Consider the following 144179-nt stretch of genomic DNA (forward strand, 5'->3'; position numbering starts at 1 on the left):
GCCAAGAACCAAAGAGACGGGTGCCGGCAAAGGGGAGACCAACTAAGGAACGCTTGGAAGTCGCGTCCGCTGCCCACACCCTCAGCCAAAATTCGCGGCATAAGGTGCCCGCAAGCGCTGAAGAGTGCACAATGAGGGCGCCAGCGTCTAATGACACCTCGCAGAGGAACTTCCCTGCCTGGATGAGCAACTGCGCTAAGGGGTGGAGATCTTGAGCAGGGAACTCGGAAACCAAGTCCTGGTGTAGCTGGCTGCCCCACTCAGAGATTGCCTTTGCGACCCATGCGGCAGTGAATACAGGCCTAAGTGCTGAACCCATAGCTGCGAAAAGGGACTTTGTCAGGGATTCCATCCGACTATCTTCAGCGGACTGAAGGGAGGATCTATTTGCTATAGGAATAGCCGTATTTTTGATTAACCGTGCCACTGGTGGGTCCACTTTAGGAGGGGAAGTCCACATGGAAACGCAGTCCGCTGGGAAGGGATATAGGATGTCCAGCTTTTTTTTGGGTGGGGGGGGGACGGACGGATGGACGGACGGACCACACATGTCTGGATGATCCCAAGCCTTAGAAACCACCGCCGAAAAATCATTTTGGCGAAGAAACACTCAAGGCCTGTGTGACTGTACACAGGGCGGAGAGGGAGACTCGTCAGAGGAAGAAACATGGTCCATTCTGGAGCGTTTGTGTGAAGGCCGTGCACCGACAATCACCGGAGGGCAGTGACCTGGGGGGGTTGCCCGAGCAAAAGGCTCTGGAGGGTGCATCCGAGGGAGGTGCAGCCTGCGTAGGTGGCAGGTTCTCAACCAAGCGACCCACTATAAGTCAGTCACACTATAAGTCACCCAGGGTGACTTTAGCGAGGTTTTCCACCACCTGAGAGAGAGTTCTTGCCCACAGGGAAATTTTGTCGGACATATAGAGCAGGCATAGTGAACAGTGATTGGCAGCCGAGGCAAAGCCCCAGAGGGATCGGACATAATGTCAGTGACCTAGGGGGGTTGGGGTTGGTCATGTGGGCTGGAGAGAGTACAGCGACCTGAAGAGAGGAGCACAAGTGCCTACTGGAGCCAGGAGCAGACGCCAAAGAGAGAAGGATGTCCCACAGTGAATACTTCCTGAGGTTGTGGCGGGAAGAGTAAGCCCCGCCCCATCAGGTCCTGTATCTCCCGCTCATCTATGCGCCGGTGCTAATTAACCCCCACAGTGCCATGGCTGCATGACAGGTGCCCTGATATATTGGCCTTTTTAGGAGGGAGAGAGTCGCTGCTGATTAAAGAAGCGCTGGCGATATCATTCCATTCATGGCGAACTGTCTCCCCTGGAAGATTTCCTCAGCAGCGCTGAGTAATAGTAAAAATAACCCCTCCGGTCGGTAATGTCAGGACCGCAGGGTGACTCCTTCACTCCCGTCTGAGAGGGGGGAGGAGAGGGGAAAGGGCTTGTAGCCACTATCTTCAGCCGGAATAATCCAATATCTGCCCCCTTGCTGTGTCCCTGAAAGGAACCATCTGCAGAGCTCTGTACTGAGCCCTCCTGCTGGTGGTCAAGCGGGAGGGGGGTATGACGGCCTGAAGCAGGCATCTACTTATCTGTCCAGCCGTCTTCACCCTTCCTCTGGTCCAGCAGGGTCACCCCTTCAGCTAGTAGTGGCAGGAAGCTGGAAGAGGGACTTGAACGGGTGACCCTTCAGCTGGCAGGATGCAGGGGTGCAAGGCTGCCCTGGTCCCCTTGTGGGGAGGAGGCAGCGTGGAGAACCAACGCTGGCGTGCTCCCCCGGGAGAACAGGGAGGAGAGGCGTCCACTGTTTCCCACCTGTAAAAGAAAAAAAATTGTAAAAAAATAAAATAAATAAAAATCTTCAGGAGCTCTCTATCTCCAGGCTGGAGGGGGTATAGCTGCCAGGGGAGGAGCAGCTTTTACTAGTGTCAATGCCTCCTAGAGAACATAGCTATACCCACTGTTCCTGTGTCTCCCAATGAATATGGGCGAGAAAACAGTCCAACAAATAATGTTTGGTGACCTGGGCCATATAAAAAAAATCAAGGGTCTTTCCGGTGAATAAAAATATTAATATACCTGATACAAAAAGAATGGAAAAAGCCTGATAAATTCTTTATACCAAAAAATGTTAAAATAAAGTACCCCTTTGATGAAAGTGAATCCTCTTGTTGGGACAGACTTCCTAAACTGGACGCCCCAATTGCCAAAATGTCTAAAAGAGCTGCTCTGCCTTTTGAAGATCTAGGTTCCCTAAAGGATCCCATGGACAGGAGTGCAGAGGTATATCTTAAAAATGCCTGGGAAGCGTCGACTCAGGCATTTACACCTAATATCGCTGCTACAACTACGGCAAGATCCTTAAAATTGTGGTTACAAGATCTAGAATCCCACATTGGGAATAAAACTCCCAGGGAACAATTACTAGAGGGTTTCCCTACGATATCGAAAGCAGTGGATTTCATATCTGATGCGTCTGCAGATGCCTTGAAGTTGAATGCTAGATTCGCCGCCTTAGCCAATTCCGCTAGAAGGGTGATTTTGCTTAAAAGCTGGCTGCGGAATACTGGTTAAAAAAATAAATTATGCACAATTCTACGTCGAGGTGATTTTTCTTTTTGGGCCAGTTCTGGACGAACTCTTTTGGAAAAGGCCTCTGATAACAAAAAAGGTTTCCCTATCCCCAAGCCTAATAAAAAAACGACATTTTTTTCGTAAAAACAGGAGAGATTTTATCAGACACAATAGAAATTCTGGAAAGACAATAGGGGTAGGAAGGAGAAGGGTTTCCTGCTCAACTCCCAGCCCGGTAATCGGTCCAAATCTAGTCAGCAATGACGGTGTTGCCCGGTGGGTAAGGGAAGACTCTCCTCTTTTGTTCACGCTTGGGAAAAGATCTTCTCAAGTCCGTGGTGTTGTAAAAGACTGTTTTCGTCTGGAGTTTGTATCTCCCTCACCCAGAAGAAAAAAAATTACATCTCTAGACCAGGACTCAGTAAGAAGCTTGGCACTTAAAACAAGAAATCCTCTCTTTGTTTAAAAAATAAATAAATAAGAGGTTTTGGTTCATGTACCAGACGCAGAAACAGAAGGGTTTTATTTGTCCCTTTTCCTGGTTCCCAAACCAGGCGGATCATTCAGGATGATCATAAATCTAAAACATTTAAACCAGTTTCTGAAGTACAAAAAATTCTGAATGGAAACATCTCTTAAAAAATTGTGTCATGGCAACTTTAGACATAAAGGATGCCTATTACCATATTCAATTCATACAGATCCACAAAAATACCTAAGAGTGGTGATATCCATGGATGGGCAGATACATAATTTTCAGTAGGAGCACTCCCATTTGGAATTTCACAAGCCCCCAGGTTTTTACCAAGTTAATGGCTCATGTAAGAGAAAAATACATTTTAGCTATACCGTACCTGGACGATATTCTTTTTGTAGCAGAGTCAGAAGCAATTTTGTCCCCCAACCTTCTAGAAATAATAAGCATCTTGGAAGGATTAGGGTGCCAGATAAGCTGCGAAAAATCTAATTTGACTTCTAGATTCTGTTTTTCAAGGCTGTTTTCTTCCTCAGCACAAAATTACCAGATAAAAGGAGACGTGAAATCTCTACTAACACTAAAGAACCGAAACATCAGGCAAGGAATGGCGGCGTTGGGCAGGATGACCTCCATGATCCCTGCGGTCAATTTGGCCTTGTTTCGCTCCAGGAAACTTCAGTGGCAGATCTTAAAAGGAATGGCAGGGGTCGCGGTTTCCTTTGGATGCCCCGCTTCCCTGACTCCTCAGGTCAAATATCCATTACCACGGATGCAAGTCAAACGGGATGGGGGGCATACTGCTAGTCGGATGTTCGGCAGGGAGAGTGGAGTCCCTTAGAAAGTCTTGATTCTCAGAATATGAGGGAACTAAGAGCGTTTTTTCTTGTTCTAGATGCTTTTCTCCCCAAAATAAAAGGAAAAGGAGTGAAGTTTATTTTTTCAGACAACACTATAGTAGTATCTTAGTGGAACAGGCAAGGAGGTACAAGATCAGAAGATCTTAGGTCACTAACCAAATAGATTTTCTCTCTAATTATTCCCTGCGTACAATTTATCAAAGCAGTTCACTTAAAAGGTACAGAAAACAAAAAAGCGGATTTCCTGAGCAGAAACCGGTTAGACCAAGGCAAATGGACTCTAAACCAGGAAGTATTCAACCAGATAATCCAACAAGATCTTTTTGCTACCAGACAGAACAGGAAGTGCCATCTGTTTTTTTTTCCTCTAAATCCAGAAGATCTACCTACAGGAATAGATGCCTTCGCCTGACCATCTGCTTTATGCCTTTCCACCACTAAGGTTAATACCAAGAGTACTACAAAAATTGAGACCGCACAAGACAACACTTATTCTGGTCACCCCCTTTAGGCCAAGAAGAGCTTGGTTCACTTGGCTCAGGAAATTGTCTCTCACGGACCCATGGATTCTTCCAGACAGACTGGATCTGTTGTTTCAAGGTCCGATCCTGCATCTAGAAGTAGTAAATTTTCATCTAGCAGCCTGGTATCTGAGGGGAAGATCTTAAAACAAAGCAGCTCATCCAAAGAAGCGATTTCTACCCTTCTGTCTTGTAGGAAGGAAATTACCTCCACAATCTATCTTAGAACATGGAAGACGTTTTTGAGCTTCTCTAAGATCCCAATAGATCCCTTGGAACGAGCTCTAGAAAGAGCAGACGCATCCCTAGAGCAGATTTGTAGGGCCGCTACCTGGAAGTCTCCTTGTACCTTCTTCCGCCACTACAAGTTAGAACTAGACTTTAGAGAGCAGTTATCATTTGGTAGGAAAGTCCTACAGGCAGTTGCGCCCCCCCCCCCCCCCCGGTCTATTTTTTCTATTCTAGTCTTCTCTCAAGGGTGCTGTCATGGGCCCATGACAGCACGCGGCATTAATTTCCTCCCCAAAAAAATAAAAAGTATATATAATAAATATGTTTAGTAGGTTGTTAGATGTATTTTAGGACATGTTCTTGCAAATAACTAGTGGTATGGGGGCTGAGTACCTCCTTAAAGGGGTTATCCCACTTTGCATTTTCATACTTACCTGCTGCCTGCACGCCGTTTACTTCCTGGATTCTGGCTGGGGGCGGGCTTCATCTTGATTGAAGTCTTCCAGATTCCGGAGAAGAGCGGTGGCCGTAACCAGGGAAGACCGAATGACAACAATGAGGTAAGTGGGGATGAATTTTCTCGTAAACAGTGGGAATGGGTTAATCAAATATATTTACAAAAATGATCACTGTCAAATCATTAACAGATTTAACAGTGATCATTATGATGGGATAACCCCTTTAAGAGCTCTCGACGAAAGTTTCTGTTTGCTGTCCAGGATGGAGGCGGTCTCTCAAGGGTGCTGTCATGGGCTCATGTTAAAGTGATTACCGGTGAGTGTAATCTTAAATTTCCCGATTATATCTGGTGGATTTGCCCTGCCTACAGTTGAAAAATATGTTGACTAAAACTTGCATGTGATTCCCTCCATTTACACAGATCAGCTAACAGCACTGCTTGTACTTTTTTTTTATGTGCTTTTCACATCTGTTCCTTGTATGTCAAGCATTATAAAGATAAACGTTTCAACCAGGGAAAAAACAAGATGGCTACATCCAACACAAGCACACCTAAACCTCTGATAGATCAGTAACCCCTCCTCCCCCAGTAGTGGATAGAACTAGCAATATGCTTCATAATATTGCCCCCCTCCTTTAGACAAGAATATAAAGAGTGGTTTGACACTATGGGTGAATTAATCACACCTTGACTCCAGTATTCTATCTTTTTTGGAGTTTCACTCTGGCTTCAAATATTACCCTCATGATGAATTCCCCCCATTTTTGCTAAAAAACTAACAAACCAAAAACACCATGTTCAGATATAACATGACCATTTAAAAAAAAAAAAAGATGCAATTTTTTTCTGTTGCTTTTTTTTACCCAAATTTCAACAGAAAAAAACTGTCTGAGAAAAAAAAGACGGTAAAAAGGTACTGTGTAACTAAAACTGCCACCCCAAAAAATGACCTTAAAAAGTGATAGCACCCCAAGGCCCCCTGCCTTTTCAGTTTACGTAACCTTCATTTAAAAAAATGGAAGGTACTCTATTTGCCTTCCGTTTAAAGATAGAACATGTCCTATTATTGTCCGCATAACGGACAAGGATAGTACTGTTCTATCAGGGGCCAGCTGTTCAGTTCCACAAAAAACGGAATGCACATGGACGTCATCTGTATTTTTTGCTGACCGCAAAATACTGAAAAAGCCATACGGTCATGTGCATGAGGCCTAATACTACCACCCTATGGATGGGAATCCATAATATTTCCCTCTACAGACAAAAATGCAGTCTGGAATGGGTAAGAGATGGGAACTAAACACTACCACTTCACTGTGACTGAATAAACCTACATAATAAAACATCAGCTACTGTGAGCGAGAACAAAAATGAGCGGCAGAATTTAGAACCAGAAATTTATTGTAGCTTATAGACTGTTCAAACTGACCTATCACCAATATACAAATCTGAAAAGTTATATTCATTGCACCTACATACAGCATCAGAAAGTTTAGGACGCTTTAGCGGTTGCATTACATTTCGCAATAGTTTTTTTTTTTTTTTTAAGTAAGTACAGCAGCTACGGTGATATTAAAATGGATGGACAGAGCTACACAACATAAACACAAGACGAGGGGGAGAGGGGTCCCCAGGTTACTCAAGAGCTTGCAGTTATGTTTATCACGTTATCACAGAAGAAGTCATTAAACAATCCCCCATATTTTACGTAAAAATCTAAGAATTTACATTTATGGTAAACAATAAAATAAACCTACCAAGCCTGCTCGCTGGTCTGCAGCTCCCTGTACTGCAGGACGAGACCCGGGATCTGCTGACCACCTGTAGTGGACATCTCACCTGTCCTTCATGCCCCACTGCCTGGATACAGCCAATTTAGGGTGCCCTCACACAGTGCATAGTTTTCTGCAATATAAGGACATCCCCTATGTTACCCTATGGCGATGAAGAGTGTCAATACTTGTGTTTTATTTTGCTGTGGAACAGAACGCAAATACATTTTAGTTGTGGATTTCCTATAGCTGAATGTCTACATTTATTTCAATGGAGATTTAATCCGCACAGAAATCCAGAAATAAAATAACCATCCTGTTCCATTGTGGGAAAATCTGCAACTTTGTAAAATCCAGACCTGCGGAATTTGTTACAGAAAACTCTGCAATGTGTGAGGGCACCCTAAGGAGGATTTACTCTGTACTGCTGCTTTACCACAGTTGACTTGGCTGCATGTAGTCAGTGGGGATGCCGTATCTTACCACAATCTCCCGCTTCATTCTCAATTCATGTAACGTCCTCTAAATCTCTAAATGTATCTCGGACCTAAAGACAGCCTACACATAACACCAATCCAATAAGAGACTTTTTCCACTTACCTGGCACAAAGACACCTTACCGAATCCAATCATAGGGAGCACAACAAGCTGCTCCTGTCCCTGCCATAAACCCTCCATTTGCACTTTTTCCATTGATAAGGGGCACAACCAAAAAATATAAGCGACTGTAACAAAGAGGCAGCCAATAGCGTCCTCAGACTGTGGGCATAATGGAGCTGGACGTTCTTACCTTTAACCTTGCTACAAGGCATTTTAGGTTCCAGCGCCACCACCTGAACGTTAAATAGTTTCCTCAAAAAGAAAAAACAAAAAACTAGGCACATTCACTGCCTATGTGAATGTTACCAGGTGCCCCTTTTATACATCAATATTTTAAGTGTAGTGTCCCTTTAAGTATACCTTTCTTGAACCAGCGATAATCTAAATAATATGTATAATACATAATTATACTTTGCCGTTGCTTGCAAAGCCCTGCTAGGTGGAGAACTACAACTCCCAAGATTTGAGCTCAAAGACGAGAGAGGAACAGGTCATCCGATCACATCGTTGCCTGGCTGCATTTGACCTTCCTTGCCTCTGGTCACATCAGAGCCACAAACAGCTCATACACAATAGTAACTCCTTCCAAACCATCTCACTCATTTTTTTTTCCTCGTCTTACACAAAAATGTACAGATTTTTTTTCTCAAGCTAAGTGAGGAAAATAGTAATAAAGGTCGCACGTAAACAATATTTTTTCTGCCCAGCTAAAAGCTGCTGGCCAGGTGAGAACATCCCAGAGTGTCTCACTAATGACAGAAGATTCCCCCGTTGGAGAGGACTGGAAGTTACAATGATCCACATATGTATAATCTTGTCCTGCAGAAAACTGAACCCGGCATTTAAAGCAAGGGGGTGGACCCGCTGAGGTCTGGTGTGTGCTACACGCAGCTGCTGACATGTCCCCAAGAGCAGGCAGACTGGCACCTTGTTATTCCTATGACTGGTTACAGCCCTGTGCTTCTATTGTGGAAGGTTATAGATATGGAGCCAGAAAGACAGTACTCGGGCGTGAGCATCATTAAAGCTGACACCACTGTGTCTCCTTGTCTATGTCAGGCTGCAGACCCCCGTCAGCCAAAGAAAAAAATCACCTCACTGAGGTTGCGCAAGACTGGCACAGGTGCCACCCTGCATTCAAGAATTCCAAACCCCTTTACACTAGCAACATGGACATAATTACATAGATTCCAACATATTTACAAAGAAAATATTAAAAAGTTAGTCTTGGTTTCAACCCTTTTACTGTCTGCTGGAGCCATTTGCAAAACCACCCAGATGCAAAAAGATGCCAGCACCTCAGACAGAAAAAGGGTTCTTTCAGTGGAGTGTTGCCAATAACTGACATGCTGTCATTTGGGATGGAGAAAGAAAGAAAAAAAAAGTTAAAATCAATCAGTCTACATGGAGTCCCTGTGCCCCGTTTCTCAACCGGAAGTTTTGCATCTTTCAGAACACAAATCAGGAATGAAGGATGAAGTCCAGTAACGCCTGTGTCCCTCCTATCATTGTATGACAAAGAGAGCATGGAAGGAAAGTGCAGGGTGGACTGAAACACGGATGACCCCAGTCACTGGGATGGCAGGAGTGGGGCACCGTCTATCCACATTTTGGATGGGGATGTGCTGGTTGGTTTCAGCATCTGGAATGACATTTTACACCGTGTGCCTGCAGGAGCGATGAGTGTGAGCTGTAGTGACTGGGTGGTAATGGCGACTGAGATCAATAGGTCAGAGTGGAGTCGTCCCACTCCAGCTGCTGCTGTCGGTTGACATTCTGCTGGTCCTCCTCCTGCTCGCCCTCCTCTTCCTCACTGCTCTCAGATTCAGCACTGGTTATGTCATCATCTTCTCCATCTTCACTGTCCTCATCCTCATCATCCTCCTCTTCCTCCTCACTGCTGTGCTGGTCTTCATAGGTCTGGATCAGGAAAAATAAAATACAACATTTTGTACAGCCTGATTGAGGTAGGTACAGGGAGGAGTACACCCCACATGTAGCATCACTAAAGCACCAAGGACTTACCTCCATTGGGTTCACAGTGATAGTAAGAGCAGAGTCATCCCAGTCCATTTCATTCTCTTTGCCACTCTCCTGGTCACGCATGGTACGCTGATGGGCTGCACGAATGCGAAACACTCCCAGAATAATCATGAAGACCAGGAAACTGACACAGACAACTATAACGATGGTCGCAGCACTGGGAACGACTGTGAAAGAGTGAACACATCATACTTTGTTTAGATTGTAAGCCTCAGTGGGGACAATAAGTGATGACAATCTTTGTACATTGCTTTGGTATATGACGGCACTATGTGAATGCGTAAAATAAATATAAATAATAGGAAAAGTTCCCATGAACAACTGAGCAGTAGAGGGCGCTATCATTACATCACTATGCACAATGCATGAATGAGAAAATTAATTAAATACCATGAATAGGGGTGCCGTCATTACATCACTGTGCACAATACACAAATGAGCAGTATAAGGTGCCATCATTATATCACTATGTGCAATCCATGAATAAGAAGTAAAGGGCACCATCATTACATCACTATACAAAATGATCAGTATAGGGCACTATCATTAAACACTAAATGCAATATGCAACTGAGCAACATTGGGTTATATTGTTTCAACAGTATGCACAATGCATGAATGATCTGTAGATGGCGCCCTAAGTACACCATATATGCATACCAAAGCATGACCGAGTACCAGAGGGTGCTATAAGACTGTGATGCTGCTGATTTTTAGAATAGAGAAGACGTGGCATGCATCTGACTGTCATCAGATGTTAGGTCCTCTTTAACCATGTCACCACTCCTGACATGCCTTATATTAGCTGCATGCATTCAGGAGCGGTGACAGGTCCTCTTTAAATCCAAACTAAGTAGGATGCTCTACAGTTTTCTTGTGGAAAATATAGAGACGTACCTGATGCAGAGTGTGTGCTGGCAGGGTTGTGTCCCAAAAGATCAGGAGATTGATGACGGGACGGGACAAACAAAGCCTCAGATATAATGTGATTTGGAGCCTCTGGGGGGCTGGCAGTGTGGATCACATTCACCTGCAACAGGAAAATAATTAGGCCTCATGCACATGACAGTAATTTCTATCTACATCCAATCAGCATTTTTTGAGGATCGGATGCGGACTAATTCATCTCAGTGAGGCTGCAACACATGCAGACAGGAAACCTGGGGTGGGAAGAAGAATATGGCGTGCTCACAGCTGGGATCTTACAGCTGCGTGCATAAGGCCTTACACTGAGGGCGCTGCCACATATTCAGTTTTAATGCCAAACCCAGGAGTGGATTGAAAAAAGTTGAGAAGTTGTATCTGCCCTTAATACAGTCTCTCCTTTTATGATCCACTCCTGATTTTATCAAAAAAGCCTGGAGGTGTTGCAGCAGCCTTAGAGTGCCTTCACACGTTGCAGATTGGCTTGCCGCCCCATTCAAATGAATGAAACTGATTTTCAGTTACGAAAAATTCTGCAATAGAAATTGCAGTATGTGGAGGCACCCATGGGCCAGTTTCACATATTGCAGCCCATTAAAAGTGTTTTTACCTTGATTGCTGTGTTTTTTTTAAGGCCTAATGCACAAGACCGTTGTTTTTGTGCTGATCGGATGTGGGACCGCAAAAGATGCGGACAGCAAACCGTATGCTGTCTGCATCCATATGTCTGTTCCGCAGCCCCACAAAAAAAAAAAAAAAAAATATTTCAAAATAGAGAACATGTCCTATTCTTGTCGGTTTTGCAGACAAAAAATAGGCATTTTTAATAGTGGGCAGGACATACCAATCAGCAAAATAAGGAAAGCATATGGTTGGTATCCTTGACTTATGGAGCACAAAAACGGATAGGGCCGTGTACATGAGGTCTAACAATATTTTAATTTGTAAAAACCACGTGAACAATTATCACATCACCAAACTGCAGCAATCGCAATAAAATACACTTGTCCGCAACAAGTAAACCTAGCCACGTGATACGTTTGCATCATCATCATAAGCAGAGACCGACTGGGTCATTCATTTTTTTTCTCACCTCCACTTGAAATTCGTTGCTGTTGTAGCGCCCATTGAGCTCAGAACAGACCACTTTAAATTTCCTGTCAAATAAGGAGACTGTATTCCAGTTCCTGTAACGGATCAGATGCAGTACTTCCTCATAATTCGCCATGGTATCGACACCTGCAATACATGAGATTTATTTTCTTCCTGTGCTCGGCAGTACATGTATTTCCTATGAGACTTCAGTCTTTAAGTATTTTTGCTCACTGGCAGGGATCCGTGGAACACGTATTGACATTATTACATAACATGGCAGATTTCCCAGACATGACTAACCCTCGGGAACACAGCTGAAGAACTTTCTTCCTGCATCTTCTTGAGATAAAGTTACAAGACAAGCACTGATTTTCTGCTGGAAACTACAAAATGAATTCACAAGCCCTTATATAAAGTCTTTTTTTTTTTTTCACACTTGCTTTTTTAAGCCTTGGATATCTGCAGCAGGTTCCACGGCAAATACACGTCCGACATATATTTAAAATTGTGTGAACATGCTGAATTAACATCCCAAATAATGAGTAACTGGACATAGAGACTAACCACACTAAATGGGCTGTCCAGGCTTTTGATATTAATAGCCTAGTCTCAGGATAGAGCTTGAATATCAGTTTGACAGAGCTCCGAAACCCTGCTTATCACCTTGTTTAGATGTAGAAGTCCGTCCGACTACCCTGCTCCGTCCACTCTGTAGTGGATGGAGCTAGCAACTACTGCACTGCTATTCACTTCAATGGGACCAGTGCTGCAGTTACCAGTGCTGTCTACCTACAATGGACATACAGTGTGGTTCAAGAGCCGACTTCCACAGCTGATCGGTGGTGGTGCAGGGTGTTGGAGCCTGCCAATATGATATCGCTGGCCTATCATGAGGAAAGGCCATCGATATCTAAATCCTGCACAATACCTTTAAAGGGGTTGTGCCATCTAGGCCAGGGTGGATGACTTTAAACATTCAAGCAGCTTTGCTGTTTCCGTAACTACTATAGCAGGGAATGGGAGCTAGGCAAACAGCACAGCACAGTTTCCATAACTCCCAGTCTATGGACACAGCGTAGCTTGCTGTGCTACACTGTTTGCGTAGCTCCCCCTCACTGCTATGGGAGTTATGGAAACAGCAGAGAGCCAGACATTCAGCCACTTCTGCAAATCTGCTTCTCCTAGCTGGCGCTTATTGCCATCTCCACCATGAAAAGCCCCTTCAAGGCTAAGGCACAAATGATTTTCCCGTCTGGGTGCTGTCGGACTTTAGAACAGACAGCACCCAAGCTGAAAACTGACAGGTTAAAGTTAACTTGTCAGTTTTTTTTATACTGGCCATCTGTCCGTTAAGAAAAAATTGCGGCATGTTCCATCAGTTTTTCACACATGACTTGCCCCATTCAAGTCAATGGGTCAGTGAAAAAAAAAAAACCTGAAGAACTAAAGATCTTTCTTCAATTTTTTCACTGATGTAAAAAACGATGACATCGGCACAGAATGCAACTGCAGAAAAATCTGAAGCAAAAAGTAAAAGAAAACTGTATTTCACAGAATTCGGACAAGTTCCATATTGCTCGTCTGAAAGAGGCCTTACTGACCTGTGATAACAATGCCTTGACTGGAAGAGCTCATCTCCATCCCTTTCTGCTGGAGGTGTGTCAGGTCCAGATGAAGGCTCTCTTGGTCGGGATTCAAGGCCTCGCCCACCACAGTGATCTCACATGCGTCCAAGTTGTGCATGATTTCCTCCGACACCAGAGATTCTTGCACTAGAGAGAAGAAATAGCCGTTCACAAGTCACAAAATGCAATGCTGAAATAAAACTTTAACTGCCTCAGGACTTATTCATGCTTTTGGGACAGCATCCACGTATCATTTTGTACAGTATATGCAATGGATCATTGAAAAACAGACCATACATGGATGGCATCTGTGTGCTCTCTGGTTTTCACAGACCAACTGAATAAAATGAGCACATTCTGTCCGCAAAAGGGAGCAAAATAGTTTTTCTCCCAGTGTTTTTCCTGTCGATCAACGGTATGTGAAGAAATGCGGACAACAGATTACAGATACAGAATCAAATGGATCTGTGTGCTGTCCACGGAGAGCTCAGAAAGCACGCAGATGCGACTCATTGACATGTGAATAAGGCATTTTCGGGGTTCCTCAGCTTTGAAGGGCTACAGATAACCAGATATCGGCCTGTGTGTATTGCCGGTTTTAGATTTCGCAACACAGCATGACATACTGTATTAGCTGCCATACATTTAATCTGTATGTAGTAGTAATGGACTCCGGGACCTTCAGTCACAAACCTGTAGGGTCCTCATCTCCTTCCCCCTCTGCCTCCACTTCGCGTGTGATAGTGCTGATAATACGCAGCTCAGGGAACAGCGTTACTCCTTCTGTGCTCTCAAACTCAGATGCAGAGCGGGCAAAATGGTCAATGCCGCTGACACTGATTTTGGGCTCCTCTGGCTGTAGCACCATGACGTAGCCATCGACATCTGGGACACTGATACAGGTCTCCTCGTTAAAGCATCTGTAGCAACAGAGCAAAACAATGGTGAGAATAAGTGACTATTAATCTACACATCTATGTACTACTGTCTAAAACCGTGATTTGTGATAAAACTATTGCAGCAACGTTACAGCCACCCCATAAATACTATAAAAGATTATAGTATCCATCCTCCTGGGTCATTTCATTTCCAGGATCTTATATTCTTATAAAGAACTGTAACAAAATCACAATAACTCTTTAAAGGGGTTGTGTCACAAAACATAGTCTACATTTTTCAAACCAGCACCTGAATCTTAAAACTTCTGTAACTGCATGTAATAAAAAATGTAATATAGTCAGTGAGCTATTTAATAAAATGTATCTGTTTAGCGCTGTTTGTTCTTTTTCTTATTTCTTGTCCACAGGTGCTCAGTTTAAATCTTCAACTGCCACCAGCCATATGTTCTGTTAGAAGCTGTGGCAGTTAGGCTCCATTCACATGTCCGTAGCGTGTTTTGCGGATCCACAAAACACGGACACCGCAATGTGCGTTCCGCACATCGCCGGCACTAATAGAAAATGCCTATTCTTTTCCGCAATTGCGGACAAGAATAGGACATGTTCTATTTTTTTCGGGAATGGAAATGCAGACCCGGAAGTGCGGGTCCGCATTTCTGGAGCATTGTGCTGCCCCATAGAAATTAATGGGTCCGCAATTCCGTTGTGCAAAATGCGGAACGAAATTGCGGACGTGTGAATAGTGCCTTACAAGGAGAGAGCTGCAGCAGAAAGGACAAAATAACCCCCTCTGCAATTGGAGCAGTCAAGGTAGAGATCTCTGGAGCCATGTGCAGAACATGGCTGGTTCTAGTTTTGTTAAGACTTTGTTCACATCTAGTAAGTTCCGGCACAGAGCAGCCTGCTGTATCTCAAAGGATCTGGTGTTGCCGGATACTCTACTCCACCGCTGGATCCCCATTGACTGCAGTGTGATCCAGCTGACTTCCAGCATAAATGCTGGGTTTCAACAGTTGCCTGCATTGTCCGTCAGTCAGCATATGCACCGGATCGCCAAAACAGAGATGTCAACACAGCCTTAGAAAGGTATTGTCATGTACTATATGATGTCTGATTTTTATATCAATCATGGCATAACTCCTTTAATGATCACCCATTGTCTTTTAATGGTGGGTGGTGCAGATTGGTAGTCTGGTGCCATGTCTTTTGGTGTTACTGCTTTAGAGCTCTTCAATCCAGCAGGTTGTGTGCTCGCCAGAGTTAATACAAGTAGTTTGTACCCGTTTGTTTCTTTACTTTTTCTATCTAAGTAGTGCTCAAGGAGTGCTATGTAGTGAACAGAGGCAGCAGCAATGCCGGGACCTCTGTTGAACCCAGTGATCACCAGACAGCCCTCGGCATGGCATAGCTGCTGGGTCTTTGCAGACCCAGATTAGCTCGGTCACAGGCTAATGTCACTACAGGGGGCCGTTTTCTCCTGTAACTTTGGCTCCTATGTATATCCTAGTTACAGTGAAAAAATGCAAAAATAAAACGATAAAATGTAACTGTTCCCAGAGGGTTTTTGTGACCCTTTTGGGGCACATATCCTGTAATAAACTATAAACGAATATGCCAGTGTACTTCAAGATGTGCTAATGTATCACTTACTTCACCGTAGTTGTGATCTTAAGACGTCTGATACCAGGGGTGGGGAACTGGCGAGAATTCAGGTAGGAAATATGCTGCATTGCCTGGTCAAAGCGGTCAATGTCATCTCCTTCCAGTGTCAAAGTGGACTGGCTGGGACTTAGGTCAATCTGCAAAAGTATATTCAGAAGATTATGATGTGGAGAGGTCATCCTTATATCTGTAAAGTTCTGGACTGAAGGAGCAGGAATACATCAATGAATGTACAGTTACTGAGGTGTCTAACAACTGGTTGAGAATGAAGGATGGTCCTGACCCAATCAAGACCATTATTTAATACATGCTACAGCTGTACAAAATAAGTAATGTATGGACACAATGACTGCACCAGCAGAATAGAGAGTGCAGCTCTGGAGTATAATACAGGATATAACTAAGGATCAGTACAAGATAAGTAATGTAATGTATGTACACAGTGACTCCACCAGCAGAATAGCGAGTGCCGATCTGAAGTATAACATAGGATGTAACTCAGGATCACTACAGGATAAGTAATGTATGTACACGGTGATTCCACCAGCAGAATAGTGAGTACAGCTGTGGAGTGTGATTTAGGCAGTAACTCAGGATCAGTGCAAGAGATGTAATATATTTATACAGTTGTTCAATTTTTATGTGAAGTAAAGTTATGTATAGACTATCAAATAGAATTCAAAGGTAGACATACCCTTTAAATATGGTGTATTAACTACACTGTAAAGCATATCTATGAATTAGAAAGGACGCTTAACACCGTTTTATATAACAGAGATCATTATGTGTGTATCTTATATTCTTGTATTATTAGCATGAAGTGAGGACAATTTCTAAAAACTAGTGAAGATCATGACAGTTGCTGCTTTTATTCTCTAACTAATCAGGGTTCTTTCATCATTACTGTTATTGTTTGGCCTCTTTTTTTTTTTTTCCTTTTTAGAGGTCTCCCTCACGTGGACTTACCTTCATGCCTTTACCAACCCCTTCAGCAGGTGAAAATTCCAGGCCCTCTTTGCAGGTATACAGGCAATCAATCACCTTCTTGCTTTCTAACTTTCCAGAACGAATCATCAACCCAGCAAGGTTTCCACGGAAGAACTGGGTCATGTGCTGCTCCCCACCTTGACATAAAAAAGCAGAAAGCGGTCAGAAACTCCACTATGCTCACACATGGGTTTATAGTTCTCCTTCAAAGGTGTTACAGCGTTGCATGCAGGTTAGTAATATCCAGTCGTGGTGAAAACCTGGCTTCATCCAGGAACCATGACGGGGGAGGACATGCAGATGAGCTCTGGAGGTGGCGGGTGGAAGTGGAGATAGAAAAAGCATGGAACATGAAAAAGCTATGGTGCCTAAACTCTGGGGGGTTAAGGACTCTCCAGTCTATCTCCATATGATGGTAAGACTGGCGTCAGGAGGGCAAAATAGCCTGTTATTTGGCCACATTCTGCAGAGGTAAAGCCTAGGAAAGTGCAAGCTGAATCTACTATAGAAAAAGACAAGGCCACAGCTTCAGAAATGCTTGTGGCATTTATAAGACCTGTAGATGGTCGGCCAGATCATCACATGATCTGCCTGTATAAAAGTGCAGCAGATTACCCGATGAACGAGGAAATACTCATTCATCGGGCAATCGCAATTTTTAAGCAGGCTAAAAAATTGTTTGTCGGCGGTAGATCATGCTGTCTAATCCCCCTATGCTGCCAGAAAATAATGATTTGGTATGGGGACGAGCAATGGTGTTAGTGATTGCTCCTCTCCATCCTGTGGAGGAGATTACTGTATGTAATAGCAGTGGTCTCCTCCACTGACGAGCCGGGGATTGCTGACAAGGAACGCTTCCTTCCCGACAATCGTCAGCCCCATCTTCTGATCCAATACAGGCCTGAGTCAGAACAGGCTCAGTACTTGCTGCACAGTGCTACATTGTTGCATTTGTGCCATAAATTTATATTGTAGCTAAAATTACATCACAGTTACAGGCTGCTGGGTACGTCTTAGGCCTCATGCACACGGACGTTTTTTTTCACGGTCCGCAAAACGGGGTTCCGTTGGTCCGTGATCCGTGACCGTTTTTCCGTCCGTGGGTCTTCCTTGATTTTTGGAGGATCCACGGACATGAAAAAAAAGTCATTTTGGTGTCCGCCTGGCCGTGCGGAGCCAAACGGATCCGTCCTGAATTACAATGCAAGTCAATGGGGACGGATCCGTTTGATGTTGACACAATATGGTGCCATTTCAAACGGATCCGTCCCCATTGACTTTCAATGTAAAGTCTGGAGTTCTGTTATACCATCGGATTGGAGTTTTCTCCAATCCGATGGTATATTTTAACTTGTAGCGTCCCCATCACCATGGGAACGCTTCTATGTTAGAATATACTGTCGGATATGAGCTACATCGTGAAACTCATTTCCGACAGTATATTCTAACACAGAGGCGTTCCCATGGTGATGGAGACGCTTCAGGTTAGAATATACAAAAAAACTGTGTACATGACTGTCCCCTGCTGCCTGGCAGGTGCTGCCAGGCAGCAGGGGGCAGACCCCCCCCCCCCCTGTTTTTAACTCATTGGTGGCCAGTGGGCCCCCCCTCCCCTGTTGTTAACTCTTTGGTGGCCAGTGTGCGCACCCCCCTCCCTCTATTGTTTTAATACATTGGGGCCAGTGTGCGGCGCGCCCCCCCAACCCCCCCTCCCTCCCTCTATTGTTTTAATACATTGGGGCCAGTGTGCGCGCGCCCCCCCAACCCCTCCTCCCTCCCTCTATTGTTTTAATACATTGGGGCCAGTGTGCGCACCCCCCCAACCCCCCCCCCCCCCTCCCTCCCTCTATTGTAATCATCATCGGTGGCAGCGGAGTAGAAGATTTTCATACTTACCTGGCTGCTGGCTGCTGCGATCTCTGCGTCCGGCCGGGAGCTCCTCCTACTGGTAAGTGACAGGTCTGTGCGGCGCATTGCTGTCACTTACCAGTAGGAGGAGCTCCCGGCCGGACGCAGACATCGCAGCAGCCAGCAGCCAGGTAAGTATGAAAATCTTCCACTCCGCTGCCACCGATGATGATTACAATAGAGGGAGGGAGGGGGGGGGGGGGGGGGGGGGGGTTGGGGGGGCGCGCGCACACTGGCCCCAATGTATTAAAACAATAGAGGGAGGGAGGGAGGGGGGTGGGGGCGCGCGCACACTGGCCCCAATGTATTAAAACAATAGAGGGAGGGAGGGAGGGGGGGTTGGGGGGGCGCGCGCACACTGGCCCCAATGTATTAAAACAATAGAGGGAGGGAGGGGGGGTTGGGGGGGCGCGCGCACACTGGCCCCAATGTATTAAAACAATAGAGGGAGGGAGGGGGGGTTGGGGGGGCGCGCGCACACTGGCCCCAATGTATTAAAACAATAGAGGGAGGGAGGGAGGGGGGTGCGCACACTGGCCACCAACGAGTTAACAACGGGGGGGGGGGGGCGCACAATGATATTCAAACTGGGGAGGGGGGGGGGGGTCTGCCCCCTGCTGCCTGGCAGCCCTGATCTCTTACAGGGGGATATGATGGGGTTAATTGTACTATCATATCCCCCTGTAAGAGATCGGGTGCTGCCAGGCAGCAGGGGGCAGTCTTGTACAAAGTTTGCAGTGTATTCTAACTAGAAGCGTCCCCATCACCATGGGAACGCTTCTGTGTTAGAATATACTGTCGGAAATGAGTTTTCACGAAGTGAAAACTTAGATCAGAAAAAGCTTTTATGCAGACGGATCTTCGGATCCGTCTGTATGAAAGCAACCTACGGCCACGGATCACGGACACGGATGCCAATCTTGTGTGCATCCGTGTTCTTTCACGGACCCATTGACTTGAATGGGCCCGTGAACCGTTGGCCGTGAAAAAAATAGGACAGGTCCTATTTTTTTCACGGCCAGGAAACACGGCTCACGGATGCGGCTGCCAAACGGTGCATTTTCCGATTTTTCCACGGACCCATTGAAAGTCAATGGGTCCGTGAAAAAAAACGGAAAACGGCACAACGGCCACGGATGCACACAACGGTCGTGTGCATGAGGCCTTAGGCTACTTTCATACTAGTGTTTTTGCTGGATACGGCAAGGTCCAGCAAAAACACTTCAGTTACTGATAATACAACCGTCTGCATCTATTATGAACGGATCCGGTTGTATTACCTTTAACATTTCTTTAACATTGCCAAAATGGATCAATTTTGAACTCTATTGAAAGTCAATGGATGATGGATCTGTTTTCTATTCTGGCAGAGAAAACAGATCCGTCCCCATTTTTCAGTTTTTTCCCAGGACGGAAAGCAAAATACAACATGTTGCGGTTTGCTCTCCGGTCTGGGAACGAAACTAAACGGATCGGAATGCATTTTAGAGCATTCCATTCTATTCAGTTCAGTTTTGTCCCCATTGACAATAAATGGGGACAAAACTGAAGCGTTTTTTTTTTCCGGTATTGAGCCCCTATGACGGAACTCAATACCTGAAAATTTTAACACTAGTGTGAAAGTACCCTTACATACCAGGTAATGTTGGCCAATAAAGACCTAGGCAGACTTATGGTGACCAGGCAAATTCAATAGCGGTCGGCTGAACCATTGGTCTGCAGACAGCTATCTCTCCTGATTACCCCATATATATTCGTTAAGGCAGAACATATATGTGTACTGAATAGGAAAAAAGCCTCTGCAGATACTTCTGGCGGCAGCTTATCTCCTGGGAAAAGGATTGGGTGCAAATACTCATTTTGTCCATCTCTCTGCCCCAACATCATGTATTGGGACAGAGTTAAGAGGCTTCATACACATTAGACTGTCGTCCGAACCCACCAATACACTAATGTTAATGTGGGTATTTAGAGCTGGGGTGGCTGTTGGTTGCCTTGGCTTTGTACTACGATCATCCTCATTGTTCCACTGCATTAACAGCATAGGTATAATTGACTAAAGGCCCATATACATTGGTATATTGTCAGCTGACCCCACCGAGAATGGCAAGTTTAATGCGCATGGGGAGCTCCCAACCCTCCACCGACAGATAAGGCTACTTTCACACTAGCGTTCGGGTGTCCGCTTGTGAGCTCCGTTTGAAGGGGCTCACAAGCGGCCCCAAACGCTTCCGTCCAGCCCTAATGCATTCTGAGTGGATGCGGATCCGCTCAGAATGCATCAGTCTGGCAGCGTTCAGCCTCCGCTCCGCTCAGCAGGCGGACACCTAAACGCTGCTTGCAGCGTTCGGGTGTCCGCCTGGCCGTGCGGAGGCAAGCGGATCAGTCCAGACTTACAATGTAAGTCAATGGGGACGGATCCGTTTGAATATGACACACTATGGCTCAATTTTCAAACGGATCCGTCCCCCATTGACTTTCAATGTAAAGTCTGGACGGATCCGTCTGAGGCTACTTTCACACTTAGAAATTTTTTAACAATATAATGCAGACGGATCCGTTCTGAACGGAGCCACCTTCTGCATTATATGAGCGGATCCGTCTCAGACGGATCCGCTCTAAACGCAAGTGTGAAAGTAGCCTAAAGAGAGAAGGGTTGGGTGCGATTAATATTTTTGCCCAATCCTTTTGGTTCTCCAGGGATATAAGCTACAGTCAGAAGTGTTTGGCAGCCAAACGTGTGAGGGGTTTGTGAGCGAGCAGGGAGACATAGCTGTCGGGACAGCTAATAAATGTGTATCACCACCTTCACACTCTGAAATAATAGAGAGGAGTATGATCCATGTCTCTATACATCCTGCTGCAATACAGTGAGCACCTACAGTGTTACATAGTGGTGTTTTTGAGTTATAGAATTATCTATGTTAGCGTTGCTCCTGAGTTTTGTGAAAGAGACTATCTGAAAACAGAAGAGGGACAGAAGCAAGCCCCGAGCGAAAAATAGGGTAACTGAGAAATGAGTTTTGCTTTTCATGCGAGGGGTGAACGACATGAAATGTCTTTGGTGGAGGAGGGCGGGGATGAACTGCAGCCACCTGCATCACTCTCTGTCATGGGCTCAGTGTTATTTCCACTTCCTGAATACTCTGCAGAAAAGTAAGAAGGGACAAACAGGGGAAGTGACCACAGGGTTAGGGACATTTGTAACATTGACAAAACAAGTCATGACAACATATGCACTGCTATAAGAGAGGACGTCAATCTGAGGAAGCGCTGGCTGATGCCCGAGTCTCGTCCAGGTCTATACAGGAAGCTGCGCCAGGTGTCCTCTGTGTCCAGCTTCAACCCAGTCCGGTGAAATACACACACACAGAAGCCTTAGCAGACACAACATGGCCTAATGTGCATGTTCATGGTAATGGCGCCATGGATAACTCCTATTATTCTCATCTACATATCCTCAATAAAAGTGGGAATTATTTTTAATATTAAAGAGGTTTCCCAAGACTAGAAAATTGATGGTCTAACTTGACGGCAATCAATATCAGATCTTTGTGCATCCGACTCTTGGCACCCTGCCTATCAGCTGAATGAAGGTGTCACAAGACGTGTGCTGGGCCCAGTCATTGTTTACCCGGCACAACGTACTTTTAGTACTGGCTGTGAAAAGTAGTACAACTTCGTTCCACCTAAGTGAATGGGAAATGAGCTGCAATGCCTGGTAAATGAGCTGCTATGCCTGGTAAATAACGAAGGGGACTTAGTGCTCAGTAGAGCACCGCAGGCCCTTCAATCAGCTTAAAGGGGTTGTGCAGAGATTTATATTGATGACCTATCCTCAGGATAGGTCATCAATATCTGATTGGCGGCGGTCCGACACCTGGCACCCCTGCAGATCAGTTGTTTGAAGAGAAGACGTGCGCCATGCAAGACCCACTTTCAGTTCATTACACTGCACTTTGGCTCGGAAGTGCAGTGTAATGATAGAAACTTTTAAATACATAAAGGGAATCAACTCGGTAAAGGAGGAGAGCATATTTAAAAGAAGAAAAACTACCACAAGAGGACACAGTTTTAAATTAGAGGGGCAAAGGTTTAAAAGTAATATAAGGAAGTATTACTTTACTGAGAGGGTAGTGGATGCATGGAATAGCCTTCCTGCAGAAGTGGTAGCTGCAAATACAGTGAAGGAGTTTAAGCATGCATGGGATAGGCATAAGGCCATCCTTCATATAAGATAGGGCCGGGGCTATTCATAGGATTCAGATATATTGGGCAGACTAGATGGGCCAAATGGTTCTTATCTGCCGACACATTCTATGTTTCTATGTTTCTATGTAATGACGAGTACTCGTTTCATTCACTTGGATGGAGAAAATACTTGCAATTACACTACGCCGCTACTCCACAGGAGACAACGCTTAGTTAAATGACCAGAAATGAAACAGCCGATTGGTGGGGATGCCTGGTGTTGACCCCATCAGATATTGATGACCTAACCTGAGGATAGGTCATCAATATAAATTGCTGCACAACCGCCTCCAGAATAAACAGGAATTTTAAGGAATAAAATACAAGTTTTACTGGATCTTTTACCACAAAGCTATATATCAATCTGCTCAGCTGCTCCTGCCCTATAACCTGCTGCCTGTAGATTACATTGTATTTTCATGGTGACAGGTTCCCTTTAAAATATCAAAAGCATCTATACCATACCTGTACTATATCTGTTCAATCCCCATCTCTCCAGTGCCACCACTCTGGTCCTCACCACTTAGCTTTATTTTTTCCTTTACATGGCTGCAGAGATGAATGCCGATATATCCCACATGACTCATGCAGCCAATCACGGGCCTCAGCGTTCCCCTGCCTTATACAGCTGAGGTCAATGATTGGCTGCAGCGATCAACTGGTTTATATGAGCATGTCACCTCTGCAGGCATGCAATTAAAGCCCGGCAGGGAAGACAAGGACAGCATCGCTGTAGTGGAGGGGGTTAGAAACTGTGAGTATACGATGTTTCGTTGGCCCATTTTTTTAAGAACTTGTTTGAACACCCTACTTCAATAGTGTTAGAAATCTCATGTAACTATGGCTAGATGATGATTTTTGAAGGTTCAAGCGTATCACAATTTGACACAAATATTTTACAGATAAATCTGTAATACTATATTCTTCAAGCAGAATCATGCTGCCTCAATTAATAGTAATCTGAGGCCGATGAAGGGAGGCAATTGAGAACTTCAATTCTTCATGACTGTCCCTTGAGTCCTAAAGGCTTCTATTGGCATAGGTCTACAGCAGTAGTTTCACAGTTGGAGAGCCAGAGGTTGAAGAACACTGGCCTAAAGTTTGCTCTGTAAGGCCTCTTTCACACGGGCAAGTTTTCCACGCAGGTGCAATGCGTGAAGTGAACGCATTGCACCCGCACTGAATCCGGACCCATTTATTTCTATGGGGCTGTGCACATGAGCGGTGATTTTCACGCATCACTTGTGCGTTGCGTGAAAATCGCAGCAAGCTCTATATTGTGCGTTTTTCATGCAACACAGGCTCCATAGAAGTGAATGGGGCTGCGTGAAAATCGCAAGCATCCGCAAGCAAGTGCGGATGCGGTGCGATTTTCACGCATGGTTGCTAGGATGAAAGTCTATTCACTGTATTATTTTCCCTTATAACATGGTTATATGGGAAAATAGCATTCATTAATACAGAATGCTTAGTAGAAGGTCAATTGAGGGTTAAAAAAATAAAAATAAAATTAACTCAACTCCTCCAATTGATCGCGTAGCTGCCGGTTCTTTCTTGAGGACCTGTCAAAGGACCTGTGGTGACATCACTGTGCTCATCACATGATACATCACATGATCCATCACCATAGTGATGGACCATGTGATGAGCTCAGTGACGTCACGACAGGTCCTTTTTACAGGTCCTGAAGAAAGAACAGGTGTCACGGCCATGGCTATGACCGTGACTCCAGAACCGCATGCGGTTGTCAGCGGTTTTGTTTGGTTGTCAATCACAGGTGAGGGCTTTGGCTTTTGCCTCACCTGTGGTTGCCGCTGGCAACAGTTTTTATGTGGCAGCATTGCAGTCTGAGTTGTGTCGTGGCTGCTTGCTGTGTTATGCGTGCGGTTCCACTTGGCAACTTGTGTGTTTGCTGTGCACTTCCCATGTTTGGTGTGCACGGGGTTGTTTGTCTGTTCACTTCCCCTTTGAGTTGCTGTTTTCCCTTCCCTGGTGGTGGAAGGGTTAACTCCCTTTCTGTGTGTGTGAGACACTGGGTGTGTCTGTGTGGGTGTGGCCACTTAGGCCTATAAAGCCTCTGTCTTTGGCATGTCTCAGTGGGTTGCTTCAGCCATGCTTAGCTGGAGCAACCTCCTGTGCATTCCATCTGCCAGTGGGGGCCACCCTTGTGGTCAAAAACAAACAAATTGTGATTCTTAAGTTTATGTGATGTCCACTTGATGTTTTCCTTTTTATGTTATGCACCTATGGATCTGGGTTCCTGTGTGTTTGTGTGTGTGTGCTGTGTCCATTGGTGTTTGGGTGTGGACACTAGCTTGTATTGCACTGGATCCAGTCTGTGTGTCTGTGGCAGGTAGGTGTGGAAGTGCTTTTCATCCTCCTGCCATATCCATAGGCTGTTTATGTTCCTTTCCCTGCAGCTTGGCCAGTGAGACTCCTGTTCATTCGTGTCCAGAAAGAACAGGTCGTCTTACCCTGCTCCTTGTTCAAGGGCAATCCTGAGGGCTAGTAGGGACCCCTAGGCATCCGGTTTATGAGTCCTCCCACCTTCAGGGTTGACTCGTATGGATAGGAGTCAGGGTCAGTTTAGGGACGCGTTAGGAGGTGACCTGCTCCCTAATACTGTCGTCCTGGTCAAGCAGCGCGTAACATTTTCTGGCATTGCACGGCTGAGGGTTTTCCCCATCCTCAGCCGTGATAACAGGAGACCGGCAGCTATGCGATCAATTGCAGGAGGTGAGTAAATTATGTATTTTTTTTTTTACCCTCAAGTGACCTTCTACTAAGCATGCTGTATCAAAGAATGCTATTATTTTCCCTTATAACCATGTTATAAGGGAAAATAATAAAATTTACAGAATACTGAACCCGAACTTCTGTGAAGAAGTCCGGGTTCGGGTACCAAACATGCCAATTTTTCTTAATGCCGATTAAAACGCTTTGCACTTGCGGGGAAAAATCGTGCATGTTCCCGCAACGCCCGTGTGAAACCAGCCTAACAGTCCCATAGCTTCATTGTAACCTATCAACTATTTTTAAGGGCATCTGTGCTCTAGCTGCAGATAATTCCTTGATCATATTGCTGTCCCCACACATTGCGTGATATAATATGCCTAAATTACACAAAACACTGAGCACTACTAATATGTAGATAGTAGTAACAGTGCACTGTGCCAATGATGACACTATGTAGTAGGAATGCAAAAATGTCTGGATGAGAGTGAAAGTCAATCCTCCTAAAGGATCCTGTAAGACTCCAGAAACCTCAACACTGTTACCAATTCATGAAATGTATGTAGTAATAGGACGCATCATCAGGAAATCGACATTCATTGCACGGAACACTAAATGTAAAAAAAACCAAAAAAACTTTGCAGCAAGATCGGTGACTTAGATCCTAATCTGATATTCTATACTAATCCGTGAGTCGTCGGTAGATTTACAGATTAGGATATAAGGCAGAAGCAGACATATGACGGGATGATTACCTTGCCAGCAAGCGCCAACCACTAGCTGCGTGTCCAGCTTTGTGGGATGTAGTGGGTAATCCTCAGTCACGGTGATGGGGTCATATGAAACGCCATCAACATACAGAGTGAAGCTGGGGAAGTCAGCAGTCAGGACATAGTGATGCCATTCCTTGTCACAGGCCTGCAGATACAAAAATATGTGATGTTCATTCACTTTCGAAGCACTCTCCAGGCACAAAATATAAGAGGGACATGACAGACCGTGCCACACAAATTAGTGAAAAAACATATGACTGCATGAAGAATGGAAATGTCAGCATTTCTTTATATAACGTATTGCTGACGTTCACCATTGTTCACACACGTCCTCCAGAACATAAAGCATGTTGTAGGATTATGCTCGTGCTGAATAGGATCCAGACATAAAAAAATAAAAAAATAAAAATGCTAAATGCCAATCTTCAAAGCAGAGAAAAATAGACAGGTTTTAAAATGTCCTTCAGTGTAGAGTAAGTCAAAGTGACTTTCAGACCCGGTGCTGGCATACGTTCTACAAGGATGGGTACTGCAGGCATCAGAAGGGCAGAAAGGCCAGTTATTTGGTTACACTGTAGACATGAAGTCTAGAACAGTACAAGCTGATCCTACTACATGGTCACACTGGCTTCTGGCTGCAGTTCCCCAAGGGCGATAGTGTAACCACGAGCATCTAGAGCTTCAGTAAAGCTAATGAGACCAGAAGATTAGATTCAACTTACTGCCATTTTATTTACCTCAGAGCCTAAGGCTTAGACTCTGAGGTAAATAAAATGGCAGTAAGTTGAATCTAATCTTCTGGTCTCATTAGCTTTACTGAAGCTCTAGATGCTCGTGGTTACACTATCGCCCTTGGGGAACTGCAGCCAGAAGCCTTAGAGGAAACTGGGGACAGGAAAGTCTTAGAAATGAAGAACTATACAGAACACGAGACAGCAAACTAGTAGGGCAATTAAAGAAAGTCTGACATGTCAAAGATACATTTCTCAAGATCTCTTTGGACCACCATGGGTTTCCAGTGCATAGTCTGCAGCATGGCACTGCACACTAGCTTGATCTCCAGCTGTTGTGAGACTACAACAGCATGCCCTCCAGAATGCCCTGTCTTGATAGCAGGTTGGAATAGATTTGTCTACTGGTGGATCTTTCTTGCTAGCTAATACAAGAACCATGTTCTAAAGCTGGCCATACACCATAGACAGCTGTCCGCTCAGCCAGCATGCCCCTGCCAGACGGCTGCAGCTTATCGCCCAGTAGAGCAGATTGGGAATGTTGAACTCCACCCTGCCCACGTCTCATTTATTTATTTTATTCACTTATATAGCACTGACATATTCCATAGTGCTTTACAGACATTATCATTTCCCCCATATCTGCTGTCAGGGGACAGTTAGGAGGTCCCCCATACAAGATAGACTGACAATATGACACGTAGGGTCAGTCTTTGACTTCTCAACTGAGAAATTGACAGGCTTCCCTTTAAATGGCACATTCAAAATCAGTTTAAAGATAAAGCAAAATATAACTGGAAGCTCTTGGGCTCCAATGAAAAATATGTAAAAGACCCCATTTTCTAGGTCCCATTTATGACACTTTTGTGCCAAATATTATTCTTATGTTACAGAGGGGTCTTCGAGTCTGGGTTTGTTTGCTACGTAGGCAACATTAAACTTAATTTCTCAGGCAATACATTGTAAATGAGAATTAGCTCTTTTGAATCAGATCTTTTTTTGTTTAGAAAAAATACTCGACATACAGTATCAGACAATGCCTATTATTGTACATTAGAAATGATAAGTACAGAAACTTCCATATCACATCATATGATACCATCAGGAATCACAAATAAATGATAATACAACTAATATAAACCCAACCCCCCCCCCCCCCCCCATTCCAGTGTCGGTTAAAGGGGTTGTCCAGGTTCAGAGCTGAACCCGGACATCCCTCCATTTTCACCCAGGCAGCCCCCCTGACAGGAGCATAGGAGCAGTTCATGCAAAGGCATTTTTAGGAGTTCCGGTGACGTACCGGGGCTCTCCATGGGGCTGACAGGAACCCCGGTGACGTCACCGGCACTGATGGGCGGGATTTAGCTCTGCCCTAGCCAGTAAAACGGCTAGGGCAGAGCTAAAGCCCGCCCCTCAGAGGCGGTGACGTCACCGAACACACTGCCGGGCGGAAGTTACCGCCCGGCAGTGTGTTATTGAAAACACAAGAGCCCGTGCCCTGCGCGGTTTAGCGCAGGGCACGGGAGCGCATCGGAGCATGAGATGCTCCAATGCTAGGCTCAGGGGGGCTGCTCTGAACCCGGACAACCCCTTTAACTAGTAATTGCTACCAATAGAGGACACATGTTCCCTCCAGGAATCCCATAATTTTTCATATTTGGCAGGGCAGCCTCTTTTCTGAAATATAATTCTACCAGACGAAAGCATGGTATTGACCTTGGAAAAATATTCTTGAAACCCTGGCGGTTCAGCTTGGATCCAGTGTTGTGCCACTAATTTCCTTGCCACATATAACAGTCACCCAATTGCCACTTTGCTAACATCATCTGTACTCAGTTCTGCGGTGTACCCCAATATACAAACTTTAGGGTCTTTTGATATATGCACCCGGTACGCTTTCCTAACATTCTTCAGTACTGCGTCCCAGAACTGTTGTAACCTGCCGCAATTCCACAACATATGTATTAGATCAGCAGAGCCCACAAAACACCTGGGGCATCTGTCATCCGACCTATACCCTATACGGTGTAAAAAAAAAAATTGGTGTCTTGTACACTCTGTGAACAATAAATAGCTGTGACAGCTTACCCCCCTCGCTCAAGGAGGTTAACGGGATTGCCTCTAAAATATCAGCCCATTGATCCATAGAGATCTCCCCCACATCCTGTTCCCATTTATGCATTCTGTTTAAGGAATAGAGTTCAAGCTGTTTATCTAACAGCAGTTTATATAACATGGATATTAACCCTTTCTTTTCACCTCCAACCAGGGCGATCTGAAGCGCTGTATCTCGTTGAGAGACCTGTAAGCCATTTTTAAATGTGGTATCATACGCATGCCGTATTTGCAAGTAATTAAAGAAGTGTATCTTAGGAATACCAAAAAGATCTTGAATAGATTTGAAAGTCCTAAAAACTCCCCCTCCATTAAATGCTCTAGTCGTAGCACTCCCTTCTTCCTCCACTCCTCAAATACCTGCAATGAGCTGAATTCCGCCAGCGCTAAATTCCCCCATAGTGGAGTATATGATGTAAAGCCGCTAATCCCCCTAAGTTTTTTCACTCTATTCCAGGCAGCGTACATTGTACGATATAATGAGACAGTCAGCCTTGCAGCCTTTGGTTCCACGCCTTCCAACAAAATCATGACATCTTTCCCCGAAATCTGCGACCCCAATATCTGCCTGGTCAAGTCTTTTGTCTCAGGTTCAAGCCACCCCTTTAAATGCTGGCATTGGGCAGCTAAGTAATATATCCAAGGGTTTGGTAGCACCAGGCCACCTTCCGTTTTGGCATATTGTAAAGTTTCCAATTTTATTCTGGGCTGGCCTTTGCGCCACACTAATTCCCTAAAGATGGTATTCATTTGATCAAATTTATCCCTAGATAGCCACACCAGCGAATTATGTAAAACATATAGCAGCTGCGGCATCATGATCATTTTGATCAAATTCACTCTACCCACTAGAGACAGATACAATTTGCACCAGGCCTTAGATTTGTCCCTAAATTGCCGGAGCAGAGGCGTAAGATTCGTTTCAATAAAATTCCCAGCATTGGGCGAAATATGGATACCTAGATACTTGATCTTAGTTTCACAGGGAATCCTGCTGTCAACTACCACCCGCGATGTAGGTTGATTATCTATGGGCATCAACATTGACTTATGCCAGTTAATTGTTAAACCCGATAATTGGCCAAATTTATCTATTACCGACATTGCCGCAGCTAATGACTTTGCCGTATCACCCAAAAACAATAGTGTGTCATCGGCATATAAGGCCACTTTATTTTGTAGATCACCATATCTAAAACCCTGAATATCTTGAGCGCCCCGTATCGTAGCAGCTAGTGGTTCTATGACCAATGCAAATATTAGCGGAGACAGGGGGCATTCCCTGCTGAGTGCCTCTCTGAAGTTGAAATTTCGCGGGCTCGAATACAAGACCTTCACCCAGGCTATAAACTTTTGCCCAAATCCCATATGTTCCAGCGTACTCCATAAAAATTTCCACTCTATGCTATCAAAGGCCTTGGCCGCGTCCAAAGAAAATATTGCTCTGTCACCCATATTATCCGCTGGCACCTGCAAGCTAGCAAACACCCTTCGTATATTTATTGCTGTCGACTTTTGGGGCATAAAACCCGTCTGATCTGGGTGTATGACACTTAATATTACCTTAGATAAACGCCGGGCCAAAACCTTTGCAAGTATTTTAACATCTACTGATAACAATGATATAGGCCTATAAGAATCTGGCAATTTCGGGTCTTTGCCCGGTTTGGGCAGCACAACAATTAAAGCTTCTTGCATAGAAGCAGGTAATAAACCCGTCTCTAGGGAATAGTTAAACACTTTAAGCAGTTCCGGCAGTAGAGTGTCCACGAAATTCTTATATATCTCCACAGGGAAACCATCTAATCCCGGCGCCTTATCGTTAGCCATAGAACTCACTGCCTCCTGTAATTCCTCAAGCTCTATGAGGGCCTCCAGAGACTCGCAGTCTTCTCTCGACAATTTAGGCAGAGCAGCTTGTGTTAAAAAGCCCTCTATATCTGAATCTGAACATGCCAGTTTAGACTTATACAATGAAGTGTAAAATCGCTCCAGAATCTGGAGGATTAAGCTAGTATCCTGCCTCAAAATACCCTCCTCACCCAGCAGCCCAACGATACAGGAGGAGCCCCTTTGCGCCTTTGATATCATAGACAACATGTGACCTGAGCTTTCCCCTCCAGCAAAAAACTGCTGTCTGTAAAACATCCTTTTTCTCTCTGACAGCTGGAGCATATAACATCTAAATTCTTCTTGAGTATCTTTCAATTTAGTACTATTTTCTACTGATGGGTTAGACGCAAAGGTTTCCTCCACCTTCTCATATTATTATGCATTCGCTTATTCTGTTCCTGAGACTTGGATTTGATCTTACTAATCGACTTTATCAATACTCCCCTAAGGTATGCTTTCATGGCCTCCCACACTATATGTACAGATGCCGTTCCAGCATTATATTTAAAGTATTCCTGCAACTGGACCGTCATTTCCAAGTTATCTCCTATTAATGTGAGCCAAAAAGGATTAAACCTCCAGCAGTTTATCTGTGATCTGACCCCTCCATCCTCCACCAACGTCATCTGCAGTATGAAATGATCAGAAATCGACCGGGGAAAATAATCCGCAGTACTTATATAAGGAAGCATCTTGGCATTCACTATTCCCATATCTATCCTAGACAGAGACATATATGTGGAGGAGCAGCAAGAATAACTCCTAGCTTCGGGATGTTTCACCCTCCACACGTCATACAAGCCCACCTCTCCCAATAGCCTACCGAATGAGGTTATAGCGCCGTCTCCCACCCCCGTCACCATTCTGCACCTGTCAAGTGCTTCATTTATCACCGTATTAAAATCATCCATAATGAGCACCGGTAACTCCGGAAACGACGCTACAAACTCCAGAACAGACCTCAGGGGAACCACCAAATAGGGCGGTGGGATATAAATAGTCGCCAACACCATTTGAACACCATTTAAAGTACAATGTAGACATATAAATCTACCTTCCCCATCAATATATTTTCTGAAGCATTCAAATCTTATATTTTTGTGAATTAATATACTAACTCCCCTAGAATAAGCGGAGAAGGCCGAATGCACCGAGTATCCTACCCATGATTTCTGCATCATGTGCAATTTCTGTTTAGTCATATGTGTCTCCTGGAGACAACAGACTGCTGGATGAAACCTGGATATATATTGAAAGATACTATGCCTCTTAGTCGCCTCTGACATTTCCTGCACATTCCAGCTGAGTACACTAATCGGTGACATCAGCTATATCAATTAGATCACAGAAAGGATCGCTGAGTACATATAGTCTCCCCAACTCATGGTACCTGTAAAGCAGAAAAATTATACCGACACTGGATAATAACCCCCCCTCCCCGTCCCCCTGAAAACTGAAAACCAACATTTAGAGCAATTTTCATATAGGACATTTAACCCTTTGAGGGCCATAAAAACAAACAGCCCAACCGTGCCTGCATATAGCGAGGAGAGGCCTTTATTTTAAAATTTTCCGCCAGCCACTTTTCAATGAATTCGGTGGGATTCGCCCCTTCCGTTTTTTCTGGCATGCCCACCAAACGTCTGTTTTAGCAAAAAGCGCATCAATATTTTTAGCAGCATTCTTAGCAGCTTTCTGTAAGGGTCTCGCCCCATCTTCCAGATCCGACACTCTGCGTTCAACTTCTGTAGTGCGTTCCGCAACTTTACGCAGGTCATGCCGAATGACGGATAAATCTTCTTTTAGGCTGCCAAATTGCAAATTTAAACTTTTCAGTGTGGCAATACAACCTGCAATCGCTGCCATGACATCTTTCAGTGTGGGCTCAGATTTTTCTGCCCCTATTGCAGCACATTCATTGCCACCATGCTTATACTGTCCCACATCAACTTGCCCCTCCTCCTCTTGCATGTCCTCTTCAGAGGACTGTTCAGATTTATCAGTCTCTGAGTCTTCTGCCCCCTTGTCTCCCCACCTCTCTCGTGAGCCTGAGTGCTCCTTTCTAGCAAACTTCTGAAGCTTCTCCACTGCGCTGAGACACGCTGCTGCCAGCCGACTTCCGCCTTCTTCTTCCCTGGCGCCATGCTGCTCCCGCACCTCCCGGCCCGATTTCAACGGAGTTTTCCTCCTTTTCGGCATGGATGTCCGATTCGTTACGTACAGCTGTTATGGTTGATGGCACACCCGTCGGTGACTGAAAATTAGTGTTCTGGACAGCCCGGCAGGATAAAATACAGGAGTTTGGCAGGAGCTATGGAGGCGCGCGTCTCACACCATCTCCGGCCAGGCTTCGCCCCCCGAGAATTAGCGACATTTGTGAATGTCTCACTGCATTTTTCAGTTATGAATTTAACAGGCTTTTTGATTACTTAAAGGGGTTTTCCGGCTGTTTTTAACCGATGACCTATTCTCAGACTAGGTCGGTCATCAGTATCTGATCAGTGGGGGTCCGACACCCGTGACCCCTGCCGACCAGCTCTTCTTGCAGCTTACTAAGCACAGCACCGTACATTGTATAGCAGTTGTGCTTGGTACTGCAGCTTGAATGAGACTAGGCTGCGCCTAGGACATGTGACTAATGAATGTGACGTCATTGGCCAATGTAAGCTGCGAGTAGCCTGCTGCGCTCAACAGAGCGACACATGCCTATTTAAACAGCTGATCAGAATAGGTCCCAAGAGTGGAACCCCCACCGATCAGATACCGATTACCTATCCTGAGGATAGGTCATCAGTTAAAAACAGTTGATAAACCCCTTTTAAATCCTATTTATGGAAAGTTTACATGGCTCATGTGTGACAATCAGGGATGAACATTTGTACAAACGCTGGTTCCTGATAATCAGCCCACTTAACCCTAAGTTCACACTTGAGCGTTTTACAGCGCGTTTTACAGCGCGTTCAAACGCGCTGTAAAACGCTCAACACATGAATACCAATGCTTCCCTATGGCCCTGGTTCACACTTGAGCGTTTTACAGCGCGTTTGAACGCGCTGTAAAACGCTCGACGCATAAACAAGTTCAGGAGCTTTTTTGGGGGCGTTTGACGCGCGTTTGGGCCATAGACTCTTTGGACAACACTGCTGTCAATCACCCAAACGCGCGTCAAACGCGCGTTTACTATTACAATAAACGCGCATAAAAACGCGCGACAAAAACGCGCATAAAAACGCACGTTTGAGAAACGCTTAGGTGTGAAACCAGGGTAAAGGTTCTGCAGATGATCTTTACTGCGGACACCCTGGGCAGCAAATTGTGCTGTGTAAAAAGCAATCTTCTGCCCACAAACATTAATTTGTATGAGGATGAGTGATGGCAGTAGCCACTCGTCCCCATGCAGTGGGGTTGATCGCAGCATGTAAATTCAGCTCTTCATCTCCACTGACGAGCAGGCAGTTACGGGGAAGGAACACTTCTTTCCCGATAATTGCTTGTCAGCGCAGTGTAAATGCACCTTTACCCTAACTGGTTAACAAGTGAATGCAATGACCTAGAAATAGGTTGTTATCTACCCAAGTTTTAAAAGATGAAACGACAAAGAGGGTTATTTTCCTTTGCACATACAGGTCATACTGTGATTGAGCAGCTCTGCAGGGGCCGCTGCCTCTCCAAATATTGACAAAGAGCCTATTGAACGGACACAAAATCCCTGGTAGTTCCACACGGAGCTGTGCTCTGCAATATGACATGAAGACTTGTCTAGAAGTGTTTACTTCAAATCATGCCTGCTGCACGGTAACAAGCATCCCACACCACCCACCGCAATATGTTCCAGAAGCAGCTACTACTGAGCAGAAGATTCAAGACGATAACACCAAAAACACTTTCTCTAATGAGACAGGTCCTGGGGGATTTTCTTCCTCCTTCTTATCTTTGATTTCAGATAATAACAAATGTATAGCACAAAACTTCTCTTTACAGAATATATTTGGAACTGCTTATATAGAAATCCCTCAAAAAAAAATGTTAGAGCTGTGGGAGTGATCTGATGGGTGGGTGGGCACCAAGAATTCATGTTACTATGAACTAATATATTCTATACTGTCTTTTTATTGGCCTCATCTTAGGCCAGTTTCACCCTGGCTTTAAGCTTTTCCGCCAGGCTGTTCCAGCAGGAGAACAGCCTGCCGGATCCATACTACCGTTTGCACACGTGTGCTACCAGAAGACCATCCGGCCCCATTCACTATAATGGGGAGCGGAGGAGATCTGGCTGCAGCATGGCAAATATGCCAAGAGGCAGCCGGACAAGTACCGCTGCATGCAGCGGTTTTTGTCCGGCCACCTCTCGACATATTTGCCATGCTGCGGCCGGATCTCCATTATAGCAAATGGGCCTGGCCGGACTTCCGGCAGGCTGTTCCCCTGCCGGAATAGCGTGCTGAAAAAGCTTAACGCCAGTGTGAAATTGGCCTTACAATGATAGGTGTCTTTGAGCAGCACACTGTCACCTTACACATGTACACGTGGAGGCATCCACATAACTGCCATCTTAAGGATATGCATTGTGAAGCAGAAGACATAACAAAAGCCTCTTACCTGATTCAACTTCCAGTGGAACTCTGCGGGTTTATACGATTTGTCTTCTGTGGGTTCTTGTCGGAACAGGAATCCCAGCTTGCAGTTGTGTATGTAGAGAGAGTAATGGTGTCGGTTCATATCTGAGAGGACACAAATGGCAAAGGGTCTTTCATTGAACTAACTCTTTATCACAATGGACACGTATATACTAAAATGAGCAGACCATGAACACTGCAGGTTTCTCCTGGAGAAATAATCTGTTGTATATTTACTAATATCATTTTTACATTATGAATTTCTTTATGAGAGAGAGATTTATTCTGTAAAATAAAAAGGATTTTCCAGAAAGAATTTGGTCATTTTTATTTATTTTTTAACAGGCCAGAACATGTTAAAAATAACAAAGCCGCTTTCTCACTTCCATCGAATCCCCACTACTGCTGTTCTGACGCTGCTCCGGGCCTGACTTGACATGCCAGAAACATTAGGAAAGGCCTGCTCATCCAATCACTGGCTGGGACAGGTCACCACTGAGGCCAGTGATTGGCTGAGCAGACCTCCCCTTGCATTTCAGCATCAGGGGATCAGTGTAGATGAGTAAAGCGACTTTGATATATTTTTTTTTTTTTATCATTTTCTTTCAAAATTTTAGTTTGTTAAAAATATCAAAGAAGCTTCAAAAACTAAACTTAAAAACCAAATCTCCCTGGAAAACCCCTTTAATGTCTGTACCTATTTGCTGCATTCCCATTGTATAATGTCATGCATGTACACTCTGTACAAAACATATCAGTGTGTATAATCTGGGACCTCAGTATAGCCGCATGTTTTAACAATGTAATAATAAAAGGGATAGTTTTATTTTAAGGGAAGTGCCAGGCTGACCTCGATCAACCTGTGTATTGTAGGTTTTCTACAGTGGGTCATGAAATCCAAGAACGAACACTATGCATTCAATATAAATCAATGAACTCAGTTCAAACTCCCTGTGCTCCAGAGCTGCTGCTCGGATTCTCCCCGCCGGGCTTTGTTATGACCGCTGCAGCCAATCAACTGACTTAGTGGTCTCGTTCCATCTACTGCTGAGGCTTGTGAGTGGTGGGGAGAATTAGAAAAGCAGTGCTGTGGCGGGGGGTTTGGAATAGTGAGTGACTTTTTTTTTTTTTTTTTTTATGCTCATCCACATCTGTTATATATTTTTTTTGTTCAGGCAACCCCTTTAAGCATCTGTAAGCTTGTTGACCAATAACAACCAGCAACATTATGAATGCAGCCCTGGAGTATAATGCAGGCTATGAGGAATGTAATGTATTAACAAAGTAAAATAATACACTTTTGGAAATTAACATTTCATTGGTTGCTTCTCAATGTAAATGATTTGCGCCATTACCTGTATGGCCAGAAATTCAATTTTCAGGAGTGGGTGGACAAAATTTAAACGTATGGCAAAAGGAAAACTACCTTCCCCAACTACCTTGGTCTCAATCATCCGATATCCCACAGAGACACAAACATAGCTTGGTTTCTTTATTTAAACTGTATTAATGGAGGGCAGTGATACCATAGGGTTACATTTCACATCCCACAGACAACAGGTCTCTGTGCTCCTCCATTTATGTGCCAGCTGATCAATGCCCCCTCTGTGCACTGCGTCAGCTCAGGTGGAAACAAGAGTGAAGAAATATACACTATTCGGCCTTACGCCCTAGATAAATACATACCTAGCACTGCAGAGAATAATCACAAGCAGCTTTGTATCTGTCAACAGTATAAGGCTTGTGGCGAAACCAACCTCGCCACTGGGTTTTGGAGGGGCCTGGCTACCAGCCTCTTGCCTCAGGATTATGGCCCATACTAACTTTAAAGGAGAAGACAGACTGGCCGCACAGCTTAAATCTGTCTTTGGAATTGTATTTTATGTTATGTGAGGGTACCCAGATAGCTAATTTTATTGTATTTGTGTAGTCTGAGTGCCATTCACCTAATATGCACTCAGACTTGAGCTATCTGGGGATATGTTAAATGTCTGTGTTTACTGTAAGGGTTGTGACATTGTATGTTTAAATGGTGATTTCTGTCCTGTTGTCCCCACATGTGTATTGGCGATTTCCCTTTGTCCTAAGAGATAATCGAATTGCTCCTCGGGTGTCTCCAGGGCAGAGAGGAGGAAACCATGATGCATTGTGGGGATGTATTGTGTCTGTGTATCCTGAATTGCTGCATATCTGTCCTGTGTCACAGTCTTCCATCTGGTCCCCTAGGGGCGTGTCCACCAGATGGGGACCTGCATAAATACGGACGGGTAGCCCTCAATAAAGTGTGCCTGTTTTATCCTTCATCATGTTGAGGCTGGTGTTTGGGTAACTGATCTACACTGGGGGATTGCTATACGCTGAAGATTTGCTATACTCCCCTGGCTTTACTACTAGCTCTTGTAAGAGCTGTTCCTGCTCTCTGGTTTTAGGAGAGATTCACCCACTGGAGCCTGGAGCCTTGTCGTAGGTCCAGGGTGGGTAGGAGACCATGAGACCTCAACCAAGCTTCGGCGGTTCGTGGGGTCTGCAGTGCGTACGGCGTCAAGTGGAGTGCTTGGAGTCCTCGGAAAGCACTAGGAGCATCTATCAACGGAGGTACCCGGTCGGGGTGCCAGGAGATCCGTTACAAGGCTTGTCCCCATGTATGCTATATAGAGCACGTGGTCGAACCAATAATAGGACAACCCGTATGAAGGATCAGATGGATCCAGACACAAAGATCACAGTATCTAACAGAGAGAGCAGCACAGTCCAAAGTGCATTCCATAGATAAATACACTTTCTACATGAGTCAATAATAGCTGCTGGCCGATATAAAGTCACCCAGACAGTAACTGCATTGCAGTATCCGGGCCTCTGATGCAGAAAACTAGTCATGGAAAACAGAAATCAATCCATGCTATAGAACACACATCAATGAAGCCAAAATGCACTGCTACATTATGAGGTTATAAGTAAGCGGAGATGCTAAAACAATACACCACCTCCTCTCAGAAGCATCCTATCTGATAGGATCTAAGGAACTACAAGTTCCAGATACTCACAGCAGGCATAGGCTGTCCGAATAATGAAATATTTTAAGTTTCCACATGAAAGTCATATACAAAGAGGTATCTCCTAAGAAAGAGAACCATCTCACCAGCACCACGTATTGGAAGTGGCTTCCTGTGAGTCCTGGCTATATTCCCTCGTCAAATCCCAAGACTTGTTGGAAAGTTGGATCTTGACTCATAGGGAGACACTTCCAAGAGGTGGCGCTGGTGAGATGGTTCTCTTCCTTGGGGGATATCTCTTTGCATATTCATTGCCCATGAAGCATTGCCAATAAGTCTCCATATAGGACTGGTCGCTTTAAAGTGATTCAGCACCCTGCCTAAGCAACAAAAGTCATATTCTTGTGCTCGGAAACCAGTGCAGAATGACATTCTTGATTTCATGTATTGAAAAAAATCATATAATGGAGGGGATCCAGTACCTGTCTTGTCGGAATTACACAGGATAGTCTCCTTGTCACGTCCTCCGGGTCCATGCCTCATCCAAACAGATATGACAAATGGCTCTTTCAGGTCAGCAGTTACAATCCCATCTGGAACCTTGACAGCTTGTGTACCATTAAACTCAAACACCTGGTCACTGTCATGGCCGTTATCTGTGGACAGCCCCAAGGTCCAGTTGGTAGCAGTACTGGGAGGAGGCAGCAGCTCGGCTGTACTGGATGAGGCACCTGCAAAAGAAAAAAAAAACAATAAAAAAAAAAACACAAACTGTGTAAGGCCGAGTTCACACGAACATGTGTGACCCGTGGCCGTATTGCGGCCCACAAAATACACGGCCACAGTTCTGTGTGCATTCTGCATCACGGATGCGGACCCATTCACTTCAATGGGTCCGCAAAACTGGAATTGCGGAACGGCCTCAAAGAACGGGACCCCTCGGACTTCCGTGGGGTTGCGTCCCGTACTTCCGTTCCGCAAAAAGATAGAACATGCATGTCCTATCTTTTTGCGGAACGGGCGGATCGCATTAAAGTGAATGGGTCTGCGATCCGATGCGGCTGACCTACGGCCGGCGATCGTTCATTGCGGCCCGCAGTACGGTCATGAGTCACACACGTTCGTGTGAACTAGGCCTAAATGGCAGGTTACCACTTAATGCAATTTGGTAACATCTTCACATCTCAATCATATAGCATGACACAGTAATAGAAAAGGGGATCTAAACCTAACCACTTCCTGACATACCCCATACATGTACGCCACATGTTGGGTTTTTAAAGATGGCATCTGCTCCAGAGTGGAGGGAGCACCATACTCGATGGCTGCCTGCTGATTTACACAGAAGACACCCAGAGCCAATGTCTGTGATCAGCCATAATGGTGATCGCAAACATTTAATCCCCTCAGATGCCATGGCTAATTGTGACCAAGGCATCCGAGAGGCTTTTCGGCAGCAGCGCTGCGCTCCCGAGACCCGTATAGCTTCCTCATTTGCTTTGGCAGCCGCAGGCCCTCTGAAGGATCCGAGGTCTGCCTCAGTTATGTTCTTATGGAGTTCCTATGGCAAGACTCCATAGGAACATAGCAATTCTCCCACAGGCTGCAGTTAAATCATTGCAGTCTATGGAAGAAGACATCTGATGATGGCATGCTCAAGTCTACAAGGGGTACTTAAAGTGTCAAAAAAAAAAAAAAAAAAAAGTAGTAAAAAAATATATAAAAATGAATTTCACTACCTTTCCCCCATATAAAAAAATAAAAATTTCCAATCCACAGTTTTTGTTGCTTCTGCCCCCTTCCTAAAAAAAAACCCAAAACAAATAAAATGTGATAAAAAAGTAGTCATACACCCAAAATGGTATCAATAAATAACTACAGATCACCCTACAAAAAATGAGCCCTCACACATCACGTAGACCTAAATATAAAAAAAGTTATGGGGATCAGAATATGACGATGCACAAAAAATGTGTTCAAAAGTTTTTATTTATTTATTTTAAACAAGAAAAACTATAAAAATGTGATATCGCTGTAATCATACTGAGAATAAGGCTCCATTCACACATCCGTATAATGGGTCTGCATCCGTTCCGGAATTGCGGAACGGGTGCGGACCCATTCATTCTCTATGGGGACGGAATGGATGCGGAGAGCACACTATTTGCTCTCCACATTATCAGAGTGCACCCCTGATCTTCCGGTCCGCAGCAACGGAAAAAAGTAGAACATGTCCTATTATTGTCCGCGGACAAGAATAGGCAGTTCTATGGGGTTGCCGGCCGGGTGTATTGCGGATCCTCAATGCACTACGGACATCTGAATGGACTTTAAGGTAACAAGTCCATTTTACTGCGTATGGAACAACGTAAAAATGAAAACTGTGGAGAAATTGCTTTTTTCCCCCCAATTCCACGCCATTTGGAATTTTCTTTCAGCTTCCCATTAGATCATATGCAATATTACATGGTGCTATTATAAAGTACGACTTGTTCTGCAAAAAACAAGCCCTCATATGTCTATGTGAACGTTAAAATGAAAATGTTATGGCTCTGGGAAGGCAGGGAGTGAAAACGTAAATGCGAAAACTGAAAAATCGCTGCGTCAGGAATAGGTTAAATTGGCCATAACATCCTAAAACATAGGAGCTTCTGACTCTTACCGCATAGCCGGTGAATTGACTTCTCAGAATAGGTATCTCGGTCGCACCCTTTACCGATGTGACTGGTTTCCAGTTGTACTGTAGCTTGAATGGAAGTGATGGGCTCATCGCAGGTCTCCAGGTGCATTCCAGGGAACAGTGCCAGGGATCCAGTGCCAGGCTCATACTCTATCCTCTTACTCCAGCCTGTAGAAAATGCACAGAATACTGAGCATCATGTTCTCCCTTTTGTAATATGTCCAGTTACAGCAATGTCCTGGTCTGTTCTTTTCCACATTTTGGGATCATACTTACATAACTAAAAAGAAACAAAGATGCAAACCATGGCATGCAGGAAATGACCTACCTTGCCAACTTGCTTTACATGTAGGTTTAATGTTAATCTTGACCAGTATGTCCTCAGTGGCCCTCTTCTTCCCGCAGTCATATGCAGTGACTGTGAGCTTATACTGACGGTCTTTGCCATAATTCAGCTTTTCTGTGTTCTTGATGTACCCTGAAGCAGTTACAGAAGATGACATATTAATCTTTTATCTGCTTTCTGTGTATATGTTTATATTCTTTTTAGGGTACTTTCACACTTGCATTTTTCTTTTCCGGCGATGAGTTCCGTCCTAGGGACTCTATACCGGAAAAGAACTGATCAGTTTTATCTCCATGCATTCTGAATGGAAAGCATGTCTTCAGCTCAGTCTTTTTGACTGATCAGGAAGGAGATAATACCGCAGCATACTACGGTTTTATCTCCGGCCCAAAAAACTGAACACTTGTCAGAATGCCAGATCCGTCATTTTTTTTTTTACATAGGAATGTATTAGTGCTGGATCCGGCATTCAAAATACCGGAAAAATAAATAAATGCCGGATCCGTTTTTCCAGATGACGGCATTTCAATGCATTTGTAAGATGGATCAGGATGCCATCAGTTGGCATACTGTTTGATGGATCCGGCAGCCAGTTCCGGCAACGGAACTGCCTGCTGGATTCCTCTGCCGCAAGTGTGAAAGTACCCTTAGAAGATTTTATTTAGAAAATGATGCTTTTGGAAATAGATTTTATACCAGTAACTGGATATATATTAAATCTACCAACATAATAAATTGTATTACTGTGTATACATTTCAGGGTAGCACCGGACCTACACAGCGCCATCTATGGTGCAGTGGACGGAGCTGGTTACTGCAGCTCTGCTTGTGTGCACTTCAATGAGAGCAGCACTGCAGTAACCAGGAGCCAGCTACTGCAGAACAGATGATCAGCAGGGGTACAGACCCCCGCTGAGCTGATCAAATATTGATAGCCTATCCACAGGCACCGGCCGTGTCAACTTCGCATTGCGCACCCACTGGCTTCAACGGGACAGCGATCCGCAAGACATGTTCCATCTTTTGTGGTGTGTAGGCATGGTTCCGGAAGCCCTTCCATGTGCTTCTGGGTCTGTGCCTCACCCTGCAGCACCCAGACAAGATAAATAAATGATTGGCTGCAGCGGTCACATGGCCGTGTCGAGACAGAGCAGGAAATAGTGAGTATGACTTCTTGTAATATTTTAGAACATTATAAGCTGTATTATCCCATATGAATAGTGTAGAATTTTAAGCTGCATCCGAACTGAAGACAGAGAAGGGGCTTTGGAAGGACTGAAGAGCGGAATATTTTAAAACACAGCGGGGGATTGGGAGCTTACCGTCTTTGTCTATAGAGAAGGGAACATCAGGGGTTACAATCTCATAGCTGCAGATCTGGCTGAACTGGGGGGAGCAGTCAGCATCCACAGCTTCCACCTTCAGAATATTATCGTATTTCTTTCCCTCGATGACTGTTGCTTTGTAAGACTTTTCCTTAAACACGGGAGCGTACTCGTTCACGTCATTCACTTGGATGTGCACGGTTGCCCTGCAGCGAGTTAATAACATAATTGAGATGAGATCAGCTGCACTGGAACTTAATGCAGGATGCCTAATAACTGGAAAAGTGCCTCGAGGGAAGGGCCCCACACTGGGAATGGCCCACTTTATCACGAAATCTTTCTGCTGTGATCCTACAACTCTGCTCTAAAAGTGTATTAACACCAACACACAGGATTAGATTAGATGTATGCAGAATATTGCTGTAGAGCAAGGAAATATGATGGAGCACAGGGATTTTTAAAGAGAGGTCACATCCGAGTAATGATGCCTGAAGGACCCAACATAAGAGGACACCAGTACTAGGGATATTATAAGTTGGGGGCTCCATTACAGGTTTGTATGTAATATGATATATCTACCTGTCCTTGGACACCCCAAGCACTCAAGACACTTAAGACATTTCAACACAATGGGGGAAGTTATCAATGCTGTACACCAGTTTTCTGCCATACAAAACTCGCACATTTTTGCACAAGCCACATATTCTGCAAAAACGTGCGACTTTGGGTGATTTTCCACTGCTCACAGCACTTTCCAAAAAGTGGATGGGGCTTAACCATAGGACTGGGGGGCTTTTTTGGTCCAAAGTTGTTATAATATACACCACAAAATTTGCATTAACTATAGCTGAATCCTACACCCTCCCATAGCTAGTGGATTTCCGTTTGGGTGCACGCTCCTCTTAGTACATGCAGCTCATCTTAATCCAATGGACTTTTGCCTGACACTGGAGTATGAAACCCAGGTCTCAGTAAATCTGCCTTAGGCATCTTGCACACGGCCGTAGCAGTTCCATTCCGTGCATTGGGGACCGCAATTTGCAGTTCCCAATGCAGGGGCAACGTAAGTGCGGCGGCCGCAACGGATCCAGACCCATTCAACTTGAATGAGTCCGTGATCCGTCCGTTCCACAAAAAGATAGAACAAGTTCTGTTTTTTGCAGAACGAAAGCTCGGATTGGAACCCCACGGAAGCACTCCGTAGTGCTCCGTTCCGTGCTTCCGTTTCGCACCGCCGGATTTGCAGACCCATTTAAGTTAACGGCTTTGCATCCGTGATGTGGAATGGACACGGCTGTTGCCTCGTGTATTGTGAAACCGCCGTATGCGGCCCGCAATACGACCACGGGAGCACAACGGCCATGTGCAAGAGGCCTAAATGTGTTCAGAGTGCTCTGTTGGCACCTTCAGATCCCCTTAATCAATGAGCGGTCCTGTCCATATGGCAGCGTACAGACGAGTGATATTGGTGCCAGCAACTGAAGTGAGCAAAATTCAAGCAGAGACGTGTAGTAAATTATGTACATAAATTACTTTACATGCCTCAGAAAACGACCTTTTAAACATTAATGACACATGGCAGGTTTTCTAGCAGCTGCTGAATATCAGCATCACGTTCTATATAAAATATGTATGGGAAATTAGATTTTACAATAAGTGATGGGGCCGTGGTGATGACCTTTTCATAATGCATGCAGACAGAAATCGAAATATACCCATGTGCTAATTGCAAGTAAATATCTGCCCCAATGGTAACTTTTGCAGTCCTTCTAAAACTTACTTTAGGAAAGCAACCAGCTGACACAGTCTAGAAGTTATGCTTTATACAGGCTTCTATCGCACATGGAAACTTTGCTTTATCTTAAAATAACATACTGTAATCTTGTGCTTTCTGGGACCTCTACTGATCCTGAGAATGAAGGGCTGCAGCACTGGTTTAGTTTTCCCTTCACTGTGGCACCCGGCTGTGCAGGCAGAAACCATTAATTGAATCTAATGCTACCCCCATTCATTCTCAGGACTTATGAGGGTTCCAGAGGTCAGACTCTCACCAAACATAAAATGATGGCATATTCTAGCCATATACCATCACTTTATAAGATAGAAATACCCCTCTAAAGGCTATGGACACCTCTGAATGCAGTTTTCTTATATGAAAGTGGTTATCAAATGTCTAAAACATGCCCCCCAATGCCCGGGCCCCTCATATAGATTATACTTACTCCGCTCTCCGGCACCCACGTCAATCCTGATCCCTGCACGGCCGCCGCTGCTTCTCCCCATTGCGGGGATCAAAACATCTCCCGACGGTTGGGGCAGCCAATAGCAGGTATGCGACAGGGAGATGCAGCAGCGGATCTGGAGGGATGCGGATGCAGAGGGGGGGGGGGGGGATGTTTATAGTTTGGATAACCACTTTGATGCATTAAAAATACTGTGCCGTGTCTTTCTGTAGTCTGCATGTTTTCAAACCCATTGCAGGCTGCTTTGTCCCATTCACAGTGAAATTCCTCAGACTGCTTGCTGGCTCGGTCTCTTCTCTCCTGAACAATCTTCTAAGCTGAACTCAACTTTGATTTTTAAAAATGATTTGCACATTAATGCAAAATGATGGCTAGATTGTCTCTCCATTACTAATACCAGCAATAATAATAATAATAATAATACGCAAGGCTGACGTTACACCAAGACTTTTTGTAGCACTTTTGATTGATTGTAACTATCGAGTGACAGCTGCAATGCTCAAGACTGCATACAAGTCTATTTACTGCCATGGACTACAGCTGTACCTTGACAGTTAACATCCATCAAAGATGTTACAAAAAATCTATGGGTACAGCCACAAGTTCAGGTTTTTAGATACAGTTTCTGGAGCCAAAATCAGGAGTGGATGATAAAAGGAGATAAAGTATTGGATAGTTATGACTTATCAAGAATCCACTCCTAGTTTTGACTTCAAAAACTGCACCAAAAAACCTGAATGTGTGGCTGTACCCTAACTTTCAAGTGACAGCTGCAGTGCTCAAGACTGAGTACAAGTCATGTTACTGCTTTGGACTATAGCTCTACCTTGATAGTTAAAATCCATCAAAAGTGTTACAAAAAGGTCTTCGTGTAGCTCCAGCCTATAGATCATACAACAATTTGTTCTTCCCTTTCCCAGAACATTGTCGATCTTACTTGTGGGATTTTTTGACGTTTGAGCCATCTGGTCCTTTGCCACAGTCATAGGCTTGAATGGTAAAAGTGTAGTCCTTCTGTAATTCACAGTCCAGCTTCTCCGTGGAGCGAATCACACCCTCCCCAGTGGATTTGTCCACCACCATGGCCTCGAATGGCACATCCTGGTCGTGAATTTTAAAGCCACAGATCTCCCCTGGAAACATCACATGCAAATAAACGAAGGGGGGGAAAAAAATAATTACAAACCGAAATTTGCTTACACTTAAACCATTTCACTGCCCGTGTCCTCCTTGAAATTGGGCAGCCGAGCAAAGAAAGGGTCAATATCGTGCACACAGTGGGGTAGAAATATCAACACAGGATATAGAGACATAACCAAAAGAATAAATAAAATATGACTATTTGGCAGCCAGGGGGTGGTGAGGGTCTGTGGACAAGGCAGAAGCACTGTGCCTTAATAGATAGGGTGAAGTCCGGGTACTGCTGTTAACAGAAGCAGGTGCCTGCCTTTCAAGCAATTCAGTATCTGGCATCCATTCATGCAGGAATATGTAGAGAACAAAAAAAAATATATATAAATATATGTAGACAGGCATTTCACAGGAGTACTTGAGATATACACTTAAAAAAAAAAAAAAAGAACAGAACAGAAAAAAAAATAAAAAATGAAAAAAATGGCATGCAGCCGAGGCGGCTGGTGGGCTCACACCAGGTCTCTGCCAAGCAATTGGGCAATGCTTTTTTTTTAACCAGTGCAGAAGGTTATAATGCAGAGGGGTGAGACATGAGGCAGCTTCAGCACCACAGTTTCGAGGAAATTCTATGACCAAGAAAATTGGTTGCATGGGCCGGGATAAAAAGAGAGTAAGTAATAAGATGAAGTCTTCCTGTGCAATGAACCTGGCTAAAATTAGGGAATCAAATGCAAAAAAATTCATGGGGAAAATAGAAATATCTGTAGCTCAGACATCCATTTCAAGAGCCTGGCCGAGAAATACACCTTTCATAAAGTTAGGGGTGTGTGGACTCTATATATAGGGATGTGCATGATCCTGTGAGCAGCTCTACGCAGATACTCAGACTCATCGTCTGCGGCCTCGTCGTCACACTCATAGAAATGTTAAACAACTGGCAGTGTTATGTGGGCCCCTGTGTGCTACTTATATGTGCCATAATAATGTCACTTGCAAGTCCTGCATGTGCTCATCCCCGCCACGACAGGCACGGAAATTCTAGTAATAATAATCTGTAGCACCAATATATCCCGCAGCGCTTACTACAAGACTTGTACTACAAATCATGCACTATCGCAGGAGTGGACTGTGAACATAAAGTGGCCCTGGAAAACCTAAAAGTGGCCGCATATTGTAGGCGAGGCCAGCAACACTGTAGTGCACTGCTGTCCTGAGGATGGAGATACAGTTGAATTCAGGAAGGCTTCTGTGGCGAGTGGCCAGGTGCATAAGTATCTGATACTCCTAGCATTAATTACTGCTGAGAGCTTCAGATCGTCATGTACCTGAGGACAGCTCGGCCTGCCCCCTGGGCATCATCCCACCGGGAAATTTCCCTGTACTGTCTATGGCCAGTTGGTGATAGCATAAAACATCAAGACTTGTAAGCCAGTTACAGCTGAAGAGGCAGCAATATACAGAGTGCTTATATGCCCTCATGATGATGAACCCCATTGTAGAGCTAAATCATCTGATAAATATTGCTTATATCCAGTATACACATCCTGTACATGTCGAAGGAGGGAGAAGACTGGATAGGCCATCAATAGTAAAATCCTTGACAACCCCTTTAAGGAGCAGAATCTGGCAGAATTAAAGTTCCTATTATCACTACTCCTGATAATTACTAACCCAGCCCCTACTTAGTGCTGTCAGAAGTTTAGCATGGTCAGAACTGCTTCCATATACTCTTTAATGTTTAATATGCTAAGCCTAACCTGCAATTTGTAATTGTTGGGTCCTGCAGATAAAAGAAAAGGGCACAGAATAAGAAATGTAGGGTAGGTGCTGTAATATATGATAGACAGAGGTGAATATTGTGGGAAATGGTACTGGTGTAGTATGGATAATTATACATTGAGACAGTCACGATGTGGTCCTAATTCTGGTGCAGTATAGATTGTGATACAGAGAAATGGGCACTGTGTGGTCCTCAGGCTGGCTCAGGAGCAATATGGATATAGAATGATTGTCACTGCGTGGTATAGTATGGGATGGCCTCTATGTGGTTCTGATGTAAGTATACAATAGGCATAGAGGGCCTGGTAACATTGGGGTCCTAAGTGTAGTATGGATAAATGTACTGAGCGCTAAGCTGTGTCCCTTCAGTACTGGTAAGGTAAGTACTGACGCTCAGTCCTCATGAGCCACATGAAAGTAAAATAACCACCTTAAAAAGCATCTGTCAGCACAATCAACCCTATTATACCCATACAGGGTTGATCATGCTGATAAAAACATGATAGACAGTAAGTTGGCCTATTAATGAGAAAACTGGATTTGTATTCATATGCAAATAAGCCTACTTGAGCACAGAAGAGCCGGACAGAGCCCTCGGAACAACAGTTTGCTACTCCCCTTGAACTTTAGTCCCCCTGAATTGAGAGCTAGAATTATGGTGTAGCTTAGTCTCCTTACACCTGCGCAGTGTGTCTCATTCTTGGTGCTTGCGCAGTGCATATTCTGCATTCTCTAAGTAGCATCAATTCCCATTGAGAAAGCACCAAGACCTGACAACTTGAGCATGCACTGTGTCTCCTGGTCTCGGCGCTGCTTGGAGAGCAGCAGAAGATCCATTGTGCAAGCACTGAAACCAGAAGACACAGCGCAGACAAAAGAAGACAGATCTTGGGGCTTATTCAGTGGAAATCTGTGCTCCTTGGAGAGCAGCAGAAGATGCACTGCTCAAGCGCCGAGGTAGGGGCACACAGCGCAGAAGTAAAAAGACTGGGTTACACCAGAAGGCTAGCCTTGTCAATCCAGGGGAAGTGGGGAGCGACTAAAGCCCAAGAGTGTAACAAACTGGTGCTTCGAGGACTCTGGATGGCCCCTCGGTTCTCTGGTAAGCTTTGTATATGAATAAAAATCTAGTTCTCTCATCAATGGGGAAACATACTGTTATAATTAGGGCGCCATTTTTATCAGCATGACTAAACCTACCAGGCTTGATCATGTTGACAGATGCTCTTTAAGTAAAAATCTCACTAGCAGAATGTTTCATCTTACTTTCCTGAAATGGATGTCTGACAGTTTGATATTTCTAACCAATGGGGGTTACATAGCAAATCATTTTGATTTCAAAATATAAATTAAAAAGTAACAAAAAAGAAACAATAAAAACAAAAGATTGTAAAAAAGGGATCAGAGTATCTTCTGTTTAACCCCTTCAGAGCCAGTGCTCAAAAGCAATATACGCATTGCACATTGAATGGCACTGAAGGAGTCAAGTGCTGATTCCCCATTTTCAGAACCAAAAAGTTAGTGGGTTAATAAGTCATAAGAGGATAGAAAGAACCCGTTATCACCTTCTTTGGTGACTGTCACCTCAAAACTCTCTAAAGGGAGAAAAGATAAACCTGTGTCAGTAATTGGGGAGAGAAACATACAACCAGTCTTGTATTACAATTGCTTACTCAAGCCTCAATTTGCAGCCAGTATACCTGCCATGTCGTCTGCTGCTAAAGAAAGCGGAATGGGAGAAAAAGTAACACAATATCTGTCATGTAGACAATGTGCGCTGCAAATAACGTTCCTGCCATTCATGGGAGGAAGCATCACATGCTATGTCAAAAAGGGTTCAAGTGCCCCTGTCACCAGACCATATGTGAGAAGGCTAAAGCTGCCAACAGACATTAGATCACATCGAGTTGTAATGGACAATTCCAACAATTTTTGCCACTTCAAGGAACATAGGGCCAAATGTACTAATGTGCAAGAATTCTGGAGCACTTGCTAACTGAGCCTCCGACGCAGCTATGAACAAAGTGAAGGAGGTTTTCTTACTGAATTGAACTGGAGTGAGGTCCCCCTAGTGGTGGCTGCAGCAAGGCAGAACTTTGTCATTTCACTCTATAGGAAAGAGAAGCAGCTGGTGGTAAACTAAAGGCCCTTTTAGATGGGTTGATGCCCCGATAACTACTAGGAACAAAGCAAACGCTCCCCAAAATTTCCAGATTGTAAGCAGAAGTGAGACCTGCATTTACATGCAGCAATTGTCCCCTCTGTATAGGGATGAATGATCACTTCTGCGATCATTTGTTTTCAATAAGTATTCGTTGTTTGCTGGCAAATAATTGTATGTACTGCATAAAAGATGCAATCACTTGAACAACAGCTGCGCCACAGCACATGGGGCAATAATTGGGAACAGGTGTTCGTTCGAATGCTCATGCCCAATATTCTGGCTGGCACTCTGCTATTCTGGAGTAGCTCCATACACTGTGCAGTGGACAGAGCTGGTTACTGCAGCGCTGCTCCCACTGAATTAATCTGAGCAGCAGTGCAGTAACCTCTCCATCCACTACACACCGGACAAAGCGGTGTAGTACCAGCTGATCCGTGGCGGCGCAGGGTGTCGGAGCCCAGACCATCAGATATAAATGGCCTATCCAGAGGATGGGCCATCAAAATCACGGGAAACCTCCTTTAACTTTTCAGGGGCTCATTCATGTGCAGAAGACAGACAAAAGGACAATTGCCGTCTGACAAGTATTCAGGGGTGCTGGCCAAATATACGGTGGTCCATAAGACAAGAGACTAATGTCTATGGTCAGCTAATCTAGTGTAGACTACAAAACGGAACTCATGGTGACAGGCGAACTTTAGAAATGAAATAAAACATTTTTCAATGGTCTGCGTTAAGATGACAAGTCAAACCTCTGCATTCAATAGAACAATGTAGAATATTTTTTAACAGATAGTAATACATCAGCATAAAGAATCATCTAAAAACAGGCAACTGTCTTCTTTTCATGGGTGACAAACCGTTCACGTGTACCTGTGGAAAGAGACGCAGCACTTCGTCCAATTAACATCTACAGAACAAACATGTGACACTTCAGGGGCAAGAGGTTAATCTGCGCTTCCTGTGATCATGCAAGCGAGCGGGACCCTTGCTCTGGCAAACAAATAGGTTCATTATGTTGACTGGATTACAAGTCAATTTGAAGGGAGCAGAGGCCCCCTCCGCAGCAAACTGCTAAACTGTAGTTTATGGCCAATATGATTTTTTTAGGGAAGGTCGTAAAGGTAGAGGACTGAAATGTACAAGGAGGGCTACTGACAGCAGAAGATGGCTACCAGGTATGCTTACAGATTTCTGTATTGCCAAAAGAGAAGAAAACCGTATAACAGTTTTAAAAGGAGTTGTGCCCTCTCCACGGGAAAGAGGAAAAGTGTTTGATGCTGGGGTCCGATCTCTGGTACCCCCAAGCAATCACAAGAATGGGGGTCTGCAAGTGCTGCTGAACTACCCCATAAGAATGGATTGGTGATTTCCACTTCTCCATTTACTTCTATGGCACTGCGGCAAGCACTGTACTCAGCAGTCCCACAGAAGTCAATGAAGCGGTGGACATGCATGCACACCACTGCCAATTTCACATGGGGAAGTGTGGCAACACATGTGGACCCCCATTCTAGTTATACAGAGTCCTAGCGGTTGGACCCCAGCATTCAAACCCCTATTCCCAGGGGATGTGTCAGTAGTAACACAACACCTTTAAATGTGTACTGGAATATTCCCATAGTAATCAGTGAAGCAAATGTAGATCTGGGAGTGTTTGGCATATATTTGACAGATTTATATCTGGTCCTATATAACACCATGCTGCCGCCTCGTTGCACCCTGGATAACACAGCATTTGTATGGAAGCAATAACACAATGAAACAGATAGCTGCAGGCGTGTTTCTTCTATATTACTCTCTGCACTAAGAAAGCTTCAGATAATTGGGTTCCATTAAAGTCCACAGTGGATTCTCCTAGCATTGAGCAGAACATGAAGCGGTGCATTTATGGGCATTTCGGCTGCAGGGAAGACCGTTTTTCACATTTTCCCCCCCTCTGGACACATTATACAATGCACGTCTCAGAAGCACAGCACTGCCAGATGGCACACACCGTTCTTCAGGTATACAAATGCAGCCCAGCTTTCTCTGTCACCATGATTCTGGATTATTATCTGCAGTAATACATGATCAGTACTGCACATATAGAGTCCAGATTGCCATTTTTTTTCCTACTGCCCTCGTTCTCCCGCTGTCAGCACTCAAAGCTGCACCGAAAAACACTGTGCTCAGGGCGGACTAGGAACTTACAGTGGCCCTGGAAAAAAAAAAAAAAAAGTAACCCCAATGTTTTAGATGGGTCCAAATTGACAAGGTGGGGCAACCCAATTATACGGGGCCTATACAAGTCGTCAGCCTGTCAACCTGTGCGTCAGATAAAACAAACACTTAAAGGGAAATTGTCACCAGGATCTTGGACTATTAGGCTCCATTCACACGTCCACACACAGTGTGCTGTCCGCATCCGCATTTGCAGAGCGCGCCTCTGATCTTTGGGTCCGCAGCTTCGGAAAAGATAGAACATGTCCTATTCTTGTCCGCAGCTTGCGGACAAGAATAGGCATTTCTATGGGGGTGCCGGGCGGGTGTGTTGCGGGTCCGCAACACACCACGGACGTGTGAATGGAGCCTGAACTGTAGTAATATATGAGTAGTACTACAGATAAGGAGTAGTGATGAGCGAGCTTGTGTTCGGGTTATCTAAGAATTCAGTTATGGATTCCGCTACCACGGATCATAACTTATGGTAGCAGAATCCAAACCGGAATACTTAGATAACCCGAACACAAGCTCGCTCATCCCTACTCCTAACCTGTAGTACTACTCATATATTACTACAGTTAATAGTCCAAGATCCTGGTGACAATTTCCCTTTAAGTGTTTGTTTTAGCTGACGCATAGGCTGACACTTTTAAAAGGACTCCACCAAAATGCCACACCGGATTGTCATTCAGAAACACCGCTCAGAGCTGGGGTTTGTTTACCGGAATACTAATAAACCGCGGTGGAGACGCCTCCACCACCAGTCACCTTGATATACATGTATGAGCAGCTAACAGCCTTTGGCAGCTGCCTGCTATAAAAAAAAATCCTGTCTTGTGCAATTAAAGTCTGAAGTCAACCCCCGTCTGATAAAACATTATTAGAAGTGACGGCCAGGCTCACCGAAGCGCTCATACAGAAATGATTCCTGTGCGACCATCACAAGCCAAACGGCTGGATGACAACCTCCTGGACGTTAATGGAAACTCTACATTACAACGCTACATTTAAAGGGCCGTGACAACGGAGTTAAAAGGAAGCAATAGATGTAATATCCCACCAAAAATGCTGTACAAGTATAAAAGGAAGCATGTTTGGGGCATATGAATATGAGTGACACTATTAACACATTACCGCCTCTTCCATTGTGTGGTCTCTTGCTAGTTTCATTTTAATGTGCTTTCCATCAGTTCCCAAGAACAACCCAGACCAGATGTTACAGATCATATGCAGGGTTCTCCATTGTAGGAAGGGGAAATTGGTGTGAAAAAGACAAGACACGGCTTCCTACTAACAAGAAGGCCATTCTGAGACTGGGTCTGTAACCCTGCCTTGTATGGGGAAGGCACAATCTGCTGGTGGGCTTTATCTGCTCCCGGGAGAGACCCAGCGTAGGGAGGAGGACGGTGGGCACATGCATCAGTGCTATCAAGAGAACAGCTTCAAAGGGGGTAGAGCCGGAGCCATGACCTCATTGTGTGGATGATAATATGTGGGGGTGAACTGCAATTATTAGCAGAGTAAATAAAAGCCAGACATGGAGGTAGGTGGGGGTCTTAATAGTCCCTCCGAGACTCAAGTGCTAATAAAACAAGTACACACTCGCCAATAATGCTGGCGAATCTCGCCTTCTGAATATTAACCCTTAATTCTCCACTACATGAAGAACAGGGAAAGCTGCTCTATCCAGTATGGTAGAGGGGAGGGATGAAGACACTACGTGGAAGAACTGAGCTCGAGCCTACATGAAGGATCCGGCTGCATGCTGGGTAGATGCTACAGTGAACAGACAAAGAAGTGCAAAGCGGCCATCTTGACTATGCTAATACCTCTGAAGGTTGTGAAAGAGGGCAGCTTCAGTTCCTCCTCCAAACCAGAACTGTACAGGCAAACATCTTAATTTCAGGGCAAAAAATGCCCCAAGTGAGTGCTGCATGCCAAGGTCGCAAGATAAGGTGTGCAGGACACATGAAAACAGAGGCCCAGATGTACTAATGTGTCTGTGCCAAAAATCTGCCTAAAAAGCGGCGCAAATTGGTGCAATTGGTTTCTACACTTTTTTCCAACATGCTCAACAAGGGGTGTAGCTTAGCAGAAAGAAGTGGAGCTCCGCTGGAAAGGGGCAGGGCCCAAGGCGCACCATTCCGCACCAAAACTGCAAGCCAACCTATTGCTGGTACAGAGTCGGAGAACAGTGTCTATCCCTGCACCAGATTTCTCCGCCAGCCTGAGCCCCTGTGATAAATCTGGTGCTGGTCTAGACAGTCTAAGCTTACGCCATCTACAGGATTAGTAAATCTGGGCCAGAGTTCTTTAGGGACTTGGGCCCTATAGTATAGGAGATGAATGGAATTCATATGTGTACAGATGGGTCACAGTTTTCTTAAAATTTTTACAATGAATAAATCTTCAGGAACATTACATTGGGTGAGCAATGAATGGAAAAATGGCAACACATACAAAACTGAATAAAAAATACAGACGTCTGGACTGGGAAGGGGGAAATAAATGAGGAAAGAGAGCAAAGCGTTAAATGTTGCAGCGTTTATAAAGCATTGAGTTTATTCCCGCTGCTGGGTTTCCACCAACAAAGAGCATAATAATGTAAAGGAGGAGATGGCGAAATGAGGCACCGGGTCCCTGGCGAGATACGGGAGCCTTTGATTCTCGGATCACATGTTCCAGCCTGCAGTAAGGCAGGCAATAATGTAGCCTCATTGAAATTCCAGGCACGGGTTCCCTTCCGCTGCCAGCAAGTTCTCAAAGTCCTTTCCTCGTTCACTTCAAGGAGGTCGCCTTTCAGTTCTTTTAGAAATGCTAAAACCGAATCACCTATGAGCTTTAGGAGGGGGTTGAGCAGAATCCGTAAGATGTAAAAAATACAAATAACCTCGCTGCGAGACTTTTCCGCAAACATTTCTGTGTACCATTGCTAGGCATTTAGTATCACCCTGATATGACATCAATGTTTTCATATATATATATTATATTATAATTTTATTACCATCATTAATAGACACAGCAAACGCTCATGGTTTTGTGTATTACTGGAAGATCCCACAAATCCCCTGGAGTAATGCCCTCATGCTCAAAATGTACGTTTACGTAGCAGCTTACTATGGGTACTGCGGTGGAGAGGAGTAGAATTGTAGTAATGGGTGTTACAGCGGGGGTATGTTCAGGGGGACCAAAATATTCTGTGTTGGTAATTCAATATTGCAGCTTTATATAAATCGGCCTGCCCAGCACCAAAATACACCGTCTCTGCTCACCCCACCTGTCTTATGGGAATTCAGATGCATTCGCCCATCTGTAAAATGAACAAACTGATTAAAAATACAAAATTTAAATGGCTGCAGTCTTCACAATGGTGCTGCAAAATCGTGATATGTGAATATGGAAGAGGAAAGAGACTGAATCCAGCAAAAGAATGTAATGTACAAATCTAGAGCAATAGAAAAGAAAACCCTCTGTATAGGCCCTGATCTAATAGAGACAACATAACAGCTCGTTGTGCCTGCGGTTATTACACTGCATATTCATATCACAAATATTTCCAGACTTCCAAGCCATCAGAAGAACTCCACATGACATCTGTGTACTGCAGCCAGTCCATCTATCTCATTCCACTAGCAGCATGGATTGTGGACATAGAAATGATGGTGTGAGGGCTCAGTAATGGACCAAGAAAGAGGAAATGCCAACTCATTACACCATGGTAATGTCCCATGTTCCTGCATGGAGATTGTCATAAGTTCACATTAGTGGTGGAGGTTTTCGTCAGGAGGCCCTGTTGCAGATTTTGGGAAAAGACAGACACACCGCTGCAGAGGTATTTTTTTTTCTGGCGGCATGCCAGTATTCCGACTGGAAACCTGATGGACCCTATTACAGTCAATAGAAAAGGTAATGTGCCGGTGTCTGGCAGATACCACATCCAGCGATTCACATATTCTGTTTCTTTGCCAGAAGAAAGTACTGGATTTTGGGTGCATATGTGAACCTAACCTGCCCTGTACAGCAGCAGCGCAGCGTTCTACACAATCTGTCTGTAGGGATGAGCGAACTTGTGCTTTCAAGTACAAGGTTCGGGTTATCTAAGAATTCAGTTATGGATTCCTCTACCACGGACCATAAGTTATGATCCGTGGTAGCGGAACCAATAACGGAATTCTTAGATAACCCGAACCTTGCACGCCGAACTTGAAAACAAAAGTTTGCTCATCCCTAGCTGTGAGCTGTTTCTTCTGGTCTTTGATGAAGATCTTTTTACAAATATGTGGAGTGCCTGCGGCTGAGGAGGCTATTCCCCTCCAAACGAATATATAAATACATACACACAATGTATGGGAATAGGTTTTTCGACCACGTCCGTTTGTAGGGGAAAGCGCAGCAGATTACACGCTCTTTTACAGGGTTAAAAAAACTGCATGTCAACGCATTATGGACCAGCACATGCCAAAAGAGCACTGCTCTTGAAACATGTTTGAGGCGTTGGGGCATATGGATACATTCTGTATGAGCTCAGATTGTTTTTTCTTCACAGGCATTATATGTAAAAGCTAAATGTGAAAGTAGCCTAATCGAGAAATCAGATGTAGAATATTTGGCCAAAATCTCTCTGGGAACTGTATTATATCTCTGTACATCTGAGAACTTACAAAGCCAAAAATACAGTTACGTGCATGAGGCCTTATGGCTCATTTTATACTCCCATCTGCATCCCAGCACAGAGAAGGAAACCTTGGGTGAACCAGTCCTGGTGTGATCTGTATCGGGGACATGGATGGATATGAGAGAATACAATCTGCTCTGGAATATATTAGTATTATTGTATTGCTGAGAATCCTGATCACAGCGGCACTTAATGTACTGCTACCAAAAACAAATACACTACTTCAGGTTCAGATACTCTTTAAAAAGAGACTACACATACCACTTTAAGGCTACTTTCACACTGGTGTTTTGGCTTTCCGTTTGTGAGATCCATTCAGGGCTCTCACAAGCGGTCCAAAATGGATCAGTTTTGCCCTAATGCATTCTGAATAGAAAAGGATCCGGTCAGAATGCCTCAGTTTGCCTCCGTTCAGACTCCATGTTGCTTTGGAGACGAACACCAAAGCGCTGCGTCCGTCTGACGAAACTGAGACAAACTGATCTGTCCTGGCACACAATGTAAGTCAATGGGGACGGATACGTTTTCGATGACACAATAGAAAACAGATCCGCCCCCCATTGACTTTCAATGGTGTTTAAGACGGATCTGTCATGGCTATAGAGACATAATACAACCAGATCATGACGGATGCATGCGGTTGTATTATTGTAACAAAAGCGTTTTGACATATCCATGACGGATGCGCAAAAAAAAAAATGCTAGTATGAAAGTAGCCCAAGAATAGTAAAAAAAAAAATTAAGTACATTTATTAAGGGAATAAGGATAATTAGGCAAATGTATGCTTTAACTAATATATATATATATATATATCTCCCAAAAAACGAGGCAGCACCCCAGAATAGCGTGAAAGGGTGAAGACCTCAAACTTTAATCCCCCAGCAACGTTTCGGCCTACTCAATGAGGCCTTTGTCAAGCTATACAACAGTGTAATCACAGGGTATATATATCCAAAAACAAGGTGCAATCAAATCACATGATACAAATTAGTAAAACCACATGATGCAAAAAGTCGGGCTCGGCGCATGCGCACAGTGCGGATGGAGACACCAGATACTCGCGGCTACACTGAACCACCAATGGTATGAGATGCTATTTTAATATATTAATGGGATACGGCTGTATCCTTTTTGTTATAGATTATGTCTTTTAACTCTTTAATTACTTGAACCAAGCACTTTTGCACATTTACTTTTTTTTACAGGCCTTTGAATCCATAATTGGGATATGAGAGGATTAATATACTTACAGCACTTTTGTTTTACACTTTATTCAACTACTGATGTTTTTTTATGTAATTTTGTGACCAAATGTAATTGATTGTGATGTCACGTGATTGAGCACTTTTTGCATCATGTGGTTTTACTAATTTGTATCATGTGATTTGATTGTACCTGTTTTTGGGTATATATACCCTGAGATTACTCTGTTGTATAGCTTGACAAAGGCCTCACTGAGTAGGCCGAAAGGTTGCTGGGGGATTAAAGTTTGGGGTCTTCACCCTTTCACGCTATTCTTCTGGAGTGCTGCCTAGTTTTTTGGGATATATATACAGTGGAGGAGAAGCCTGCCTTCCTAGAGGAATTGCACCCAGTGCACACCATCTGACTGTGCTGCTGCGGTATTTGCAAGTGTGTATATATATATATATATATATATATATATATAAGAAGTAAACGTTCTGGACAAACAGGTGGTGGAGAGAACATGACAAACAGCAGCAGTATGCACAATGTAGACACGCACAGTCCCATCCACATCCAGAGCCCTATCTGGAACCCTCCTCCATTCCCACCACGCAGCCTGATCTTCTGAGAGGAGATGTATGCAGGCCACAGAGACGTGTCCGATGTGGTGAGAGGCTGCTAAGCAGATTAACATGTCTGTGCAACAGGATCTAGCATAGAAACTTTTCAGCCATAGTTAATGGGCTTTTCACAATTTACGCTCAACAAAACCACCTACTGGAGAAGGCCGGACAATGCCTCGGCTATTTGTTCTGTGGGGGGAGGTACAGAACAAGGCCATATTGTTTACTAGTGTGACATGAAAGGCCCTGCTGATTCAACTCTTTGGGAATGTGGTCTCTGCCGCCGTCACACATTTCTATGGGGCAGAAATTCATACTGTGTATCCAGGAATTGCTCATGAGTCTGGTATGTCCTCCAGAACATTGATGGGAGCGCTGCAGCAAACTAATGACTCCCTCTCAAAATAAAGTATTCATCTACCACATTCAAATAAAGTTTGCTTGGATTTTTTTCCTTTATTTTATTATCCATGGCTGACAATTAAATATATAACACTATTAAAGGGACTTCTTAGTTTTAGATAAATAAAGCACTGTATATTAGAAACGTGTAGAGCTTTTTGTAATATACTTTGTGTTTCAATTCCTCACCGTTTGAAAAAATTAGATTTTTTGTTCTCACCGTAAAATCCTTTTCTCGTAGTAGGCATTGGGGGACACAGCACCATAGGGTATATGTCCAACTACCACTAGGAGGCACTAGACACAAAAAGTGTTGGCTCCTCCCAGGTGGGCAATACCCGCTCCACAGGCACGAGGCTATTCAGTTTGTACCAAAAGCAGTAGGAGAGAGAAGAAAAGCAAGGAACCAACAACTCCCGTATCGGGAAAGATCAAGAGACCCGCCCGGAGAAGCGGAAGTAAAAACATAGGGTGGGATCTGTGTCCCCCAATGCCTACTACGAGAAAAGGATTTTACGGTGAGTACAAAAAATCCAATTTTCTCGTGCATGACATTGGGGGACACAGCACCATGGGACGTCCCAAAGCAGTCCCTGAGGGTGGGAAAAGAAGAGACGCGCCACCGGTTGGGCATACATGTACAGGAGAACCATGTGACCCAACAGGAAAAAAAAAAGAAAAGAATAAAAATAAAAAACAGCAGAACCAGCAAAAAAAAGCAGGACAGGTCTGCCTCCTACGGACACTAAACTAAAACTGAATAGCCTCGTGCCTGTGGAGAGGGCATAGCCCACCTGGGAGGAGCCAACACTTTTTGTGTCTAGTGCCTACTAGTGGTAGTTGGACATATACCCTATGGTGCTGTGTCCCCCAATGCCATGCACGAGAAAACTCTGCTCGCTGTCAGTGCATGGAAACATTTATCTAATGCTTTGATCCCTGACCTGTATGAATGTAGACTTTGTGAAGTGCATGCCACCACCACCACCCCAAATGAGGATATTTTTGGAAGCTACATATATTTTTCTCTTTGATTGAAATAAAAAAAATAATAATAATCACCCTTTTAGGGTGCATTCACACGACCGTTTGCATTTTTCAGTCTGTGTTGCATCTGTTTTTTTTTTTTTTGCAGATTTATTGTAACAATGCCAATCCTTGTCCGCAAGACGGGGCTATGGAATGGACATATGGATGCGGACAGTACATGGTGTGTTGTCCACATTTTTTGCGAACCCATTGAGATGAATGGGTCTGCATCCTATCTGAAAAAAACGCAGATCGGATGCGGACCAAAGATACGGAATGGGGCCTTATTGTCATGCACTAACAGTAATACATGAGCTCAGACAGTAGTAATCGATCCAGGAACAGTAATAGGATTAACAGAGACTTGGAATACTGCGACATAACACAAGCACACAGATATGGCTGGCCATTCCACGTGCCTTGTACGAATAAGGAGAGAATCCAGATAAGATTATATGAACAATTTGCTAACAAACGGAGTGGAACAATTCAGGAACTGCTTCCCCGCTCAGTGGCGTGGTGCTGTCTGGAAGGGGGGCCTCACAAACCCAAGGGCTAGAAAGCCAATGAAGCAGAACGCTCAGCAGCCCAATGTGATCGCTCTGTACGAAAGGGGCACAGCAGCAAAGGAGTTGATGTGTGTGGACGGTACGCCAGGCCAAATGCCAAGGTCCATCACTGCTGGTTAGCAAAGTTCAGCATCAAACATTCTGATTTCCTCTAGTGGTACACATGTGCAGCACATTAGCCTAACACATTATGGAACAGGAAAGCAAGTCAGAAATCAGAGCAAACCTATAAATGTGGAAATTACAGAAGATAAAACCTTCTAGTGAGCACGCTGTACGTTCAATAAAAATGACATCTGAGTGGAAAAGGAAGCACAACCTCTCACAGGAAATATTACATAGGAGAAGGCTACCAGAGACAGGGCTCATACCTGCGTAACGTAGAGGAGCGTCTTTGTCTAGCGCTATGAGGGGAGGATCCAGCAAGACGGCATTGTCGTTTTCTGTTACTATCCCGTGGTACGTATTTTCAATCCATGGCTTGTGCTTATTAACTACAGAGAAGGGGGAAACAGGAAAAAGAAAAACTGCAATGAGAAATCAGACACCAAGTAATGTGCACGTAATATTAAAGCCTATACGTGAATATTCCATGTCATTTTTTTATATATATACTGGTGGATGGTTTTTCTGGATATATTTTTAAAGATATTTCAAGTATTCTACTTCCTGTCCTGGCTCTTAAGGGGAACGGGTCCCAAATGTTTTTCTGCCTGGTAAAACAAGATAGCTACACATATCCTTTTTTTTCCCTAATCTGTAGATTTTTTTATTCTATTTCCTGAACATGGTTATTGGGCCTGCCATCTTGCCTGAGCTGCTCTTACCAGCTGGACTGCACACCCTGCGGCCTGGGGGCCACATACAGCCCCCAATGAAATTCTGTGTGGCCCCAGAATATGCTTGTCTGGGTCTTGGTGGCTGTTCACGTGTATTTCCTATGTTAGGCAGAAGAGGAGTGGTGTGTGGTGGCAGGGACCACACTGTGTAGACGTCTCTGGGCAACCTATAGATCAGCAGAATGAGCGGCTCTTGACCCTTGTGACGGACTTCAGAAAGAAGTATGTACATGTGATGGAGAGGTGACTATACATGAGGCCGGCTATCTTCATTGTAGCTTATGGGAGTAGTTAACCATGACACTGTTTCTGTAACTGGAGAGAGTCTCATGCATGGTCTGTTCCGTTCTGGAGGGTCAACGGGGGAGAACGGGAAGTAGAACTGGCATCTGACATTTATTGGAAATAATTCAGTTTTCATTAATACCCCTTTAAGTTTTATTGGATTGGTCCAATCTGAGAATGTGGCCCTCAGACCAGAGAAGGTTGAGCATCCTGATTTAGAGAGATGCTTTATTACAGCCACATGGGCCATAGACACAGTGGTCAGAAGGGGATCTCATTGAGGGAGAGATTTCTCAGAATGCTCTGTGACCTGTGCAAAAGGTCAGAAAGTAGATGAGCAGTGATATCCCCTATTGAGAATGGTGGGCCCTGTGTTATCTACACAGAGGTGATATCTGTCATTATAATCCTGCCTGTAATGATAAGCAGATAACAGCAGTAAAGTACCTGTACCAACCAAGCTGTGGGGCCTACTATAAGGCTTACTGGCCAGTGCAAAATCTGCAGGATTTAATATTTTTTGTAAACATTTCTATTCGGATATGAAAAATTAAAAACTACATAACACTTACATAACCAACAATTCTTTAAAAAAAAATTGTTTAATGGGAACCTGTCATCAACTTTATGCAGCCCATACTAATAGAAGCATAAAGTAGAGACAGGCGAGTTGATTTCAGCGGTCTGTCATTTATAAGTTAAAAGTAAGTGGTTGCCGAGAACCAACATCACAATCATTGCAGACTGAGCCTGGAAAAGAGTCCCGGCCACCTGAGAAGAGTCATGGTTCATGAATTCCTTCTCTCCCTGCCCACCTGCTGATGACTGACTGTCTAATACCTGGTTTTCTCCCTTTCATCAGCAGATGGGTGAGAGTGCAGGAGATTATGAATAACCAGGACTCTTCTCAGGTGGCTGTGACTCTTTTCAAGGCCTGGGCTGCAATGATTATGATGCTGGTTCTCAGCAACCACTTACTTTTAGCTGATGTGTGACACACCGCTGAAATCAGCATTTCTCTCACTAATGTATGCTGCCCTCAGTGAGGTCAGCATAAAGTCGATGACAGGTTCCCTTTAACATAAAAGAGGATTTAGAAAATAGCTAATTGTCCGATGACACATTCCCTTTAACCTCCTCCTTTGTTTGGACGTTTAGCTTGGCAGACATTCTCCATCAGACCATCACTGTGACCAGAGAGGGAAGGGGGATGAGGGACTGAATTAGGGCACCACACATTACACTGATAAGTACAGTGCTCTTCTTTGAGCATCTTTATCTAGGTCTATCTAAAAGACCATAGAGCTGTTATACTGTCAACCTATCCCTATTAGTGAGTATTAGGCCCCTTTCACACGAGCGAGTTTTCCCGCACGGGTGCAATGCGTGACGTGAACGCATAGCACCCGCACTGAATCCTGACCCATTCATTTCAATAGGTCTGTGTACATGAGCGTTGTTTTTCACGCATCAGTTCTGCGTTGCGTGAAAATCGCAGCATGTTCTATATTCAGCGTTTTTCACGCAGCCCTGGCCCCATAGAAGTGAATGGGGCTGCGTGAAAAACGCATTGCATCCGCAAGCAAGTGCGGGTGCGATGCGTTTTTTCACTGATGGTTGCTAGGAGATGTTGCTTGTAAACCTTCAGTTTTTTATCACGCGCGTGAAAAACGCATCAAAACGCATTGCACCCGCGCGGAACAACCGAACGCAATCGCAGACAAAACTGACTGAACTTGCTTGCAAAATAGTGCGAGCTTCACTGAACCAAATCCGTCACGCTCGTGTGAAAGGGGCCTTACTCTTCAGATAACATCTTCCCCTCACAGCAGCAGTAAACTGACAATAGTTTCCCTATCTACATAGGAGTTTTATCTCTCTGTGCTGAATGAACATTTTTCATTTCATTTTCAAAGGCATAGTATTACTGCTTATACGAAATTCGATAAAAAAATGTTTCATGAATATGGAATGTTTAAAAAAATATCCCATTCTGAGGGAATTGTCCCTTTAAGCTAAATAACACTTTGTAAGTACAAGTAAATAGATGCTAATTACCCAGCAATACAGAGATCAGTAAACCCTTCTGTGGCAATGTCTACAAGTAGTGCAATCCCAAGGCCAATTAAACTGAAGCCTTTATCTGCAATAATCAGATTATCAGTGTTTCTACATTTGTACAATTGCTGCAATCAGACCTATTATGTGATAACCCGGTGACCTGTCTGCTGCATCCCCAAGTTACAGTACAAAGAAGGCTACTTTCACACTTACGGTAGAGCGATCCGGCAAGCAGTTCCGCATCGGAACTGACTGCCGTATCCGGCAAAACATATGTCAACTGATGGCATTTGTAAGACTGATCAGCATCCTGATCAGTCAGAAATATGCATTGAAATGCCGTATCCGTCTTTCCGGTGTCATCCGGAAAAAACTGATCCGGAACCTATTTTTTTCACCTTTTTTTTAGGAAGGATCTGGCATTCCGGTATTTTGAATGCCGGATCCGGCACTAATACATTGCTATGGAAGAAAATGCCGGATCCGGCATTCAGGCAAGTCTTCAGTTTTTTGGGCCGGAGATAAAACTGTAGCATGCTGCGGTATTATCTCCGTCCTGAACAGTCAAAAAGACTTAACTGAAGACATCCTGATGCATCCTGAACGGATTGCTCTCCATTCAGAATGCATGGGGATAAAACTGATCAGTTCTTTTCCGGTATAGAGCCTCTACGACAGAACTCTATGCCAGAAAAGAAAATCGCTAGTGTGAAAGTACCCTTACCTGCCATTTCATCACTAGTTACTGCTCCACGCAGAGTGTACCCAATGACAACAGTCCTGTAAATTACCTTGTCTGCACATAAAAACCGGCTATTGCTAAGATAACATCCAATTCATCTCATCAGCATCCCATATTTTGTGCTATCGATCTTTTTCTGCAGCCTTTAAATTACAAGATATCCAGACATATTGCTAAAGAGCAACATATACTGTTATGTCATAGATGAGAGAAGATCACATAAGATAGGCCTTGACCAGAAAGAAAGGGATCTACAGAAAGCTCAAACCCCTTGGGCAGGGCTGAGATTTGTGGTAGTAGAGGGGTTAGGCTACGATCACATCTAGCCATTTTGTTGGAAGAAATCTTCTAGTTGCTAAACATATAAAATAGATTTGGTAACAGTGCCAGTCATTGTACCAATAGTGCCAGCTGTAGTATAAGACATCCAGCCACCCACGGCACAGCGCACGGACATCCAAAGCAGGAGAGGTAAGGTGATTTACTTATATTTCTCTTAACTGGGGGTCTTGTCTTATTAACATAGGGGTCTGATTGGGGGTCTTATTAACACTGGGGGTCTGATTGGTTGTCTAATCTGAGGTCTAATGAAAAATACTTTATTTCTTATTTTCCTCCTCTAAAACCTAGGTGCATCTTATGGGGCGAAAAATGCGGTATGTATATATACACACGGCCTACGGGTGCAGTATTTTTTGTCCGGCCGATTAGCGGCATATTTGCCAGGTAGCAGGCAGATCTCCACCAGACCCCATTACAGTTAATGGTGCTGGCAGGCATTCCGGTACTGTATGGCAATGACGTTTCCAGAGATGCTGTTTTCTGCTGCAACAGCCTGCCTGGTCTCTTGCTGTGTATGTGAAACTAGCCTAAAAAGGCTTTCTGTAGCAGTTTGTAGATGTCCACGTAAAAAAAAAAAATAAAAAAAAATAACAAACTTGTTTTTTCTTGTTTTACCCTTTAACCACTTAAGGACCACAGGTTTATACCCCCCTAGTGACCAGGCCCTTTTTTACAAATCGGCACTCCACAACTTTAGCGGTTTATTGCTCGGTCATGCAACTTACCACCCAAATTAATTTTACCTCCTTTTCTTCTCACTAATAGAGCTTTCATTTGGTGGTATTTCATTGCTGCTGACATTTTTACTTTTTTTGTTATTAATCGAAATTTAATGATTTTTTTGCAAAAAAAAATGACATTTTTCACTTTCAGTTGTAAAATTTAGCAAAAAAAACGACATCCATATATAAATTTTTCGCTAAATTTATTGTTCTACATGTCTTTGATTAAAAAAAAATGTTTGGGTAAAAAAAAAAATGGTTTGGGTAAAAGTTATAGCGTTTACAAACTATGGTACAAAAATGTGAATTTCCGCTTTTTGAAGCAGCTCTGACTTTCTGAGCACCTGTCATGTTTCCTGAGGTTCTACAATGCCCAGACAGTACAAACACCCCACAAATGACCCCATTTCGGAAAGTAGGCACCCTAAGGTATTCGCTGATGGGCATAGTGAGTTCATAGAACTTTTTATTTTTTGTCACAAGTTAGCGGAAAATGATGATTTATTATTATTATTATTTTTTTTTTCTTACAAAGTCTCATATTCCACTAACTTGTGACAAAAAATAAAAACTTCCATGAACTCACTATGCCCATCTCGAAATACCTTGGGGTGTCTTCTTTCCAAAATGGGGTCACTTGTGGGGTAGTTATATTGCCCTGGCATTCTAGGGGCCCTAATGTGTGGTTAGTAGTTTGAAATCAAAATGTGTAAAAAATGGCCTGTGAAATCCGAAAGGTGCTCTTTGGAATGTGTGCCCCTTTGCCCACCTAGGCGGCAAAAAAGTGACACACATCTGGTATCGCCGTACTCAGGAGAAGTTGGGGAATGTGTTTTGGGGTGTCATTTTACATATACCCATGCTGGGTGAGAGAAATATCTTGGCAAAAGACAACTTTTCCCATTTTTTTATACACAGTTGGCATTTGACCAAGATATTTATATCACCCAGCATGGGTATATGTAAAATGACACCCCAAAACACATTGCCCAACTTCTCCTAAGTACGGCGATACCAGATGTGTGACACTTTTTTGCAGCCAAGGTGGGCAAAGGGGCCCACATTCCAAAGAGCACCTTTAGGATTTCACCGGCCATTTTTTACAGATTTTGATTTCAAACTACTAACCACACATTAGGGCCCCTAAATTGCCAGGGCAGTATAACTACCCCACAAGTGACCCCATTTTGGAAAGAAGACACCCCAAGGTATTCCGTGAGGGGCATGGCGAGTTCCTGGAATTTTTTATTTTTTGTCACAAGTTAGTGGAATATGAGACTTTGTAAGGAAAAAAAAAAATCATCATTTTCCGCTAACTTGTGACAAAAAATAAAAAATTCTAGGAACTCGCCGTGCCCCTCACGGAATACCTTGGGGTGTCTTCTTTCCAAAATGGGGTCACTTGTGGGGTAGTTATACTGCCCTGGCATTCTAGGGGCCCTAATGTGTGGTAAGTAGTTTGAAATCAAAATGTGTAAAAAAGGACCTGTGAAATCTGAAAGGTGCTCTTTGGAATGTGTGCCCCTTTGCCCACCTAGGCGGCAAAAAAGTGACACACATCTGGTATCGCCGTACTCAGGAGAAGTTGGGCAATGTGTTTTGGGGTGTCATTTTACATATACCCATGCTGGGTGATATAAATATCTTGGTCAAATGCCAACTGTGTATAAAAAAAATGGGAAAAGTTGTCTTTTGCCAAGATATTTCTCTCACCCAGCATGGGTGTATTTTGCGGATCCGATCCATGTATCAGTGGATCCGTAAAAATCATACGGACGTCTGAATGGAGCCTTACAGGGGGGTGATCAATGACAGGGGGGTGATCAATGACAGGGAAGTGATCAGGAAGTCTATATGCGTGATCACCCCCTTGTCAGTGATCACCCCCCTGTAAGGCTCCATTCAGACGTCCGTATGCGTTTTGCGGATCCGATCCATGTATCCGTGGATCCGTAAAAATCATACGGACCTCTGAATGGAGCCTTACAGGGGGGTGATCAATGACAGGGGGGTGATCAATGACAGGGGGGTGATCAGGGAGTCTATATGGGCTGATCAGTGGTTTATAAAGGGTTAATAAGTGACAGGGGGGGCTGTAGTGTAGTGGTGTTTGGTGCTACTTTAGTGAGCTGCCTGAGTCCTCTGGTGGTCGATCCTAACAAAAGGGACCACCAGAGGACCAGGTAGCAGGTATATTAGATGCTGTTATCAAAACAGCGTCTAATATACCTGTTAGGGGTTAAAAAAATCACATCTCCAGCCTGCCAGCGAGCGATCGCTGCTGGCAGGCTGGAGATCCACTCGCTTACCTTCCGTTCCTGTGAGCGCGCGCGCCTGCGTGCGCGCGTTCACAGGAAATCTCGGCTCACGCGAGATGACGCCTATTGGCGTTAGTGTGACCTGGGAGAGCCGCCGCGATGACGCCTTTCGGCGTTAGCGTGGCGGCAAGCGGTTAAAGGGAGTCTGTCGCCAAGTTTAGGCCCTCGTCTCTCCGGGCAGCACTAAGTGGTGACAGATAGCACTGATTTCAGTGCCGTGTTAGTTATATATGCCCATGGTATGCTTTAGGTGACATTTACAGTATATTAGTCGCAGTTTATTACTGCGCAATCATGGGCTGCAGGCTCTCCTGCCTGTCTTCATCCTCCTGCTGCTCACTGCTAACCTGCGGGAGAAGCCCCCCACCTCAGTGCTACAGCTAATAAACTGTAAATTAAAAAAATTTAAATTGTACCACATGCATATATAACCGACACAGCAGTGAAATCAGCATCGGTGAGGGCATTTACATCTACATCCCATTAGTACAGGTGAGCGGCTGCGCAGGGCAGATGGCACTTACAAAGCAGAATGAGTGAGGACAGACACGGTCACCTGTCCTACTGTCTGCAGTCTCTTCACCTGGCCGCCTGCAGGCCAGGGCTACTAGTCCACAATGACACCCTGCAAGTCCCACTACACTACACAAACATCACAGTCATACTGAAGACCTGTGGTACCAGACAGACCACTCCATCTGACTCTGCGCGGCTGGGCAGTAAGAGCATTCACAGACCAATAACCTACGTTAGACACCAGCAGTACAAGTCACAACCCCTGGAAACGAGCAGTGTATAATGTGATGGAAAAATGAATCCAGCCAGCAAAGAAGGCAATATGGACAAGCAGTATACATTAGTAAGTGCCTTGCATTAACTTTGTCTATATGACAAATGCTATTTACTGAAGTGACACAACCCCTTTAAAGCTCATAGATTTCTTCTTGTTGCACCCATCATACAATAATAGTCACAGCTCACTTGCGCTATTGCTAAATGTTTGCAGAAACATTAATCCCACGTCTCTGCAGAATATATATTTTTCTCCTCGTACAAGTAACGTGTAATCTTACCTACTATTAGTTTTGCGATGTTGATGATAACTTTAGTTTAACTCCTATAATTAGATCCTCTGAAGCCGGGTACTGCGATAAACACCGCTGCATATTACCGCCTCTCACCCATCAAACGCCCGCCTTCAGCTTTCCATCAAACATTAACAAACAGAAATCATGTTTCCTCCGCACGGCAGGCGCAGCGGCTACTTCCACGCTGTATAAATGGCATCGATTCTCTTGTGGAGCGACATGACCGCTGCGCAAAGAATGATAACACAAAGCCAGGGAAACCAAGAGGACAAACGACAGAAGAGAGCCGTATGAGAGCACTCTGCAGGATCGCACTGAACACGCATGACTGTAACGAACAGAACACTGACCCACAAGCTGCCATCAGTACAGAGATCTTGTGCTACATGTGGAACAGATGTGAACTGACAGCAAAATTCAGATTTTCTGTTCAATCATGAGAACAGAAAAGTGGATTGACTGGATCGGCATGTGTAGGACACCTGACAGATCCCATTGACTATAATGGGGTCAGTCCTTTCTGGCACAGATGGGAACCTGCATATTTTCTGAAGGCATCTAGCTTGAACTGGAAGATGGCATTGTGCCGCAATATACTAAGCGATAAACACTTGAACATGTCTGTAAAGCTGCACTGTCTCCTATCTGCAAACTGCAAAAATATCCCCATTTCTATAGCTCTGCAGCTCAGGGCCTGGGAGATTTACTTCCATCCTAAAAGTGGCGCCAGATAACCACAGTGTAGCACAAAATACTACCTCAGCAGAACCAGATACCCAGATACCACAGTACAGCAGGAAATACTATCTAAATGAATTAATGCTGAGAGCATCAGATCGTTATTGTACCTGGCTCGTTAAAGTACATGAGCCCACTCTGCTCAGCTAAATCCTGGCATAACACATCTGTACAGGGCACCGCGTCGGCAGAATTTACCCAGGCTTGAGGGGAGCACAGGCAGGAGCAACAATCTGGGCACCGTTGGCTGCGGCAGCCAGTTAAATCCGCACACCAGTACAGCGCTGGGGATGTCAGTGCTGTACGAGAACGAGGATTTTAAGAAGCAATAAAATCCACAACTTTGGCTCCTTTTTTGAGTAAGAAAACAGCATAATTGATTAATAAAGTACATTACAAAAAAAATTTGGGGGCTTTTTAGTTTAAAAGGAAGATATTAAAAGATTTAGTTACTCTTTAACGTCATTTATCAGAGGGGTTGACCACCACAGGAAAAGAAATACAAGGGAACCTGTCACCTCTACTATGCTAACCTCACTGAGCGTTTCTAAATGTTCATTGTGTTACCCTAAACATATACGGTAAATTACACTTTTACTTTAATTTGCTGACGAATTAAATAAGTATTATGCGTTTTTGTACTTCCCGCCTTTTATGCGAATTAACAGAGAAGAGTCATATCTTACATGCTTGACCAGAGAAGAGTCATATCTTACATGCTTGACCAGAGAAGAGTCATATTCTCTCTGAGTCAAGCTCCTCAGCTCCGCCTAAGAAACTCCCCTACAGATAAAATCTCACCTGAGCTTCCTTGCTTCGAGTCAAGGTAAGCACGCCCCGTAACCATCCACTCTTTTGTTAGATCGACAGCCTGCAGTGTGGCCAGGATCGCACAAGTCTCGCGCATGAGGGGTGTGCTCCTTGGTAAGGTAAGGCGCTGTTAGCCGGGTTTCAGCGGCGCACTGCGCATGCGCGAGGCTTGTGCCATCCCGACCGCACTGCAGGCCGTCAATCTAACAAGAGAAGGGGCGGTTAGGGGGCGTGCTTACCTAGACTTGAAGCATGGAAGCCTCATTTGCATACGACCTGCGGGGGAATAAAAGTTGTTTTACAGCGATCATGCACCTCAGACATCTTACACAAGAACGTCATTAGAAGCCAGATATTAACAGCTTTAAGGTACTGCTGGCGGTTTATGATCCATTTTGGTGCTGACAGGTTCCCTTTAGGCCAGGCAGGAAGTGGTGACGTCGTGTACATGCATGTGCCCGCTGCTAACTAATGAATTGCCTCAGTGGTGACACCCTGTCCAGCTCCTTGCTAACTCACGAGGCATAGAGAAGAACCTTGCATGGTGGTGTAGTAATGGAGGAATCTGCAACAGCGAGAAGGTTTTCTTTCCTTTTTCAGCCCTATAAATATCGGTTACACAAAAATGAAAATTATCTTAAGAACACGAGGACTCGCCTTTGTGACAGACCCGAGATGTGGTTTAAAAAAACAAGTGATACTTAAAGTCAAGTGGGGAAAATTACTGCTTTAAAATACAGAATAGATTTCTATCAATTAGATCTCACAAAGCCACAGCGGGAAATGCAGCGGCGGCTCTACGCCAGCCTTTAAGTCATAACTGATGTGCAATTAGGGTAGAAAAACAGAGGGCGATAAAAATCAAAGAAATACAACATTAAGCTGGTTAATGACACCCGCTAAGGCAATGGCGCCTTCAAGATTACACCACAAAGGGATCCTTGTTATCCCCACCACATTTACCCACCAAACAGTAATGCTATCAATTCACAGAGGAGGGACGGAGAGCAAAGTGCCTCATAACTGAGTCATTTGGCCATTGCCTATTAATTGATAAGCTGCACTCTGATGGAAATCTGGATCAGACCCAAAAACTGATTCCAGTGATATCTATGGATGCAAGGACACTAAAGGTCCTTCACAGGCAATGGACTAGACTAGAAGGTGAGTTGGAGAATGAAGATGGAGATCAATTTACACCACGAAGCAACTTGCAAAAGAAAAACCTGGAGAGATCTGCAGTTGCCGGAACTACCATATTTATTTTACCCATAATTTACACAGCGCCAGCATATTTCACAGTGCGGTACAGGGGATCTTACAGATCTGTGACTGATGTGAATGGATACACAGGAATGATAACATCAGTAACGCTCAGATGTATTAAAAATAATGGAAGAGCACTCCTTAAAGATGAGCATGCTTTATGGGGGAACACCAGGTGCCCAGGACACATGACTGTCTCCAAGCACCGATAACTCTCGGCTATAAACTCAGGTTATTTGGTTGTAAAACTGCTGTAATCCTAGTCTTGTGTTATTTATAGGGTGCACAAGTAAATGGAGGAATATAATAAGCAACCACAAATCAAATAAGGTGTCTGCCAAAGGTTGATGAATTATGAAGCAGCCTGGAGACTGCAGTAAGTGAACATGACTCCTCCACTGCAGCGTGGAGCCGTCCACGGGAGCCAGAGGAAAGGAACTGCACAACTCCGACGTTTACTAGGTCAAGACAGAATACAAGACTAAATGCAGACTGCACGGAAGATGGAGTCTTGCCCAGCATAGGGGAGAAAAATGTCCAAGGAATCAGCCCGAAGGCAGGTAATAAAGCTAGATGATGAAGCACAGAGAGGACACGCGTTCACAATAACACAGTTCAGCAACATGCAGTCAAAATTGATAAGATGCATTACAAGTAGAGTTAAGCGAAGCGAGATTCAGATGCTTAATCCAAAGTCGCTTCGCCCAAAACATCGGAATAATACTCTACGGAAATTTGTCTCCATACAGTATTAGAATGTATGGACTTCGAGGTACTAGTCGGAACCGAAGCAGAGTTTTAAAGTGGTTTTCAACTTTAAAAATCAACTACTGAAGTTATCAACGAAGTCACGAATAACTTACTTAGGCTCATCGGAGCCCATATATTCTTATACTGTATGGAGATGAACCGCCCAGTCACGGAAACCGGGGTGGTTCTAGGAGATGCCGCCAACACATGGACCATGTTTCTCGGACCAAGGACAGCCCTTACACTGCCGGATGATTACAAAGGCCAATGCACAGTGAATGTGGGAGGAAGGTTTTCTACCACAGTCATTCCTCCCATATTCAGTTATTGATTATTTTAGGATATCGCCAATTACACTGGAAGTGGGACTGCCGATGAGCGAGCATTTTTCATCCGGTGTCCGTTTCCATTCTGGATGTTGTAAACTTGGATAGCACTGAGACAGAAACATTGCCCAAGTAATATAAGGCTGAGTTCACACTTCAGTTATTTGATCAGTTATTTCCATCAGTGATTGTGAGCCAAAACCAGTAGTGAAGCCTCCACAGAGATGAGGTATAATAGCAAGATTTGCACCTGTTCATTCACACGTCCGTGGAACACAGTCCGTGAGATACCGGCCTGGCATCCCGCTTAGTGCAGGAGCGCACGGCGTCATTGGTTGCTATGATGCTGTGTGCTTTGTGCCGCAGTACCGTAATACACTCATATAGATCATATGTTCACTTGAGCACTGGTTTTCACTGACCATCTTGTCCATTCAGGAAACACCGCAGCATGTTCTATGTTCATCCATTTCTGGTCCATTCTAATCAATGGGTCAGTGAAAAGAAACTGGCAGCATATGGGCGGCATCTGATGTCATCGGTCTGATCTCTGCCACAAATTATAGAACATGTCCTATTCTTGTCCATTTTGTGGATACAAGTAGAGATTTTTACAATGGGGCCTGTGCAAGGTGCCGGACACACATGGACCGCATACGTATTTTGCAGATCCGTGGTTTGTGGGCCACAAAACAAATATGGTCGTGTGAATGTCTTAATATTTTAATAATAAACTGGATGACAAATGGATCCAGATAGAAAAAAAGGAAACACTTAACACAGTCGCAGACAAAACTAATCCAAGAACAGTGGTCCCTCAAGTTACAATTAGGGCTGCAACGATTACTCGATTAAATCGACTAATTCGACCCCAAAAAATACAGATGCAAATTTTTTGCATTGGGAATTCGTTTGTGTCATGTGACCATGGAGCGTGAGTTAATCGCTTGCTGTTACTCACGCTCTGTGGTCACCCGCAGGCCCGCACCGTGCTGCACTGTACTATATCCTGACACATCGCTGTGTGACGTCAGGACTAAAAGTGCAGTGCGCGGAGAAGAAGACGGAGGAGCTGTGGAGGGGCACCCCTACAGAAGAGGCAAGTGTTAAACTGGGACTGATGGTTAGGAGTGGAGATGATGGCACTGGGGGAGCAAAGGACATGGAGGACTGCTGGCATGGGGGGTGACGGCACTGGGGGGCTGATGGCACAGAGCCGATGACACTGGGGGAGCTGATGGCAGAGAGGACTGACGGCACGGGGGGTAACTGATGGCATAGAGGACTGATGGCACTGGGGGGGGAGCTGATGGCACGGGGGGTCTGGGGACCTATTATAAAGGAAAACGTTCTTTTAATTAGTTCTTTCTTATTAGAGTACTCAATAGAATACTTAATTACTAAAATAATTGATATCTGCAGCCCTAGTTACAATATTAATTGGTTCCAGGAAGACCATTGTATGTTGAAACCATTGTAACTTGAGTAATCAGGTTCAAAATCCCAAAATGTTATCCAAGATAAGAGAAAATGAAGATTTCTGAAAAATAAGCAGATAAGTAAGACAGATAAAACAATTTGTTACATATAACAGTCAGGAATAGCTGCTAACTAGTAACTTATACCGCTAGTTTACCAGAGAAGTGGCCTTGATGGGTTGGATCTGAGTCTGGGGCTTTGTATGGTGAGTCTGGTTTCAACTTATGATGGGTCAGAAAAGACCATTGTATGCTGAAAATATAGTATCCTGAGGCCATTGTATCTTGAGGGATCACTGTATAGGCAAAGTCATCAATTTTCCTTGGAGCTCATGTCAATAATGGTAAAAACAGGACTTCCCCTACATCCATGGTATAGGGCCATGCACTGTACAGAAGAAGATTTCAGAACACCACTCACTATGAGGAAGTCTGAAGTTCGAGTTCACACCTGGCAAATGAGTTGCAGAAATGTCAGCATGAGCTGCAATTACTATGTGAATGGAGCCTGCAGAAATCCATGCACTTGCTACCAAAACAAACCCATTTAGATGTAGGAAACTGAATATCAGTCTCAGAAATTTCTGCAACAAATCTGCCGCATATGAATATACGCTGAAAGAGGTTGTCCCATTACAAACACTTATTGCCTGATTGGTGGGGGTCCTACTAGTGCTGAATAATGGGCACCACCAAATGCAAACAAATCCAAGCGGTTAAAGGTCCAATGAAAAGCCACAGGGCCCAACCTTGCAACCTAAACAGTCAGGAAACATTATAAAGCGCTCACCAAGAGACACTCATCTAGATTTGCTTGGGTGACTAAAATAATAGATGGAGGAGCTGCAGTAGACATCGCTTATCTAGACTTTAGTAAGGCTTTTGATACTGTCCCACATAGAAGGCTTATCAATAAAGTGCAGTCTTTGTGCTTGGACTCCCATATTGTTGAATGGATTAGGCAGTGGCTGAGGGACAGACAACAGAGGGTTGTAGTCAATTGAGTATATTCAGACCATGGTCTTGTTACCAGTGGGGTACCTCAGGGATCTGTTCTGGGACCCATATTGTTTAATATCTTTATCAGCGAAATTGCAGAAGGCCTCAATGGTAAGGTGTGTCTTTTTGCTGATGATACAAAGATTTGTAACAGGGTTGATGTTCCTGGAGGAATACACCAAATGGAAAAGGACTTAGGAAAACTAGAGGAATGGTCAAAAATCTGGCAACTAAGGTTTAGGGATCATTATTTCAGAAGACTTAAAGGTAGGCAGACAATGTCATAGAGCAGCAGGAAATGCTAGCAGAATGCTTGGGTGTATAGGGAGAGGCATTACCAGTAGAAAGAGGGAGGTGCTCATGCCGCTCTACAGAGCACTAGTGAGACCTCATTTGGAGTATTGTGCGCAGTACTGGAGGCCATATCTCCAGAAGGAGATTGATACTTTGGAGAGAGTTCAGAGAAGAGCTACTAAACTGGTACATGGATTGCAGGATAAAGCTTACCAGGAAAGATTAAAGGACCTTAACACGTATAGCTTGGAAGAAAGACGAGACAGAGGGGATATGATAGAAACTTTTAAATACATAAAAGGGAATCAACAAGGTAAAAGAGGAGAGAATATTTAAAAGAATAAAAACTGCTACAAGAGGACATAGTTTTAAATTAGAGGGGCAAAGGTTTAAAAGTAATATCAGGAAGTATTACTTTACTGAGAGAGTAGTGGATGCATGGAATAGCCTTCCTGCAGAAGTGGTAGCCGCAAATACAGTGAAGGAGTTTAAGCATGCATGGGATAGGCATAGGGCCATCCTTCATATAAGATAGGGCCAGGGGCTATCCATAGTATTTAGTATTTTGGGCAGACTAGATGGGCCAAATGGTTCTTATCTGCCGACACATTCTATGTTTCTGTTTCTAGATTTAATGTCATTTCAGCAATCAAAGCTTCTGACTGGCTGAAGTGAACCCTATGGACTGCACAGGACATATCCAACGAAGTTCAATGGGCTTATGGTCACCCATTTAGGAGCAGGTAAGGGTATGCTCAAACAGAGAGGGGGCTGCTTTAACCCCCTCATATCTTGGGCTTGGTAACAGCTAGAGATATGGAACTGGTCTTGGTATTTGAAATCTTTGTAAGCTGAAAGCCTAGGCTTTAAAACAAGACCAAGATCAATGGCATGATGCCTTCCACATCAGGAGATACAGCTGTTAGAAATCGGTCTGGGGTAATATCAGCTAAAAGTGAAAGCAGGTTTCAGCTGCTTTTACTCCTGACACGATTTCTAACAGCTATATCACCGGATGTAGAGGATGAATGCTGAGGAAAATGCTGGCACTCTGTCGTGGTTTTAAAGCCCAGCATGTCAGCTTTCAAACAAGACCAGTCCCATATCTCTAGCTGTTACCAAGCCTGAGATATTTTAAAGCACTTCCACCTTCAGCTGGCTGTGATCTCGGGCAGACTGGAGAGGAAAAATAAAAAATAAATAAATAAATTCAGCATCATCATAATTGTAATGTACTGACCCACAGAATAAAGTTTATTTTTTTCATATCACAAATTTATATATTCATATCACACAGTGAACACATAAAAACTACAAGGTCCCATACAGCTAAATTTAAAGAACATGTTACTGATGTTTAAACTGATGATCTATCCTCTGGATAGATCATCAGCATCTGATCGGCGGAGGTCCGACACCCAGGACCCCGCCGATCAGCTGTTTGAGAAGGCAGCGGCGCTCCAGGAGCGCCGCGGCCTTCTCACCGTTTACCGCTGGCCCAGTGACGTCACGACTAGTATCAACTAGCCTGGGTGCGACTAAGGTCCATTCACTCTAATGGAGCCTGCGGTAAACAGTGAGAAGGCCGCGGCGCTGCTGGAGCACTGATGCCTTCTCAAACAGCTGATCCGCGGGGGTCCCTGGTGTCGGACCCCACCGGTCAGATGCTGATGCTCTATCCAGGGGATAGATCATGAGTTTAAACAAACTCCAAACCCCTTTAAGACTAAAATTTGTCTCTTCATTAAGGTGTTAAATTCAGACTTAAATTTAAAATCTACAATAAAAAAAAAAAGACAATTTCTAGATGGTTTTTCTAATTTTAATGGAACTGTTAAGGGATTAAACCATACAGTGCTTTTTTTTCTGCTTCATTCTTGACGTGGCTTCCACACAGGATCAGTGTCCAGAATTCCCATTAAAAATAGTCAGGCATGAAAACCCAAAATCTGCATCAAAAAAACCACATAAAAAACATGTAAAAAAAAACAACAACAAAAAAACCCACTGATGTAGATTGTACACCACGTTTTTTTCAGCACAGAAAATACTCTGTGTGAACATAAATTGAGTATACAAGACATTACGTAAAAAAAAAAAAAAAGAGAATTCTGACATGTAAAATTTTGTGAGTAAGGGTGGGTTCACATGACGTTTTATGTCTCAGTTTAAAGTGTATGTTACAAAAAAATAAAATACAAAAACGCAGCACACCACGTTCTTGTATCCTGCACAGTCTGCTAAAAACGTATACTGTATGGCATTAGTCTGAGGCACCCGTTTAACGTATATGGTTTTTTTTGTATACCTTAAGAGGATAGGAAAATGTGATGTGAACCCAGCCGGAGAGACTAACCGCGCTCATGCACAAAGGCATATTACAACTCCATACAGCCTCCAAACCAGTATACAGTGCCCACTAAAGACAGACTGGGGCACACTGTACCGCTCTGTGCCTTTAATTTCATACAGAGCTACATGGCTTGTTCTATCGGACACTGCATCAGAGATATCCTCCCCCAGATACATCTGGATAGAGGTACAAGTGTCTACAGCTTCTGCAGTGCGAAGTCATAGGCAGTCAGTGTGCGGCCTCTACAAAATGGCTCTAACATATGAATGGAGCCTAAACGACTCATCTGCGTCGGAGGCACTGTTCGGGGACTCCATTGCAGATTCTGTCAAAAACAGTAGAGAGAATAGTCCTGCATGCAGAATTATTGTCTCTACAAAAAAAATAAAAAATAAAAATGGACTCCTGAATGGAAGCCGAATGGACCCCATTACAGGCAATACAATTTGTTTGGCTCTGTTCAGGTCAGTTATGCGACAAATCTGGAATTCTGTCACTTTCGTTGTTCTGATCCTATAACAGTAAAGAGTGAAAGAGGCCTAACAAGTACAAATCATAACTACACCTACAACATGAGAATAAATGAGTGATATTATGCCAAATGTAATAGTCCAGTAATTAGAATCCAAGTACAATGAGAAGGATACATTCTGCTCCTCTGTAAAGCAGACTGTACATGGAAGAGATTTCAGTGATCGTTTTGACAATGAAGGTTTATGATCATCAGGTTTCTGCCTCCATCACACATTTTAAGACACTGTGAATAATAGCTATTTTATCATTAAAGTGTCAAAATAATAGCCGTTCTGAATGCACCAGTAACAAAGCCGCAGACACGTTAGACAATGGCCTGGCAGTAGTGGAAAAATACTGGCCATGCGGCGGCTGACATTTCATTAGGCGATTTTGTACATGTCGGAGTAGTCGCCCGACGCGGTTCATTCATCCTTCTATACATAAAGGGATGTTTCTTTTGGTTCTTTGTCTCCTGCAGAGGTTTTTTCCTGAGTAAATAATACGGATAGAAAACCAGTTTCTAAAATTCCAATTGAAGCCGTCTCATTGCCCACGGTGTCTGATCTGCAAGTAGCGTCTTACAGAGCAGGAGATCAGCCGATTGGGAAAGATTGTGTATTACTTGTATTTTTTTCATTTAAGGATCACCTGCACTTTGTAATGGCGACATAGTATGGTTTTGATCAGTGGGAGTCAGAGTGCCGATACTCTGATTGCTAGGAAGAGGAGAGAGAAGAGCTCAAACACAGCACCGTCTCTGCTCGCTGCACGACACGCAATCGAGACCAGTAGCGGGGGATTTATTAATAATGGCGTATTTCCCGTCAGAAAAATCCTTACATCATGAATCACCTCTTTTGTCAAAAGGCACATTCTCTTTTTAAAATGTGTAATTGTAGGCTAATAATCAGTCATTTTAGAAACAAATGCAACATTTTTTAACGCGACATTTAATCGTATTTGCTATGTGTGTGCAAAGGTATTACACAAAATTGCCTTCACAATTGCAAATGGATGCTCCCGTGCCCTGTATACCTGGAGGGTGGATCCTCAGAATAATGGACTCCATCACACACACAACACGCCACCACCGTATCGTGCTGCAGCAGATCATCCCGAAAAATAGAACCGTGATATAGGCTGGCTGCTATGGGCATTTATTCCAGAGGTTGAGAGGGATTATCATTAATGACGCAGCTTTTGCCCTATCTGGCGACAAAGTCCTGTATATAAGAGAACCATACTGCTTCCTATTGTAGCTTACATCTGCTGAGGTGTCGGAACATGCGCATCTGGAAGAAACGGAAATGCAAGAACATCTGAGCATCTGAAGGCCTTTTGTCCAACTGTGCAAACCGTGCTGAGCCAAAATAAGAAAAACTGATACAACAAAAAAAAAGCAGCTGCTCGACGACCAGGCTTCTGAGAAGAACGTGGAGATGGCGCATGAATCAGTCTCATGGACTTTACATTTTATTTTGCGTTCAGTTCGATTTTTATTACCTCGGATCCAAAGCGGAGTTCGTTTTCAAGTTTCAAAGTGGTTTTCCGCTTAAAAAAAAAATCAACTACTGAAATTATTCAACGAAGTCACATGTGACTTTGTGAATAACTTACTTCGGCTCATCGGATCCCATACATTCTAAAATCCATTAGCCGACCGGAGAACAAAGCGGTCTACGCGTTTTGACAGAGTCCTAGTCCTATTACTAATACTTGAGCCAATTCCAAGGTAATCACTCACTGCTCCCCCAGTCTTTCAATGTGGGGGCATTACGATTATGCACATCTCAGTTACGTGGTTGGATCCATGACTCCATTATAAATTTCTACAATTCATCCCTGTCAGAATGGAATTGGGTGGTGTAGCAAACAGTTTTTGCAGCAGTTTTTTGAGCCAAGGCCAGAAGTGGGATGGAAGGGATTAAGGGAATGAGAAATATAAAGGAATGAATTCTGCTTCTCCTTCCTGCTGGAGCAGTTTTTGGTTTAGTATATAGTCCGTCGAAACAGAATGGCTCAGGCCTCGTAATAAATGTGGCGCATGTCTGTATGTCAGACTTTCAAACCTACACCGATTTGTCAGTTTCTGGCGTAAATTACCTAATTATAGTACCTGCACAAGATGTGAATCACAAGCGGTTTTTGCACATGGATTTTCATGCAGAAAAACAGCAGTGTGATACAGTACCAGCAAAGTGAATGAGATTTGACAAATCTGATGTACCCTTCGCTTTTTTTCTTTTGTGCGGAAACTGACCTGTTGTGCAGATTTTTTTAATTCTCAGCATGACAAGTATTTGTGATTCCACACCTTCTGTAGAGAGGTTTTCCCCATAGACTTCAATGGGGTTGTTAACAGAAAATCCGCAACAAAAAACGCTAAAAAAAAACACGTGGATGGATTTTCAGCATACAATTCTGCAGGTACCCTAAGGATAGCCATGTGTAAATATTATACATTCAGGTCAGTCTAACAATGCAATGGCAAAACATTCAAACATCATAACCCAACATGGCAAGCGGCTAACCTCAGACAGCACTGGTTGGTGGTCTCCAACACCCACCGTTAGCACAGGTGCTTGAAGAATCTCCAGCCCTAGACGACTGCTGTGTTTTATTACTCTCACTTGCAAAGACGTCCAATGGGATCTACCAGTGAGTCAGGCAGTGTTCATGAGGTCTGAATAGCAATGGGGGTCCGATAAAGATTAGCGATTTGATGAAAAACATTTGTTTCCTCTAAATCCTGGGTGCGTCTTATGGAGCGAAAAATATGTTAATAGCAATCTTGCAACTACTGCAAAAATTTCCAGTGGAATTTCTGAAACAAACAGTGACAAGGACGCCAACAATGTAAAGCACCAGGTTAAAAGGAGGGAATGCCCATAAATCTCCTTTGACCTGGCACTAAAGACTTCCACCAGCCTGAGTTTATGCAGGAATTTTACTGTAACTCTCATGCCTGACATTTATGGCATATCCACAGTGACCGACATAAATGTCTGGGAACCTATCCTGCCTCACCTCCTCCCGCTTGTAGCCTGCCTGGTTTTCTGACGCGGCAGAACTCACTGTGCTATGCTGTTTCCATAACTCCCATAGGAGTGAAGGGGAGCTACAGACACAGCGGCACACAGCAAGCTGCAGCGTGTAACTCCCATTCTCTGCTATGGGAGTTATAGATACCACGTAGCACAGTGAGACCGGCGGTTACTGTAAGCCCAGCCACCTCTTACAGCCTGGATGTGGCTGACAGTGGGGGTGACCTGGTCAGAGTCAAAGGATCCCCATTCCAGAGAAAGGTGGGGGTCCCAGAGGTGTAAGCCGCATCTATCAGAAATTTATGGCATATCCTTTCGATGTGTTAATGCCTGAAATGATAATACCGTCTTAATTCCCGGAGAACCCCTTTAAGGACTTCAAAGCAAGAGGACCGCAGGATATGTCCTGGTACAGATTTGACTGACACTGTGCATTGAAAATCCACATGGCAAGGAGCTTTTCTGAATAACCGCTGGAATTTGTCTTCAGACTCCCCGTGGTCACTGTGGCCTTCTCATACAGCTGATCAGAAGAGTAGCCGTGAGTCAGACCCCTACTGATCTAATACTGATGAACTGTCCCGAGGACAAGGCAAAAATATTCTGCCCCTTTAAAGAAACCGACAGCTTTCCTGCCCCTTTTGAAATCCATAAAGATGCAGAAATAAAATACAGCCGTGTGGATGATTATTATTATTCTCTTTACTGAATCATTTTACACCTAAAATTGCAAGCAACATTTTCACCAACATATGAGAAATCTGATATCAATTCAACAGGAAGCTAGCTAATTAAAAATAATAAGAAAGAGAGACTTTGGAATCTACTCGGAGGTTGGCGGCGGCGGCTGCATCCCACCAGATGAGTCACATGGATGACACTTCAGACACAGTCACAGTTCTTATCTCAGAGGTGACACATTACACCGTGAATACAGAAAACACCACAATGCAGCCCGGCCCGTCAGGTTTAGGGCATCCTGCAATTTTCTGTTTGGTCACAATTTTGTCACAGATTTGCTACAACTTTAAAGCACTGACTTCAACGGGGAAACCAGGACAACGAGATAAAACGGTACACACTGCAGTTACAGTACCGCTATATGGTTCTTTCATAGGGGTAGTTTTAGGGGAATTCCTTAAAAGGGGTTTTCCAACATTTTTAGGCCTCATGCACACGGCCGTTGCCGTATTGCGGCCCGCAATATGCGGGCACCGGCTGTGTGCTGCCCGCATCACAATCCGGAGCTGCGGAACGGAGGCACGGAACCCTACGGAAGCACTACGGAGTGCTTCCATGGTTTTTCAGTCCGTGCCTCCGCACCACAAAAAAATAGAATGTGTTCTATTTTTTTACGGTGCAGTCGGATCATGGACCCATTCAAGTTGTTGCCCGTGCATTGGGGATCGCAATGCATGGAATGGCTGCACAACGACTGTGTGCACGAGGCCTTATACTGATGACTGTTCCTCTGGATAGATAATCAGTATCTGATCTGTGGGGGTCCGACACCCCCACCTATCAGCTGTTCAAGAAGGCAGTGGCACTCCTGTGAGCACCGCAGCCTGCTCTCAGCTTTCTGTAGGCCAGTAGAGACACATTCATCGATCATATGGCCTAGGAGCAGCTCAACCCCATTTAAGTGAACAGTGCCGAGTGCGATACCAAGCAGAGCCACAATACGATGTACGGCGCTGTGCTTGGTAGGCTGTGAGAAGACAGCAGTGTTCACAGGAGGGCCACTGTCTTCTCGAAACAGCTAATCGGCGGGGGTCCCAGGTGTCATACCCCCACTGATCAGATATTTATTACCTATCCTTAAGCTAGGTAATCAGTATTAAAATGTCGGAAAACCCTTTTAAAATCTACCTTCTGTTGCACCACTCCTGTCAAGTATAAAAAGCCTTCAGGAATACAGGAATAGACTGCAGGTAAGGGAAGAGGCCAATATTATGGTAATATACAAAGGGAATCTGTACCCACACACCTCCAGAGCAATTCGAGGCAGAGAAAATGTAATATCACCGGGCCCCAAGTTCTCTCACATGCGCTGGCACTTCAGGAATCAGTGCATGCGCAGTACAGTCCTGATGCTTACTGGGGGGGGGAAGCTGTCTGTACTACACAGCACTGGCAAGCATCAGGGCTGTACTGCTCGTTTGTAGATTCCCAAACCGCCATACATAAGAAGACTGTCTGGCCCTGTCACTCAAAGCTGGGGGTGGGCAGCGATAAGGAACGGGGATTCCAGTGCAATAGCGATGCACTCATTGCACTAAGCAGGTTATTAGCATATCACAAAATCATTGATTTCTTAGGAATATGAGCATTGATTAGAATGAGGGATGGGGTGGACACAGCGTTTGAATCAGGAGACCTGAGCACAGCTGAGAGTGCACTTGGATTACCATGGAGGTATGTGGTGACAGATTATCTTTAAAGAGAACCTGTCACATTTTAAGTGAAAACAGTTTAAAAGATTTGATACATATGCAAATTAACCTAAGATTACAGCGCTCTGGCTTTCTGACGTCGGGAGCAAGGAGGAGATTCGGAGGATGCGGGGCGGTGCTGGGCTCCTTCAAGCTGGACTTATCTCAGGGACAGGACTCATCTCAGGTTAATTTGCATATCTATCAAATCTGGTTTTTTTTAGACAATAAAAGCACACAGAGCTATGGGGACTGGGTATTGTGGATGTGCTAGCGGCCATCTAGCAACCCATGTCCTCAGTCCTATACACAAAATCCCGGTGACAGGTTCCCTTTAAGAAATCTGTGGGAATTATGCTGTATAAGCAATTTGCATTTAGTAAAATGACAGGTCCCATTTAAGGGGATCTCTACTTTTACATCCTACATCCCTTATTATCAGTTTTCTGACAAGATCCTGGTCTACGGGACTGTTTAGGGCACAGCCACATGTGGTGTATATGCTGTGGATTTTGAACCAGCAGCGTTTACAGTAGCAGCAGTGCTACTGCACCCACACGATGCAGAAACTATTTGCAGGAAATATGCCATGTGTGGCCACATCTTTAGACTACCAATGATCAGCTGTTGGGGTTCCTAGCAGTGAGTGTTCAGATCTCCTGCAGCGCCACCACAGGAGCCAAGAAGCATTACACAGTGCTTAGTGAAATCATTATGCTTTCTTTCTATGTTATGCATGGATGTACTAGTCGTGTGTCGTCGTCCCCCCCCCCCCCCCAAGGATAAGTTTCCTAATACGGTATAAGAATATAGATTTTCTAATCAAAGAACTGTTCATTTTTCTCCCCTGTCTGGGACCAGTTCCAATGTTCCTACAAAAAAGCAACCACGGTATGAACGTCGCTGCAGATGTTTGTTAGTCCCACTGTAACTGGAAACTGACTGATAATTTCCTAGGCAAAAAACACAAGCCTAGTCCGAGAGTGGAGAAAACTCCATCACCTCCGGCACACAGACCTGTGTCTATGCACTGATTAATGCTACAACACAAGCATTCAGGATTATACTTATGTCTAGCACTGGGCTATTCGGTAAGTAGAGATGGGGGGATCTGGTGGAGGCCTAAACTAGCCTAAAATCACAGCCCAGAGCCATATTAAAAAACAGCCTCCAAGACCAAAGCGTTCAAGTGCTAAGAAAGGAATAGCTCGGCTGAAATAGATTTAGGGCTCATGTACACAAACGTAAGGGCTCCGTGCCCGTGCTGCAGACCGCATATGGTGGTTCCGCAATACACGGGTGACCAGCTGTGTGCATTCTGCATCACCGATGCAGACCTATTCACTTGAATGGGTTTGCAAATCCGGAGATGCAGTGCGGAATGGAAGCACAGAATGGAACCCCTTGGAAGCACTACAGAGTGCTTCTGTGGTGTTCCATTCCACGAACGGACAGATCGCGGACCCCATTCAAGTGAATGGGTCTGTGATCCGCATGCGGCTGCCCCACGGTCGGTGCCCGTGCATTGCGGACCGCACGGAGCCCTTAAGTTCGGGTGAATGAGCCCTTAGGCTGTGATCAGTTATTTCCATCAGTTATTATGAGCCAAAACCAATAGTGAAGCCAACTCAGAGATAAGGTGTAAGGGAAAGATCTGCACCTGTTTTCTGCTTTTGACCGCAAATTGGGGTCCCCAATGTACGGAACTGCCGCACAACAGCGGTGTGCACGAGGCCTAAGAGGGAAATTCAGTGATCCGGATCTCTTCCAGCAACACAAGGCTGCGGGGCACAGATATATGAACTGCACAGCACTGGGGTGGCAGGTGCCAAGCTCTGAGGCAGAATGGTACCATGCCAGGCCAGAACGTTTCTCATAACTGCACCACAAGGAATTCAATACTGGATATCAGTGAATGTGATCCTTGTTCCCTAACACCCTACATTTTCCTTTTCCCGGGCATTATGAGAACATAAATGCTTTGTAATCACGCGCTATTGTTCATCTGCAGATGGTGCCAAACATACATCAAAACCATAAAATGACTGCACTGCAAAGTACAGTTTTACATTAGGCTGTAAGTCCTGTGGTGACAGGCAGTGTGCAGGATCGTAGCAATGATCACTGTGTGGAAACCGTCAGCATGCTACAATCTGATTATTATTTCCACGGGTAGCCAGTGCAATGATACCCAAGGCTGGCCATACATATTAAGCCTCATGCACACAACCGTTCCGTTTTTTGCGGTCCGCAAATTGCGGATCTGCAAAACACGGAAGCCACCCGTGTGCCTTCCGCAATTTGCGGAAAGGAACAGGCGGCCCATTGTAGAAATGCTTATTCTTGTCCACAAAACGGAAAAGAATAGGACATGTTATATTTTTTTTGTGGGGGCTACGTAACGGAGCAACGGATGCAGACAGCACACGGAGTGCTGTACGCATCTTTTGCGGCCCTATTGAAGTGAACGGTCATGTGCATGATCTGGCATACCGGCTTGTAACTAGCCCCACTCCTTGGTCCACTTTAGGCTACTTTCACACTAGCGTTCGATCGGATCCGTTCTGAACGGATCCGATCATATTAATGCAGGCGGAGGCTCCGTTCAGTACGGATCCGTCTGCATTAATAACGTGCTTCGGCTAAAGTAGCCTTTTTCAAACATCCGCCGCTCTAGAGGAAGGAGCCAATAAGTGCTGCGGTGTAGATACAGGTGGCGTGCCAATGCACGCAATGGACAGAAGCGCGGAAAGAAAATAGGTTTGTTTGCGTGAGCCTTAAAGATAGAATATGTCCTATACTTGTCTGCAAAATGCAGTCCATGGCCCATCCAATGAACACCTTAAATTAATGAGTACAAAAGAATCCCATATGGTTTTAAAATATATATTATCTTTATTAGAAAATCAAAATATGAACATGATTACATCACTTATAACAATTTATTGTAAAAGTAGTATCAAGCCTTTAAAGTGAAGCTAACCAATAGCTATAGAGCCTTTTTATAAAGTATGACTATTCTCATGGACAGGAATCATCAAGGTCTAAACACTGCACAATGGTGGACTCTGTAAAGATATGTATCTGGGGTGCACTAGGAACATTATACTAGGAGCAGACTCCCATGTTACTATATTAAGTAGACTATCACCTAAGCAGTGAGCATTATGCTGAATTGTGGAGCTGAAGTCTAAAGCTACTAACCGTTTGATGAAATGTGGAACCAGTCTAGAGGGGTCAGGTAAAGGCTCTGGATCTCCCCGACGTACGTTTCGCCGTTCTGCGTCCTCAGGAGGAGCCATGGCCCATCCAAGTCTATGGTTCCGCAAAAATGCGGATTGCACACGGAATGTGTTCCGTAGGTAATCAATATTTTGTGAATTAGTGTCCGCAAACTTTAATGCCCTGTCATGTCTTTATTAAAATGATTCCTTGCGTTTTTTTGTGGATCCGCAAAATGCTGAAGTCATACGGAAGAATACATTCAGTTTTTTTGCGAACATGCGGAAGATTTTGCTGAACAACTGACCGCAAATAACATACAGTCTGCTTAATGAGCCCTCAATGTGACCTTAATCTTACAGGGAGAGGATAAATGGCTGCAAGATTCTCACGCACTGGACAGGTTACAACCCACGATGCTAGACCTATACTATGTGGGTCATTTATTAAGACCAGCATTTTAGACAGCGGACGTAATAAGCCCTACAGCCGGCGTCGGTCTCTCCATAACTTCTAAATGTAAGATGGCTTCCTTGCTGTCTTACAGTTAGACCATTGTCTACGCCTAAATCAGGTGTAGAAAAAATGATTAATGAGACGGACCTGCCCCCTTCCACGCCAATATGCGCCAGAAATATGCCTAATATAAGCATATTTCTGGATACTAAATGACCCCCTATGTCTCACACACTAGATTGCCAGAAGGAGCAGACATTTATCTAAACACAGAAGCCCCAAAAAGCCTGGCGAGATCAAATCAAGTGGTAGAAAATTATTTATACATTTGTCTTATCTGGGGGAATGTGAACCAACCCTAAAGATGACAAGGACATTACATCAAGTCGTCTGGAATAGCTCCTCACCACTGCTAAGACATGACAAATAGGCAGGAGTCAGGGCACACTAAGGCTGGGTTCAGACCTGAGCGTTTTACAGCGCGTTCCTACGCGCTGTAAAACGCTCAACAGGCAAGAACCAATGATTCCCTATGGGAATGGTTCTCACCTGAGCGTTTTACAGCGCATACAGGAGCTTCTTTGGGGCGTCTTGTCGCGCGTTCCCGTACATAGACTTCAGCGCGAACGCGCGACAATGGGCGTTCACTTGTTCCGGAGCCACGATTGTAAACGCGCATACAATCGCGCATAAAGAGCGCTCCATCACGAACGCTCAGGTCTGAACCCAGCCTTAGACTTGTAGTCACCGCTCTCCTGACATGTCTGTTTTAGTAACTACTTCCCCCATGTAATAACTATTCTGGGGCATCTATTGGTATGACTCTATGATGTCCCTATTATTCCTGCTAGAAGTTTACATATACATTGCCAGCAGTCTGCAGTAAAGGTACTACTGGGTGTTACAAGTAGCAGATGTGTCTAAATCTGTCCAATTAGTGCTGCTGGTGTCCCACTGACACACACCCAACTGGTAACACCCATCTGTACCTTTACTGCAAGCTGCTAGCAATTCAATCACAAACTTCTAGCAGGAATAATAAAGGAATAGCACAACATAGAGTCATAAGAATAGATGCTCCAGAATTACAGGTATTACATGGGGGATGCAAGTAGTCACTACAAAAGGACATGACAGGAGAGGAGAGAGGTCCTCTTTATGAGACACAGGGTTCAGACCTCTCCGTCAGGCTTTGTGCACACAGTTGTGTTTGTATTTTAGTCTGCAAACCATGGATCCGCTAAATACGGATGCCGTCTGTGCACATTCCACATTTTTCTCACTCCCATCAATAGAAAGAACTCTTCTCAGCTGCAATAGAGACCAGAATAGGACACGTTCTGGAATTTGCTGAATGGCCGCACAGATCCAGAAAAAATACATGTGCACAGCCCCGTACAAGTGAATGGGTCAGTGTGCTATCCCCAAAAAATGCAGATAGCACACGGATAAAAACTACGGTTGGGTGCTTGAGGCCATAAAACGAGATCTCCCATGACATGCGCAATCACTTGATCACACAACTACAATTCTGTCTAAGGGCTGTGTGGCCGTGCTGCAGACCGCTATTTACACAGGCACCCGCTGTGTGCACTGCATTCAAGTCAATGGGTTGACGATCCGCAAGATCTTTTGCGGAGGCCCTTGGTAGTGTTTTCGTGGACTTCTAATTTGTGCTTCCACTCCGCCAAAGATACTGCAGGGGCCCGATGAATCCCTATTTACTATGATGGGATCTGTCAGGTTTCCGACATGAATGCCAGCTTTCCGACAGAAAAATACCCCTGCATGCAGCTTTCTGTTTTGCATTGTTGCCGCACACCCAACAGATCCCATTACAGTGAATAGGGATCCAGCTGACTCCCTGCGGTGTCCGGCTATGTCAGATACAGTAATTCCGATGGTCTGCTCCTCGGCCAAACTACCAAGTTTACCATACGCAGATCTGGACATAGTCTCACAGACAAACCATAGGCCTATTATGACGAGAATGTGCACCTTTTACTGCTATAGTCTACATTACAATAGGAAACATAGTTGTCTTAAAAGGGGTTATCTTGTTGTTGTTTTTTTATTCCGCTAGATTCCCCTCTGGATAGGTCATCATCAGCATTTGATTGGTAGGGGTCCGACACCCGAGACCCCTGCCAATCAGATATTTGAGAAAGCCATGGCAGACTTGTGAGCGGCGCAGCCTTTTCACTGTTTACCCTAGACCAGTGACGTCACGGCCATCAGTCACGTGACCTAGGTGCAGCTCAGTCCCATTCACTTGATTGGTAGGAGTCCTGGGTGTCAAAGTCGGACCCCCACAGATCTGGTGGTGATGACCTATTCAGAGGATAGATCAAAGTGCAAATCAGACAGCTCGCGATCCTCCAATTACGCTGCACGGGAAGGGGTAACCCCCATCAAATAATTCAAAGAGTAATCCCAGCAGACGTGTTGATTTTTCAATCCATGATATTATTTTATTCGATATAGTAAAGTAAATATACAGGACGCGTTTCGGCTCATCCAGCCTTCCTCAACTGCAGTTAAGGAAGGCTGGACGGGCCGAAACGCGTCCTGTATATTTACTTTACTATATGGAATAAAGGAATATAATGGATTGAAAAATCAACACGTCTGCTGGGAATACTCTTTGAACTATTCAGAGGATAGGTCATCATTAGAGATGAGAGAATTTAATATTTTGAAATTCGTTCACACTTCGTTTGGCGGTAAAAGGTGAATTGCGTTATGGATTCCGTTACCACGGACCATAACGCAATTCTATGATGGAATGCATAACGGAATTGGGACGGATCCGTTTTGCAGCCCATAGACTTCTATTATGACGGAATGAATAACGGAATGCATTACGTCATAGAATTGTGTTATGGTCCGTGGTAACGGAATCCATAGCGCAATTCACCTTTTACCAACAAACGAAGTGTGAACGAATTTCATAAGCGGAAATTCGCTCATCTTTAGTTATCAGTTAAAAAAAAGAGAGTCAGATGGATTACGCCTTTCCGTACAGACTTCTTCAAAAGGTACCATTTATGTATAGGATTTTATTTTCTGTAAAAGGTCAATCCCTTTAAATCCACAGCACAGACACTTAGGTTTCATCTGGCAGAAACCAGTTAAACATTAAAAGCATGGAGTACATTAAGAATAATTAGAAAGCTTTGTGCTGAAGGCATCTAACGCATCGTCACGAGCCTTGCACTATTATTGGACGCCGGCAAGACACACTCCAAAAATAACGCAATTTCCCGCAGTATTGTCTTACTAGGACTCAATATATTTATACACGCATCTGCCAAATGCCACGTATCAGTCAAATATAGCAACGTGCTGCCTCGCAGCTATCAGCGCTGTCAATCCTGCTGCTGCCAGCACTTCGAGGGTTAACCTTCTTTAGGCAGCTCCTCATTTTAACCGATGCACTGCCCTACAAATATTCCAGGACACATCAGTTAATGGGCATCACATGACAGGAGGCTCCTGCATTGGCGATACCTAGATTTACAAGCATGGATGCAAATAAATTGGGCTTTGTTATACTGCTGCATATACAAACACATGCAGAGCTCTCGTGTCAATAGCTCTATTCACAGCGGGATAACGTAGGTTTATTCAGTGGCAGGAAGCATGATGCACAGTGGAGGAGAACACCTTGTATAATAAGCCGCCTATTGTCATTGTAACCTGTGTGGTCTCCACTGAAATCTATAGTAGGGAGATCTGCAATGCGCATACCCACGGACCCCACAGCGCTGCCCGGTCCCCCTGTCTGGGTGCAGGAGCTCTGCAGTCAGGATAATGGAAGTGCAGGATGTGGGAGGGGATTCACCAATCCCGGCACAAGGCAGATGAGGTCTTGCCGAAGAGAGATCCCAAGTAGCCTGCGGATGCCGGTACCTACTGACTCTAGCAAGACCCAACCTGGCACAGTGCAAGGCAGAGCCAGTGTTCAGATCATCAGACACACAAACGGTTAAAAGGCTTAAATCTATGAATGAAAAAGAGTAAGCCGTCTTGAAACATGAGATAAATGCCACCCATGGGTGCCACCATGCCCGCATCCTTAGTGGCAGACTGATGAAACAGGTACAATCAGCCTTCATTTTGCTGGATCCCTGGGGCATCAGCGCTGCCATCATAGATGACATAGCAACGGATACAGGACTGTCTGCAATCCCCTCCCCCCCAAGTGAGAAAACCGCCTGGATGAAGCCAAATATCGGGATCTGAAGGAATAAGCTGCACTTTACTGGAAACAAAGGGGAATCTTCATGTAATGTATCTAGATATAATGGATGGGAAGGCTGCTGGATACCGGCTGATCCGATCCACTATAAGGGTCTCAGCCCATTAAAATCAATGGGGCCTGTTAATATGTCAGATTCTCCAGGGCTGCAGTAAGCGGCTGTCAGTCTCACCCGGGGGCAGAGCAGGTGACCGGACCTCACAGCCCGGGCATGGATGATTATCACACTGATCTGTGGCCGCAGCTCGTACACGGGGAGAGATACATGCCAGGTCCCTGGAGGGACGGACTTCTCCATGGAAACCACAGTCCTCCTGAGAGGGATGTGCCCACAGGGGTCACCCTGCCCGTGAACCATCACCCCGTGCCTCCATTGGAATGCCCACATCACAACCCCCTCACCTCTGGCGGCCAGTGCACCACACACCAGCCCGGCGACGAGCAGCAGGCAGGCCAGGGAGCAGCGCCACATCCCCGGCATCTTCTCTGCCCTCCTCCCTGGCTCCGGGCGCTAAGAGCAACCAAACGTCCCTCCCCCTCCTTTGCGTCTCCTCCGGTAATCCGGGAGGGTTAGCGCTCAGCTCCTCGTACTACGTCTCCCTCCTCTTCTAAGGTCAACTGCGATATCCCCGGTCCGGTACCCGGTGCGGAGCTAAGATGGCGGATGCTGCTGAGAAGACGTCTCTGTGTCTGCGGGCACCGCGGTGACCAACCCCGCCCCCTGCCACACCTACCAATCACTGCAACGTTTGCGTTCCAGGTAGCTGTAGCCGCGCCCATCTCAGAGGCTTTCGGCGCTCGGTATTGGCTACCCGTGGGACGCACGATTTTCCCGCCCATGATGGGCTGAGGTGTGATACACATAGCAGGGCCGCCCCCTGCCTGAGGAGATGAGAATGAGATGGGGCAGGTTTAGTGATGGGCGGTGGAGGGTACGTGTGAGGTGCGGAGAGGTGTTGCCTGCATCCTCAGAGATGCTCTGCACCAGGGGCACACCCTGTACCCATTAGGCTAATGGAACTCACTAACAATTACCTCAGGATACATCGTGTTGCTGTCGCGGTGTGTGCCATGCTGCAGCCTCCGCCCGGGAGACCTGTGTTATATGTGCGTGGTCGTGAGAAAGCAGGCCATTTGTTTGTACTCACCTGAAATGACCTGACTGCGCCCCCATAATTCCTGCCAATCAGCCCAGAATAAAACCAGTGTACAACAAAATGCCAGAACATGCCCTGTAACCAATACACAATGGCCCTATAATATCAGCAAGTACTCCCATACAGTGTCCAATTAACAACAGTGCCCCTATAACAGCAGTCAGTGCCCATAAAAGCTACCGCGTCCTCATAACACAGTGCCCATAACATAGCCATAGTGCCCTCATAATAACATAGTGCCCATAACATAGCCATAGTGCCCTCATAATAACATAGTGCCTATAACATAGTGCTCTCATAATAACATAGTGCCTATAACAATGATGGCGAACCTTTTAGATACCAAGTGCCCAAACTGCAACCTAAACCCACTTATTTATCACAAAGTGCCAACACGGCAATTTAACCTGAATACCAATATAGTGTATCTTCCATGTACTTTATCATTTAGCTATAATAACTGCCTACATTCAGTGCTCTGACTATGCCGTTCATAGCACGCCCTTCGCTGATGAATGGCAGGAAAAGTCTAAGGCTTATTGGTACACCATAGACTTTTTCCAGAGTGCGGGTGCCCACAGAGAGGGCTCAGAGTGCCGCCTCTGGCACCCGTGCCATAGGTTCGCCATCACTGGCCTATAACATAGTGCCCTCATAATTAGTGTTGATCAAGCACCAGAGCACAATAGAAATCAACAAGGGAACCCTAGCATTAAACCAGGCGCCCCCTGCTCTGAAGAGGGGAGGGTGTCTGGGTCACAGGAAAAGGTCAGAAATCGATGGAAACACCACTGAAATGGTTCGGGAACAGCATGGGGAGGATGTCTGGACGCATCTTGGACTTCCAAATCGCTGCTGGGAATGATGTTGTCCGAGTAGTACGCCAATTTTACAGATTGACAATAATACGTACAAAACCGAAGATAAAATCGATTTTAGAGGAAAATTTTTTAGGAAACATTCTTTCCTGTATATTTACTTGTATATAAGTGCAAGTGCTGTCAAAAATTACAAGGAAGAGGCACTCCGATACAACCTGTATATCACATAAAGGAGGGCCTTATTCACATCATTGTGGTACAATTATTCAGGTAGTGGGACTCCTACACTTATAAAGCCTATGCACTAAGTGAAAGGGCTGCCAAAAATTACAAGGAACCTGCACTGCAATACACCCTTTATTACACATAAAGGAGGGCTTTATACACACCCTTGAAAAATTATGATTGATGGCCTGCTGGTGATCCTCAAAAACATTAGGAGCGAGGGCCTGCTGCTGATCTGACCATGCAGCCTAATAAGCATGTTGATATGATGGAGGAGGACGAGAAAAGGAAGATAGAACCATATACCCTTTTTAGTGGTGGAAGGGGTGCATGGGAATACAATGTATTCAATACACCATAAAAGCCACATTTAAAGTGCCTTTATGTTCAGCCGCTTTCCTCTGGTGGACTAGAGAAGTCGGGGGCAATCCAGGCCTTGTTCATTTTGATAAGAGTCAACTGGTCAGCATTTTCAGTTGACAGGTGGATGCGCTTATCAGTTATTATGCCCCCAGCAGCACTAAATACCCGCTCTGACAAAATGCTGGCGGCAGGGCATGCCAGCACCTCCAAGGCGTAGAGCGCCAGTTTGTGCCACGTGTCCAGCTTGGACACCCAATAGTTGTAAGGCACAGAGGTATCATTGAGGACACAGACACGGTCTGCTACGTACCGTACTCCTTTACCATCTTCCAAATTTTTCCCTCCTTGTGACAGTAGGCCGCGCATCAGGGTGAGGGTGCTGGCAGGGTGTCATTAAACTGTCCCAGGCCTTGGAGAGTGTTGCCCTGCCTCTGTTGGAACTGCTGTGTGTTCCCCTCGTCTCCCCTCCTCGGTTGCCCAAGAAACTATGTACTCTGCCGCCAGCGTCTGCTGGAAATTTTTGGAGCAATTTTTCCACAAGGACCTTCTGGTATTGCACCATTTTGCTAGTCCTCTCCACCACAGGAATGAGAAATGAGAAGTTCTCTTTGTAGCAGGGGTCGAGAAGGGTGAACAACCAGTAATCGGTGTTAGCCAAAATGCGTACAACGCGAGGGTCACGGGAAAGGCAGCCTAACAAAGTCAGCCATGTGTGCTAGAGTTCCAGCAGACAAGACTTCGCTGTCCTCATTAGGAGGATGACTCTCAATCTCCTCTTCCTCCTTTTCTGCCCATTTATGCTGAACAGATGGAATAAACCTGCTATGGGTACTACCTTCTGTAGTGGAAGCAACGGTCTCCTGCCGGTCATCCAATGTGCGCTGAGAAGACGAAATTAGGGTGGTTTGGCTATCACTCTGTGTACTGTCTTCCCCCATTTGCACCTCTTCCACATGCAAAGCATCCGCCGTCATTGTGAGCAGCGAGCGTTTCAGTAGACACAGAAGTGGGATGGTTACACTGATAATATCGGCATCGCTGCTCACCATCTGTGTTGATAAAAGCGGAAGCTGACTGGAAAGGCGACGACCATGTTGCAGCTGGTATTCCATTACTGCCCTCTGCTGCTCACAAAGCCTGGCCAACATGTGGAACGTGTCGCACAACAGTCGGTGAGCTGACAATTGCAAGTGCTGCTGCAGCGCTGCCAGACCAGTGGCAGCTATAGTTGACTTTTGGAAATGGGCACACACGCGGCGCACCTTCACCAGTAGCTTAGGCAAATTGGGGTAGGTTTTGAGAAACCGCTGAACCCGTGGGCTAGGCATGGTATGTGTGTGAGCTTGCCAAGCTCCAAAGCCGCCACCAAGTTATGGCCATTATCAGACATAACCATGCCTGGTTGTAGGTTGAGTGGCGACTAAACAAATAAGTTTCAGCACGGCTTGTTGCCGCTTCCCCACTGCAGTGCTACACTGCTTCCAGCTACTGACTGTTGCTGCAAGATCAGGCTGCGGAAAGCCTCAGTGTCCACAAGCCTAAATGGCAACATTTTCAGGGCCAGCAATTTGGAAAGGTGCGCATTTAGTGCTATGGCCTGTGGGTAGGTGGCTGGGTATTTGCGCTTTTGTTCAAAGGCCAGGGGTATTGACATTTGTACGCAGCGCTGGAACACAGAAGTAGATGTGCTAGCTGATAGTGCTTGCGAAAGTCCAGGTGCAGGGCGGGAGGCATCCGGGCCTGCGTCTTAGACAGGGGATTGGCCAGCACGTAACATAGGGGAAGAGGAGGCAGTGGTGTGACCCGCAGACACTGATTGTGGACCTAGGCGTTCGGCCCACCTATTCGGGTGCTTTGATGCCATGTGGCAGATCATGGTGGTGTTAGTGAGGTTGCTAGTGTTCACGCCCCTGCTCATTTTGGTACGGCACAGGTTGCAAATGACAATTCTTTTATCGTCCGCACTTTCATCAAAAAAGCGCCGTACTGCGGAACACATACCCCTTGGCAAGGGAGATTTCCGCAAGGGGGTGCTCCGGGGAACAGTTGCTGGCTTGTTTGGTGTGGCCCGCCTTCTCTCTTTTGTCGCCCCACTACCTCTTCCAGCCTGTTGCGGTGCTGGGGATCCCTCCCCCTCTGTACTGCTGTCCGCGCTCAATTTGCCACCTTCCCAGGTTGGGTCAGTGATTTCATCGTCCACCACCTCTGGTCATCCTCCTGACTTGTTGACCTAACAACAACCTCACTTATTGACAACTGTGTCTCATCCTCATCATCAACCTCTTGAGACACTAATTGCTGTTGACTTATTGGCAACTGTGTCATCATCATCATCCACCTTGTGAAACACTAATTGCCATTCCCCACTGCCATCTTCTTCTGACTGTGGATGCTCAAGAGTTTGGGAATCAAGGCACAAGATCATCTCATGTCCCTCTTCAAGCGGGCTTGGCTAGAGGCCTAAATTAAGGAATGGCGATGAATAGAGCTCCTCGGAATATCCGAGTGTGGGATAACTTGTTTGCAAAGACTCTCCATGGTGGGAGGAAGGAGGATCATGGCGAGGATTCTGTTGACCAGACTCTTGGCTACTGAGACTGGACTTTGTGGAAGACAGGGTGGTGCTTAACCGACTGGAAGCATTATCTGCTGCAATCCAACCGACCACCTGCTCGCACTGGTCTGACTTCGAGAGTGGTGTCCTGCGCTGCCCTGCAAACTGGGACAGGAAACTAGGTATCGTGGATGAGTGTGTTTCTTGTGCTCTGCCAGCAGGCACAATTTCACCACTCCCAGGGCCAAAGCCTTCCCCGTCCCTTACAGCTCGCCTTCATCATATTAAATGGTATATATGCTTGCAAATATGTCACACCTACAGTAGCACAGTTTTTTTTAAGTGTCTGCACAAATAAATTACAGTCAATTTCACTGATATTTGGTATGCGGAAACATTATACAAAAGAGGTACCACAGGTAATGGCTCTGCTGTCACCAGTGGCTAAGAAAAAATGACAGTCAATGTCACTGATATTTGGGATGCAGAAACGTTATACAGGAGATGTAGCGCAGGTAATGTCACTGTCCGCAGCATCTACGGAAACAGTACACTGGATGTCACAGATATTTTTAGGATGCGCAAACGTTATACAGGAGATGTAGCGCAGCTAATGTCACTGTCCGCAGTGTCTACGGAAAAAGTACACTGGATGTCACAGATATTTTTAGGCTGCACACCTGTAAGGGTACTTTCACACTTGCGTTGTTTGATTCCGGCAGGCAGTTTCGTTGCCTGAACTGACTGCCTGATCAGTCAGAAAAATGCATTGCAATACCGGATCCGTTTTTCCGGTGTGATCAGGCAAAACGGATCCGTTTTTTTCATTTTTAAAGGTCTGCGCATGCGCAGACCGGAATGACGGATCCGGCATTCCGGTATTTTGAATGCCGGATCCGGCACTAATACATTCCTATGGAAAAAAATGCCGGATCCGGCATTCAGGCAAGTCTTCAGTTTTTTTCGCCGGAGATAAAACTGTAGCATGCTACGGTTTTCTCTTTTGCCTGATCAGTCAAAACGACTGAACTGAAGACATCCTGATGCAAACTGAACGGATTACTCTCCATTCAGAATACATGGGGATATGCCTGATCAGTTCTTTTCCGGTATAGAGCCCCTGTGACGGAACTCTATGCCGGAAAAGAAAAACGCAAGTGTGAAAGTACCCTTAGACAGGAGATGTAGCGCAGATAATGTCGCTGTCTGCAGCGGCCAAACAATTGCAAGTTATGTAGCGCAGCCCCATAAAAATATTTATTGCTGCCAGATACAACAATAGTCCTACATGGTTAGGGCATTACAGTGAGTGGAAGTATATACCTGCACGTTTATTGGGTGCGTAGCAGCCAACAAACGTGCGGGGAGGAGACTCAAGCATCGCTCTCAAGCACATGCGGTATTTGGCTCGCTTAACACTACTCATAATAACATACTGCCCATAACATAGCCATAGTGCCCTCATAATAACACAATGCCCATAACATAGCCATAGTGCCCTTATAATAACACAGTACCCATAACATAGACATAGTGCCCTCATAACACAGTGCCCATTGCATAGCCATAGTACCCCTATAACAGCAGTCAGTGCCCATAACATAGCCACAGCGCCCTAATAATAACACTACCCATAACATAGCTATAGTTCCCAAATAATAACACAGTGCCACTATAACAGTCAGTGCCCATAACATAGCCACAGTGCCCTCATAATAAAACACATCCATAACATAGCCATAGTGCCCTCATAATAACAGTGTGCTAAAACAGCAGTCAGTGCCCATAACATAGCCACAGCCCCCTCATAATACCACAGTGCCCCTATAACAGTGATAAGTGCCCATAACATATCCATAGTGTCCTCATAATGACATAGTGCCCATAACATAGCTATAGTGCCCTCATAATAACACAGTGCCCATTGCATAGCCATAGTGCCCTCCTAATAACACTGTGCTCCTATAACAGCAGTCAGTGCCCATAACATAGCCACAGCTCCCTCATAATAGTACAGTGCCCCTATAACAGCGATAAGTGCCCATAACATATCCATAGTGTCCTCATAATAACACAGTGGCCATAACAGCCATGGTGACCTCATAATAACACTGTGGCCATAACAGCCATGGTGACCTCATAATAACACAGTGCCCATTGCATAGCCATAGTGCTCACATAATAACACAGTGCTCCTATAACAGCAGTCAGTGCCCGTAACATAGCCATAGTTCCCTCATAATAACAGTGCCCCTATAACAGTGATAAGTGCCCATAACATAGCCATAATGCCTTCATAATAACACAGTGCCCATTGCATAGCCATAGTGCCCTCATAATAACACAGTCCCCCGATAACAAACCAACACCCTATAATATCTACAGTTCTCCTATTATAACATAGCACCCTGTAATATTCCCTATAATACATTCCTGTACCCTATAACAGAACCCTCTTCATAACCTCATTGTATAATTATTGTATATTATTGATAAGAGGGGGTGTCCCGCAGTACCCTCAAAATGCCAGCCACAGTAGTACTTTATAAAAACAGCCCCAGTATCTCCATACCAAGTGCCCCTGGAATACCAGCCACATCAGTGCCCCATAACTCAGCCACAGTGCCCTCAAGCTTTAGGCTTTGCCTATACTTCTGAATAGTAAGGAGTCTGATGGCAGGGGAGGGTATCACCGTGTCACTGCAGTGAAATGTCGGGTACAGTTGTTGAAAATAAAATCTACAGTCAAAATAGTCTGTATTTTCTTAAGAAAAATATAAATAACCCCAACCAACCCTCCATCAATATAATTACTACCAAATACTGGATGCAGCTGCTTTACTATGTCTGATTCTAAGGAGTTCTGAAGCAGCTGTGCATTGCTATAGCCACACTGTTCCCTTGAGCTGCTCCTAGGAATATTCCTGTCACAGACAGTGTCATTCCAAGAATAAATAATGTACAGACTGAGATTATACTAGGCTACTTTCATACTGGTGTTTTGGTTTCCGTTTGTGAGATCCGTTCAGGGCTCTCACCAGCGGTCCAAAACGGATCAGTTTGCATTGTAATGCATTCTAAATGGAAAAGGATCTGCTCAGAATGCATCAGTTTGTCTCCGTTCCGTCTCCATTCCGCTTTAGAGGCGGACACCTAAACGCTGCTTGCCGCGTTTTGTTGTCCATCTAACAAAACTGAGCCAAGCAGATCCGTCCTGACACACAGTGTGAGTCAATGGGGACGGATCCGTTTTCTATGACACAATCTGGCACAATAGAAACCGGATCTGTCCTCTATTGACTTTCAATGGTGTTCAAGATCAGGATCCGTCATGGCGATGTTAAAGATAATACAAACGGATCTGTTCTGAACGGATGCAGACGGTTGTATTATCTGATGGATCCGCAACCAACGCGAGTGTGAAAGTAGCCTTATATTTATAGGAGCCAAGATTATTATAAAGTACAAGTATACACAGCATCTGCCTTCGCTTCCTGCTACTTTAAACATTTCAGGCCGTGTTCACATGTTCAGGTTTCATTGACATTCTGCAGGTAATTAAAATGAATAGGGTATTTTATAAACGTGTGCCCGTGGCCGTATTGCGGCCCGCATACGGCGGGTCCGCAATACACGGGCACCGACCCATGTGCACTCCACGGATACGGACCCATTCACTTGAATGGGTCCGCAATCACGGAGATGTGTCATGGAAGGACGGATCGGAACCCCACGGAAGCACTACAGAGTGCTTCCATGGTGTTTCTGTCCGCGCCTCTGCACAGCACAAAAAACTAGAACTTGTACTATTTTTTTTTGCGGTGCAGACGGGCCACGGACCCATTCAATTGAATGGGTCTCAATCCGTTCTGGCCGCCGTTCGTGTGCAAGAGGCCTAATGCACATGCCATGGATGTAAAAATCCACAGTATAATCACTATTTGTGTGGATGTTACACAGGAAAGACACGGATTAGGCCCATTGAATAACAAGGAGGCTAATCCATACTCTAGTATGCTGGTACCTCCATGACAGAAATCACTTTAATTTATTTTTAAATCGAGCATTTTTTTTTTTCTTGTGATATTTTGGTCACTACTAAATAACTGCAATGATGGGAATGACTGTCTCTTCGGTACTATAAACAGATATTGCAAACAATCATCATTTACAGTAAAAAAAAAAAAAGTTATTAAACATGCTGCTCTAATAATGTATATGCTCAAGAATGGCAGGTCAAAAGAGGCTTCCTCCCCAAATAAATTCTATGAATAGTCCTGAATGACAACTCCCATCATAGAAATTCTTGCCCGGTACAGTCATAAGCTAATATTACGCTTAACGGTAAATAGAATTTGTTGCACAGATAAGAAAGCTTGTCACCACTTTGGTCCACAGCAGGAGCACATATCACTACAACTAGTCAGATTTGCTATCTTTATCCTTTATTAATCTATTTAGCCATTTCTAAGATATTTTGGTGTTAAGCTACATGTCACAGAAAAGGATGTAAATACTGATCAAGAGAGTAAGGCCGCGTCCGTGATGAAATCTGTGATAAGAGGGTCAGTGATTCATCTGTGAAAATTTCTGTGGACAATCCCTGTGTCCGTTTTTGTCTCTCCTTGTGTCATCCATGGAACACGGACATAGCACAGCTGAAAATTTTCAGAGCATCTCCTAAAAATGATCCGTGAAAGGCGAAAAAAGACAGATGGCGTCTGTGTTGGTTCCGTGTTTTTCACAGACACATAGACCATAATGGGTGTGATGGATTAAAACCACGGACTGTGCTAAAACGGACTGACGTGCTACAAGCTGCTGCTCCATGATCCTTAGTGCTGCCTCCCATTGAGATCTATGGAAGGCAGAGAGGACACGGCTGCTGGTGGGTTTTTGACATACTAGAATTCCGCAGTAAAACCCACAATATAAACGGGCCCTAAGGGTTCTTTTACAGATGTTTTTGACCAAAACAAAAAATGTCTATATGTGCTTCGTTTACACATTAGCTGAAAGTGATCAACCCTGCCATTGGCAAGATTGGCTAACTATATAAAATGTATAGGGCCACTCAACTCTCCTCAGATTGGAGATGTTGGGGGAAAGGAGGATCAAGCATGTTGGATTTTGGTAGATAAACATCTGCCAGAGGTGTGTAGCAGAGGCTTATTCTTTACTCCCTTTGAAACGTGCATATTCGGTTGTGTGCAAGTTTATAGGAAGCTGGGAGAAATGGCTGTTGGCTAATGTATCAGCAGCTTTTGACCGGTCACAGCAAACGCTCCAATCACAGGACATACACAAAACCTGAAAAGTAAAGACCGTATGTAAAAAAGGCTGTCATTAATAAATACTCAAATAAAATCCCAAATCAAAGTCAATAAGTGCACCATATTTGGTAAATGACACTTGTACTTGATATACCACAACACCAGGACCTGCAAACTAAATTGTCATAAGAAAAAACAGAACATTCTCACCCCTTTCGATGAAGGTACAAAAAATTTCTGCTTCACTGAAAATTCCCAAGAATAGTGGTCTCCATAATTCTTAAATGGAAGAAGTTTAGAACAACCAAGACTCTTCCTAGAGCTGGCTGCCCCACCAAACTGAGCTAAAAGTCTTAGGAAGAGAGGTGACCAAGAACCGAATGGTCACTGGCTGAGCTCCAAAGATCCTGTGTGCAGATGGGAGAAACTTGCAGAAGGTCAACCATTACTGCAGCACCCCACCATTCTGGGCTTTATGTCAGTGCCCAGAAAGAAGCCTCTCCTCTAAGTAAAAGGCACATTATAGTTTGTTCAAAAGCACCTAAAGGACTCTCTGAGAAACATCACTCTCTGGTCTGATGAAACCTATTTAGATTTTTTTGTCCTCAATTCTAAGCATTATGTTTGGAAGAAACCAGGCACTGCCCAATATCATTCCTACTATAACGTGGTGGCAGCATCGTTCTGTGGGGATGTTTTGCAGAGGCTGAGACAGACTGGTTTGAGTTAAGGGGAAACTGAATGTGGCAAAGTACAGAGATGTTTCTAATGAAAACCTGATCCAGAGAGCTCTGTCCTCAGACTGGCCCGAAGGTTCACTTTTAAACGAGACAATGACCCTAAGCACACAGCCAAGACAGCACAGGCATGACTTAGGGACAACTCTGTGAATGTCCTTGAGTGGCCAGGCCAAAGCCTTGACTGGAACCCAATCGAACATCTTTAGAGAGACCTGAAAATGGCTGTCTATCGACTGTCCCCATCCAACCTGACAGACTTCGAGAGGATCTAAAGAGAAGAATGGCATAAAAGCCCCACATCCAGGTATGCAAACTTTGTGGCATCATACCCAAGAAGACTTCAGGCTGTAATCACCGCCAAAGGTTCTTCGCCTAAGTCCTAAGTAAAGAGTCTGAATTCTTATGTCAATGCAATATTTAATTTTTCCTTTGCAATAAATTACAAAAGATCTGCAACATTCTGGTTTCACTGATGAGAAAAATTTTTAACTTATTTTTATTTTATCACAAGGCTGCAACAAAATATGAAAAAGTGAAGACCGAAGACTTTCCAAATGCACTGTACTTTATATGGATATTATATGTAAGAATGGTTTCGGTACATTTACCTACTCAGTATGTCTCTGTAAATAGATACTACCCTCAGTAACACATTAGCACTAGTGGTCATTGGATACATCTTTATTGACCAAGATAGATACAGTAAACTGGATCTCCAAACCTACGTTCCTGTCACTCACACGGTTGCCAGCTTCCGAGGATCAATGAGATGCTCAATATATTAGCTAGCAGCAGCATCGACAGCTTCCTACATGAGGGATGCCAGCGCATGCGCAGTAAGAATTTCTGGACATTGCTGCTGATTCATTTAGTTAAGAATTGAGATCTCTCCTCCTGGCTTTTATTTGGGACATTATTGCAAGTTCATTATTCATGTTGTTTTGTAGCAAATGCTTGTATTACACGCAAAGTGTGTAATGTACATAATTGATTATATGACACATGGAGCCTGTGTATGTCTGTGCTGTATGTTCTTTGATCAGTGCTTGAGAAAGACTCTATATGTATTCCTTGCCAGGTGAATAAAAGATCACCTTTATCTCACAAAGACATACAGTGCTGTGCTCTTCTTCATATTTATCTATTCTGGGGCTGAGAAGCTTGAGCCTGCCGTAACCCCCACTGCCTCTATAGAGTATTATTGTCCTATCATTGGAGTGCTTCTGACCTGTCCCCTATACCTACATAAGGAGAAAGACATGTACACACAGTTTGCTTTCCAGTCGAAGCCCCATTTCTTGAGATAGGAGCGGGTACCAGAGCTGCACATATATCATTATAGCCTATTAATGATGCCATGAATATTCCAGATGAGAACACCCCTTTAAGTTGGAAAAAATTGAGATTTTAATTTTAGACAATATTGCCCGCCCTTAAGAATGGGAGCCACATTTTACAAAAATATTTTGTACAATGAGATATATGTACCTGTACTGTTACATGTTACATGTCACGTGTTTTTTATACATGTGTGTTTTTTATGAAAATAAAAACCATTAATTGAAAAAAAAAAAAAAAAAAAAGAATGTGAGCCAAGACTTCTGCTCTGTCCACTGATTTATTTCCGGCAGCTGCCGAAAACTTTTGATCAGTGGTGTGGGGGTGCCCTCACTGATCTGATATTGATGACCTATCCTGAGAACCTCTTTAAACCCAACACATCATCATCCTTTTTTTTTTTTGTGAGTAATGAGTCTGCAACTCTGCTGTGCAGAATGCTGCGTGCCCCAGTTGTTTTCATACAGAGCAGACACCTCTCATATATTTATGTACAATGTAAAACCGCTTAAGAACAATTTACTAAAACAGTGATCATGAACTTGATGCATATGAGCAGCCTTCAGTTCTGTTACTATAGAAACCAGCCCTATTATCATATTTACTAGTCTAAAGAGGGCTTTGTTTATCTTGAACATCTCTTTCCCAACCAAGTTTTTTTCAAGAGAAAACATTCTGTTGTTTGGAGCTGAGTGGGAATAGCAGCTTTATAAGCAGACTAAAGCATTGAGCGTGCAGGTGTGTTTTTATCTAAAGTGTGCTTGGTCTTAAGTGTGTGACTCAGGGGAGTTGCTAGGTTAAAACATTCAGGGCCTGGGCCCCTGATGTTTTGTCCCAGGCCCCGAATGTCCTGCCTGCCTGCTAGATACAACTGTATTGCCATCCACAGGACGGCAATACAATTGAATCTAATGCGGTGGAAGAGCTGAAGGACCTGTGGTGACATCAAAGGTCATGTGACCAGTAAAGCAGTCTGTGGTTGAGAAGGACCTGCGATGATGTCACCATCAAGTGACCAGTGCAGGAGAGGGTGACAGTGAAGAGGGGAAGAAGCTGAGGTGATGTCTGCTACATCAGGAGAGGTAAGTGAAGGGAGAGGAAGAGAAATGCTGGGAGTTGTGGTTATTTAACTGGGACTGTATGTTAGGGCTGAAGGGAGGGATGTTATTTACATGGAACTGTGTGTTGGAGGTGGCTGGGGAGGGGGTCATGTTATTTACATGGGACTGTATGTTGATAGTGGCCGTAGGAGGGAGTGATGTTATTTACATGGGACTGTATGTCGAAGGGGTCTGGGGGAGGCAGTGATGTTATTTACATGGGACTGTATGTTGGAGGTGGCTGTGGGAGGGAGTGATGTTATTTACATGGGACTGTATGCCGGAGGGAGCTGGGGGAGGCAGTGATGTCATTTACATGAGACTGAATGTTACAGCGGTCTGAGGGAGGGAGTGATGTTATTTACATGGGACTGTATGTTGAAGGTGGCTGGTGGGGGGAATGATGTTATTTACATGGGAGTAAATGTTGAGGGGGTTATGTTTACATGGGATTGCATGTTGGAGGTGGCTGGGGAGGGGGTGATATTATTTACTTGGGACTGTATATTGAAGGCGGCTGGGGAGAAGGTGATGTTATTTACATGGAACTGTATTTTAGAGGGGGCTGTAGATAGAGAGATATGTTATTTACATGGGACTGTATATTGGAGGGGGCTGGAGAGATGGTGTGATGTTATTTACATGAGACTGTATGGCAGAGGGAGGGAAATAGTGTTATTTAGATGGGGCTGTATGTTGGAGGGGCTGAAGGGAGAGGATTTATGTTATTTACATAGGACTGTATTTTGTAGGGGGCAGGAGAGATGGTGTGATGTTATTTACATGGGACTGCTTGGTGGGCGGAGGAATATAAATACAGGGGGCACTACAAATACAGGGGACATTATAGGCATTCTTATTACTATTGGGGGCTCTATAGGAGGGACTTATAGATCTGCCTTATTTCTACTAAGAGCACTATGGGGGGCCTTATTACTACGGAGGGGTCTGATGAGAGCTTTATTATCACTGGGGGAACAGTAGGGGGCCTTATTTCTACTGGGGGCTCTGTGAGGGTATTATTAAAGAGGACCGTTCACTAGAATAAAACATCTAAACTAACTATACAGACATGGAGAGCGGCGCCCAGGGATCCCCCTGCACTTACTGTTATCCCTGGGCGCCGCTCCGTTCTCCCGGTATAGCCTTCGGTATCTTCATATGTTAGGCTCCACCCAGGGGAACCTGCCGGCATCTCATTCTCCCATGCTGTAGCGCTGGCCAATCGCAGCGCTCAGCTCATAGCCTGAGAGAAAAATAAGCCTCTCAGGCTATGAGCTGAGCACTGCGATTGGCCAGCGCTGCAGCATGGGAGAATGAGACGCCGGCAGGTTCCCGTGGGTGGAGCCTAACATATGGAGATACCGGAGGCAATAACGGGAGAACGGAGCGGCGCCCAGGTATAACAGTAAGTGCAGGGGGATCCCTGGGCGGCGCTCTCCATGTCTGTATAGTTAGTTTAGATGTTTTATTCTAATGAAAGGTCCTCTTTAATACTGGAGGACTCTTTTACTAATGGGGGCACTCTTGGGGAGCATTATCACGGTTGGGGCACCGTAGGGGGCAGTATTACTAATGGGGGCATTCTTGGGGAGCATTATCATTGTTTGGGTCACTGTAGGGGGCAATATTACTAATGAGGGCATTCTAGGGCATTAATATCGGTGAGAGCACTATTACTATGGGGGCACAAATTTTTCTTCAGGATAGTATTTGGGGGTATTGGGAAGCACAGCGAGCAGCAGGATAACACTGTGGGGACTCCAGGTTGGGGGATGATGATAAAAATGTAAGGAAGCTAAGATGTCTGTGTGTCACACTCTTCAGAGAGAGGCGGCTGAGAGAAGTTGTCTGGACCGAATAGAGAAGATGATGACAGAGAAGATCTACATCAGAGGAGGCATCACCTGGGAGGCCCTGGATGTGACAGGTATGTGCTGCTGTATAGCAAGTACAGCACAATGCAGTGTGTAGGGGGAGGGGGAGGCAACTTTGAGAACTAGGCCATATTCATTGGGGCTTGGGCCCCGGATCTTTTGAGACCCTAGCAACGCCCCTGCCCTACGTACAGGATAGGGGATTAGTATCTGATCGGTGGCTGCTGGGTCCAATGATCATGAGAATGGGGATCCTATGTCCCCAAAGAAATGGAATGGTAAGTCAACCATGTTCCCTTCTGCTTCATTCAATGTCTATGGAACTTCTGGAAATAGCTGAGCATTGTACTCGGCTATCTCCAGCAGTCCGATAAAGAGTGAACAGAGTAGCTTTGTGCACGCTTGACCTGTCACTTCATTCATAAAGGGACACAGGATCCAGTTCTCGTGATCAGTGGTGGTCCCAGATATTCTGTTGGTAGAGGAAAGATTCTACTGAAAAAATAGAAATGAAAAATTAAGAGGTACAGTCAGCAGTGTACCTCCAACGGAGGCAGACCATGCAGCTGCTATGGGGCCTCTGAAGGAAGGGAGCCCGGTCTTGGACAAAAGGCCCTGCCTCCTAATTACAATTATTTCTCGCTCCTGTCTTGTGTCCCTGTCCACTGCTCAGGCTCTGCTTTCCAACTCCCTGCTTCCTCTGTCCTGTCCTCAGGGCCCCCCTTTAGACAATACATCATCAGTGTCTAGCGCTGCACCCGCTGGAGTCCCAACTAGCGCTCTATGTTGTCTCGCTGCTGGGCGCTGGACTGGCCAATCAGCATTAGCAGTGCTTGTAGAGCCTTCTGTTGATTGGCTTGCCTAGCGCCCAGCAGAGAAACGTTAGTGTCCTGTGCCACGGGAGTCGGTATTTCATTCCTCTGCAAGCAACTTGCAAGTGACAATGTAGAGGATGATGAGAGTGATTTCTTGGAAAACTATTACTTTAGGTGAGACGTGACTATGCTGTCAGTAATGTGTGTTTTGGGTGTGCAGTGCTGAACCCCTAGCTCTGATGCAGAGTTCTCTTCTCTCAACTCTTCAGATAAACCTGAATCTTCACCCTCTCAGTCACCGACACAGTGCAACGCCACCATGTCCTGCTCTGTGTAGTCAGGTACAGTAAGTGTCTCTGTGTCAGCTTCATGCACTGATGTAGAGACACGTAGTTTGTCCTGCTTTACACTGCAGCTTAGCTCTGTAAGGACATTACTGACTCCACAAAGACATCAATACATTTTACATTTTACAAACCAGCAGTAAAAAGCATTGAGACGACTCTTCTTTGAGTCCTCTCCATTATGTGCTTGAGCTTGGGAGTCCTCTAAATGCATTTTATTGCTGGTTTGTCGGAGCAAAGCATGAGAGTGCAAGTGAGTATGAAGATGAAAATTACATAACCAGATTTGGCGTCGCTTACACTGTACACCGCTTACTCTAGGGTTGGAGGGTGTTTCAGAGCTTGTCATGTGTAATTCTACATGGTCAATATGTTTTATTTATCAGCTGGCCATAATGTATCATTATCATTGTCTTCTGTTTATATCGACCCTTGAGAAAGCGTTGAAGTGAATTTGCTTGCTGATGACCAAGCAATTATCCAAGCAATTATTTTGGGTCCAGTATTGGGTTGACAGTATTAAATTACCCTGCCAGGAAATCATGGTTGCATAAATTCTACTAAATTATACTACATATTATTATTTCTAAAGATTTCAGATATGCCATGTGTGATTTGTTTGTCTTTACTCATCTTCCTCTGTATATACAGTAAGGCTACTTTCACACTCGCATCTTGTGCGGATCCGTCATAGATGGATCTGTTCAGATAATACCACCGTCTGCATCCGGTCAGAACGGATCCATTTGTATTATCCTTTAAGGGATTCTGTCATCAGATTTTACCCCTATAACCTAAAGATATCCTCATGTCCGGACTAAGAAGAAGAATCCTAAGCTGGCCTTATTAAAAGTCACTGAGGCTCTATTTGTCCAAAAAACTGGTTTTTATAACCTGCCAATCACTTACTTAAGGTGCCCAAGGGGAGGTCCGTTAATACAGGGTGCCCGTCCGCACCCCTCGCCGTCCGGTGCCCAGCGCCGCCTTCCGTCTTCATCGCCGCCTTCTACAGCTCAGCGCCGCCCCTGCAATCCTCCCGTCCCTTTGCCAGATTCCGCGCCTGCGCACTAGGCTCGGCCTGATGCGCCCGTGCGGACTCCTGGCAGCGGCTTCATTGAGCGAAGTGCGCATGCGCCGGCGTGATGCGCACTTCGCTCAACCCTAATATGACCTGCAGATTGGCCGAGCCTAGTGCGCAGGCGCGGGATCTGGCAAAGGGACGGGAGGATTGCAGGGGCGGCGCTGAGCTGTAGAAGGCGGCGATGAAGACGGAAGGCGGCGCTGGGCACCGGACGGCGAGGGGTGCGGACAGGCACCCTGTATTAATGGACCTCCCCTTGGGCACCTTAAGTAAGTGATTGGCAGGTTATAAAAACCTGTTTTTTGGACAAATAGAGCCTCAGTGACTTTTAATAAGGCCAGCTTAGGATTCTTCTTCTTAGTCCGGACATGAGGATATCTTTAGGTTATAGGGGTAAAATCTGATGACAGAATCCCTTTAACATAGCCAAGACGGATCCGGATCCGTTCAGATAATACAACCGTCTGCATCCATTCAGAATGGATCCGTTTGTATTATCTTTAATATAGCCAAGACGGATCCGTCTTGAACACCATTGAAAGTCAGTGGAGGACGGATCCGTATTCTATTGTGCCAGATTGTGTCAGTGAAAATGGATCCGTCGTCACAAGCACAAAGACTCTTTTCGGCCTTCATATGAAGGAAATCTAGACCTCGGATATCTTATAACCTTTTATCCCAACCAATCTCCAGAGGTGGTTTTGGCCTTTCAGATGTTAAAAGCTACTATTTGGCCAATCTGATTAGATTACATTCAGAAAATCTGAACCCTTACTCTTGTTAACTAGGCTGTCAGATAGTCAACAACTTATGGGACCCCTCAGAAATAGTCAGATTATGGGAGGCCCGCCTTCTGCTGTTGTTGGTGGTAACACGTTAAACCCTACATATGTGGGGGTGTACAGGGCCTGGAAGAAAGTATCATCTCAATTGGAACTCCCTAGAGGTCCTTCCCCTTTTATGCCTATCCGCTTAATTCCATTTCACCTACATATGGGATACAAAGATGTTTTCAATCTGTGGCCTAGCTTCGGGAATACAGTGGTGGGTGACGTATTGAAGGGCACTATGGTCCCGGAGATACATAAATTGAAGGAATCCTATAACGTACACAAATGGTCGCATTTGCATTACCTACACTTTTGTGAATGACCTTAAGATGATACTGGCTGAAGGTCTTAACAAGAAAGTAATTAACCTGGCTGAATATGAATTTCTCCTTCCTTTGCATCTTTGTATAGCTACTTTTTATGGACTCCCGAAGATGCATAAGGGTACGACACCATTGAGAGGCCGCCGGATAGACTCGGGGATAAACTCTCTCACACAGAACTGTGGCATATACCTTGACCAGGTACTTAGGCAATTTGTTCGGTCCCTACCTGCTTAAACGAGGGACACTATGGATTTCCTCAATAAGATTGAAACACTCAACCTTGATCCTGACTGTATTCTAGCCAGTATTGACGTTGAGTCGCTATATAGTTCCATCCCACATCATAGAGGACTTACAGCAGTGGAGTACTTTTTAAGGACTAGAGATACACACTGTGGGGCAGATAACACCTTTACCTTGAAACTACTGGAGTTCACACTGACCCACAACTTCTTTCTTTTTAACGCACGATTCTATCACCAGCTCAGGGGGACAGCAATGGGGAGCCCATGTGTCCTGACCTATGCTAACCTCTTCCTGGGCTGGTGGGAGAATACATGTGTGTTCCCTGACCAAGCAGTCTGGTGGGCTGAAAACATTATATTCTGGACACGCTATATAGACAACATCTTTTTTCTGGAATGGTGGGCCAGGTGACCTCAGAAAGTTTATTGTTGAACTTAATAATGAGATAGGCTTACGGTTCACATATGAATTAGATCCTAAGACGATTACCTTCCTGGATGTATGGGTGACCAAGGAGGATGACAGACTGGTGACAGATATTTATAGGAAGGCCACCGCCACCAATTCACTGCTGCACTGGGACAGTCATCACCTGACACCCCTTAAACGTGGTATACCGAGAGGTCAATACCTTCAAAGTGCGGAGGAATTGTTTGGATGGTGAGTCTTTCTTTAGCGAGGCTAGGAAACTACAAGATAGATTCAGGGGTAGGGGTTATCCACAGATGGTTTTGAAGTAAGCCTTTAAGAATGCCCAACAACAGAATCAGGCTGATCTCTTGGTTCCGAGGCCAAAGGCTGAAGGCAAACATCATCTCTACATTTGATGCAGCCAATCATCAAGTCATGACGGTACTGAAAAGATATTGGCCTATATTACGCATGGACCCTAACCTGTCTGATGGTCTAACCGATCATCCTAGTGTTACCTATCGTCGTGGGAAGAGTATCAAGGACCGTTTGGTCCATAGCCATTTTATACCTCCTGCGAGGACGGGTACTTGGCTGGACCGTAAACCTATTGGAGTATTTAAATGCGGTTCTTGTAAAGCATGTGATTACATCTCAATGTCTAAGGTCATCAGCTGTTCTGTAACTAAACAGGTTTTTTAGATCAGGGACTTTGCTAACTGTAAAAGTAAAGGTGCAATATACATCTGCCAGTGTACGTGTCCAATGGATTATATAGGGAAAACAGTGAGAGAGGTCAGGAGAAGGATTTGTGAACACGTTAATGACGTAGTAAAAAAGAATGTTGTCTGAGGTTCTCCATTCTTGAACATTTGTCACCATGTGACTGGGATAGGAAGATTCTGCAGAAGGAATGCGAATGGATACATCGGTTCCAGTCCCAGGGTCCCCTTGGGATTAATGAGGGACTGACATTTGCCTGCTTCTTATAATTCCTTTTTTCTAATTCTAAACAGGTGTCTATACCGGACAGTCCCCTATCATGTATTGCCAGGCCTGGTGAAATTTTGAGTGCCCTTAATCTGGCCAGATGCGGGAAGCATCTGAATTTAATAATTATTATGGTCAACGAGCGTGACTGTTCGTTGGATAATATGACAACCTCTTTATATCTCTAGGCTGTCTAATGGTTTTTGGTGAAGGTTTGCTTCATACACCACATTCAATTAGTATATATGTTTTACTTATCCACCATGTGTTTCTTAACCCGTCTCTGTTCGACAGGTATTTTCCTGTCTATCGATTTATTAAATTGATATTGACTTATTTTGCCCTCATTGGGACAATAATGACTAGACACAAGTGTGTGTATATATCCTGGTTCTGCGCAATACTGCGGGGACTCGGCTTATATACCTGGTCGGCTAATTTTCGGATGTGTGCTGTGGAGCGCATTGTGGCGACTTCTACCTTCCCTATGCGTTCCACGATCTCTCATATTGAAATACCAGGTGATCTAAAGTGATCACGTGAGTGTGCTGCTTTGCGTTCCACCGGCCGGAGTCACGTGACCGGAAGTTAGCGCGCGATCGCGCTGTCTTGCGTTCCACTGGCCGGAAGACATGCGCTCTTAGTACATCATGTGATCAGAAGTGATTTATTCGCGTCCATTGACTCATGGCGGCATTTTTGAATATTGGAGCGTATATAAGGGGGCACCTTTTCTAGTTTTAAAAATAGGCTGAAAGAGGAGCCATGGGAACCATCGGATCCTGAGGCAGACAACTGTAAGTTGGGGAATTTATACCCCATTTTGCTTGTCAGACCGTTATGGTTGCTGATTGTTAGCGTCTGTCCTTTGCAGCATGGGCCATTTATGTGGACTGAAGGAATTTATTAACTGTACCTTTGGACCTGTGATGTTAAAGTTATCGCACACAGACTGTGAGTTTCTCTCTATTGTTATGGGAACTGTTGGAGGTGTTTCTAGGATACCATTTCCTCCTATTGTGTATCTTTCTTCCACAGATTTCTGCAATGAACTCCAGCTAGGTCCTGTGACGGTGCTGGTCCGTTGGTCATACTGTCATGTTATGCTTTGCCCGAGTGAATGAGATCTCTAGCCATTGACGATTGGTGCCCTATTCTATCTTATTTGGCATCGTTTTTGCAGTCACGGATACCATATTATCTATGCTGGTATCCATCACCCAAATCCCATTGACCCCCTGATGATCCCATAAAGTGGGGGAAACGCGTCGGGGTTTTTCAAATATTAATTTAATTAAGTGGTGGATCATACATTCAATTACTGGTCTGCGATAACACTATGACTAAAAGTGTGAATGTAATCCACCAATAGGTCCTTTCTTATAGGGTGAGGTGTATTTTGTGTCTTTCATCGTTTTTGTAAGCACCCTTGATTTAGGGTATCACGCATCTTTACACCTTCTTTAAATACCCCATAGGGTCTTGTGAGGGTAGTAACAGCCCAGGTTCGACGACAAGGAGTCCCCACCATTAGGGGTCGTCCCTGGGCTTAGGAATAGACTAGGTAGAGAAAAGGGCAGATTCCCCATTTCCCCCGTTGCTTCCTGGGTGCTTATTACGGATCTTATTTTAGTAGACCTTCATTGATCACTGTCTGTGTGTATATGGAATTTCTATTCCCAGATTTTTTATTGATTTAAATAAAATGCATAAGTTTTAAGGGTTATTTTTTGCTGGAATATAGTTTTTGTTAACTAACCCGGATAGATTTCATTATCTGCTTACTAGCTGGACTAGCAAGTTTATACATAGCAATCTCAACAAGCAGGGCTGCAGTGTAAAGCATAAGGACGGGAGAAGGGTGGATTAAGATCTCACTAGAGTTGAGCGGACACCTGGATGTTCGGGTTCGACGGGTTCAGCCGAACTTCACAAAAAAGTTTGAGTTCGGGACCCGAACTTGAAGTCAATGGGGACCCGAACTTTTGAGCACTAAAATGGCTCTAAAAATGTCATGGAAAGGGCTAGAGGCTGCAAATGCCAGCAAAATGTGGTTAAGAGCATGGCAAGTGCTCTGCAAACAAATATGGATAGGGAAATGCCTTTAAATAGCATAAAATATGTAAAAATAAAAAATAATAATCTTGATCTAGGAGGGCGAGGTCCATATGGAGTAGGAGGGTGAGGAGGCAGTGGATGTAGCGGTGGAGGAGGAGGTAGCCTACACAGGTTTTTGGTTTTAATTTTTTTTTTTTTTTTTTTAATTAGGGTACACCCCAAAACATTGGGAAATACAGGGAGTGCAGAATTATTAGGCAAGTTGTATTTTTGAGGATTAATTTTATTATTGAACAACAACCATGTTCTCAATGAACCCAAAAAACTCATTAATATCAAAGCTGAATATTTTTGGAAGTAGTTTTTAGTTTGTTTTTAGTTTTAGCTATTTTAGGGGGATATCTGTGTGTGCAGGTGACTATTACTGTACATAATTATTAGGCAACTTAACAAAAAACAAATATATACCCATTTCAATTATTTATTTTTACCATTAAAACCAATATAACATCTCAACATTCACAAATATACATTTCTGACATTCAAAAACAAAACAAAAACAAATCAGTGACCAATATAGCCACCTTTCTTTGCAAGGACACTCAAAAGCCTGCCATCAATGGATTCTGTCAGTGTTTTGATCTGTTCACCATCAACATTGCGTGCAGCAGCAACCACAGCCTCCCAGACACTGTTCAGAGAGGTGTACTGTTTTCCCTCCTTGTAAATCTCACATTTGATGATGGACCACAGGTTCTCAATGGGGTTCAGATCAGGTGAACAAGGAGGCCATGTCATTAGATTTTCTTCTTTTATACCCTTTCTTGCCAGCCACATTGTGGAGTACTTGGACGCGTGTGATGGAGCATTGTCCTGCATGAAAATCATGTTTTTCTTACCTTGCAGACTTCTTCCTGTAACACTGCTTGAAGAAGGTGTCTTCCAGAAACTGGCAGTAGGACTGGGAGTTGAGCTTGACTCCATCCTCAACCCAAAAAGGCCCCACAAGCTCATCTTTGATGATACCAGCCCAAACCAGTACTCCACCTCCACCTTGCTGGCGTCTGAGTCGGACTGGAGCTCTCTGCCCTTTGCCAATCCAGCCATCTGGCCCATCAAGACTCACTCTCATTTCATCAGTCCATAAAACCTTAGAAAAATCAGTCTTGAGATATTTCTTGGCCCAGTCTTGACGTTTCAGCTTGTGTGTCTTGTTCAGTGGTGGTCGTCTTTCAGCCTTTCTTACCTTGGCCATGTCTCTGAGTATTGCAAACCTTGTGCTTTTGGGCACTCCAGTGATGTTGCAGCTCTGAAATATGGCCAAACTGATGGCAAGTGGCATCTTGGCAGCTGCACGCTTGACTTTTCTCAGATCATGGGCAGTTATTTTGTGCCTTGGTTTTTCCACACGCTTCTTGCGACCCTGTTGACTATTTTGAATGAAACGCTTGATTGTTCGATGATCACGCTTCAGAAGCTTTGCAATTTTAAGAGTGCTGCATCCCTCTGCAAGATATCTCACTATTTTTGACTTTTCTGAGCCTGTCAAGTCCTTCTTTTGACCCATTTTGCCAAAGGAAAGGAAGTTGCCTAATAATTAGAGTTGAGCGAACACCTGGATGTTCGGGTTCGAGAAGTTCGGCCGAACATCCCGGAAATGTTCGGGTTCGGGATCCGAACCCGATCCGAACTTCGTCCCGAACCCGAACCCCATTGAAGTCAATGGGGACCCGAACTTTTCGGCACTAAAAAGGCTGTAAAACAGCCCAGGAAAGAGCTAGAGGGCTGCAAAAGGCAGCAACATGTAGGTAAATCCCCTGCAAACAAATGTGGATAGGGAAATGAATTAAAATAAAAATTAAATAAATAAAAATTAACCAAAATCAATTGGAGAGAGGTTCCATAGCAGAGAATCTGGCTTCCCGTCACCCACCACTGGAACAGTCCATTCTCAGATATTTAGGCCCCGGCACCCAGGCAGAGGAGAGAGGTCCCGTAACAGAGAATCTGTCTTCATGTCAGCAGAGAATTAGTCTGCATGTCATAGCAGAGAATGAGGCTTCACGTCAGCCACCACTGCAACAGTCCATTGGCATATATTTAGGCCCAGCACCCAGGCAGAGGAGGGAGGTCCCGTAACAGAGAATCTGTCTTCATGTCAGCAGAGAATTAGTCTGCATGTCATAGCAGAGAATGAGGCTTCACGTCAGCCACCACTGCAACAGTCCATTGGCATATATTTAGGCCCAGCACACACACAGGCAGAGGAGAGAGGTCCCGTAACAGACAATCTGGCTTCATGTCAGCAGAGAATTAGTCTGCATGTCATAGCAGAGAATGAGGCTTCACGTCAGCCACCACTGCAACAGTCCATTGGCATATATTTAGGCCCAGCACACACACAGGCAGAGGAGAGAGGTCCCGTAACAGAGAATCTGTCTTCATGTCAGCAGAGAATTAGTCTGCATGTCATAGCAGAGAATGAGGCTTCACGTCAGCCACCACTGCAACAGTCCATTGGCATATATTTAGGCCCAGCACACACACAGGCAGAGGAGAGAGGTCCCGTAACAGAGAATCTGTCTTCATGTCAGCAGAGAATCAGTCTTCATATCATAGCAGAGAATCAGGCTTCACGTCACCCACCACTGTAAGAGTCAATTTTCATAAATTTAGGCCCAGAACCCAGGCAGAGGAGAAAGGTCCCGTAACAGACAATCTGGCTTCATGTCAGCAGAGAATCAGTCTTCATATCATAGCAGAGAATCAGGCTTCACGTCACCCACCACTGTAAGAGTCAATTTTCATAAATTTAGGCCCAGAACCCAGGCAGAGGAGAAAGGTCCCGTAACAGACAATCTGGCTTCATGTCAGCAGAGAATCAGTCTTCATATCATAGCAGAGAATCAGGCTTCACGTCACCCACCACTGTAAGAGTCAATTTTCATAAATTTAGGCCCAGAACCCAGGCAGAGGAGAAAGGTCCCGTAACAGACAATCTGGCTTCATGTCAGCAGAGAATCAGTCTTCATATCATAGCAGAGAATCAGGCTTCACGTCACCCACCACTGTAAGAGTCAATTTTCATAAATTTAGGCCCAGAACCCAGGTAGAGGAGAAAGGTCCCGTAACAGACAATCTGGCTTCATGACAGCAGAGAATCAGTCTGCATGTCATAGCAGAGAATCAGGCTTCACGTCAGCCACCACTGCAACAGTCCATTGTCATAAATTTAGGCCCAGCACCCAGGCAGAGGAGAGAGGTCCCGTAACAGAGGATCTGGCTTCATGTCAGCAGAGAATCAGTCTGCATGTCATAGCAGAGAATGAGGCTTCACGTCAGCCACCACTGCAACAGTCCATTGGCATATATTTAGGCCCAGCACACACACAGGCAGAGGAGAGAGGTCCCGTAACAGAGAATCTGTCTTCATGTCAGCAGAGAATCAGTCTTCATATCATAGCAGAGAATCAGGCTTCACGTCACCCACCACTGTAAGAGTCAATTTTCATAAATTTAGGCCCAGAACCCAGGCAGAGGAGAAAGGTCCCGTAACAGACAATCTGGCTTCATGTCAGCAGAGAATCAGTCTTCATATCATAGCAGAGAATCAGGCTTCACGTCACCCACCACTGTAAGAGTCAATTTTCATAAATTTAGGCCCAGAACCCAGGCAGAGGAGAAAGGTCCCGTAACAGACAATCTGGCTTCATGTCAGCAGAGAATCAGTCTTCATATCATAGCAGAGAATCAGGCTTCACGTCACCCACCACTGTAAGAGTCAATTTTCATAAATTTAGGCCCAGAACCCAGGCAGAGGAGAAAGGTCCCGTAACAGACAATCTGGCTTCATGTCAGCAGAGAATCAGTCTTCATATCATAGCAGAGAATCAGGCTTCACGTCACCCACCACTGTAAGAGTCAATTTTCATAAATTTAGGCCCAGAACCCAGGCAGAGGAGAAAGGTCCCGTAACAGACAATCTGGCTTCATGTCAGCAGAGAATCAGTCTTCATATCATAGCAGAGAATCAGGCTTCACGTCACCCACCACTGTAAGAGTCAATTTTCATAAATTTAGGCCCAGAACCCAGGCAGAGGAGAAAGGTCCCGTAACAGACAATCTGGCTTCATGTCAGCAGAGAATCAGTCTTCATATCATAGCAGAGAATCAGGCTTCACGTCACCCACCACTGTAAGAGTCAATTTTCATAAATTTAGGCCCAGAACCCAGGCAGAGGAGAAAGGTCCCGTAACAGACAATCTGGCTTCATGTCAGCAGAGAATCAGTCTTCATATCATAGCAGAGAATCAGGCTTCACGTCACCCACCACTGTAAGAGTCAATTTTCATAAATTTAGGCCCAGAACCCAGGCAGAGGAGAAAGGTCCCGTAACAGACAATCTGGCTTCATGTCAGCAGAGAATTAGTCTGCATGTCATAGCAGAGAATCAGGCTTCATGTCAGCCACCACTGCAACAGTCCATTGGCATATATTTAGGCCTAGCACACAGGCAGAGGAGAGGTTCATTCAACTTTGGGTAGCATCGCAATATAATGGTAAAATGAAAATAAAAATAGGATTGAATGAGGAAGTGCCCTGGAGTCCAATAATATATGGTTATGGGGAGGTAGTTAATGTCTAATCTGGACAAGGGACGGACAGGTCCTGTGGGATCCATGCCTGGTTCATTTTTATGAACGTCAGCTTGTCCACATTGGCTGTAGACAGGCGGCTGCGTTTGTCTGTAATGACGCCCCCTGCCGTGCTGAATACACGTTCAGACAAAACGCTGGCTGCCGGGCAGGCCAGCACCTCCAAGGCATAAAAGGCTAGCTCTGGCCACGTGGACAATTTAGAGACCCAGAAGTTGAATGGGGCCGAACCATCAGTCAGTACGTGGAGGGGTGTGCACACGTACTGTTCCACCATGTTAGTGAAATGTTGCCTCCTGCTAACACGTTGCGTATCAGGTGGTGGTGCAGTTAGCTGTGGCGTGTTGACAAAAGTTTTCCACATCTCTGCCATGCTAACCCTGCCCTCAGAGGAGCTGGCCGTGACACAGCTGCCTTGGCGACCTCTTGCTCCTCCTCTGCCTTGGCCTTGGGCTTCCACTTGTTCCCCTGTGACATTTGGGAATGCTCTCAGTAGCGCGTCTACCAACGTGCGCTTGTACTCGCGCATCTTCCTATCACGCTCCAGTGCAGGAAGTAAGGTGGGCACATTGTCTTTGTAGCGTGGATCCAGCAGGGTGGCAACCCAGTAGTCCGCACAGGTTAAAATGTGGGCAACTCTGCTGTCGTTGCGCAGGCACTGCAGCATGTAGTCGCTCATGTGTGCCAGGCTGCCCAGGGGTAAGGACAAGCTGTCCTCTGTGGGAGGCGTATCGTCATCGTCCTGCCTTTCCCCCCAGCCACGCACCAGTGATGGACCCGAGCTGCGTTGGGTGCCACCCCGCTGTGACCATGCTTCATCCTCATCCTCCTCCACCTCCTCCTCATCCTCGTCCTCCTCGTCCTCCAGTAGTGGGCCCTGGCTGGCCACATTTGTACCTGGCCTCTGCTGTTGCAAAAAACCTCCCTCTGAGTCACTTCGAAGAGACTGGCCTGAAAGTGCTAAAAATGACCCCTCTTCCTCATCCTCCTCCTCCTCCTCCTGGGCCACCTCCTGTTCCATCATCGCCCTAAGTGTTTTCTCAAGGAGACATAGAAGTGGTATTGTAACGCTGATAACGGTGTCATCGCCACTGGCCATGTTGGTGGAGTACTCGAAACAGCGCAACAGGGCACACAGGTCTCGCATGGAGGCCCAGTCATTGGTGGTGAAGTGGTGCTGTTCTGTAGTGCGACTGACCCGTGCGTGCTGCAGCTGAAACTCCACTATGGCCTGCTGCTGCTCGCACAGTCTGTCCAGCATGTGCAAGGTGGAGTTCCACCTGGTGGGCACGTCGCATATGAGGCGGTGAGCGGGAAGGCCGAAGTTACGCTGTAGCGCAGACAGGCGAGCAGCGGCAGGATGTGAACGCCGGAAGCGCGAACAGACGGCCCGCACTTTATGCAGCAGCTCTGACATGTCGGGGTAGTTGTGAATGAACTTCTGCACCACCAAATTCAGCACATGCGCCAAGCAAGGGATGTGCGTCAAATTGGCTAGTCCCAGAGCTGCAACGAGATTTCGCCCATTATCACACACCACCAGGCCGGGCTTGAGGCTCACCGGCAGCAACCACTCGTCGGTCTGTTGTTCTATACCCCGCCACAACTCCTGTGCGGTGTGGGGCCTGTCCCCCAAACATATGAGTTTCAGAATGGCCTGCTGACGTTTACCCCGGGCTGTGCTGAAGTTGGTGGTGAAGGTGTGTGGCTGACTGGATGAGCAGGTGGAAGAAGAGGAGGAGGAAGCCGAGAAGGAGGAGGTGGCAACAGGAGGCAAAGAATGTTGCCCTGCGATCCTTGGCGGCGGAAGGACGTGCGCCAAACAGCTCTCCGCCTGGGGCCCAGCTGCCACTACATTTACCCAGTGTGCAGTTAGGGAGATATAGCGTCCCTGGCCGTGCTTACTGGTCCACGTATCTGTGGTTAGGTGGACCTTGCCACAGATGGCGTTGCGCAGTGCACACTTGATTTTATCGGATACTTGGTTGTGCAGGGAAGGCACGGCTCTCTTGGAGAAGTAGTGCCGGCTAGGAACAACATACTGTGGGACAGCAAGCGACATGAGCTGTTTGAAGCTGTCTGTGTCCACCAGCCTAAATGACAGCATTTCATAGGCCAGTAGTTTAGAAATGCTGGCATTCAGGGCCAGGGATCGAGGGTGGCTAGGTGGGAATTTACGCTTTCTATCAAATGTTTGTGAGATGGAGAGCTGAACGCTGGCGTGTGACATGGTTGAGACGCTTGGTGACGGAGGTGGTGGTGGTGGTGTTGGTGGTACATCCCCTGTTTGCTGGGCGGCAGGTGCCAACGTTCCTCCAGAGGCGGAGGAAGAGGCCGAGGCGGCAGCAGCAGAATAGGCCGAGGCGGCAGCAGCAGAAGAGGTAGCAGGGGGAGCCTGAGTGACTTCCTTGGTTTTAAGGTGTTTACTCCACTGCAGTTCATGCTTTGCATGCAGGTGCCTGGTCATGCAGGTTGTGCTCAGGTTCAGAACGTTAATGCCTCGCTTCAGGCTCTGATGGCACAGCGTGCAAACCACTCGGGTCTTGTCGTCAGCACATTGTTTGAAGAAGTGCCATGCCAGGGAACTCCTTGAAGCTGCCTTTGGGGTGCTCGGTCCCAGATGGCGGCGGTCAGTAGCAGGCGGAGTCTCTTGGCGGCGGGTGTTCTGCTTTTGCCCACTGCTCCCTCTTTTGCTACGCTGTTGGCTCGGTCTCACCACTGCCTCTTCCTCCGAACTGTGAAAGTCAGTGGCACGACCTTCATTCCATGTGGGGTCTAGGACCTCATCGTCCCCTGCATCGTCTTCCACCCAGTCTTGATCCCTGACCTCCTGTTCAGTCTGCACACTGCAGAAAGACGCAGCAGTTGGCACCTGTGTTTCGTCATCATCAGAGACATGCTGAGGTGGTATTCCCATGTCCTCATCATCAGGAAACATAAGTGGTTGTGCGTCAGTGCATTCTATGTCTTTCACCGCTGGGGAAGGGCTAGGTGGATGCCCTTGGGAAACCCTGCCAGCGGAGTCTTCAAACAGCATAAGAGACTGCTGCATAACTTGAGGCTGAGACAGTTTCCCTGGTATGCATGGGGGTGATGTGACAGACTGATGGGGTTGGTTTTCAGGCGCCATCTGTGCGCTTTCTGCAGAAGACTGGGTGGGAGATAATGTGAACGTGCTGGATCCACTGTCGGCCACCCAATTGACTAATGCCTGTACCTGCTCAGGCCTTACCATCCTTAGAACGGCATTGGGCCCCACCATATATCGCTGTAAATTCTGGCGGCTACTGGGACCTGAGGTAGTTGGTACACTAGGACGTGTGGATGTGGCAGAACGGCCACGTCCTCTCCCAGCACCAGAGGGTCCACTAACACCACCACGACCATGTCCACGTCCGCGTCCCTTACTAGATGTTTTTCTCATTGTTATGGTTCACCACAACAACAAATATATTATTTGGCCCAATGTATTGTATTCAAATTCAGCGGGATATAAATTTGAGGCCTAGTATTTAGGCGCTGGGTGACCGGTATGGATTTAGTGACAGAATTAGACTTGGAAATGCACAGAAGCGTGTGTGTGTGAAGTTATTCTGAATGACCCAATGTGCACCTTGAATATTATATACCCTTTTAGGGATAGATTTCAAATAGCTCTGATATAGCAGAAACCACTAAATTATGAAATTGCTAAATTGGAAATTGTATTTCAACCCAGAACAAAAAATGTGCTTTGACGGACACTAAATAACTTTCCCAGCCACAACAGGACAGCGTTAACGAGAGATTTAGCAGGATATAAATTTGAGGCCTAGTATTTAGGCGCTGGGTGACCGGTATGGATTTAGTGACAGAATTAGACTTGGAAATGCACAGAAGCGTGTGTGTGTGAAGTTATTCTGAATGACCCAATGTGCACCTTGAATATTATATACCCTTTTAGGGATAGATTTCAAATAGCTCTGATATAGCAGAAACCACTAAATTATGAAATTGCTAAATTGGGAATTGTACTTCAACCCAGAACAAAAAATGTGCTTTGACGGACACTAAATATCTTGCCCAGCAACAACAGTACAGCGGTGGGTAACGAGAGATTTAGAGGGATTTAAATTTGAGGCCTAGTATTTAGGCGCTGGGTGACAGGTATGGGTTTAGTGACAGAATTAGACTTGGAAATACACAGTAGCGGGTGTGTGTGAAGTTATTCTGAATGACCCAATGTGCACCTTCAATATTATATACCCTTTTAGGGATAGATTTCAAATAGCTCTGATATAGCAGAAACCACTAAATTATGAAATTGCTAAATTGGGAATTGTACTTCAACCCAGAACAAAAAATGTGCTTTGACGGACACTAAATATCTTGCCCAGCAACAACAGTACAGCGGTGGGTAACGAGAGATTTAGAGGGATTTAAATTTGAGGCCTAGTATTTAGGCGCTGGGTGACAGGTATGGGTTTAGTGACAGAATTAGACTTGGAAATGCACAGAAGCGTGTGTGTGAAGTTATTCTGAATGACCCTATGTGCACCTTCAATATTATATACCCTTTTAGGGATAGATTTCAAATAGCTCTGATATAGCAGAAACCACTAAATTATGAAATTGCTAAATTGGGAATTGTACTTCAACCCAGAACAAAAAATGTGCTTTGACGGACACTAAATATCTTGCCCAGCAACAACAGTACAGCGGTGGGTAACGAGAGATTTAGAGGGATTTAAATTTGAGGCCTAGTATTTAGGCGCTGGGTCACCGGTATGGATTTAGTGACAGAATTAGACTTGGAAATGCACAGAAGCGTGTGTGTGAAGTTATTCTGAATGACCCTATGTGCACCTTCAATATTATATACCCTTTTAGGGATAGATTTCAAATAGCTCTGATATAGCAGAAACCACTAAATTATGAAATTGCTAAATTGGGAATTGTACTTCAACCCAGAACAAAAAATGTGCTTTGACGGACACTAAATATCTTGCCCAGCAACAACAGTACAGCGGTGGGTAACGAGAGATTTAGAGGGATTTAAATTTGAGGCCTAGTATTTAGGCGCTGGGTCACCGGTATGGATTTAGTGACAGAATTAGACTTGGAAATGCACAGAAGCGTGTGTGTGAAGTTATTCTGAATGACCCTATGTGCACCTTCAATATTATATACCCTTTTAGGGATAGATTTCAAATAGCTCTGATATAGCAGAAACCACTAAATTATGAAATTGCTAAATTGGGAATTGTACTTCAACCCAGAACAAAAAATGTGCTTTGACGGACACTAAATATCTTGCCCAGCAACAACAGTACAGCGGTGGGTAACGAGAGATTTAGAGGGATTTAAATTTGAGGCCTAGTATTTAGGCGCTGGGTCACCGGTATGGATTTAGTGACAGAATTAGACTTGGAAATGCACAGAAGCGTGTGTGTGAAGTTATTCTGAATGACCCTATGTGCACCTTCAATATTATATACCCTTTTAGGGATAGATTTCAAATAGCTCTGATATAGCAGAAACCACTAAATTATGAAATTGCTAAATTGGGAATTGTACTTCAACCCAGAACAAAAAATGTGCTTTGACGGACACTAAATATCTTGCCCAGCAACAACAGTACAGCGGTGGGTAACGAGAGATTTAGAGGGATTTAAATTTGAGGCCTAGTATTTAGGCGCTGGGTCACCGGTATGGATTTAGTGACAGAATTAGACTTGGAAATGCACAGAAGCGTGTGTGTGAAGTTATTCTGAATGACCCTATGTGCACCTTCAATATTATATACCCTTTTAGGGATAGATTTCAAATAGCTCTGATATAGCAGAAACCACTAAATTATGAAATTGCTAAATTGGGAATTGTACTTCAACCCAGAACAAAAAATGTGCTTTGACGGACACTAAATATCTTGCCCAGCAACAACAGTACAGCGGTGGGTAACGAGAGATTTAGAGGGATTTAAATTTGAGGCCTAGTATTTAGGCGCTGGGTGACAGGTATGGGTTTAGTGACAGAATTAGACTTGGAAATACACAGTAGCGGGTGTGTGTGAAGTTATTCTGAATGACCCAATGTGCACCTTCAATATTATATACCCTTTTTGGGATAGATTTCAAATAGCTCTGATATAGCAGGAACCACTAAATTATGAAATTGCTAAATTGGGAATTGTATTTCAACCCAGAACAAGAAATGTGCTTGAACGGACACTAAATAACTCGCCCAGCTACAGCACTAGGGACAGATTTAGCTGGATATAAATTTGAGGCCTAGTATTTAGGCGCTGGGTGACCGGTATGGATTTAGTGACAGAATTAGACTGGGATATGGCCAAAAAATAAACAGACTATTGCTGGTTAAATGCACTTGGTGTGACAGCTTCACCCTGATGTAGGCTTTAGCCAAAAAACAACCACACCATTGAGGGTTAAATGCACTTGGTGACAGGCGCAGCTTGCCCCTGATTTTGTATATGGCCAAAAAATGAACAGACTATTGCTGGTTAAATGCACTTGGTGTGACAGCTTCACCCTGATGTAGGCTTTAGCCAAAAAACAACCACACCATTGAGGGTTAAATGCACTTGGTGACAGGCGCAGCTTGCCCCTGATTTTGTATATGGCCAAAAAATGAACAGACTATTGCTGGTTAAATGCACTTGGTGTCACAGCTTCACCCTGATGTAGGCTTTAGCCAAAAAACAACCACACCATTGAGGGTTAAATGCACTTGGTGACAGGCGCAGCTTGCCCCTGATTTTGTATATGGCCAAAAAATGAACAGACTATTGCTGGATAAATGCACTTGGTGTGACAGCTTCACCCTGATGTAGGCTTTAGCCAAAAAACAACCACACCATTGAGGGTTAAATGCACTTGGTCGCAGCTTGTGCTGGCGCACCACAAGACACAAAATGGCCGCCGATCACCCCAGAAAAATGAGACTGACAAACGGTCTGTGCAGCCTAAAAACAGTGAGCAATTGAGGATCAGCAGCTCAATGATCCACAGCTGCAGATCGATCAGTTAATCAAGTCCTTTGGAGGAGTTAATCTGCCTAATCTCGCCCTACTGTCGCAGCCGCAACCTCTCCCTACGCTAATCAGAGCAGAGTGACGGGCGGCGCTATGTGACTCCAGCTTAAATAGAGGCTGGGTCACATGGTGCTCTGGCCAATCACAGCCATGCCAATAGTAGGCATGGCTGTGATGGCCTCTTGGGGCAAGTAGTATGACGCTTGTTGATTGGCTGCTTTGCAGCCTTTCAAAAAGCGCCAAGAAAGCGTCACAAAAGCGCGAAGAAAGCGACGAACACCGAACCCGAACCCGGACTTTTACGAAAATGTCCGGGTTCGGGTCCGTGTCACGGACACCCCAAAATTCGGTACGAACCCGAACTATACAGTTCGAGTTCGCTCATCCCTACTAATAATTATGCACACCTGATATAGGGTGTTGATGTCATTAGACCACACCCCTTCTCATTACAGAGATGCACATCACCTAATATGCTTAATTGGTAGTAGGCTTTCGAGCCTATACAGCTTGGAGTAAGACAACATGCATAAAGAGGATGATGTGGTCAAAATACTCATTTGCCTAATAATTCTGCACGTAGTGTATAACCTGTGATAACCCCCTCCAGCCGTGCTAAACAAATGTTCAGACATACACTGGATGCAGGGCAGGTCAGCACCTCCAAGGGCAAGCTCAGGCCATGTGCCCAATTTGGAGACCCAGAAGTTGCAGGGGGCAGACCCGTCATTCAGTACATGTAGGCGTGTGCACACATACTGCCCCATCATGTCGCATGTCCCCGTGATGTTCACAATCCAACTTTCGATGATCTTTTCTGCGCCTACCATGTTAATCGCGGTTAGCGGCGAATCAGGGTTCGACGCCGGAGAGGGAGCGTGAGAAAGAGAGACCTCATCCAAGGGAGATCATGGATGAAATTTTATTGTGATCAAGCGGAAATGTGGGAGAAGCTATTAAAACAGAAGATTGAAGGAAAGGAGGGGGCGCACGGCAATTACCCACTCCCGACTCGGGGAGGTAGTGACGATATATAACAATACAGGACTCTTAAGATGCCCTGTTATTGGAATGATTAAAGGGGTATTATCATCTTAATGATCACTGTTAAATCTGTTAATGATTTAACAGTGATCATTTTTCTAAATATATTTTATTAACAAATCCCCACCCCTTAGAAAAAATAAACCTATACTTACCTGACTGTTGTCTTCCGTCCCCCTTGGTTACGGCCACCGCTCTTCTCAGGAATCGCGGTGGCCGCGCGTGCGCAGACGACTTTTGTTTTCTTCTCCCGGCCGGCCGCGCGCTGTACTGAACGCGCACGCCGAGTCCGCGCTTGCGCCCTGGTGACTTCTTCCTGGCAAGTATACTATACTGGCCAGGAAGAAGTCACCAGGGCGCATGCGCGGACTCGGCATGCGCGTTCAGTACAGCGCGCGGCCCGGCCCGGGAGAAGACATCAATGGAGATGGAGCCCGCCCCCTGCCGAAAACAGGAAATGGACGGCGCACCGGGACCAGGTAAGTATGAAACACTGTGTTGAGAAAACCCCTTTAATAAAAAAATTATAGAGAATGTCACTGGGGTATTTAGGATTTGGAAACGTTAGACAGGAGAGGCCCTGCTGCCGCTTTGTTGACTCTAGATAATTTCTGCCTGATCGTAGGTCCCCGTGACGTCCGCGATCCATTTGGATATCTTCTCTATCAACTTTCGATGTTCTTTTCTGAGCCTACTATGTTGATCACGGTTATCGGCAAATCAGGGTTCCACTCCGGAGAGGGAGCGTGAGTAAGGGAGACCTCATCCAAGGGAGGTACATGGCTGCAATGGGATGGAGCGGAAATGTGGGACAAGTTATTAAAGCAGAAGGATCAAATGAAAGGGCCAATTTTAGAAATTTAAGTCCCTGTCACCTATGCAGAGCAGGGGTTTTTCATCGCCAGAAATGGGTTAATGTCACCCACCAATGGAACAGATTATTTTGTAAAATTTCGGTCCCTGCAGAGCAGCGGTTTATTCACGGCAAAAATTTCTAAATGTCACCCAAGAATGTAACAGAAAAATTTGTGAAATTTATTAACCTGTCTACTATGTAGAGCAGGGGTTTATCACAGCCAAAAATTGGGGAATTTCACCGGAAAATGTAACAGACAAATTAGTGATTATTTTTTTACCTGTCTACTAGGTATAGCAGTGGTATATCACACCCAAAAATTTGTGAATTTTACCGAAAAATGTAACAGACAAATTAGTGATATTTTTTTTTTGTACCTGTCTACTAGGTATAGCAGTGGTATATCACACCCAAAAAATTGTGAATTTCCACCGAGAATGTAGCAAATTAGTGAATTTTTTTATACCTGTCTACTAGGTAGAGCAGTGGTATATCACACCCAAAAATTGGTGAATTTTACCCAAAAATGTAACAGACAAATTAGTGAATTTTTTTTACCTGTCTGCTAGGTATAGCAGTGGTATATCACACCCAAAAATTGGTGAATTTCACCCAAAAATGTAACAGGCAAATTAGTGAAATGACATAAAATAAATAAAATAAAATACGTACAAAAAAAACAAAAACTTGATTTATGAGGTGGAGTTCCATATGGAGTTTGAGGAGGCTGTGGACGTAGCGGTGTAGGTGGAAGCGGCGGTGGAGGAGGACAAGATAGCCAACACTGGTTTTTGTTTTTAATTTTATTTTTTAATTAGGGTACACTCCAAAAGAGTGTGAAATATCCAAAATACAAGAATGAGCAATTGCGCTGCAGTATAACAATAGCTGGTTAGTGCCAGTATACATGTCTATTCTGCACAAGGTATGGACAAGTCCTGTTGGATCCATGCCTGGTTTATTTTAATGAACGTGAGCTTGTCCACATTGGCTGTGGACAGGCGGCTGCGCTTGTCTGTGATGACGCCCCCTGCCGTACTAAACACACGTTCAGATAATACACTGGCTGCAGGGCAGGCCAGCACCTCCAAGGCGTAAAGGGCAAGCTCAGGCCATGTGCCCAATTTGGAGACCCAGAAGTTGAAGAGGGCAGACCCGTCATTCAGTACATGTAGGCGTGTGCACACATAATGCTCCAACATGTTGCTGAAATGCTGCCTCCTGCTAAGACGTTCCATATCAACTGGTGGTGCTGGTTGTTGTGGCGTGCTGACAAAGCTTTTCCACATTTCGCCCATGCTAACCCTGCCTTCTGAGGTGCTGGCAGTGCCCCATCTGCGTTGGCGACCTCTTTCTCCTCCTCTGCCTTCACCTTGTGCTTCCACTGTGCCCCCGCTGTCAGGTGGGAATGCCACCAGCAGCGCGTCTACCAGCGTGCGCTTGTACTCGCACATCTTACGATCACGCTCCAGTGAGGGAATTAAGGATGGTACGTTGTACTTGTAACAGGGATCCAGCAGCGTGGCCACCCAGTAATCAGCACAAGTTAGAATGTGGGCAACTTGGCGGTCGTTGCAGAGACACTGCAGCATGTAATCGCTCATGTGTGCCAGGCTGCCCAGAGGCAACGAAAAGCTGTCCTCTGTGGGAGGTGTATCGTCTGTGTCCTCTGTATCCCCCCAGCCACGCACGAGTGATGGCCATGAGCTGGTTTAGGTGCCTCCATGCTGTGAACATGGTTCCTCCTCCTCCATCTCCTCCTCCTCTGTGCCTTGGCTGGAAATTGTGTACCTGGCGTTTGTGGGTGCAGGAACCCACCCTCGTGAATCGCCACTTGTGAATCACTGGCCGGAAACCCTATGAAATGATCCCTCTTCCTCTTCCTGTGCCACATCCTCTTCCATCATCGCCAGCAGCAATTTTTCAAAAAGGCATAGAAGTGGGATAGTAACGCTGAGAACAGCGTTATCGGCACTGGCCATGTTGGTGGAGTACTCGAAACAGCGCAAAAAGGAACACAGGTCTCGCATGGAGGCCCAGTCATTGGTGGTGAAGTGGTGCTGTTCCGCAGAGCGACTCACCCAAGTGCCCGCAGCCTGCCCCCTGAAAGAGAAGATTCATACTTACTTGCTCCACATGCTCCGGTCCTCAATGCTGTCACCGTTGTCAAAATACTGTCCCAGCAGCACCAAATACCACAGTGCAGCACAATGTATATTCCAAAACCTGTCCCTCTGTGGTGGCCATCAATAGCTGCCATTTTCTGCCCTCCTCCTCCTCCTGCCATTGTCTCTGATTACGAAATGGGGCATGGGGATGTGGGCCACAGCAGTTGAATTCTAGAGGACATGAGCAGTTGCTGGGCCGGTGCATGAGTATCTGATTCTCACAGCTTTAAAGGGAAACTGTCATCCACTTTATGCTGCCCGTACTAACTGCAGCATAAAGTAGAGACAGGTGAGATGATTTCAGGGGTCTGTCATTTAAAAGTTAAAAGTAAGTGGTTGCCAAGAACTGACATCACAATCATTGCAGACTGAGCCTGGAAAAGAGTCACGGCCACCTGAGAAGAGTCATGGTTATTCATGAATTCCTGCCCACCTGCTGATGACTGACTGTGTCTTCTACCTAGTCATCTCCCTTTCTGTCTAGGAGAGAACTGTCAATCATCAGCAGATGGGGGAAAGCAGGAGATTATGAAAAACCAGGACTCTTCTCAAGTAGATTTGACTCTTTTCAAGGCCTGTGCTGCAATGATTATGATGCTGGTTCTCAGCAACCACTTACTTTTAGCTCATGAGTGACACACCGCTGAAGTCAGCATTTCTGTCAGTATTTTATGCTGCCCTCAGTGAGGTCAGCATAAAATTAATGACAGGTTCCCTTTACTTACAGCCGAGAAGGCGCGTGTCCTGACTATGGAATGCACCTACTGTGAGCTCCCGCCACGAAACCAAAAGCAAGCGTTCCTCGCGCACCAGACGGCCCTACCGGAGCCTCAATGGTCCGGACAAGAAAGGGCTCCACGGCCGGCCATCAACACCGGCATCAGACATCGGACGCGGCAGCATTCAATACTTCTTTGCCCCCGGAGGGGCAGACGGTAACAGGCCGCAACCCCCACACGGCAGCCTTCTCCCCCATGGTGCACAAAATAAGTGCCTGCGATACCATACTGCAGGGCTTGAGATCAGCGGAGGAGGAACAGAGGGGACCATCACTGGCCTCAGAGGTCCTTTCCTTCACTCAAACTAACATGCGGCGGCCACCATCTTGTGCACAAGTCATAGAGCCCCAGTCTTCTAAGCAGCAGCGCATAGAGCAGTCTCCCCCAGATGTAACTGCAGCACCCTTTCCTCAAGATGAGATGACTTGGGACTGGAGAGAACATGTAAAACAACTACCGACCAGGCAAGAAATGGAGCAATTTAAAGTGTGCATGCAGACAACCTATAAGCACGAGTTACACACAATATCTAGCCATTTACAAATCATTGAAGAAAGAGTAGACGCAGTGGCATCCCACCAGGACGAAATAACATCCAGAATAGATGATCTAGACTAGAGAATAAAGGAGACACCAGAGATAATAATGTTTCATTTGGTGTTCTTTCTTACAAGGAGAACGGAGCCGGGGAGAGTTGTGGCTGGAGGACCCCGAGTTTCTCGGGGTCCGTCCACCACCAGACGCAGCTCCCCGCCTCGCGCATGCACGGCCACCGCTCCCATTCATTTCTATGGGGCCAACGGAAATAGCCGAGCCAGTGCTCAGCTATTTTCAGCGGCTCCACAGAAATGAATGGAGGGCGGCTGCGCATGCGCAGTGCGCCCTCCTCAAGTTTCTTCGCTCCATTCTGCTTGTAGGTGCGGGTCCCAGCGGTGGGACCTGCACCTATCAGACAATGGGGGCATATCCTAGCGATAGGCCCCCATTGTCTATGATGGGATAACCCCTTTAAGGGAAAGAAAAGCCCTGGTCCGGACAGATTTACGGCTACCCTTTTTAAGCAATACTGTGAATTACTTCTACTCTTCCTCACTAAAGTTTTTAATAGTATATCTCCAAAGTGTCCCTTCCCTAAACAATCCCTCGAAGCCCACATAGTGGTCATACCCAAGCCTAACAAAGATATCATTATATGTAGTGAATTGTGATATCAAGATCTTCTCAAAAATTCTGGCAAACAGACTAAGCAAATTCTCCCTGGAATTATTAATAAAGATCAGGTGGGATTTGTTCCGGGAAGAGAAGCGAAGGACAACACTATCCGCACCTTTACTCTGATTTCACAGGTCCAGAAAAAACAGACCCCCCATGTACCTGAAGTCAGTGGATGCTGAAAAAGCATTCGACAGGGTACACTTGCAGTTTATGTTGGCAGCATTAAAACAAATTGGCCTGGTTGGAAGATATGTAGAGATGGTGTCAACTCTGTATACCCACCCCTCAGCGCGTGTTCGAACCAACGGGATTCTGGCTCCTTCGTTCGAGATCCATAACAGCACACGGCAGGGTTTCTCTATGTTTTGACAATGGAACATTTAGCAAAGGCAATTAGGAACAATCCTGATATTAAAGGCGTAGGGACCCGTAATAGGCAGCATGTAGGGACGCGTAATAGGCGGCATAAGCTTGTGCTTTATGCAGATGATCTTCTTCTTTACGTGACTTCCCCTCGCATCTCTTTACAGTCCTTACTTCAGGAATTCGACAGGTTCAGTCACCTTAGCAACTTTAAGGTGAACCTTCTAAGACTGAGCTATTAAACATCTCCCTTTCCCAAATAGAGGTATCAGCTATCCAAAATAATTTCTCTTTCAAATGGAAAGATCAAAGCCTAACATACTGTACCTGGCATTCAAATTCCCATGCAACTACACTTATTATTCCCCTTGAATTACTTGCCACTGCAGAGGAGAACTCTTGAAGACCTACGGCTGTATAAGCTGAAACACCTTTCTTGGTTTGGTCGCATGAACACTGTCAAATGGATATCCTTCAGAGGTTTTTATATCTCTTCCAAACTATACCAATTCATTGTCCGAGGAAGTATTTTGTAGAAATTCAATCAGCTCCCACTAGGTTCATCTGGCACACCAGTAAACCTAGGTTAAATAAGAAGGTCCTGCGGTGCTCACCAGAATTTTAGATTGGATGCACAAAGGAAGGTTCAAAGAAGTTGTGAGTCACCTTGGAGCAGTCTCTGTCACCTCTTTCCCTCAAAGCTGTACCCTGGATCACTTTGGTAGATAGACCACCTAGAGAGGACTGGCCATATCTTGTAAGACATGCCCTGGCAGTTTGGGATGACTGGATCGCCAAATCACAGATCTTGTTTAGACCTGGACCCATGACTTCATTACATGAAAATCCAGCATTTACCCTGGAATTGGTCCCCTCATCCTTTCTCATTAAAACTGTACATAACGGTTTCCTGAGAATAAGAGATGTCCTGACTTTAGGGAAATTTACCTCATTTGAAGCCTTACGCCAGAGCACTACCTTTAGTATGACTTCTTGGCTGGGGTATGCCCAGATAAATTCCTTTTTAGAGCTACATTCTACAACAAGATGACGGACCCACTGACAGATTTTGATATAGTTTACCTACAATCAGGAGATGGCAGAGGCATCTTGTCTACATTGTATGGGGTGCTTTTAGACCTCTACAGTAGGGCTAGGGCCCCATTCTTTGATAAATTGGAATCTGATTTACAGGTCCAGTTCACAGAGGAGGAGGTGAGGAAGATGTGTACGTTCTCCCATGGAATATCGCTGGCGAAGCAGGTCAAAGAAAAGAATTACAAAATTCTCTCTAGATGGTACTACTGTCCAACCACGCTACATCATATGTTTCCCTCAGTTTCAGAGCTGTACTGGAAATGTGAGCATTGGGGTTCCCCATTACACATATGGTGGAGCTGTCCAGCAATCCGCTCGTTCTGGGACCAAATCTCGCAGATATACGCTAAGTATTCTGGCAAGACGATACTTAACACTCCCCAAATAACTGTGCTATCTCTCATTCCTGGCTCCCTGGCCCAGGTGAAGAAAGGGGTCCTAAGACATTTCCTGTCGGCTGCGCGGATGGTAATCCCCAGACATTAGAAGTCCAGGTCCACACCCACAGTGTGTGAGTGGACCAAGGAGCTAAGATACATTCTACGCATGGAAGAGCTGATAGCAGATCAACAGGAAAGATCAGAGATATTTATGAGTAGATGTTATTCTTTACTCACTTTCCTAGATTCTCCAGGATTTAGAAGCTTGAAGTGACCTTTTTGGCATCCTAAGCTTGGCCTGTCCTCTAATCTCGCCAATCATAACTTCCCCTCCCGTTTCCCTTCTTTATTCCTTTTTCTCGTTTCCTTTCTCTATCTCTTTCCACATTTTTACCTGTTTTATGTCAATTAATGGCTCAATAATTTGAGTTTCAATACAGAAATAATAATGCAAGGAACATAGAAAGCAGAAGACAGCTTTTATTCATTTTCACTACTTTTTCTGATAATGTGCTACACCCATAAATGTTTGACTTAACATATATAGTCACATAGATACATGTATGTATGCAATATAAATAATTCAGATTTGTGCCTTCATCTGTAACATTTTAACTTGGATCCTGTGTGATCCTATGATTGGATTGTTCACGTAATAGATGGCCATTCTATGTTATATTGTTATAACCTGAAAATCTTAAAAGGTTTCTACCATCAGATTTTGCCATATGTAGCGACTGACACTAGCGATGTGCTAGTGTCAGCAGTACATAACAGTCTTCTTTGTTCACTTCTGTCTGTGGCAGTTCACCTAAAAACGTACTTTTATCCATATGCTAATGAGCCTCTAGGTGCTATGTCGGCGTCGATTCAGCACCTAGAGGCTCCGTCTACTGACCATTTTCGCCGCCCATGTACTTCTTCTAGCGCGCTTCTCTTGATTGACGTCCGATTTGCCTGCATCTGTCTAAATCCTGGGCCGTGCGCTTCTGTATTCGGCGCAGGCGCAGTGAGTGAATGCCGCACTCCTGGTGCCGGGTTCCTCACTGTAACGTAATTGGCGCAGGTGCAGTGAGGAAGTCGGTGGGCTAGAAGAACTACATGGGCGGCGAAAATAGTCAGTAGACGGAGCCTCTAGGTGCTGAATCGACGCCCACATAGCACCTAGAGGCTCATTAGCATATGGATAAAAGTATGTTTTTTAGGTGAACGGCCACAGACAGAAGTGAACAAAGACGACGAGAGCTTATTATGTACCCAGACGGTGGTAGAGAGGAAGGCTTGGGCAACCCCCTGGGCATCGGCCCACCAGAAAATTTCCCTGTAGAGGTCTATGGACAGTCCTCTGGTCACCACCAAAGACAGTCATTGGCGGGAGCGGTGCATGTGACCATGCCCATGCACCACCAGAAGAACACTGTAACAGCGGTGTGGAGTTGGTCATTATGAATCTTCTGTTTCATTTGCTGAACTCTGTTCATGACAACTTCCAGCAGTGAGTGCACCTCCTAAGAAATAATTATTCCTGAAAAACGCCTTTAACCCCTTAAGTCATATTTCACCTTAAGGACCAGGCCATTTTTTGAAAATCTGACCAGTGTCACTTTATGTGGTGATAACTTTAAAACGCTTTGACTTTTCCAGGCCATTCTGAGAAAGTTTTTTTGTCACATATTGTACTTCGTGACACAGGAAAAATTGACTAAAAAATAAATACATTTTATTTATTTTTTAAAAAGTAAAATTTGCCAAAAATTTTGAAAAATGTGCAAATTTCCAAGTTTCAATTTCTCTACTTCTATAATACATAGTAATACCTACAAAAATAGTTATTACTTTACATTCCCCATATGTCTACTTCATGTTTGGATCATTTTGGGAATGACATTTTTATTTTTTGGGGACGTTAGAAGGCTTAGAAGTTTAGAAGCAAATCTTGACATTTTTCTGAAATTTTCAAAAACCCACTTTTTAAGGACCAATTCAGGTCTGAAGTCACTTTGTAAGGCTTACATAATAGAAACCACCCCAAACCAACCATAATAGAAATTACCCTACTCTAGAAACTGCACCCCTCAAGGTATTCAAAGCTGATTTTACAAACATAGTTAACCCTTTAGGTGTTCTACAAGAGTTAATGGCAAATGGAGATAAAATTTGAGAATTTAAATTTTTGGGAAAATTCTCCATTTTAATATTTTTTTTCCCAGTAACAAAGCAATGGTTAACAGCCAAACAAAACGCTATATTTATTGCCCCGATTCTGTAGTTTGCAGAAACACCCCATATGTGGCCGTAAACTACTGTACGGGCACACAGTAGGGCGTAGAGGGAAAGGTGCGCCGTGTGGTTTTTGTAAGGCAGATTTTGCTGGACTGGTTTATTTACACCATGTCACATTTGAAGCCCCCCTGATGCACCCCTAGAGCAGAAACTCCATAAAAGAGACCCCATCTAAGAAACTACACCCCTCAAGGTATTCAAAACAGATTTTACGAACTTTGTTAACCCTTTAGGTGTTGCACAAGAGTTATTGGCATATGGAGATGAAATTTGAGAATTTCAATTTTTGGGCAAATTTTCCATTTTAATAATTTTTTTCTAGTAACAAACAAAATGCTATATTTATTGCCCTGATTCTGTAGTTTGCAGAAACACCCCATATGTGGCCGTAAACTACTGTACGGGCACACAGTAGGGAGTAGAGGGAAAGGTGCGCCATGTGGTTTTTGGAAGGCAGATTTTGCTGGACTGGTTTATTTACACCATGTCCCATTTGAAGTCCCCCGGATGCACCACTAGAGTAGAAACTCCATAAAAGTGACCCCAGTTTTGAAACTACGGGATAAGGTGGGAGTTTTGTTGGGACTATTTTTAGGGTAGATATGATTTTTGGTTGCTCTCTATTCCATGTTTGTGAGGCAAGGTTACCAAAAATAGAAATTCTGAAATGTTATCTCCATTTGCCATAAACTGTTGAGGAACACCTAAAGGGTTAATAAAGTTTGTAAAATCAGTTTTGAATACCTTGAGGGGTGTAGTTTCTTAGATGGTGTCACTTTTATGGAGTTTCTACTCTAGGGATGCATCAGGGGTTCTTCAATGGGACATGGTGCCAAAAAAAGAGGCCATCAAAATCTGCCTTCCAGAAACCATATGGCATTCCTTTCCTTCTGTGCCCTACCGTTTGGTCATACAGCAGTTTATGACCACATATGGGGTGTTTCTGTAAACTGCAGAATCAGGGTAATAAATATTAAGTTTAGTTTGGCTGTTAACCCTTGCTTTGTTACTGAAAAAAAAACCGGTTTAAAATGAAAAATTTTGCAAAAAATTGCTGTTTTGGCACCGTTTTTATTTTATTTTTTTGACCGTGTTCATCTGAGGGGTTAGGTCATGGGGTATTTTTATACAGCAGATTCTTACAGACGAGGCGATACCTAATATGTCTACACTATACTATCCTTTTATAAACGCGTTGATTTTTCCGCATGGTCCCACAAGCGGACGTGGATCTGGCGGCGAGGGACTGGAACAAGGGGATACTAGTATAAAAGTTATCCATGCACAGGTGGTAACCCTTATCTAGCAGTGGGTGCATAAGGTCCCACACAAGTTTCCCGCTAACACCCAGAGTGGGGGGACATTCTGGGGGTTCAATACGGGAATCTCGCCCCTCGTACACACAAAACTTGTAAGTGTACCCTGAGGTACACTCACAAAGTTTGTACAGCTTTACGCCATACCTCGCCCGCTTAGAGGGAACATACTGGCGGAAAATGAGTCTCCCCTTGAAAGCAATGAGAGACTCATCAACCGCGACTTCCCTTCCAGGTACATAGGCCTCCACGAATTTGGCCCCAAAGTGATCGATGACCGACTTGATTTTGTCATAGGCAGGATCACATTGGGGGGGACATGCTGCATTATCTGCATAAGGCTTCGTTCACATCACCGTTCAGCCTTTCCGTTCTCCTGCTCCGTTTAGGGGCAGGAGAACGAAAAGGACGGATAAGCACATAACTGACACCAAACTGAGTCAAACAGAGCCCTTGGGACCCCATAGACTATAATGGGGTCCGTTATGTTTCCGCTCAGAAGATGATTTTTAAGCGGAGACAAAAGTCCGGCATGCACAAATTTTGTCTCCGCTTAAAAATCATCTTCTGAGCGGAAACATAACGGACCCCATTATAGTCTATAGGGGTCCTCAGGCTCCGTTTGACTCAGTTTGGTGTCAGTTATGTGCTTATCCATCCTTTCCGTTCTCCTGCCCCTAAACGGAGCAGGAGAACGGAAAGGCTGAACGGTGATGTGAACGTAGCCTAATGCAGGTATTTCCGAATGGCCTCAAACCGGGTACGTGTCATGGCCGTACTGTAAAGTGAGGTCTGGTAGAGGACGTCCCCACTCCAGTAATGCCTGACACTAGGTTTTTTGACTAGGCCCATGTGCAGCACGAGGCCCCAAAACATTCTCATCTCAGCTGCACTGACCGGAGTCTAGCCACCGGCCCTAGCAAAAAAGGAGCCCAGGTGTTGAGCAATGAACTTTTGGGCGTACAGGTTCGTTTGCTCCACCATCAGGTTCACAAAGTGGTCACTGAAAAAAAAGACAAAAATAGTCATATTCAGTGAAGCCCGCTGTGCTGGTTAGCCTACAAAATCAGCAATCGCAAGTTCTCCGGTAGGGGTCTCCAGTGGGCTTAACTAGTGGGCCGGAAAACTAGCACAAGCCCCAGAGCTTCTCGTACTAGTGTGGGCCACAGTGTCCCTAGCATGGCGGTCCCCTTGCTCCGCCTGGTGGCATCTCCGCCGCCTTGGGGGCTCATCATCATCGCTAGATGATGATGAGGACACGGATGACAAAAGGAAAGTGGGGTCATCCTCGTCCTCACTGGGACTCTCAGAGTCGGAGGCAAGCTGGGCGTATGCCTCCTCAGTCGAGAACATCTGGCAAGCCATAGGGGAGTGTGTGTGTGCGTGCGTGTGTGCTTGTGTGGAAATCTTTATTTGGTGTGCGTGTGTGTGGGGACACGGGTGTTCACGTACTTACCCTAAACCCAACAAAAAAAAAATATTACAAATTTAAAAAAGGGCAAAAAATTTGAAAAAATAAAAAATTCAAACTTGCTGATCAGCCGTCCGAAGCTGATCAGCAGTGGGGTGTACGCTAAGAGTGCCGGCCACAGTCAGTGTACGCAGAAAAAAAAAATATTCCTGCCTAACCTAAGCACCTAAGCTGTCCATAACCTTTCCCTGAATATCCCTGCCTAACCTAAGCTGTCCATAACCTTTCCCTAAATACTTATTAGTGAAGGTGAAGGGGGTGCTGGGGATAGATGGGGGTGCTGGCTCTGAAAATCCGTGCAGCGCTCCTCTCTCCTCGGCTCCCGGACACAAAATGAGGAGGAGAGGAGCGCTGCATTAATGCCCTGTGTCCTTAAGAGGTTAAAGGAGTTGTCCATGTACTTTTTTTAGTGATGCAAACTGCCTGAGCCCTAATAAATAATAAAAGCATTTTCTCTTTCCAGCCGTCTTCGTTACAGGACTGCTACTCCTTTCTCTTCCTGAGCCGCAGCCAATGATGTATTGTTGTGGCTGCAGTGCCCAGGTAGTTTTCATTAATAAAAAAAAAATAACATGGACAACCCCTTTAAAGCTGTTCTGCAGGATGTGGAAAGTATGGCTGCTTTCTGCCACAAACAGGCCTACACCGTCCCATCAGTTATTGTATTGTATCTGTTATTGTTTCTCACATACATTAAAGTAAGTGGGGCTAAGCTGCAATGCCAAGCACAACCTGTGGGCAAGTGGCACTGTGTTTGGAAGTAAGCAGCCAGGTTTTTAATAAAAACCTGTACATCCCCTTTAAGTTCTTCTCAGTGCTTGTCCTCCCAGGTTAACTCCGCTAGTCCATCCATTGCCTTGTAAAAAGACTTAATGCAAATGCCTCTTGGAGATATTCACAGCGTGTCACAAGCTGCTAACATATTCACATAAATTAAAGTTATGTCTGCATTGTAATGAGATTTTTCAGAACAGCTTGAACTTGTCACTTCAAGAGCGGAAACATCTTAGTCTTTGTAATGAAAAAAAATAAACTCCTCAAACCAACCTGATTCTCCCAAAGCAAAAGGCGGAATATTAATATTGACGAGATGGGGAGTCCTCCCCCTGCCAAAGAATCTAAACAACCTGAGACGACAAATCACTGTAAAGTGCAGTCCATATCCTAGGACCTAGCATATGCTGGCACACGTTTGGACAGAACTGGACTACCACCTAGACAACTGCCGTGTCCCCAGTGGAGCTCACAGTGAACATTTGTAGGGTATAGATAAAGCTTGGATAGTGTGTCTTTTCATGTTAATACATTTGTGTTATGTTTTCTAAGCTATGAATACTGAGGCTATAATTCTGCACTGTTTTTGAAGACCCAGCTTGTCCTCCATTGATTTCTTGTTTAAAGCCTTATTGAAATTAAAGGGGTATTCCAGTTATATGAAATTATCCCCTAACTATAAGAATGGTTTGTGTCCAACCACTGGGATCCCCATGATCATGAGAGCAGGGACCAGTACACCTCAAATAAGTGGAGAGGTTGGTCAAGCGTGCACACTGCTGTTTCATTCATCTCTATGGGACTGAAGGAAAAAGCCAAGTGGTGTACTTGGCTATCTCCAGCAGTCCAATAGATAACAAACAGAGTATTAGTGTAGTGCACACACCCGCATTCTCGTGATCATTGGAGGTCCCAGAGGTTGCCCCCTACCCCCCCAGTCATCCCACACAACAAAGGCCTCCCATACAGATGAATGTACTATTACACCAGCAGATGTCATACAGATTACGATAAACAATCGAAGATGTAGCGACTCGTTAACTACAAAAATGTTGCTTATTATACACATAGATAATCGTTCGTACTTGCGGTCGTTACTCGTTCGCTTTTAAATCGTTCCTTGTTATTACATGTAAAGATGGGGGATAGATGCTTGGTCAAAAGGCACAACTGAGATCATTAGCGAGTAGACGACTCCATATTATACCAACGGATCTATTAACGAGGAGCGATCATTTTTTAACATGCTGGATCACGATGGAAGAGAAACAAGCTATTTGTCCCTTGTCTTTGAATCGTTCGTACTGTGGTGAAGTGCATGATGAAGGTGTACTGAGGGTGTGTAGCTAACCCTGGGTTTTCAGTTTAGCTGGGTAAGATAACTGAAATCCAGAAATGGTGCTGCTTCAGCAAGGCATAGCTTGCTGGAGATTGTTTGGCTAGATTCTGTTATGGGCTGGATTTCTTTGGACTGGGAGGCAGGTTAGTAGTGGGAGTCTCTCATTCCACACCCCTAGTCCACTACAGTTATTCCCTTTAGGCCAATGATCTATACCAGTGTATTACTGTACTGTGGTGGCAGCAGGGAGCGCACGGCGTCATAGCAACCAATGATGCCGTGCGCTCCTGCTCTCAGCAGGAATCCAGGTTGCGGTTCCACGGACTGCTCACGGCTGTGAAAAACGGATAAAACAACCCTCTGTGTATGGACTCATGCACACCACCATATGTATTTTGAAGCCCGAAAAAAACGGATCCGCAAAAGAAACGGATGACGTCCGTGTGCATTCCGTATTTTGCGGAACGGAACAGCTGGCCCCTAGTAGAATAGTACTATCCTTGTCCGTAATGCGGATAATAATAGGGCGTGTTCTATTTTTTTGTGGAAATATGGACATATGGAAACGGAATGCACACGTATACGGACCCTAAAAAAAGAGAGAGGATTTGGAAAAAGAAGCCTACAGAGGCTCTGCGTGGTCCCAACCAGGAGGGTTGTGGGGCCATGAGACTGTGTGAAAGCCTAAATTTGATGGGGGTCAAGCAACGCCTGAGGAAAGAGGTGTCGCACGGTCAGAGCCGGGAGGACTTTTGGAACATATCCCCCTCCCCCCAAGGTACTGGTGTCCGCAGGAGGCTGCTGGACCGTATGGTTGAGAAAAGCCGGATCTCACCCCTTGCGTGAACAGCGTTTTAGAGGTGAGTTAGGGAGACCTATGTATTAGGTAGAGCCTAGACGGGCAGGTGTTTATTTTGGAGAAAACTAGTGTGAATCAGTGACTCACCTATAGACCGAATAGATAAGGGTGCTCACCTCTCGGTCCACCCAGACCGCACAGATAGATCAGACAAAATGGTAGATAAACGAGGGGCACTCCGTATAAGGGAATATAAGCAGCAAGTGAATAATGGCTAGAATTTATTATTCCTATACACAAGCCAATGCATCAAACAATAACAATGTTAAAAACATCCATAAAATATGATAAAATAAAATAAATACCCAATGAACAGGGGCTCTGAAGAAAATTCGTCAGACAAGCATGAGAGTCCATAAATTCGTATTCACGAATAATCAGCAGTCCCCACAGTAGAAATAATCGCATCGGGTCTTTATACACTTTAAAAATTCAAGCCTGTGTCAGGCTCCAAAGGGATCGCATCCACAATCAACGTAGTGGTTGCCATGGGAACGCTGTGGCCTTGTATCCAGTTTTTTTCCTCAGATTCTCCAACCGCACAATTCGAGGCACTTTCTCCACTCCATAGTTGACGGAAAAATGTGAAGTCTCTGCCCAGCACAAATTCTACCTCTAGGGTCTCACATTTCAAGAGCTCCAACTGTACAGAGCCATAGTCCATTACAAAGGTCAAAGACACAGTGGTATCAGTCTCTGACCCCTCTTCAGAAAGTCAGTATGTCTGGCATAACCCGAGATACATGTTGGCGAGCATCTAGAGTGGGCAGCGATGACAGATTCCTCCTCAGACAACAGCGTTAAAGTCCAAATGGTGCTTTATTTTGACACTTCAGCACCAGCACAAACATAAACATCAACCAAAATAAACACCTGGTAGATAAACGAGGGGCACTCCGTATAAGGGAATATAAGCAGCAAGTGAATAATGGCTAGAATTTATTATTCCTATACACAAGCCAATGCATCAAACAATAACAATGTTAAAAACATCCATAAAATATGATCAAATAAAATAAATACCCAATGAACAGGGGCTCTGAAGAAAATTCATCAGACAAGCATGAGAGTCCATAAATTCGTATTCAGCCTGCATGTGATCGTGGCATCATGAGAAGATCCAGGAGAAAGATGATGACCTTGGTGGAGATGTTCCGGGAACACCCTCATCTCCCAGCACTGCTGAACAAGTGATGTCAATGGGTAAGAGCATTCCTGTTATTGCTGGTGTAGCAGACAAAGTGATAGTGAGCAAAGCTCTGGCGGTTGGGCATGCTGCTGACCAGTGCACTACTACTTTATAAGCCGTGAACTGTGGTGTGAGCCGGCGGCAGTCGCTACCTGCCGAGCCTGTAGGTGTTAAGACACCGGGACTAGAGACTGCAACAAAAATGTGTGACATTGTGGTGGATGGCAGTCCATTCCAAGAGTTGTTGGATGCAGGGAACCAGGTGAGCCTGGTACATGCCAGCTTAGTAGCTGGGGACTATGTGTTGGACAAAAAGTTAAGTGTGCTGGACATACATGGGGATAGCAAGAACTACTCTGT

The 144179-nt window shown here is 44.9% G+C and overlaps 1 protein-coding gene across 4 annotated transcripts; it reads right to left on the reverse strand.

Moving 5' to 3' along the window:
• Positions 1-6506: 6506 nt before the first annotated feature.
• CLSTN1 (calsyntenin 1) lies at positions 6507-93160 on the reverse strand. 4 transcript variants are annotated; one of them, XM_044282036.1, is made up of 19 exons: positions 92851-93160; positions 61478-61600; positions 49816-49845; positions 46275-46470; positions 43092-43300; positions 41752-41901; positions 41406-41591; positions 39226-39474; positions 35734-35855; positions 26378-26540; positions 21734-21784; positions 16710-16867; positions 15732-15880; positions 13876-14102; positions 13159-13329; positions 11556-11701; positions 10436-10568; positions 9521-9705; positions 6507-9415 (listed from the first exon to the last, which is right to left on the reverse strand). In XM_044282036.1, exons 1-19 carry the CDS (start codon positions 92927-92929, stop codon positions 9218-9220), a joined length of 2925 nt encoding a protein of 974 aa, XP_044137971.1. In that variant the 5' UTR covers positions 92930-93160; the 3' UTR covers positions 6507-9217. The 4 variants fall into 4 exon arrangements, with proteins under 4 accessions (XP_044137971.1, XP_044137972.1, XP_044137974.1 ...); XM_044282037.1 differs by lacking the exon at positions 49816-49845; XM_044282039.1 differs by lacking the exon at positions 21734-21784.
• Between the last annotated feature and the right edge of the window lie 51019 nt (positions 93161-144179).

The sequence above is a fragment of the Bufo gargarizans genome, chromosome 2, assembly GCF_014858855.1.
Source record: "Bufo gargarizans isolate SCDJY-AF-19 chromosome 2, ASM1485885v1, whole genome shotgun sequence".
NCBI lineage: Eukaryota > Metazoa > Chordata > Amphibia > Anura > Bufonidae > Bufo > Bufo gargarizans.

Coding starts and splice junctions, on each gene's coding strand:
- CLSTN1 (XM_044282036.1), bottom strand. CDS start 92,929: ATGCCGGGGATGTGGCGCTGCTCCCTGGCCTGCCTGCTGCTCGTCGCC. Junction 43,301..46,274: donor AACGTCAAAAAATCCCACAA/GTAAGATCGACA, acceptor AACTCGCTGCAG/GGCAACCGTGCACATCCAAG. Junction 35,856..39,225: donor GTGTAATTCCGACAAGACAG/GTACTGGATCCC, acceptor GTGTCCTCTCAG/ATATGAACCGACACCATTAC.